This window comes from Mus caroli, unplaced genomic scaffold (genome assembly GCF_978045245.1).
Source record: "Mus caroli unplaced genomic scaffold, Mus_caroli_1 scaffold_9, whole genome shotgun sequence".
Classification (NCBI taxonomy): domain Eukaryota; kingdom Metazoa; phylum Chordata; class Mammalia; order Rodentia; family Muridae; genus Mus; species Mus caroli.
Window position 1 is genome coordinate 40,910,668 of NW_028227264.1, and position 108,873 is coordinate 41,019,540.

General features: G+C 44.4%; 1 protein-coding gene and 1 long non-coding RNA gene across 2 annotated transcripts; one reads left to right on the top strand and one right to left on the bottom strand.

Moving 5' to 3' along the window:
* The first annotated feature begins 28,138 nt into the window (after positions 1–28,138).
* On the top strand, positions 28,139–54,165 carry Ostm1 (osteoclastogenesis associated transmembrane protein 1). Its single transcript, XM_021174468.3, has 6 exons — positions 28,139–28,610; positions 33,077–33,191; positions 43,144–43,241; positions 47,799–47,966; positions 49,635–49,800; positions 52,200–54,165. Exons 1-6 carry the CDS (start codon positions 28,197–28,199, stop codon positions 52,253–52,255), a joined length of 1,017 nt encoding a protein of 338 aa, XP_021030127.1. The 5' UTR covers positions 28,139–28,196; the 3' UTR covers positions 52,256–54,165.
* Positions 54,166–69,987: 15,822 nt separating this feature from the next.
* On the bottom strand, positions 69,988–101,419 carry LOC147002629 (uncharacterized). Its single transcript, XR_015048529.1, has 3 exons — positions 101,313–101,419; positions 70,759–70,957; positions 69,988–70,249 (listed from the first exon to the last, which is right to left on the bottom strand). It is a non-coding gene; the product is annotated as an uncharacterized LOC147002629 (long non-coding RNA).
* Between the last annotated feature and the right edge of the window lie 7,454 nt (positions 101,420–108,873).

Sequence of the window (108,873 nt, forward strand, 5' to 3'; positions counted from 1 at the left end):
CCCAGGCGGCTTTGGCCAGTATAAAAGAAAAAGAGATTTTGGGGTCAGGGAAGAAGAAGAAGAATCTCAGAAAAGCAGGCCTTATGGTAGATGGTCTGAAAGCGGCTGCGCAGGGGCAGGGTTTCTGCAAGAGAATAAGTACGTTTATCTCTGAAAGAGGATAATTACTTCTCCCCTCTCCTTAGATGGATCAAATGTCCTTTGAGGTAGACTCCTGGTCAGGTAGTTGACAGACCCAACTGGTTCCCCCCCCCCACCGTCTCTCTCTCTCTCTCTCTCTCCATAGTCCCGGCTGGCCTTGAACTTAGAGATCTGCCCTCTTCTGCCTCCCAAGTGCTAGGATTAAAGGCATGTGCCTCTTGCGCGCGTCCGACTCGACCAGCAAGAACGACGCTGCAACAGGATCCTTCTGCACACGTTTATTGGGAGAGCTTGATTGTAGAGGCGAATAGACCCTGAGCCCAGCCCTAGTGCTGCTTTATATAGGCCTAGGAGAGTCGTGTCTCACACCCAGATTGTGTTGTGCTTGGTTGATGCTTACCACCTCATTTGCATTCCTACATCTGATTGATTACTTTCTCTCTCATCTGATTGGTTAACTTCTCTCTCTCCTGATTGGTCAATTTCTCTCTCATCTGATTGGTCAATTTCTCTCTCATCTGATTGGTCAATTTTGGTTAATTCTCAAAACCTCATCTTGGCAAAAAACTTTCCTGCCTATGTATGCGTGGTGGCCAGCAGAAGCCTGTGCCACTCTGCAATGGCACATGTGGCTTCCCACATCTGGCTTAAAATATGACTTATTTTGAATTACGTGTCTGTATGTTGGTGTGTGCATATAAGAGCGGGTACCCACGGAAGCCAGAAGAGGACCTCAGATCCCCTAGAGCTGCAGTGACCACAGTTATGAGCCACGTGACGTGGGTGCTGGGAACAGAGCTTGTGTCCGATGGGAAAGCAGCAAGAAACTTCACTCCTGGGCCATTTCTCCAGCCCCGTGTTTCCATTTTTACTGTTGTCAGGGAGACAGGAAACAGGTGGGGGTGGGGCGGGGGTGCCGTAGTCTAAAGCTGATCCTGAGGGAGGGGCATCCACCCTCCATGGCCTCCAAGGCACTTGGGAGTCAGGGGCAGGTGGATCTCAGTGAGTTTGAAGTCTTCATAGCAAATTTCAGGCCAACCATAATTATATGCTGAGATCTTATCGCAAAAACAAACAAAACAAAACAAAATAATTCCTTGTTTTAGGCCAAGAGAAACTGGAATCTCTGGGGGTGCCCACTTAACCCTGATATCCAATACCTGTTAATACCAGATTAGTTTTATTTCCTCAAATGTCCAGAGGATGGAGTCTCTGAAGACTGAGGACAAAGAAGGTACCTCCAGACAGTCAATAGACTTGTCTTGACATTTGGCTCATTTCAGATTTAGTGCACACATAGCTGTATGCAAACTTCTTCGCTGTAAAAGCAAGTCATTAGTTGAAATAACTGTCACAGTCTTTAAAATATTATCCGACTTGTGCAAGGGAGCCATCTCCCTCTGGTAGTCTGAACAACAGAAAGTTAATTCTGAAGGTGGGGCATTTTTCTTTCTTTCTTTCTTTCTTTCTTTCTTTCTTTCTTTCTTTCTTTCTTTCTTTCTTTCTTTCTTTCTTTCTTTTTTTCTTCTGAAACAGAAAAAAAGAAAAAGCCTAATTCTCCATTTTTTCGACCAGGCCAGAATGGACAGAGCTGGAAAGAAGAGGATAATTAAGATATCCACCAGAACAGGAATGATCAAATGATTTGACTTTAATAGAGCAATGGGGTAGGGTTTAAATTGGGAAAAGAGCAGAAAACAAGACACAAACACTAACCACTGGCTCTATTGTTTACATTTCTGTTGTTCTGCAAGTCCATCTGCAAGCGGAGGGGCAGTGAGTGGCACCTGTTCCACCTGCTGCCATAGATGTGAATTGGGAACAGCTGTAACATCTGCCTGCTGCTGTTTCTGTCATTGTGTGATAACCTTTACCATATTTAGAATGTGTTTGTCTGCGAGACAGGGTCTTTCTACATAGACCAGGCTAGCCTGGAATTTGCAGAGATCTACACACACACACACACACACACACACACACACACACACACACAAACACACACACCTATTATAAGGACTTGGCTGACAAGACTGTAGACACTGAGGTCCTAAGATCTGAAGTCAGAAGGTGGAGGTCTGATGTGTAGTACCTGTCTGAGTCCAAAGGCCAGAGAATCAGGGGTGCTGCGGGTGTAAGCTGTGCTCAGAAGATCCTGTGGCAGGCTCACCAGTTCAATGACAGGTTCAGCTCCCAGCATCTACGTGGCAGCTTACAAGTGTCTGTCACTCTAGTTCCAGTGGCTCAGATGCCCTTCTCTGGCCTTTGCAGGCACTAGAAACATACCTGGTACAGAGACATATATGCAGACTAAGAAGCCACTACATCAACAAGCAAGCAAACAAATAAATAAATAGGTAGATAGATAAATAGAAAAGTAAATAAGTAAATGAATACATAAATAAATAAGAAGATAGATATATAACTTTAAAACAAACAAACAAACAAACAAAAACAAACCCCCCAAATAAGGAACCCTTCCTGACTGGCTACCTGGCTGGAAACTCAGGTTTTCTTGTCTTAGAGCTTTGGAGCATGGACTCTTTAGGGATTCAGCTTGGGTCTAGTGGATCTGAGTCATCCTTCTAGCCTCCTTGCTCAGGCACAAGGGATACATGTGCTGCAGCCATACAAGCAGGCAAAACGCCCAAACACATACAATAAAATGAAATAAAATAAAAAAAAATGGGACTTACATTTTCCATGTCACCAGACCATCATCTTCCTGAGGTTTGCCACATTCAGAGGTGTTAGGGAGTTAGTTACAGTGGCCTTTGTTTGTCATTGTTCGAGCTTTTGAATATTAGGGAATTAGGAAAATAAAATATGTCCCATTGATCAATATAAAACTCATTTACGCTGGGCTAGAGAGATGGCTCAGCAGTTACAAGAACCGACTAGTCTTCTAGAGGTCTTGAGTTCAATTCCCAGCACCCATGGTGGCCCACAATTGTCTATAACTGTAATTCCCACAGGATCCGATGCCCTCTTCTGGTGTGCATACATATATGTAGATAAAATAGTCATATGCATAAAATATCGTTTTGTTTGTTTTTCGAGTCATGGGTTTCTCTGTTTAACAGCCCTGGCTGTCCTGGAACTGGCTTTATACACCAGGATGGCCTCAGATTCAGAGATCTGCTTGTCTCTGCCTCCTGAGTGCTGGAATTAAGCCACCATGCCTGGCTTAAATCTTTAAAAACCTCATGTAATGTAAATAGTATTAAGCCACGAGTTTTGCAGAACATAAATTCAATGTCTTGCCACATAGCCAAGCTGGCCTGGAACTCTCATAGTCCAGGTTGGCCTCAAGTTCTTGATCTTTCTGCCTCAGTTTCCTGACTGATAAGATTATAGGTGTGAGCCACTATGCCCAGGGACAAATGTGTGCTTTGTCTGCATGCCTGTCTGTCTATATGTATGTGTACCACATATACATGCCTGTGCTTGTGTAGATCAGGAAAGGATGTCAGGTCCCATAGGACTGCAGCTACACATGGCTGTGAGCCACTGGGTGGGTGCTGGAAGCCAAACTTGGGTCCCTTGTAAGAGTGACAAGTCCTCTTAACCAGTGAGCAGTCTCTCCAGGCCCCAGTAAAAGTTAAAAAATAAAATTAAAAAAAAAAAAAAACACCACCACCATACATAGAGAACAAGAAAGGAAAAAAGTATCAGCAGGTAGAAAACAGATGGATTAGTAACAGAACCAACAACATTGAATTCTAAACCTGTAACTAGGGGAGAAAGCCACTGTATTACACTGCAGAATAGTCAAATACACCCTCCACCCCCCAAACGATAGGATATCACATTGCTCGGAAAGTATAGGAAAGAGAGGAGCCTAAAGAAGAAAAATTCAAGCTAGGCAGTGGTGGCACACACCTTTAATCCCAGCGCTCAGGAGACAGAGGTGGGCAGGTCTCTGTGAGTTTGAGGCCAGCCTGGTCTACAGAGCTACTTCCAGGATAGCCAGGGACATACACACACACACACACACACACACACACCACCACCACCACCACCACCACCACCACCACCACCACCACCAATAACAACAACAACGACAACAACAAAACCCAATCGTGTTTCAAACAAAGAAAAACTTAATTCCAACCCCCTCCTTTTAACTCCTCCCCTTCCCACCTAACTGCCAGAAAACTTCTGACAGTCTCTGAGAGAGTGAGGCAGGCAGAGACAGTCTGGATCAGCACACACAAGCACATTTGAGGGCCAGGGCATTTTACTAAACCAGGAGGCTTAGAAAAAAGTTTACTCCCATAATGCTGAGCTGCCAGCCTTTCTCCACGGCCAGGATCTGAGATTAACGGCAACTGGATTGTATATTGCCAGATGATTCTCTGTCCTATCCAAGAGAAAAACATTTAAAATATTTATGTTTTCAGAGCTGGGAATGTAGCTCAAGGGTAAAAGAGTATTTCTAGCGTGATTGATGCCCTAGGTTTAATTCAGACGATATAGTAGAATATAATATTGATTTTAGTCCGCTGGTTTGAGCCATTCCTGTGTATCCATGGGCAGAGCATTTCCACTGAGCTTCAGTACCACTGAGGCTCAGCACTCCTCTCCTACACACAAGCAGACAGACACTACCCACCAGACGTCTAAGGAGAGGCTAAAATGAAAACAGACAAGGGCACTGGGAAGACGGCTCACTGGCTAAGAGCCCTGGCTGCTTTTCCAGAGGTCCCAGCCACCACATGATGGCTCACAACCATCTGTAATGAGATCTAATGTCCTCTTCTGTCATGCAGGTATGCATGTTAGTAGAACACTCATATACATAAAATAAATAGATATTTTTAAAAAACAGAGTGGCTAGCTCTTAGGGAATGACATGCAAGGTTGGCTCCATGTGCGTGATCAAATATATGTATACCTATATAAACACATGCATAAGCACACATACACACACACACCCACACACACACACACACACACATGCCCATACACACCAGGAAAGATGTAACTTGGAGGAAACAGACTAAGGAAGCTTACAACTTTAAAAGATGCAGAATCTAAAAAGCAGGGAATTAAAATATAACAGCAGAAATAAGAAACTGAACAGAAGTACTGGGGAACCCAATTAATGAAATCTATAGAAAACAGACAAAGAGACAAAGAGATGGGACCAATTCCACAAAGTTGTTCTCTGACCTCTCTACAGTAGCAGGCATGTACCCCCTCATTATGTATATGCACACATGTGCACACATGCGCACACACACAATAAAGAAATAAATCTTAATGGAAAATATGACTTAAAAACGTAATTTTCATTCATAGCTAGCTAGCTGCAAGGGAGGCTGCTACATGTTGTCCCTCCTGTGTGGACACAAGTTAGAGCAATTTACAAAGTGAGTCTTTTCTTCATCGTGGCTAGCTCCCAAAAAATGAGACACTCTTAGATTTATTTAATAAATTTAATAATAACTGAGCATCTATTAATCTATCCTAGTCCTCTAAACTAATTTGGCTACCTCCCAGCCCAAATCCCCGAGATACTTGCATTTTAGTATTGATCTGGCTCCCTCTGCTCAGCAGTGTTCTCATGGTGTCTCCTTGACCCTCTCCTCACAGCCATAACTCTTTTCTTCTCTCTCCTCCTCCCCTCGATGGGATCAGAAATTCCAGCCCTATTCTCTTTCTTACTCAGTCATTGGCTGATTAGTTCTTTATTGACCAATCAGGGACTAATTGAGGAGCAATATTTATACAACATCAAGACATATTTTTAGAATAATCATTACAATGCCATGTATGGCTTGCAATCAGATACGGGCACAGAAATCAGAATTTGAATAATACCAGGATAATCTTCACACAGTGCATAATAACATCATGCCTACAGATGCACATTCAACTAAAACTATTAAAAAGGCAAAGAGATTGGGTATCTGAGTAATCTTTACTCTAATGTTTATATCCAAATAAAAGGATATTCAAAAGAGAGAACCAGATAAATGAAAGGGAGAAAATCAGCAAGCAAATTTATATGTAGACAATTAGGCTTTAACTGTTTTTACAGACAAACCTTCTTTAGGATACACAACCCCAGTATCCCTTAAGGTCACAATATAAAACTTATAGCTGAGAATTTTCTGGCAGATATGTGGATAGACTCCATGGCAGATACCTGTACGCTAAAAGGCTAAGTTAATTTACCACATACACATGATCACAGGGGCAGAATAACTGCAAAAATGGAAGGACTGGAGACCCACAACAGGCATGCTTTGTACCCACTGAGGCCAGAAGGGAGTTCCAAATCCTACAGAACTGAACTTACAGATGTTTGTAAGCTGCCGCATGGGTGCTAGGCCTCAAACCCTGGTCCTGGAGATGAGTTGGTGCTCCTAATGACTGAGCCATTTCATCAGACCCTTTACTGTGCTTTATGCTCAAGGCACAGTAGCCCTAGATGGCCTGGACCTCTCTGTGTAAACAGTCCTCAAACTCAGTGGTCTGCCTCCTTTGCCTCCAGAGGGCTTGGATCTAAGGTGTATACTATCACTGTTGGTTTTCTGTCTAGACTCCACCCTCACAGTTACCTGGCAACAGCCAGGTATGTCTGTCCCACTATAAAAGGGACTGTTTGCCCTCTCCTCTTCTCTTACTCTCTTACTCTCTTTGCCCCCTTGCTCCCCCCTCTCCCTCTTACCTTCTTCCCTCTCTCCATGTGGCCATGGCCAGCCTCTGCTTCTCTACTCTCTTATTCTCTCTGTCTTTCTCTGCCTCTACTACCCTCTTAACTCCCCTCCCCATGCCCTAAATAAACTTTATTCTATACAATACCATCATGTGGCTGGTCCCTCAGGGGGAAGGGATGCCTTGGCATGGGCTTGCTGAGGCACCCCCTCCCCCCATACTTCACTACACCCCAATAGAACATATCTCAATGGCCCTTTATCTTTTTATAATAACAACAGTAACCCTTGGCCCTAGTGGAACTTAAAAAAGAAAAAAATCTTCCAAGTCATTTTCATCGTTCTGGCAGGTGGAGTGTGGTGAGGTTGCGTCTCCCACCATTTCCTAGGGGTGGCTGCTCCTGAGGCTGATCCACGGAGTCTTCAGAGGCCACGAAGCACAGTGGAAGCAAGGCTGGCAGAGCACAAACTTTGTTCAGACAGTGGTTAAAGGGATTAATTAGGAAAGATGCTAAGGAAATAGGGATTGCAGGTGACACTCTAGAGTGATATAGTTTGAATCGTTGAAGGCCTAAGGTCCTGGTACAGAAAGTGTAGACCTCTGTTGCGCCCACCTCGTCCGGCAAGGAAAAAATGCAACACAGTCGGATTCTTCTCAACAGCTTTATTCCAGGAACACCTCGATGCTATGGGAACCCCAGGAACCCAGGGAGGACTCCTTATATACACCCCAGCACTGGGGAGGGCTATGTGTCCTCCTGGGATTGGTCAGTCTGCCGGCACCTTAATTTGCATGCACCCACTCGGGAGGGGTTGGCGCCAGATTCGGGCTAGCGTCTGCGCAGTGGTGTTGGTAGAGACCATCTTTTAGGCGCCAGCTGCCTACATCTCCCCCTTTTTTGTTTAATAATATGTTGCTGGACTAGGTTTGGGCAAGTCTGTCCATCGGCCACGGCTCCTGTCTTAGGTCGATCCTTTCATGTCACAGCCTTACCCTATCGCCTAGGGTTACCCTATCACCTCCAGGCCCTGAGTCTTAGGTTGGTCTGTGCATAAGGAAAGTTGCCTGTCACTGGATACCGTGGATCTGTGTGACTACAACTGCCAGGGAAGACCAGAAGAGTGACTAACCTGCATTATTTTGCAAAAGGTTTGGAATGATTTTGATGTATATGCGGGGCCATTATCAGTTTTTAAACTATCTGGCTTTCCCCAAGCTGCCCAGGCTTCTAGGCAATGGCCAACCACGTTGCAGGATTTCTCACTGGACATGGGGGAGGCAAAAATGACATCTGAACAGGTGTCAATTGAAACATGAACATATTTTAATCTTCCAAATGCTGACATGAGTAACATCCATTTGCCACAGTTTTAGAGAAAGCAATCCACGAGGGTTAATACCAACATGAGGAGGGTGGTGAAATTGTACACACTGTGGGCATTGTAACACCACATCTCGTGCTGAGGCTCGAGAGATATCAAATTTCTGCTGAAGTGTGGCAGCAGGAACATGATACAATCGATGAAAATCTTTTGCAAGCTCCAGTGGGGTGGTGTGAAAAATAAATTTCATGCAAGTGCTAGTGTCCACTAAGGCATTTCTTTCAGCCATAGGGCCTGGCAAGGTAGAGTGAGCTCGAATATGTTGAATAAAGAATTTATGTGTTCTTTTCCAAATCAATTTTTGTAACTCTAATAAGATGGTGCACACAGGGCTGGTGGGTCTAATGGGTCCTGCAATTTCTAATGCATGCACTGCATTTACTACATAAGCCAAATCAGAGACCAGATTAAAAGATTCCTTAAAAGCTTTGAATACTTCCAACACAATTTTACATTCAGTAAGTTTCGGGGTGCCAGGATTGTATTAAAAAAGAACAGGTTTTTGAGAATTAACTACATAGGCACCAACACCTGTTTTAGAACCATCTGTATAAATATCCAATGCACCCGATATGGGTTTAGATGCTGTGACTTTGGGGAAAAAATCACTGGATGTTCACTAAAAAATTGTAGCAAAGGATCTTTGGGATAATGATTATCTAATTCCCCATCAAAACTACAGCGCAATAGGGCCCAATCATCTATCAAAGAACTTAGGATCTGTATTTGATTAGCATTATAAGGTGTAATGATTTTCTGAGGGGGTGCTCCAAAATGTTGAATACACGATTTAACGCCCAAAATCGCTAATTGAGCTACAGCATTGGGATAATATTCAAGGGTTTTATTGGGAGTCACATGAGGATAAATCCACAATAGAGGACCTGACTGCCACAATACTCCTGTTGGTTGATGGAATGTCTTCAAAATGCATAGGAGGATGTCCTCTCCTTCTTTCCATCTATACAGCTTGGCCTTTTCTAAACACCTTTCTACCTTTTCTAATGCTACTCGGGCCTCAGGAGTGAGAGCACGAGGTGACAAAAGCTGTGGATCGCCCTTCAATATATCAAAAAGAGGAATTAATTCAAAATTTGATAGCCTCGTATATGGATGAATCCAATTTATATCTCCCAACAACTTCTGGAAATCATTCAATGTTTTCAAATGATCTTTATGTAATTCTATCTTTTGAAGTGTAATAAAATGTGGAGTAATTCGAGCACTCAAGAGCTCTCCTAAATTTCCCATTTCAACTTTATCAGGAGCAATAAATAATTGTTTCATTTCTAATTCTTTTACTAGCTTAATATGGGCTTCATCTAAACTTTCTTTATTCTTTGAGGGAAGAAGGACATCATCTATATAATGTACTATCCTTAATTTTGGGAATGCATCACGGACAGGTTGTAGGGCTTCTACAAAAAGCTGACACATAGTAGGACTGTTTGCCATCCCTTGAGGCAAAACTATCTATTGATACCGTTTATCAGGCTCTTCATTATTCACAGAAGGAAGAGTAAAGGCAAAGCGCTCGCTATCACACAATGCAAGGGGAATAGAGAAGAAACAATCCTTCATATCAATGATTATAATAGGCCACTCTTTGGGCAAACTAGAAAGTAGGGGCAGACCCCTCTGTATGGGGCCCGTAATCTGCATTTGATTATTAATGGCTCGAAGATCATGCAGGAGCCTCCATTTGCCTGATTTTTTCTTAATCACAAATCTGGGTGTATTCCAAGGTGATTGGGAAGTTTTAATATGTCCTAATTTCAATTGTTCCTCTACTAATTCTCTGGCACCTACTAATTTTTCAGAGGAAAGAGGCCATTGAGGAACCCATACAGGCTCCTCTGTTTTCCAAGTAATGGGTATACCACCCTCAACGGCCCCTAGGAAAAACCCAATCCCTTTTTATCTTCTTTGAACTTTGCAGGCACTGGCATAGTCATGCCTTGTAATGACTTTCCTAACCCTTTTCCTGGAGTGTAGCCCATACTAGACATAATTTCTCGGGCTTGTGGGGAATACTCATTAGTTAGTCTAAGATCCGTTTTGGTTAAGACATCCCTACCCCATAGGGTCACAGGAATATCCACAATATAAGGAAAAAATTTTCCTGACTTACCTTCCTCATTTTTCCAAGTCAATTCCTTAGCACTTATAAGGGGAGCAGTCTCATAAACCTAGACCACGGAGGCTTTGAGATGATGTTTGCAAGGGCCACTTTGACGGCCAATCATGAGTGGAGATAATACTGCGATCTGCACCTGTGCCTAACAACCCCAGAAAGGATCGTCCTTCAATCTCCAAAGTTAACATGGGGCGATCTCCTAATTCCATTGATAAGAAAGTGAACCGAGAACCTGTAGAACCTAGTCCACTCTCTCCTCTTATTTTATTATTTGCTAGAAAATATTTATGCAAACTTGGCAACAGTAATAATTGAGAAATTCTATCTCCTGGGGAGATAGCTGAAATGCCACTGGGGGAGGCCACTAAGATTTTCACAATCCCCGTATAATCTGGATCAACCACTCCAGGGGTAATTTGTAATCCTTTTAAAGCAGAAGATGAGCGGCCAAGCAATAGTCCTACAGTATCTTTGGGAAGGAGTCCTTTAAAATCTGTATCTATGGGCTGTACCCCCATCTGTGGGGTTAGTATGAGTCTGGTGGTAGAGTGGAGGTCCAATCCTGCGGAGCCAGTAGTGGCTCTCTGTGGTCTCTCGGATGATGGAGAGACAGCCAAGGTTTCTTCTGGTCTTTCTGAAGAGCCCCATATATTTGAGGGCCCTGGGGACATGGGCCCACTGTCCATTTTTTGGCCTAGTGCCAAAAAACCATATCCTGCTTGTAATGGTCGGCCTTCTATGTCCTTTGTTGATCTGCACTCATTAGCCCAAATGTTTTCCTTTTCTACATTTATGGCATATTCCTGGCTCTCTAGGTTTATCTAATGGAGTCCTTTTCTCATTTTCAGGGCACTGTCTTCTAAAATGTCCTCTCTGGCCACATTTATAACAAATATCATTATTAGATCTACCCAATTGTACCACAGCTGCCGCCAGGCCTGCATTGGTTAACAGGCTCCCTAGTTCTCTGCAAACCTTCATCCAAACTTCTAAACCTTTATGTTTATAGGGTGTAATAGCTGCTGTACACTCCTTAGTGCATTGCTCATACACTAGCTGTTTTACCAAAGGCATAGCTGTATCAGGGTCTCCAAAAATTCTAGCGGCTGCTTCAACGAGGCGTGCTACAAAGTCTGAAAATGGTTCTGTGGGACCCTGCAAGATTTTTGTAAGATTGCCTGAGACTGCGCCTTTGTTCAGCAATGCCTTCCAGGCTTTGGTAGCTACCTCATTTATTTGGGCATAGACAGCTTCAGGATAATTTGTTTGATCTAAAGCAAAATGTCCTAAACCCAGAAGCATGTCTGCATCCCAGTGTCTCTGAGGATCTTGTCCTGTGGCTAAATTTGCTGCTGCCTGACTGTTTGCATATTCATAGGACAAGGACTTCCAGTCTAAATACTGTCCAGACGAAAAACAAGCCCGAGTAATATTATTCCAGTCCCTCTGGGTGAGGCAATATCTAGCAAGTGCCTCGACCTGTGCAACTACAAAAGCTGCACTCACCCCGTAGGTACAGACTGACTCAGCCAGTTGCTTAATAGTTTTAAAATCTATTGGCTCATGATACCATCGTCCCTGGCCATCTAAGAAGACAGGGAAAGTCAGTCCAACTTCCTTCCAAACCTCTGGGCAAAATGAGGTACCTTGTTTACCAGCTTTTGTGGATTCCTTTTTCCTGTATACTCAGGGTTAAGAGGTGGAGCAGTCGGCACTTTCAATTTTACTCTTTTGCCAGCCGACCCCCCCCCCCCTTATTTTAAAGGATTGGTTTTGTATGACCAATCTGGATCATACCTATCCCTCTCATACCAAGCTGCCTCTTCTTCTAGGTCAGCTTCCTCATCTTTATCAAGCTCTGAGTCACTGGAGTCAGAACTTGCTGAACTTATTGTTAAGTTTTTTAATGAAGGATATATTTTTGCTATTTCCTTTTCTTTCTCATTATTTCCTTTTCCTTTTGAATTTGCCTTTTCTCCCTTCTCCTTTTCTCTCTCTTTTTCTCCCCTTTTCTTTCTTTTGCTTATGCGTTTCCTATCTTCCTCTGACATACTTTCTTGTTGTTCCGTAAGAATTTTCTGACCTGCCTTAACTACTTCTATCAAACAAAAGCAGAGGCCAGAAATTACAAAAAATGAAACAACAACGATAAGAGCTACCCACACTGGGTACATGGGTGAGAAAAACATATCCCTCCTTTTAACCGGGGATCAATTTGGGAGACTTACGGGTACCACCGTTCCTCAGCTGAAGAGTTCTGAATCCACGAGATCCTCGGGTCCCCGTGCCAGCCACCAATTTGTTGTGCCCACCTCGTCCAGCAAGGAAAAACGCAACACAGTTGGATTCTTCTCAACAGCTTTATTCCAGGAACGCCTAGATGCTACAGAAACCCCGGGAACCCAGGGAGGACTCCTTATATACACCCCAGCACTGGTGAGGGCTATGTGTCCTCCTGGGATTGGTCAGTCTACCGGCACCTTAATTTGCATGCACCCGCTCAGGAGGGGTTGGCGCCAGATTCGGGCTAGTGCCTGCTCAGTGGTGTTGGCGGAGACCGGCACCAGAAACCGGCGCCATCTTTTAGGCATCAGCTGCCTACATCTGTCTAAGCTGGAGATGCCTTTAGGGTGTGAGGACAACCAGAAGGAAGTTAGTTATCAGGGATATGCTTCTGAAGAGAAAATGGGACAGCAAGCTCTAGCCGCTCATGATGCACTGCCCAAGGCAATGAGGCCAAACAACTGGGAGCTGGAGTCTCTGATACTGTTAGTCACCTTTCTATTGCTGTGAAGGGACACCACAACCAAGGCAGCATTTAACTGGAGGCTGGCTTACAGTTTCAGAGGCTTAGTCCGTTATGGCCATGGCAAGAAGCAGCATCCATGGAGCTGGAGCAGTAGCTGAGCGCTACATCCCAATCAGCAGGATGAGAGAGAGAGGGACAGGGAGGGAGAGGAGGTGAGAGGGAGGGTGAGGGGGAAGGGAGAGGGAGGAGAGAGACTGGGCCTGGCATAGGTTTTTGAGCCTCAAAGCCCACCCCAAGTGCACACTGCCCACAACAAATCCATGCCTTCTCCAACAAGGCCACACCTCCTAATCCTTTCAAAGAGTTTCACTTGCTGATGATTAAACATTCAAACAAACGAGCCCCTGCGGACCATTTTTTTTAAAGTTTTCTATTTTATTTTTATTTATTTTATTTATTTCTTATTTATTTTATTTATATGAGCACACTGAAGCTATCTTCAGACACACCAGAAGAGAGCATCAGATCCCATCACAGATGGTTGTGAGCCACCATGTGGTTGTTGGGAATTGAACTCAGGATCTCTGAAAGAGCAGTCAGTGCTCCTAACCACGGAGCAATCTCTCTAGTCCCTATCCATATGTTACTGAAGTGGAAATTTCTCGTTTCTTTGTAGACTCAGTTAGGTCATAGTGATGTTTTGCTGGGGCAGACAAGTGAGAGGACATGTGCTGTCTGGAAAGAATATAAATATGACCACAAACGGTGGACAAGGCTCGTGCTTGGTTCGCCTTCGCACCGATTCGCTAGTCTCCGCTGATGATGCTCTGGCACTGATTGGCCTTGCACCACATTGTTAATCTTTGCTTGTTGTGACTTCCTAGAAAGTAACTCACCAAAGAACTGTAATATTCCAGTGGCTTCTTGCTACTTCCACAAACTCATGAGCTGGCAGAGCCTCGAGATTTATTTTGGATCGAGCTGCTGCTGATTCGTGTATGGTGTCTGCCGAGTGGTCTGGACTGCTGCTGCTGCTGCTGCTGCTGCTGCTGCTGCTGTGTGTGTGTGTGTGTGTGTGTGTGTGTGTGTATGTTATCTGCTGATTGGACTGGATTACAGCTGCTGATTCATGGTTGGTGATTTGATATTAGACTGAACTGCTGATATCCTGACAATGAAGACTAGAATCACCCCCAAAGAACTATTTCTAAACAGGTCTACTTCTCCCATGTCCTAATAACCTTTCTTTTCCACTACCTCTGGGTGGTGGGCTAGAAGGGAGGTTAAAGCATTTGAGAACCCCTGTTAAAGTAGGATTTTGGAAAATCTAAGCCTGCATGCTACTCCATGACCTCTATAGGCTTGGAGCCATATCATACTGCAAAAATGTATTCAGTACAACTTTGAAAGTCCCCATAGTCTATCACAGTCTCAAAACTACTTAAAAGTCCAAAGTCTCTTCAGAGGTTCATGGCAATTTTTTTTTTTTTTTTTTTTTTTTTTTTGGTTTTTCGAGACAGGGTTTCTCTGTGTAGCCTTGGCTGTCCTGGAACTCACTTTGTAGACCAGGCTGGCCTCGAACTCAGAAATCCGCCTGCCTCTGCCTCCCGAGTGCTGGGATTAAAGGCGTGCGCCACCACGCCCGGCGGTTCATGGCAATTTTAACTGTAAATTTCTGTAACATCAAAATAAAAAAGCAGATCACTCACTTCTAATATACAATGGTACATAATATATATTACCATTTGGTTGTGAGCAAGGAAGTAAATATAACAAAAGTTTTGATATAACAAAAGTTTGTTCTTTATCATGCCGAGGGTCATCACACAAAGTTTACACTCTGAGTTTCTAACTACAGCCCTGAGTCTATCTCCCTAAGGCTGCTCACCTGTGTGGTGTGTCTTAACCAAAGGTAGGGTTCAGTCTCTAATAGTAGTCTGTGATCAAGGGTCAGGATCTTGGGGGAAGACTCTCCAGCTGTAAGGCTGAGCGAGGTGGTGCACAAAGCATCGCTCTTGGTGTCTGCTTATGTCCCACACAGAGGGCATCGTGGGGTTCTAGGACTGTGTCTGGTTATCTTGGGTAAGTGATGTCGCTGGCTTCTGATGATCAGATGTAGTCTTGGAGGTAGTGGGGTTCCTGATTAAGCTATTTTTACATGTCTAAAAGCCCTTTTTTTCCTACTACATTCACCACACATTCCAAAAGGGAGGAAATGGGGTACAGTGAGGAAATACTGGACAAAAGCAAGTCCAAACCAGCAGAACAGACTCCACATTTTGTATCGCCAGGTCTGAGGTCAAAGTGCTCATCACATCTCTTCCTCTTTGTTGACTGAAACACACTTCTCTCTCTTGGGTTGGTTCCATGCCGGTCTGCAGTTCTCCTTGTTGGTATTCTATGACCAACATAGTGGGGGTTTCCATCACAACCCAGCCTTCACTTTCACAGCTTCCTGTAATGCCCCTTGAAGCCTCCATGCAGGGACACCCCTGATACATACCTGGCCTCAGTGGCTTCCCTTAGCTGAAGATTCCACAACCCTTTTCTAGTATTCTTAACTCCAAAGCCAGAACCACGTGGCTGAAGCCACCAAGTTCTATTGTTTGGTGGGACTGGAATACGGTCCCCTTGTTCACTGACAGTTACATCAACTTCTGTTGCTAATGGTCTCCTCCACCCTTAAGCTGTTCTGTGCTCCTTTTTATAAATTGGATGCTTCGCTGGGTAGGGTCTTGCCCTGAAGTCAGCACTACCTTTATTCCATTTGGTAGAAGACTTTTCTTTAAACTTATTATCTCGCGAGCACTGCACTTAGCTCCATTATATTTCCTGGTGTTCCCTTTCAATATTCATAAGAGTGATTACCAATAACTGAATGGCACAGTCAATATTATGAAATCTCTGCCAGTGTCATTTATCCAAAACTCAGCTTAGCTTCACGGAGATCTTTAGGACAAAGGCAAAAGGCAGGTATACTCGGAGAAAATACCATAAGAGCAGTCTCTTACTAACATTACTAAGTAGGCCACTTACTAACATTCTTCCCTTCTGAGACTTCTTGAGCAGGGCTCCCATGGCTCAAGTCACCTCCAACACTATCACGTGCTCCTACTGGGATGGGCTATTAAGCACTGCTTAAAGCATCCAATCACTTTTCTAGTCAAAGTCCCAAGTCCACATTCTGCCAAGTGTCAGGCCTGTCAGAGCCATACCCCAGGCCCTGGCACCAACTCTGTCTTAGTCACTGTTCTATTGCAGTGATGAGACACCGTGACCAAAGAAACATTTAATTAGAGGCTTGCTTACAGTTTCAGGGAATTTGTCCATTATCATCATGTGGTTCCCCATGGCAGCAGGCAGGCAGGCATGGGGCTGCAGTAGCTGAGTACTTTCATCTTGATCCATAGGCACAAATTGAGAGCTAGTTTCTGAAAGCAAGCTGAGAGAGACTGGGTCTGGCATAGGTTTTGGAAAGGCAAAGCCAACCCCCAGTGACACACTTTCCAATAAGTCTGTACCTACTCCAACAAGGCCACATCCACGTCAACAAGGCCACATCCACGTCAACAAGGCCACACCCACCCCAACAAGGCCACACCTACTTCAAGAAGGCCACACCTCCTAATCCTTACAATAAGTTCCATAACCTGGTGACTAAACCTTCAAATGGTCAAGCCTATGGGGTGCACTCTTACTCAAACCACAACGGAAACCAAGAGCCAAAAGAAATGTTCCCACCTTTCATTTTGTTGCATGTATGAAACGCTGACTAACATGCATGGTCAGGGAAAGTAGAAAGGTGCTGAGAACTGTGTCATGTGAAGAGGCACTCAAGCTTCATGATGTTCCTTCATCATGCTGTTCCTTCATCATGCTGCACAGTGATCGCAATAACAGTGATGTTGTAACAAGTGACTAGAGGCAGATCCGGCTGGATCATGGAGAAAGAAGCCGAGAATATTTACTTTTCAGAAATGAGTCTTATCAGGAGAGTCTCATGACCATAGGAGGGGAACATGGTCGGGCCTTGAGGTGGGAGAGCATTAGGAGAGACAAGCATCTCATCATAGGCAGCAGCAGGGCCTTAAAGGGAAGAGGGGCTTCCCTTTAAAACACAGAGGGCAGCTCCATCAACTGAGAGTGCTTAAAGTAGAAGATCAGGAGAGATAGCCACCGTGTTGGATGTGGAGGGGACCCGAAGGAGAAGGAGCCTTCAGGAAAACAACCCTAACAAAGAGGATGTTCTGACTTTTCTACGTGTCTGGAAGCTAGTGGGAAGTTCATACCACATGATTCAGTCTGGTTTAGTCTACATGACTCCACACATGGCTGGGTACTGGGCAGAACTATAAATCTCACTTGCAGTTTTGAGGGGAAAGGGCTGTAAGGTCCCAACATGGAAAGACTTTATAACTCTGCCCCAGAGGGAGAAGGCTGCAGGAGTGTGGCCTGATATCTCCACATTGTCACATTTCAGAGGGACCGACATCTTAGAGTGGCAGCCATGTCTAATGACACTCTGTGCTTTTAACTACACAACTGAATGGGATAAAGAGGACACACAATTATTCCAGTGACTTAAGGCTGTGCTCACCAGTCTCAAGCGGGCGCTCGGGATGCCTGCTAATCATACTGTATTTGCCTAGTAACTTGACTTTTCAGTACCCACAAGTATTCCATGCCCTCTCCTTCTTCGTCTCCCTCTCTGCAGACTTTCTCTCTGTTGTAGCTCAGGCTGACCTGAAATTCACATTGTATTTCAGGATATCTTAAAAGTTGAGATCCTTCTGTCTCTGCTGACAGAGGTTAGGATTATAGATGTACACCGTGATGCCCGGGCCTATGTATTACTTACTTTTATTGTTGCTCTAATAAAATACCATGAGCAAAGCAACTTAGAGAAGAAAAAGTTCACTTGGGATTTATGGCTCCAGCAGGAGAATCTGTAGCGAGAGGGAGGCAGGGCAGCAGGCAGTGGAAGCAGGAGGCTGAAAGATCACATGTTCAACAGCAAGCACAAAGCAGACAGAACAAGCCAGAATCGGGTGAGGTTATATACATAGCGAGTCCCCCCCCCCCCCCCCCCGTGATATGCTTCCTCCAGCAAGAGTCAAATACTGTCAGATGGGGACTGAGTATTCAAATGTTTGAGCCTCAGGGGGAGGGGGACAGCAATTCTCATCAAACCAGCACACTCTATTTCCTTTTGAAGCTCGGTTTAGCTTTCAATAGCTGCTGAGCATCATCCAGTGCCAACCACTGTCCTGCATACTGATGGGAAGTAAACATCACGGGCTTTGCTTCGAGGGGAAGAGACAAAGATGTATGAGGCTTTATATGATTCGAAGTGCTATGGAGAAAAAGATAATGGAAAGGAGGATGACAGAGATGGCGGGTACACAGAGTCATCTAAGGCGGTAAAGCCTTTGCCTTTAATATACAACGTCTCCTAAGACGTGGTAAATATAAGAATAGATGCCTTTAATATATACAGATTCTTCTAAGATGCAGTAAAGCTTTTGCCTTCAACTCTGAGTAAGTTTGTAGGCAGGGATGGTCAGAAGCTGAAGAGCAGCATGATCAGCTTGGGTTTGAACGAGCACAGGTATGAAGGCCACCACTCGGGAGACTAGACAAACCCGGTACCCGAGCCTGATCACCTCTGTCTCCTGCTCATCCTCTGTCGTTGCCTGGCCTCTCATTCAGCATTTTAGTGGGAATTACATGATCTCATTTTCAAACAGGGCTCTCATATACAAATACAAATGTGCCAAATGTTTATTAACTCTTACCTTTCGCTAGGGAAACTAAACAAATGTCTACTCACTCCAGATAGGGCCCCAACATTAGAGCCAAGTAATGCTTCCAACCAAGTCCAAGTTGGTGGTTCAGTGAGCTTACTGGGTGTCTTAGATACTGTTCCATTGCTGTGAGGTGACACCATGACCAAGGAAATCTTATCAAAGAAAGCATTTAATTGGGGTTTGCTTTACATTTTCAGAGGGGAGTCCATGACCTTCGTGGCGGGGAGCATGGCAGCAGGCAGGCATGATGCTACAGTAGCTGAGAGCTTAAATCTGATCCACAGGCACAAGAGAGGACCCAAGGCAGAGAGACTGGGCCTGGTGTGCGTTTTTCAAACCTCAACATCCACTCCCAGTGACACACCTAACCCTTCCACTAACTAGAGATCAGTCATTCAAATACATGAACCTGTGAGGGCTGTTCTCATTCAAACCACCACACTGGGCTTAGTTACAAAGCATGGGTGAGGGATTAACTTCAGACATCTGGGTTACCACAAAGTTCCACACCACCACTGCTACGTTCACTCCAGTGAAGTCTGCTTGACAGGCTGAGAGGCCTGGAAGCACTCACGAGGCAGAGTTTCAAGGAAACTCAACCTCCTGGAACCTTGGCATTCTCATAACCCGTATACTCACACCCTATCCCTGCGTTAGTCTGGTGTATGGATCCATGTGTTCTCTTTCAGTATTGCTTTATTATAAGTGCCTTTAAAGATTGAATTCTGACATAGGTAAGCCTCCACCAGTGTTCCAACGTCCTAGAAAATCCTTGAAGCCGATGAGCTTGGAATTCAGTAGGAATTCAGTAAGAAGGTTACCTATTCAGTAGCATTCAAATTTACTTCTAGCAGAGGCTGTGAAACTAATTAGGCATTACAAAGAATGGAGCTAGAATAGCTCAGGGCTAGTCTGCAGAGTGATTACTTAGGACAGTTGCCAGTCTCACCCAAACAAGGGAATACACAATGGCCTAACTAACAGGTGGGTTTACCATGAAAGAGTTAGGGAATCCCCCTGAGACAGGAATCTTCACTACAGCCAGGTATAGCAGGCTACATTGCATATTAGAAGCAAGTTGGTGAATTCTTCTGACAAATGGAGATTCCCCACAGATACTTAAAAGAACAGCCAAGTTACACTTATGCAAGAATTTATCAAGGCCTAAGGAAATAGGGGGTTTGTGGTATTGCATTATTCATGAGAAGGTCGGCTAGTGCAGAACCCCCTGGTGCTAGCTTTCACAAGGCTCAAAGGAGTAGCACAAATTGTGACTAGGGTGTGAAATCCTTACCTGTCATTAGCTGACCCTAGGCAGGGCTGTTTTATCTGTACCGTAAATATTACCTGGTTCCTGTCAGTCCTTTTGAAGTCATTCCTCTGTTTTGTGTCAGATAACTTCAATGTACTTTGCCTGCTGTGACATTCTACCCCTTTGTTTTCTGTATTATATAAGACTGGTGTTCACTTTGTGAAAATACACTCAGATTCTACACACTCTCTCGTGTTGCTTCTGTTTGTCATTCACCGACTCCTTCGCCCACTTGCCACCAGAGACCCATTCCACGCAGGTAGGAGACCCAAAAAGGGGATAGTTTGCTGCACATCACAGATGACAACCGAATAGAAGCTGTGTCACAGAACCCCACTTTTACTTAAACTTTGCTTCCTGGAAACTCTGACATCCCCCAATATCACTTGCAGTAGGGGGGTTTAGAGAAGGAGCAATTAGGAGTAATGCTGGACTCACAATATGGGGCCCTGTGACCCAACCCTCCGTCCTTCTATTAGAGAGCATCACTAGCTCCATTACCATCCCCACAGGCCTAGCTATCACTACACTGTTTAGCTGGACTAGTTGCCATGGCTACAGAGCCACTGTCTAATCCAAGATGGTAGTCATGTTATGCCCAGAGGAAAAAGCGATACTATAGCATTAATACATTTATAACTCACAAATTCAGCATAGGCATGGAGAAAAAGAAACTTGGCTGTGCACACCATGTCGGGATGAGCTGCAGCTGCCACAATCCCCAAAGCAATGGGGTTTCTCTGTAGTCTGAAGGCTCCCTGGTGATAAGCCAGAACAAACCTTCTCTATATGAGCTGGTGTGTCTTGCATATTTGTTACAGTAACAGATGTAGAACATTGCTACAGAGAAGCAGCCATTAGACTGGACCAGACTAAGTCACACAGTGTGAGACTTCCCACCAGCACCCTTGGATTTAGAAAAGCCAGGGTGCCCTCATCTGTTTGGAGTGTTTTCTGAAAGCTCCTTCTCGCTCCAGTCCCTCCACATCCAACACGGTGGCCATCACTCTCCTTTGGAAAGGAGCTCCTCTGTGTGTTTTAAAGGAACCCCCCTCCTCCCTTTAAGGTCCTGCTGCCACCTCTGATGTGAGACATGTCTCTCCTAATGCTCACCTGCCTCAAGGCCCAACCATGTTCCCCTCCTGTGGTCATGAGTAGCTCTCCTGATAAAGTTCATTTCTGCTTCTCCCTCCAACACCCTCACCCCCTCCCGTCCCACAGCTCTGACTTCTAATACATTTAACACCATGGCAAAGAATTTGGACGTATTTCATCCATGCCCCGATACTTTGTGGAAGATTGAGCCTAAAGGTGATGCATTAGTTTACCTGGGAAATTCCGGAGGATGCAGCATTTAGGCAGCAGAATATTACCAGCTTCTCTCAGCCAAATATATACTGAGAACCAGGATTACAGAGGAGCAGGGTAGAAACATGTAGAAGAAAATCTGCAGCTAGGCCTGCAATAGGGCAGGTTTACAGATGCTACCAAGGAGTGTGTGTTGCTAAAGAGATTCACATTGTCAAAAAGAAGCTAAATCTGTTTCACTGGGAACAAAAGGAAAACGATCTTCAGGCTCTCCCAGCAATTGGCCAGACCTCACTCAGGCAGGCCCAGAGATCAAGAAATGAAAATTTGCTTCAGAGTCTTTGGGGATGAGTCTTTTGACCCAGAGCCACAGAAAGCCCTGTTTATCAGACACTCCTGGGTCTGTCTTTGGCTATGTGCATTTGGCAAGGCATCCAGGTGCTATTGTGGTACAGCCTGCACAGTGCTGAAGAGACTGGGGTAGCAGAATCAACTCCACTTTGCTTATAAGACTCTACTCTAAGTTAACTTGCCCTTAGAGAGGCATGGCCCCCACCCTTGATGTCTGAGAAAAATCATGAAATGTTCCTGGCAGTAGCAAAATAGACAGGGCAGCTGCAGATAGCTGATAACAACAGAGTAGGCTACGAAAACATAAGTCTTTCTTAGGTCAAAGTGCTTATTTTTATGTATGCTTCCTCCTTGTGGTTTAACCAGGTGCTGTAAACCAATTAGCTTAAAGGCCTTTAGCCTCTCGTAACGCCAAAGCTTGGAAACCCTTGCTTGTGTGTGTGTGTGTGTGTGTGTGTTTTTCCTTTATAAACCCACTTCACCTAGACCTGGGGGACACTCTCCTATCCTGTTGCATCAAGAAGGTTTGTGCCCCAAGCTTGAGCTTGAATAAAGACTCTCATGTGCTTGCATTGGAGTTGTGGTTCCTGGTGGTCTATTTGGGGTTTTTGCAATCTGGGCACAACAGTGCCAGATCTCGGTGTGGTCCACCCAGGGCTGTTAGACATCCAGTCACCTGGAGGAAGTTAGAGATGCCAGGAATGTGGAATGTCTGCCAAGGAAAGACTCAGACAAGTCTAAGAGAGAGGCAATGTGGACTACAACCTGTGAAGACCACCCAAACCCACTGGAGCCTGATTCCTGCCACCGCATTTTCCCAAATGTTGGACATGGATATCTAGGACTGCACGTTTCCCCCTTTGACCTGTTCTCCATCAAGAAAGGAATATCTTGGAAGTATGTAAGTTCTCTTTTTATTTCTATAGAGAAGTGTCCCAGCCTGCGGGACAGTCGAACAGGGTCTGAGGAACCACCTGTGGAGAGAATGAAGGGCAAGAAACACAAGGATGGACAGCAAGTTTGATTGATCAAGCTGTCAAATTTTTATTATTCCCAGGCAGGTCTTATGCCCACAGAAGCAGGGTATGGGGAGGGGGATAACACAGAATCGCTTTGTTTCTGGGGGAATGCACCTGTTCCCAAAAGCAGGATATTGGCTAGGTAAAAAGTTCAGCAGGAGAAACAGAACAGAATGGTTTGCTAGGTACCTGTCCACAAGATCTATAGCTATTTGTTCTTAACTGGGGGTAGTACTTTCCCATAAAGGCCTCAACTTTTTTCCACAGAAATCTCAACTAAACTAATACTTTTCCACTAAGGCCAAAACTTTGTAAGTAAGCACTTATGGCTGACAAGGCAGTTAACATTCAAACAGCGTCGCTCCAACAGAGAAGATTTTAGATTTAACTTTTTGGTTTTGAGATGTATTTATTTTTTAAATTGTGTGTGTGTGTGTGTGTGTGTGTGTGTGTGTGTGTTGCTCACAGAGGCCTAAGGTGTTAGATTCCCTTGAGCTACAGTCACAGGCAGTTGTGCTGGAAACCAAACCCAGGTCCTCTGGAAGACTAATACTTGCTGTTAGCTGGCTATCTGTCCAGACTTGTTCTTTCATTCACCATCCGAACAGTAGAGTCTCCTCTAAAGGCTCACGTGTTAAAAGCCTAATGTTCAACATTATTGGGAGGTGGGGGTACTTCTCAGTGTGTGAGGTCTTGGGGGTGTGTCCCAGGAGGTGTGACCCTGGTCCCCCTTCTTTCCTATGACGTAAATGACTTTGCTCTGTTCCAGGCTCCTCAGCATGGTGTGTTGGCTCACACAAGCCCAACACGTGGGACCAGTTAACCTCACACTGACACCTCCAGTCATGAGTCCAGATGAAACATTCCTCTGTGTAAGTTGACTTATTGCAGGCATTTGTTGTACTAAATGGAAGCCGGAGGACCACGGTGGGCTTCTCGCCTTTCCCCTTTGCTAGCATTTGACAGTATAACCGTGCAGGCAAGAAGCTAGAGATGACCAGAATTTAGGCAGTGGTTTTACTTTCTATTACTTGGTTTCCATTTACGACCTCTCTTGTGATCTTACTTATACATTCACTTATGGTATAAGCTCATTAGAAATAAAATCATTTCTGATAAGCACCAATTAATCTTAGTCTCTTGATGTATGTGTGGTATGCATGCATATATGTGTGCATGTTTGCATTTGTATGGGTGCATGTGATGTTATGTGTGGTGCATGTGTATGTGTGTACATGTGTATGTGTGGGTGTGTATTGTGTGTGCATGTGTATGCGAGTGTGCATGTGTATGTGTTGTGCATGTGTATGTATGGGTGTGTGTTATGTGTGTACATGTGTATGTGTGGGTGCAAGTGTATATGTGGGTGTGTGTTATGTGTGTGAATGTGTGTGTGCATGTGTATGTGTGTGTGCATGTGTATGTGTATGTGTGGGCGTGTGTTATGTGTGTGCATGTGTATGTATGGGTACATGTATATTGTGTGTGCATATGTATGTGTGTGTGCATGTGTACATGTGGGTGCATGCTGATGTAAAGCCTGAGGTGATGTGAGGTGCTTTTCTGATGGCTCTCCTCTTCATATATTGAGACAGTGACCCTTGCTGAGCAGAGAGTCTCAGCTGGTCTGGCTAGCTGCTGGCTTTCTCAGGCTATTTCCTGTTCCTTTCAGGTAGGCTGCCAGCTCACACAACTTTTACATGGCTTCTGAGAGTATGAACTCCGGTCCTCACATCTGTACAGTGTATTGGCTAATTTTTGTCAACTTGATTCAAACTGAAGTCACCTAGGGAGAAAGAAACTCCCGTTGAGGAATTGCTTTCATTAGATTGGGCTGTGGGACATTTTCTTGGTTGGATGGCTGATGTGGGAGGGCCCAGTACACTGTGGGCAGGGCCAGTGGTCCTTTGTGTAAAAGGTCTTAGCAAGCCTGGGAAGGCGCCAGTAAGCAGCATCCTCCCATGGGCTCTACTTGAGTTCCTGCCTCCATGATCTATGTGGGAGTGTAAACCAAAACCAACCCTTCCCTCCCCAAAGCTGCTCTTAGTTACGGTGTTTCATCACAGCAACAGAAGCCAAACCACGACATACAACTAGGACACACAAGTGATTTCTGTCCCTGCTGACCCAGCTCCCAAGTCCCTCAGAGGGCTGGTCCTCCCACATCAATCACCAACCAAGAAAATGCCCCACAGGCTTGCCGAAGGGCTGATTTTACCAAGGCACTTTCTCAATTGAAGTTCACTCAGGTGACTCTAGCTTGGGTCAAGTTGACAAGAACCAGCCTGAACGACTCCTAACTCTGAATCCTTGGCAGGCATTGCATCTGCAATTTAAATACTCTCTGGGCACCTCAACCACAACCATCCTGAGTGGCCAGTTTCAGCTGGATTCACAGCTTCTGTGTCCTTCCCAATGCTCTCCCTTCCCTGTGTCCCTGTCCCTAACCATGGCACTACCATCTGCCTGGTTATCTTAACCTATACAGGCCAAAATACCCACTGGTTCTCATTCTTCCTGGATCATAGTTCTTTAGTCAAACCTCTCTTTCCCACCAGACATACCTCAGTGTCTTTTATACAGTTTCTGTCTTCTACTTTAATGACACACTCTCAGTTTTATGATGTAGGGGCTGGGGAGTTACATATTGTTGCTAGAGTTCTCTACCTAAAACGCTCACTGTAACTCTGTTAACAGTTCTTGTTGCCCATAGGCTGAAGGGAAAGCATTTGAGAAAGTCCTAGGCAGGTGGTTCAGGTTTAGCTCCATCCCTGCGGTCCATCAGTGCAGCAACAGCAGTTTCAAGCAACAAGAGCGCACAGCTGCAGCCATAAGATAAGAGTCCTTTCTTCTACTAGCTGCTGCTACTCTCTCCTAGGATGCTGTAAGCTGCTAAGGAATCCTGCTCACCCTGTAAGACTTCAAAGAACTCCTCCTCCTGGAAGAAGTTTCTGACTCACCTCTAAGCCCAGCAGACAGCTTCTTTATAATGCCCCCCTAAATACTACTGCAGCGGCTCCTGTAAGCTTGATTTAGTCCTGCTACACACATTTATTGTTCTTTCCAAACCATTTGCTTTAATTTTGTGTATGTGTCTAGGCATACCTGTGGAGGTCAGTGGACAACCTGGGAAGTCTCTTCTACTGTGTCCTTGGGGTTGGTAGTAAGCATCTTTACCCGGCTCAGGGGGATCTTCCTACTCACTGTTCTATTGCTGTGAAGAGACACCATGACCAAGGCAACATATAGAAGAAAGCGTTTGACTGGGGGCTTGTTTGCAGTTTTAGAGAGTTAGGCTACTGCATCATGGCAGTAAGCACACAGTAGCAGAGAGCTTTACAGCCTGATCCACAGGCAGGGAGACGGAGAGAGAGTGATAGACAATCAGGCAAATACATACATGCATGCATGCATACATACACACACACACAGACAAAGACACTGGGCCTGGCATGAGCTTTCAAAACCTCAAAGCCAACTCCCAATGACACCTCTTCCAGCAAGGCCATGCCTCCTAAATCTTCTGTAAGCAGTATGTTACTAGGGAGTAGACATAGAAATATATGAGCCTATGGTGGCATTCTCACTCAGACCAGGACATGATGATAACTGCAGAGTCTCAGACCTTTGAACACTTGGTCTCCCGTTGGGGCACTGTTTGCCAAGGTTTAGGAGGTACAGCCTTGATGCGGCGTCACTGGAGGTGGGCTCTGAGAGTGTAAAGACTCCCACAATTCCCATTCGTGCTCAATGTTTAAGATGTGAGTTCTCAGTATCCTGCTCCAGCCTGTTGCTGCCTCCCCTGCTGCTGTGGATGCCAGCCCCCTGGAACCATGAACATAACACCTGCTGAACCACCTTGCTGGATGGCCCTACAATGCTTTTTTCCTATCCTATTCTTTTTTTCGTTCTTTCTCTTTTTAATTAATTAATTTTTTACACTCCATATTTTATTATGCCCCCCAACTCTCCGACTGATCCACATCCTGTACCTCCTCCCCACACCTCTGTCTCCACGTGATGTCCCCACCCCCCACATCCTATTCTTGAGCACAACATTATATCCTGGACTATTGCTTTATTCCAGTGTCTACTGCAATGACTTATTAATAGCCTTTCTTTTGATTTGTTATTATGGTTCTCTCTCTCTCTCTTTCTATCTCTCACGTCTCTGGGTTGACAGAATGCTTGCTTGCTTAGCACACACCAGGCCCTGGGTTTGGTCTCCAGCACCACAAACATCTGGCATGGGGGTACATGCTGGCACTTTCAGCAGGGAGGCAGGAGGATCAGAATTTCAAGGCCATTCTCTGGTATATCGCAAACATGTTTCTTAGTGTGTTAGAGACTAGCCTGAGCTACGTGAGGCTTGTCTCCAAGAAGAAAAATACCTATATGTATTAATATTATATAATGTATACATATTTATTATCATAACATATATTATACATTACATAATATACAAAATAACATATTACAATATATTATATCATAAAATGCTACGTGTTACATATCACATATTACATGTTATATATTAATATTACATATGTTACAATATGTTATGTAATATATGGTATAATAATTGTATAATATATAATAATAACATAGTGGGGTATGCTCAAGTGTATGTATTAGGTAGGGTTTCTATTGTGATAAAACACCACACCCAGATCCGAGCCGTACACAGTTGTCACTAGTCAGATATTTACATTTAAATTAAGTGACATTGGACAATTAGTTCTATCGTCATAGTAGCTACAATTCAAGGGTTCAGCTGCTATATGTGTGTTTGGCTCCCCTATTAACTAAGATGTGGACTATATTCATCACTCCAGGAAGTTCTGTTCGGGTAGATAGTTGAGAATTAAAATCAATCAATCAAGCCTTTTGAAGCCACAAGTTCCAAAACCAGAACTGCTAACGGATGTTATCCACTCTCCAGAGGAGATGAAGAAAACTTACTAACCCAGAGCCAATGAAAATGAACACCTGCCCAAACCATCAGTCTACTGGGTTTTTCTGGGAGCTCACTCGGCAGTCATCTCCCTGGAGGGTCCAGCGACCAGAACAAACTCCACAGGCTCCTGGAAGGCGGGGAACTGCAGGGTGCGGAGCGTGCGGGACCGAGGCCGGGGACGCACCGGTGTTGCTGCAGCTTTCCAGACCTCCAAGCCGGGCGCGCTCACACCCGCGCGCCTCCGGAGGCAGGTGGGCGGGGCCGTGACGCACGCATCTCGTGACTCCACTCAGGGCCTGCGCCGGCCGAAGCCGGAAGCGGCTGCTGTCGGAAGCACCCGGCGAGCGATCTGGTACAGTCAGGCCCGGGGATGGCTCGGGACGCAGAGCTGGCGCGCAGTAGCGGGTGGCCGTGGCGGTGGCTGCGGGCGCTGCTGCTGCTGCAGCTGCTGCGGTGGAGGTGCGCCCTGTGCGCGCTCCCCTTCACCAGCAGTCGGCACCCAGGCTTTGCGGACCTGCTGTCGGAGCAGCGGCTGCTGGAGGTGCAGGACTTGACCCTGTCTCTGCTGCAGGGCGGAGGTCTGGGACCGCTGTCACTGCTACCTCCGGACCTGCCGGATCTGGAGCCTGAGTGCCGGGAGCTGCTGATGGACTTCGCCAATAGCAGCGCCGAGCTGACCGCCTGTATGGTGCGCAGCGCTCGGCCCGTGCGCCTCTGCCAGACCTGCTACCCTCTCTTCCAACAGGTCGCAATCAAGATGGACAACATCAGCCGAAACGTCGGGGTGGGTAGAGGAGCAGCCTCCGCACCTGTGGCGTGGGGGCTGGGAAAGTAAGGAAAAGGCATTGGACGGTCTGTGGAGTTGGGGTATCAGAAACAAGCGGGTGACATTAGGGGCTTATGGCTTGGAATGCTGCCCCCCTGGATACTGTAAGCCGGCATCTTCTTGGGACAGGTTTGCTGGAACATTGCAGCGAACATACCCAGAGCCACCAGTTTCTAGCAGTGTGACCTTTATTATTTTTCAAAGTATTGTTTCCTCCTCTATAAAATGCTAGAAAAACATTCCAGTTGTTTCATGTTGCGTTATGGGAATTAGTCACAGTAAGACAATCTGGAGCCTGCTTGCCAGGAGTTCGGTTCCATCCTGTTTATCAGCTTGTTCTCTGGACAAGTTAGTGACATTCTTTGCTTGTTTTCTCATCTGGAAAGTGGGGACAAAGAGAAACCACACAAAGCTGACATACAGTAATAGCTCGTGGTCGGTGAGTTGCCATTTTAGGACAGCCTGCCTTCTCTGTAACTCGAGAGCTTTCCTGGTCACTTGGAAGGTAATGTGAAGGACTTAATGAAGGCAAACCAAAAGAGGAAGACACAGTCTTTGCCTCTAAGAACTGTATAAATTAGGAAAGGATTACAGTGTCGGCCACCCACCGTGAGAGTCACAGGGTTGCCTGGTAAAGGAAAAATAAGGACACAGGAATTGGGGGTGGAAATGGTTCTTGTGTCCTGAGGGGCCAAGTAGTCTCATGAAAAATGTGGTTTCAGTTGCTTTAGAGGTCGTAATTGACTAAACTAAATAGAAATGTCTATAGGTGCATCTTGTTTTTAATCTAGCCCAATGCTACTAAACAGATTTTATTTTATTTTATTTTATTTTGGTAAATGGGGACATTCATTTGCATTAAGTAAAGTCCAGAGTCACTCTTTGTGGAAAGAACAGGCTTACAAGGCAGTTTAAATAGGAGTGCATGCAGTATTTTCCAGATTCGCGCCTTTCTCTATGACTTTAATATGCAGCGTTATATTTGATTTTGAGCAGTTACATTAAATAAGCTGTTTTTAGGGAGTCTTTTCATTCTATTTTAATTTAATTAATGTATTTGTTTGTGATAAGGTTTCTTGTCGCCCTGACTGGCCTGGAACTCACCGTGTAGCAGAGGATCACTTGACCCCTCCTACTTTCCCCTCCCAGGTGCCTAGATTACGGACATGTGCCACTATGGTCTGGTTTTATGCAGCTGTGAATAGAACCCATGACTTGTCCACGCTAGACAAGCTGTGTACTAACAGAGCCCCAACCCTATCTTTTAAAGTAGTCTACCAAGTAACAGTCTGGCATCTCCTCACAGTTACAGTTTGTCCACTCTACATCTCCTTTTCTCCAAGTTCCTGCTTCACATCTCCGTTGTACCCTCCCACCTCCCGTAACCCCCTCCCCCTCCCTTGTACCCTCCCACCTTCTGTAACCCCTACCCCTCCCCCTCCCTTGTACCCTTCCACCATCAGTGACCCCTGCCCCCTCCCTCTCCGTTGTGCCCTCCCACCATCTATAACCCCTCCCTTTCCCTTGTACCCTCCCACCATCTGTAACCCCTCCCTCTCCGTTGTACCTTCCCACCATCTGTAAGCACTCCTTTTCAGTGTGACCCTTCCACTTTCATATCTCATGTGGTCTGTTACCCTCCCCCCTCCCTTCAGCTTCTTTTTGTTCCCTGTCTTATGGTTTCCTTCCTGATTTCCTAGCCTCTACTCAACACTCACTCCATATTAATACACATATATAAGCAAGAAAAGCTAGGATATGCATAGGACATAACATGTAGCATTTGTCTTTCTGTGCCTAGATCATTTCACTTAATACCTGATTTTTTCAGTTTCATCAATTTCCCTGCAAATTTTATAATCTCCAGCTGCCTTTTCTTAAAAAAAAAAAAAAAAAAAAACTTAAATAACAAGGCCTCTTGTGGGCACAATGCCCATGAATCATGATGTTAACCTTGGGTCTTTGAGGCTATAGATGTTTTCCTTGTGTATGTAGATGCTGTGGAATTATGAGGTTTAAAAAAAAACACGATCCCAGTGGGCTAGAGCGATGGTTCAGGGGTTAAGAGCACTTGCTGCTCCTGCAGAGTTTGCTGGTTTGATTCCCCAGTGGCATAGGTGGGCGTGACTGCATGCACCTGTAACCTGGTGGCATAGGTGGGCGTGGCTGCATGCACCTGTAACCTGGTGGCATAGGTGGGCGTGACTGCATGCACCTGTAACCTGGTGGCATAGGTGGGCATGACTGCATGCACCTGTAACCTGGTGGCATAGGTGGGCGTGACTGCATGCACCTGTAACCTGGTGGTATAGGTGGGCGTGGCTGCATGCACCTGTAACCTGGTGGCATAGGTGGGCGTGGCTGCATGCACCTGTAACCTGGTGGCATAGGTGGGCGTGGCTGCATGCACCTGTAACCTGGTGGCATAGGTGGGCGTGACTGCATGCACCTGTAACCTGGTGGCATAGGTGGGCGTGGCTGCATACACCTGTAACCTGGTGGCATAGAGAGTAAAGGCAGGAATCTTGCTGGGGCTGCTGGCTACCATTCCACCTGCCTAAGACAAGTTCCAGGGTTAGTGAGAGACCCTAACTCAGGGAATAAGGCATAATAATAAGAGTGATAGAGCAGCAGACCTGATGTCTACTGACCTCTGCAGACATCTGCCTAAGCACAGGTAACTGCACACACACATACACACACACAAAGTTCACATCTACCTATGCACATACACAACAACGAACAATAAAGACATTTTAGTTATTGTTATTTCTCTGAAACAGTTCCAAGGAAGGAACCGGGAAATGTTTTATTAGACTGTATTTTAAAAATACTTACTTGGAGAGACTGAACCCCCAAAGACCAAGTGTGGGCTAGATCTAGGCCCCCTGTATATATGTAGCAGATGTGCAGCTTGGTCTTCATGGAGGTCCCCCAACAACTGAAGTGGGAGCTGCCCCTGACTCTGTTGCCTGCCTGTGGATCCTGTTCCCCTGACTGGACTGCCCTGTCTGGCCTCAGGGGGAGAGGATGTGTCTAGTTCTGCAGTGACTTCTGTGCCAGGGCAGGGGAGTACGGGGGGTAGGGGTCTCCCCTTTTTCAGAGAAGAAGGGGATGAGGGGGAATAGGCTGTGAGGGGGCAGGCGGAGGGGAGATTTGGTCAAGATGTAAAGTGAATAAATAAATTTTAAAAAGGAACAAAAAAAAATACATACTTGGGCTTAGTAGGTAAGGGCAATGTCAGGAACCCATACTGACATTGCCCTTACCTACTGGAGAAAACTGACTCTGTGAGCTGTGCTCTGGCCAGCACACACACACACACACACACACACACACACACACACACACACACTGTTTAAGAACACAAAGGTAACAGACAAAAGCAAGCGCTCTCTTAGCTGCATCTTGTTAGTGAGCTATACACAGATGATGAGTCTCCAGATGAATCCGTGTGATATTCTCATTGCTCTACACGGCTGGTCAGTTCTCTTCCTGCTGTTCCCACCGGGTCTCTTTCAGCCCACGGTGTCACTCAGTGTCACTCTCGGCCTGTGTTTGCAGGCACATCCCTGCTGCAGTGTGGATGGCTTCTCTGACACTTCCCAATCCTCAGAAGCAGCATTCTGGTAACATGAGTTAAGCATGCCTGTAACAGGAGTTAAGTAGCTTTGAAATCAGGAAGGGCCCAGGCCCAGTGCTCTGCTTGCGGCAACAGGGATAAGAAACAGATGAAGTTCGAGACGTTAGGATCGCAGGTTTATTATTTGCATAGCATGAGTTTCTTTCACGATTAAATGGTCTTTGGAAGACACGGTTTTCTATTTGAGTACACACTCTTGGGTCTATGTGGATGGATTACTGGGCTTTCTTGCAGAGTACTAACCTTTGGACCAAACATTACCCGCAAGATGAAGCCAAAGGCTTGGGAGCATTTGCACACAGATTAAAAGTACTATCTAAAGAATGCATCCGCTATACAAAAGCTTAGACAGAAGAAGAGAAGCAAAAGTGAAGATAAAATGTGTCATGCTCTGTCATCTAGAAATACCATTGCTACATTTTGTTGCCCACATTCTGGAACTTTTCCTGTGCATGCAAAGTGAGAGATTGCAACACATTCACAAGTCGGAATTAAAAAGCTGAATTTAACCAAATATTCAAGAAGCAAAGATGGGGCTGGAGAGAAGGCTTAGCTGTTAAGCAGAGAGTCTCTTCCTTCACCCATGAACCCTGCAATGATAAATGTTAAATGAATAATTGTTTTCCTGTTGTTTTTATTATTACAGTTGTTACCATCAGACAAAATCTCTAATAGTTTTTCATAAATAAATCAACTGCTTTATATGGCTTCTGTGGGCTACAGTTTACTTGGAAAGTCTAAACACTCAGATTATCTCTTCCTTTTGTCGCTGCTATTGCAGAACACCTCCGAGGGCCCGCGCTGTGGTGGGAGTCTCCTGACGGCAGACAGAATGCAGATAGTTCTCATGGTCTCTGAGTTTTTCAACAGCACGTGGCAGGAGGCGAACTGCGCAAGTGAGTCTCCATCTGTGCGTCGGCTCAGTTGATGCCGTGGTTGGTTCAGTAGCAGATGTCCAGCTTTGATTTAGGTGAACTTTAAAATGGCAGAAACCAGGTAGTACATTTGAGCTGTCACTTTGTCATGGTGTATTAGTCATTGTCACCTGGGTGAGTCCTGCCAGCCAGAAATGTGTAGTAGACCACATTCAATGTTAGGTTTGGGAAAGTTAATTTTCTTGTATGGAACGTTAGTTCCTTCGTCTCTATGTTGGAGAAAATAGCAGAACCTATTTTAACTGTTTAATATAATAACTATGATATTTTTAATAATCTGGAGGGAGAAGGAGGGAGAGGGAGAGATGTCATCTGTTCTGCCAGCTTTGTAGAACACATGGTTTTGTGTAATAAACTGACACCTATTTGAAGTATTCTTTGGAAAAACTATTATTTCAGCTTAAACTCTCCTTGAGTACCAACTGTGTCCTAATGCCTGTACCTTCCACTGTGTACAACTTAGTGAGAAAGATAGTTACAAATATAACTTAGAGGGGTAGGTGGTAGCATTACAGAGTCTTGGAAGGAGAAATCAGCCGGGAGCGTTCTTTGAACTGAGGCTCCATGGCTGGGCACGGTTCCTCTGGGTGGAGCTGAGGTGAAAGGCAAGGCAGAAAGAGGCATCATGGGCAGAGGCAGAGGGTGAGGGAAACGTGGGGATTTTAGGGTCCTGGAAACCCTCAGGGAGATAAAGTCAGACAAGGAAGGTAGAACTTTGATGGATACAGTAGTTCCTTATATGAGCCAACATTACCATACTTCTTGGGATGCCAGCCTGATACTAAGAGGGGGTTTATGATTCCTTGGGCTTTAAAAATACATGTGCAGTGTTGATTGCAGCGAGGAGTAGCAAGGGTATTAGTCATTTCTCATTGCTGTGACAAAGTATGACAGAAACAAGTGGCAACCAGAAAGGTTTATTTTAGCCCATCGTTGCAGAGAGGTTGTGTCTTTGTCTGTGAAGCCAGAATGTGAGGTGGTAGTCATCATGTGATTACAGACATGTCATGTTAGTGTAAACATATAATGTCAGTGCAGACATGTTATCACATGACTGCAGACATGTCCTCATGTGACTGCAGACATGTCATCTTGTGACTGCAGACGTGTTATGTTATTGCACACATGTCATGTTAGTGCAGACATGTTATCATGTGACTACAGACATTTCATCATGTGGTTGCAGACATGTTGTCACGTGATTGCAAACATAGCATGTCAGTGCAGACATGTTATCATGTGACTACAGACATTTCATGGTGTGATTGCAGACATGTCATCATGTGACTACAGACATGTCATGTTAGTGTAGACGTGTCATTATGTAGACATGCCATCATGTGGTTGCAGACAGGCCGGGACCCAGGTCCAGCTGTCACCTGTTCAAAGGCCAGCACCTACTTCCATCAGCCAGGCCCCACCTTTTTTTGCTTGTTTGTTTGTTTTTTTTTGAGACAGGGTTTCTCTGTGTAGCCCTGGCTGTCCTGGAACTCACTCTATAGACCAGGCTGGCCTCTTAACTGAGAAATCCGCCTGCCTCTGCCTCCCAAGTGCTAGTATTAAAGAAAGGCGTGTACCACCATGCCTGTCTGCAGGCCCCACCTTTTAAAGGTGCCATGACCTCCAAACTTTCCTGTTTTAGAGTGAAAATTCCTTTTGTAAGTATGATTGAAGTGAGTTTTAGAAACACAAAAAAATATTTTTAAGCATTAGAACATACCCAGGGAACAGATGTTCACGTGACCTAATATAAGAGGAATATTTTAGATTTGAACCTGTAGTAGCAGGTTTAAAGTTTTCTTTAATTAATTAATTTATTTTTTGAGACAGATTCTCATTATTAACCTTGGCGGGCTTGGAATTCACTATAGGTCAAGCTCGCCTCTGTCTCCCAAGTTCTGGCATTAAAGGCGTGTGCCACCATGCCTGCCTAGAATTTTTGTTGTTTTCCTTGGCTTTTTTGAGACAGGATCTTGCTACATACCCTAGACTGGTCTTGAATTTGTTGTTGTAGCCCAGGCTGTCCTCAAATTCAGGACCTTCCTGTTTCAGCCTTCAGAGTACTAGAATTGACATAACGTGGATCACTGCACCTAACCTAAAGAAACCCAAAAAACAGCATACACACAAAACCCAACATACCATTTAACTTAACTCCAGGTCTCCCTGCTGTCAATGCACCATGCTGCACTGACGATTGTCTCTTCATTTTGTTTCTTTTTCTTTTTCTTTTTGTTTTGTTTTGTTTTGTTTTTTTGTTTTGTTTTGGTTTTTGGAGACAGGGTTTCTCTGTGTAGCCCTGGCTGTCCTGGAACTCACTCTGTAGACCAGGCTGGTCTCGAACTCAGAAATCCGCCTGCCTCTGCCTCCCGAGTCCTGGGATTAAAGGTGTGCACCACCATGCCCGGCGTTCATTTTGTTTCTTTTCATTGCTTCTGGAATTGTAAAAATGGCTTAGCTGATAGAACTGTTTTTTTGGTTTTTTTTTTTTTTTTTTTTTTTTTTTTTTTGATTTGTCATGTGGGTTTTTTGTTGTGGTGGTGGTTTTGTTTTGTATGTAAGATGTTTTGTGTGGAGGCCAGGCTGGCCTCCAGCTTGGTGTGTATCTAAGGATGACCTGATTTCCATGCCTCCCATGCTGGGCTGGCCTGGAGCTCCTAGCCTCCATATGATTGGATTGTAGGCATTTGTCACCGCCGCAAGCCAAGATTGAAAATTCCTAGTATAAATAGATTGAAGAGCCTTTTAGAGAGTCAGGTAGGGGCTAAGGATGTGGCTCCGTTGGCAGAGCGCTTGCCTAACATGCATGAAGACCTGGACTTTGACTCCTGTACTATGTAAACTGAGCATGGGGACACGTGTGTGATCCCACACATGGGAGTGGAGATAAGATCAGAAGGTCAAGGTCAAGGCTCAGCTACATAGTGAGTTTAACGCTAGCCTGGGCTACATGAGAGGTCTCAAAACAGTGAGCAGACAAATAATCAAAACAATGTAGAGGGCTGGGGTGATGGCTCAGTTGGTGCTTGTTGTACAAACTTAAGGACCAGAGCTCAGGCCACCAGGCTGTCTCTTATGGTTCTGTGCACTGGGAGGCAGAGACCTCAGGATCCTAGGGGTACAAGAATCAGCCAGGCTAGCCACCCAGTGAGCTCCAGGGCTAGTGGGAGAGAATGTCTCAACAAAGAAGGTAGAGTGGTGGAAGACACCACATGTGCACACCTGAACACATGTACAGTACACACAGAACACCAGAACTGCTTTTAAATGGGACTCCTCTTAAAAATTATTTTTGTTTTATGTATATGAGTTTTTGCCTGCATGTGTACACACACTCCACATTTTGCCCTACGCCTGGTGCCTTAGGAGGCCAGAAGAAGGCATCAGCTCTCCTGGGACTAGAGTTACAGATGGTTGTAAGCCACCAGGTGAGCTGGCACTTGAAGCCAGGTCCTCTGGAAGGAAGAGCAGCCAGGTTTTTATTTTCTGTTTTTTTAAGATTTATTTTATGTATGTGAGGACACTGTACCTGTCTTCAGACACACCAGAAGAGGGCATCAGATCCCATTACAGATGGTTGTGAGCCACCATGTGGTTGCTGGGAATTGAACTCAGGACCTCTGGAAGAGCAGTCAGTGCTCTTACCCCCCCCCCCCCCCCGCCCCCGCCCCGCCATCTTTTTGGCTCGAAGCCAGTGTTCCTAACTGCTGAATCCCCAGTTTCTAATGGGATTTAAAACAATTTGATTTTTTTGTGACAGGGTTCCATGTAGCCCATGCTGGCCTTAAGCTCACTGTGTATCCACAGCTGGACTTGAACTTTTTCTTCTTCTTGGTTTTTCGAGACAGGGTTTCTCTGTGTAGCCCTGACTGTCCTGGAACTCACTCTGTAGACCAGGCTGGCCTCGAACTCAGAAATCTGCCTGCCTCTGCCTCCCGAGTGCTGGGATGAAAGGCGTGCGCCACCACACCTGGCTTGGTCTTCAACTTCTGGTCTTCCTGCTCCACCTCCCTGGTGCTAGGGTTGTACTGTGTGCACTTGTGTTCTCTGAGCCATTGTATCTTGAAAATACTGCTCTGACTCAAGAGGTTATCATTTCCTGATTAGAATCAATTAACAAGCCAGGCAAAAGAACTAAAAGCTCAGATGCGTTTTGGGGAGGGGGGTAGGTCAGCTGAAGGGTGGAGAAAGATGACTTCATTTTCATTCGGTTCTGACCTTCATCCAGAGGAGGTAAATTTACCTGCTTTGGACTTTATGCATTTAATTCCCACTCAAAACTCTAGAAAACCTGGAAGCTCCCAGAATGCGAGGGGATGAAATCAGAAGGAACCAAATGCTTTCTTTTCCAGGATTTTGCATAAAAAACCCTGATCCCATTCATTGTTTTAGTCTTATTTTAAAGTGTTCCACGATTTCTGTGTTGAATTTCAAATGGAATTGAAAGAGTTTTAAGAGACTGAACTCATTAAATTTCATTTTTTTTTCTGGTTTATTCAATAACAGCATTCTTTTTTCCCCTTTTCTCTGTCTGTCTGTCTGTCTCTCCTTTCTCTGTCTTGTCTGTCTGTCTCCCTCTCTCTCCTTTCTCTGTCTGTCTGTCTCTCTCTCCTTTCTCTGTCTGTCTGTCTCTCCTTTGTCTGTCTGTCTCTCCTTTCTCTGTCTGTCTGTCTGTCTCTCTCCTTTCTCTGTCTGTCTGTCTCTCTCTCTCCTTTTTTTCCCTTTTAGTCTCAGACTAATTCCTTAGATTTCTTCACTGCTATTTCCTTAGAGTTGGCACCCGGTGTGATCATTTTAAAGATTCATTTACTTTATGTACATGAGTGTTCTATCTGCATGTACGTCTACATGCACGTCTGCATGCCAGAAGAGGACCTCAGATCCCAGTATAGAAGCTTGTGAGCCATCTCTCCAGCACCTCTGTGATCATTTTAGACAGACTCTTTGCCAAGTGTGCAAGCATTTCTAAGTGTGGTCTCTGCACACCTGGCTCATGAAGATAGCAGGAAAGTATCTTTAAAATATTACAAAGTTTAAAGAAATGTGTAGGGGTTGGGGTTTAGGTGAGAGGCAGAGCGCTTTCGCGAAGCCCTGGGCTCCGCCTCCAGCTCCAAAAACAAAACAAAAAGAAGCCCCACATTTATCAGAATGTCACAAAGCATTCTTGCTTGTCTTACACTGTGTAGTGAGACACTGGGAACATGAGAAAGGACTCTGGAGGAAGAGCAAAGGTGGGAGCGAGCAGGATGGTTAAGTGTCTCTGGTTAGGATCCTCACAGCCCCTACCCTGTGTGAGCATCAGGCAGGCAGCCCCCAGCGTGGATGAGGAGGCGGGCTTACATGAATGGCAGGAGAAGAGTCAGGAGCAGATCCAGGGGGGTGTGATTGTTCGGCTGCATTCTGCTGTGTAGGATGTGTGGATGGCGGAAGCTCATTGTTATTACTAAAGAATCCAAGAGCCAGTGTTAGCATGTATAAAGTAAGAGTTTCAATAGACTCCTCAGCTTAACCTGGAGTTAGTCTTCTCCTTCCACCACGTGGGTCCCTGGGACTCCACCTCAGGTCACTAGGCTTGGCACCAGCCATGTTGCCAGCCCCTGGAAATCTACTCTCTCTCCATAGACAACTTGAAATTCCAGTGCCCTGGGTATTGTATGGGCGTGAGGATTCACCAAAGGGAAATTAACTTTCAGTGGTGCAATAATTTTTAAGTATTCCTGACGAGAAAAATCACTAATAAAAGCTTATTGGCTGAGCCAGAAGGTCAGGCAGGCAGGGCCCGTCTTTTTCACATATTGTCTATGTGGCAGTGGACTTATTTGCATGATTTTAAACATATTTTTTGTATTTCTAAACTTAATTACAACACTCTCACCATCTAATCTTATTTTCTAAAGTTTGCTCAACTTTTCCGAAAGCGGCAATTATTGCTGTCCGTGAGATTAGTTCTCTCTTTATGTGGGTCCCTGGGAATCCACCTCAGGTCTTCAGGTCTGGAGGCAGGCACCCTTCCCCTTTAAGCCATGTTACCAGCCTTGAGGAATGCACTCTTTCTTCTCAGACAACCTGTAACTGCAGTAAATCAGGGCATGTGTATCGCTGTGTGTCTTGGGCTGGCTTCCCTGTGTGTCTCAGGCTGGCCTCCGCTTGGCTCACAGGCCTCCTGTCTCAGCCTTCCAGGCATAGCTTGTGTTCCTCCTACCTTAGATGGGCTCATAGGGACATTGTAAAATAAGTGAATTATTTCTGTCTTGGTGTAGCTTCAAATGAACGGGACTCAGACTGCGATTTATGTATTTGGCTTTGCACAACTACTGGGAGATGGCCCCCAGTCTATATTTCTAGTCTCTAGTCTGTTGCTTCCCAGCTCTGCTCCCCAGAAACTTGCTGTTCAAATCTTCCCAGGTCATTTTACTCCACCAGCCTGTTTTCAGGGCCCACTTCCTGTGGGCGTGGTTTCAGCATGTCTAATGGAGACCTCCTGTTCCCTGTCCCTTCTGCCCTCCCTCCCTCCTTCCCTCCCTCCCTCCCTCCCTCCCTCCCTCCCTCCCTCCCTCCCTCCCTCCCTCTCTCCCTCCCTGTCTCTTCTCTGTTTATCTGTCTCTGTCCCTGTCTCTCTCTTTCTCTATCTCCCTATCTATAGCCCCAATGACTCAAACTCCATCTCTCTCTTCACCCCAGTAATTGGCTGCAGCCATTTTTAATTATCCAAATAGTTTTAAGTTGGGGAGCAAGGTTTGCAATGCATCACTTGGTAAAAATGAGGATCTCTTTGTTGGGGACAACCAGTCTTAGGGAGAGGCAGTATTTAGCATCTGAATACACAGCAGCATCAGAGCAACCCACAACAGGCTGTGGTGGCTGGGCCTAAGCGGTGGCTCAGAGGTTTAGAGCACTTGCTGCCCTTGCAGAGGACCCTGGCCCAGTTCCCAGTGTCCACACAGCAGCTTAGAACTGTCTGTCACTCCAGTTCCAGGGCATCTGGCACCATCTTGTAGCCTCAGAGGGTGCCAGGTGTACATGCAGTGCACTCATACATACATGCAGGTAAAACATACACATAAAATAAAAGTTAAGTCTTAAAAAAAAAAAAGAGCAGAGAGGGCTGCAAAGACAGCGTGGCAATTAAAGGTCCTGGGTTCAGTTCTCGGGACCTGGGTTCCCAGCTCACGGATATCTGTGGCTCCCATTCCATGAAGTCTTACACCCTCTTCTGACCCCTTTGGGCACCAGGCATGTAGTATATGTAAATAATACTCATACATGTAAATAAATCTTATAAACTTTGTTTTAAACCACTAGAGAGCTTGAACAACAGACTCCTAATTGACACCACATCTCTAAGGCTGAGTGGTTCAGCTGGACTCGGTGGTACACACCTGTAATCCCGCCAGGCAGCAGGGTGAGGAGGCAGGATGGGGAGAAGTCTGAGTGCAGACTCTGTCGCTAGAGGACTCAGGACTCAGGGTATATAGCTCAGTGATTGGGTGCTTTTATGTAGGGGGACCATGGTTCAGTCCTCAGCCCTGGGGGGTCAGGGAGGAAGACAGAAGCCACACAATTCTGCTGTAATAATTTAGCTGGTTTCTGTGTGAGGGCTTGACTGGAATCCTCAGCGCCCGGAGAACGCCTCTTGAGCTGATGCCGGAGTCCTCACGGAGACAGAAGCTGTGCTAATCTGCACAGCCTTGATGAGGCTCCATTGATTATCTGAGAGGAGGCAGAAGTACAATGACCACTTCACTCAGCGCGAATGGAGAGCTTGTCCTTATACCTTCCCTAGCTTACTAATTTCTGCAGCATACAGCTCCTCTCTGTGTATAACCTTACCCTCCCGATTCCCGGCAGTAGATAAAGGGGATTTACTAGAGCCCCTTTGTGTTGTATCAGAAAGTCAGGGTTCTTCTAATAATCAAGACACGTTTAACCCCGCTGTATAAGTGAGCTCCTTTGTGCGTTGTAATACCACCGCCTAATAGTTACTGAAAAAACCACACTGTGCCGGGACAGCACTTAATCAGCCGTCAGTTCTCGCAGGCTTTTCACTTAATTTTCCAATTATTTTAAGTGAAAAGAAAATAGCAGTAAAATACAAGACATTAAGTCCTTTTATTCCTCAGAATGGCCTTCTTCATAAACCATTTTTTTATAAAGAAATTGTTTATTTGTGTATCTTGTAGAAGAAATTGCCAGAGCTCTCCAGAACAGCGTGCTCTGAGCTTCTGCATGTACCAGGAGCCTGCCATCTTTGACTGTGTCTGCCAGACAGGACTCACTGTGACACTGGGGTCTGCCTGCTATGGGGAAACTCTTTCTAGGACTTCTCTGTAACCCTCAAGCTAAAGACCTTTAGCCTAACTGAATGTTCTCTGACTATAATTGTGCTTGTTTTTATTTATGTCTGTTCTACCTGACCTAGAAGTCAAGGCTACAATGTGTTAATAAAATAGCACTTTTTAACTATTATTATATTATTATTACATTGCTTATTTTATATATTATTATTATTATTACTTTTATTATTACTTTTAAAAGATTTTAGTAAGCCAGGACATGGTAGCACATGCCTTTAATCCCAGCACTTGGGAGGCAGCTGCAGGTGGATGTCTGTGAGTTCAAGGCCAGCCTGGTCTGCAGAGTGAGTTCCAGGTCAGCCAGGGCTACACAGAGAAACCCTGTCTCAACAAACAAACAAACAACAACAGCAAAGGATTTTAGTATTTGAACTTTGTGGATACTGACATATGGAATCATTTTTATTTAAGTAAAAAAGAATTGCGTGCTTAAGGAAATACAGGCATGTGGAGAACACGTTTGACATTTTGGCACCTACTGACCTGTATGTGAGTCTTGGTGTGTGTGCCTTTCTTTCTCTGGCTAGTTTGTTCATTTATAACGGGAACCGTCAGTTTGTGAACGATTGATGAGCAGTTAGAGCTGCACTTGTGTTCTTGAGATAAGAAAGCGGCAGGGACTATAGATGCCCGGGCTCAGAGAGGCCAAGCATCTAGGAAAAGGTTCACCAAGAAGGCCTCCGTCAGTGTTCACTGGTGCAGAGAGGGTCCTGCCCAAGCTCTGTGTGTGCGTGCGCGTGCGTGTGCACACACACTCACGCAGGGGGCAGGGGTTGTCTGTCTGTCTGCCTGTGAATCCACTGAAGTCTAGCTGGCTTTTGGAATTAGGAGTGTGGTTTTATAATTCATCTGGCTGGGTGAGCACCTGCTTCTAGTGTCCCAAGTTTATACACAGAAGTTAAAGTGCTGGCTGCCCCGCCCAGTTAACCAGGATTAGGTTTCATCTGTCTGATCAGGTGGCAGTGACTTCCTGAATCCCTGGTGGTGTCAGGTTCTTATGGGTACCAGAGAGGAGCAGAAACATGCAGTCGTCCACTCTGAGGACTGAAATTGTTAAGTTGTTTAACAGTCTGGGAATGTGTATGTATGTGTGTGTTTGCATATGTGTGTCTGTATGTCTGTATATGTGTATTGTGTATGTGTATATGTATGTATGTATATGTGTTAGTATGTGTGTATATGTGTGCAGGTTTGTATGTATGTGTGTGTGTTTGTATGTGTGTGCGTATGCATGTGTGTGTGTGTGTGCGTATGCGTGTGTGTGTGTATGCGTGTGTGTGTGTGTGTGTGTGTGTGTGTGTTACTCACTTTGCAGTGTCTAGAGTGCTGGACCAACAGCCAGACTGATTACAAATTCCAGCCTTCTGTGTATCAGTTGTGTGACCTCGGACAGGTCCTTCATTTCCTTTTTCCTGTTCCTTATTTCTAAATTTTATTTAAAATTTTGAACTATTTGCTAGGTGTGGTGACATATGCCTTTAATTACAGCACTTGGGAGGCAGAGGCGGGTGGATTTTTATAAATTTGTAGGCATAATGTTTGTTTCCTTGTTTTTACAGATTGCCTAACAAACAATGGTGAGGATTTGTCAAATAACACAGAGGACTTCCTCAGTCTGTTTAACAAGACTTTGGCCTGCTTTGAGCATAACCTGCAGGTCAGTTGTGTAGACTTACTGGGAGTGAGTAATGGGTAATTCTGACTTTTCACAGGGTTTTGGTTTGTTTGGGTTTTTTTTTCTCCTCATAAAGGAATTAGTGAATCTTTATTTCTACTCTTAGACTCTTAGATTTTTTTTTCCCCCACTGGAAAATATTAGAACTTCAGCTCAGGACCAAGTATGGTGGCACATGCCCTGTATTTGGCCAGCAGAGGCAATGAATCTCTGAGAATTCAAGGCTGCTGGTCCACAAAGCCAAATCCTGGCCAGTGAGACGTCCCAGGGGAGGGAGGGGGGGAGGGAGCGGAGCGGAGGGGAGGGGAGGGGAGGGGAGGGGAGGAGAGGGGAGGGGAGGGGAAGAGGGAGAGAGGGAGGGGAGGGAGGGGAAGAGGGAGAGAGGGAGGGAGGGGAGGGAGGGGAAGAGAGAGAGGGAAGGAAGGAGAGAGGGAGAGAGGGAGGGGAGGAGGGAAGGAGGGAGGGAGGGAAGAGAAGAAAGGAAGAGAGAGAGAGAGAGAGAGAGAGAGAGAGAGAGAGAGAGTTGGGATTGGAGGGATGGTTCTCAGTGGATCAAAATTTCAGATGTGGTGGCCACGCCTTTAATCCCAGCACTCACGAGGCAGAGGCAAGGAGATCTCTGTGATTTTAAGGTCAGCCTTCTCTACACCATGAGTTCCAGGGCAGCCATAGAGAGAACTGTCTCAAAAAAACCCCAAAGCAAAACAAGCAACAACCCAGGATGCTTACTGTGGAGTAGGCATCAGGCAGCTCACAGTTAACTGTCACTCCAGTTCTGGGGAATCCAGTGCCCTCCTCTGGCCTCTGGGGCCAACTGCAGCCACATGTATAGTCTTCCATACTCTCCCAACACACACATACACATAGTTTAAAAATAATCATAAGTCCTACAAATTAGGGGCAGGAGAGATGGCTTAGAGGCTAAGCGCACTGGCTGCCTTTCCGTAGGTGGCAGGTTCATTACCCAGGACCCACATGGTGGCTCACAACCATCTGTGACAGCAGCTCCGTGGGAACTGAGTTCCTCCTGGCCTCTGTAGACACCAGGCACACGCAGGGTGTTGAAGGTAGAAAAAAAAAAATAGAGGTGGCAGCCATAGATCTGTGACACCAGTGGCTTGATCGTGGTTTTCCCTGTAGTGTTAGAGGAAAGCAGACAATTACATAGCTGTTGGAAGTCTGTCCAACTGATGGGCTACGTTCTCTTACAGAGAGTGTGTGTTTGGCTGACAGTAAAAGGAAAAGAACCCAGATGGGCTTAGACCCCGAGTAACTAAGCGAGGTGATGCCAGGGTGGGAGTGGGGGATAAGGAGGAAGATAATGTAGGACAATGAAGATTAGGAATCCTGCTTCGGACTGGAGAGATGGCTCAGTGAATAAGAGCATGGGCTGCTCTTGCAGAGAACCTGGGTTCAGTTCCTGGAACTCACATGGCGGCTCACAACCATCTGTAAGTCCAGCTCCACAGGCACTAAATACCTTCTGACTTCTGTAGACACCAAGCACACACGCAGTGCACATACATACATGCAGAAAACACCCATGTACATAAAATAAACAGTCCTTTTAACAATTGGGGATAAGTTTTGGTTAGAAATGTCTTGGGTAAATAGCCATAACTAGCAAGTGCAGGTCCCTTAGAGCAAAGGTTCCCTAGGAGCTCCCATATAATTCCATACCATGTCCCCCCCCCCCCCGTTTTCAGAAGCCCTTACTGAAAGAGTCACTGAGGGATAGAGGTGAAGGGGCTTGTGTGAGGTCAGACTGCAGGGAGACACACCAGGGTAACTTTCAAGGAGAATTTTATTTGGGGCAAGAGGGATTGCTCCAGGGCTAAAGGTGCTTGCTGCCAAGCCTGATGGCTCAAGTTAGATCCTGGGCCCACATGGTGGAAGAAGGGAACCCCTTCAGTCGGTAATCTTCTGAGCACCACTTACGCACCACAGCAAGTGCACGCCTGTGCACGCACACACACATAAATAAACAGTAAAGAAATGCAAGCAAGTGCGTGCCCGTGCACGCACACACACATAAATAAACAGTAAAGAAATGCAAGCAAGTGCGTGCCCGTGCACGCACACATACATAAATAAACAGTAAAGAAATGCAAGCAAGTGCATGCCCGTGCACGCACACACACATAAATAAACAGTAAAGAAATGCAAGCAAGTGCACGCCTGTGCACGCACACACACATAAACAGTAAAGAAATGCAGTGTAATCTTAAAAGGAATTCTGTTTTCAACCTGTTAAGCTGACACTCCTGACAGACATCCAAGCTCAGATGATACAGTGAGATGGGAGAGCGGCTCCAAGGTTGGGGGTAGTCAGGCACAGTCGTTACTTCAAGCCTTGCGACTAGATGAAAAGAGAAAGTAGACAGAGATGGTAAAGAGGCTCTGACAACCAAGTCTAGGGGCTTCGGAATGAGGAACAGGCTGAGGCAGCAGCTTTCCCCATGGGTGAATGGGCAGGAGGAGACTCACACACTGTACTTGATATGCCTCCGGTGGGAAATGTTAGCTAATGGCTTCTCTCGACATCCATCCTGTCCTGCTGACAGGGCAGAGTGAAAGGGTGTCTGGCAAACACAGGCTCAGCTACTGTGACAGCCTCCCGTGTCCCTAGTCTGTGGGTAGCTGTGGGGAAGGAGGGTTTAGCGTGCCCCCGAGTGCACATCTCCCCTCTCCCTACCGCTCCCAGAGTGGTGTGGGTACAGTCTTCCCAAGGTGACATGGACCGGATGCAGTGTTTGACCAGGCTCTGACGTTAGCTTTGACTCACTCACTAAGCCTTAGGAAGTCGTCCTCAGAGTCCACGCACCTGCCATCATCTTGCATCCCAGATCCACTCCCTCGCTCAGTTAGGAGCTGTGTAGCATTCATTTTGCAGTATCCTCCATTAATTAGCCCTTCTCTTGTTTATCATTGTGTGGCTGTTGTAAGCTGCTGCCACTCACAGCCTTTTGCGTGTCACCAGGCATTCCTTTAAGAATGCGTTTACAGGACTCCTGGGAGGGGAACGCCATGCCAAAAGTATATGCATTTTTAATTTTCATAAACAGAGCTGTATTACCACCAGGATTCTATGCTAGGTTTGTAGTTTTGGCTACATGCACAGTTGACCTATGGAAAGTGGCTCTTTCTAGTGGGAGTTTAAGGGGAGACTTGGTTTGTGGGTGTCTGTCAGTTGAATTGGCCCAATTTCTTGCTTTCTTTCTTATCTCCATGTTCAGTAGATGGTCCTTTGCTGATGCTCATGGTAAAGAATAAAGAGAATAGAGAGCAAAGATATAAACGTGTGCTTCAGAATGTAGGTGTCTGCCTAGAAGCCAGAATCTGGGCTTTGCTGGCATGCTACCCTCTCCCCCAGGCCCCCCTTGCAAGCTATCTGTCCATTTTCATTTACCAGAAAGGTCTGGGTTAGGAGCTAAGAAAAGAGAGTTGAGTGGGGTTCATATCCTTCCCATGAGAAAAGTCCAACTTCATTTTGATAAAGGATGGCGTTTGGGCTGTGAAACTCAGCAGGGATGAATTTTATTTGGAAAGAACAGCATTAAACATCAACAGTGAGATAGCTCAGGAAGGTTAGTACTTAGCTGTCAGTCACTTCGCAGTGAACTACTGATGTCTCCCACATCCTCCCCAGCGGTCATCAGAAGCCTGTGTAGCAGTTTCAAAAGTAAGAGGCACTTAGAAAGTGCAGAGACCATCGCCTTGTGCCCATATACCAGGTCTCCTAGGTCTCCTAGAAAGTTCTAGAAGCCCTTGCCATGTGCAGGAACCTCCCGTCCTCACAGCCCACCACTGTCTTCTCCTTGGGGTTACCAGTGGCTTTTGTGAGCTCTCCTTTTTATTAATGTATAGTAATTGTATACAGCAGTGGATTTTATTGTGACATTCTTATTTCCTGCATGTAGATTGTGCTTTGATTCTATTCATAGATTCCATGATCTTCTGTTCGAGGCTTGTTCAGAACGCCATTGCCTTTTTATTTTAAAAAGAATTATTTTCTTATATTTATTTAGGGGGTGCAGCATGTGGATGTCAGAGGACAGCTTGCCTGTGGGTTCCAAGGACAATACTTGGGTCACTGCTTACTGGCAAGCAGCCTTACCCACTGAGCTGTCAACCGGATTCTTTGCCTATTCTCATGTCTTTGTGTTTTCTGCATGTTTATCCTCTAGTGATTTCAAAGTTTCAGGTCCTAAATTAAGGTCTTTGACTTATTTTTCAGTTTTGTTTTTTTTTTTTTTGTCAGAGCGGGGGTGAGGGATCTAGTTTCAGTCTTGATATGCAGTTATCCAACTTCCCAGCGCCATCTGTTAAGGAGACTTACCTTTCCCCCAAGGTGTGTCATTGGCGTCTATCTGGTGGCTATGTGATGTGGCTGTATCGCTGGGTTCACGCCAGTGCTATCACACAGCAAATTGTCTTCTATCTGCGCTTTGTGGCAGGGTAGGGTGTCGAATGGTTGACACGCAGAGATACTGTGTCCAGTATGTACTGTGTGTCTAACATCTACCTTTGTCATTTTAGGGTCACGCATACAGTCTCCTCCCACCAAAAAATTACTCCGAAGTGTGCAGAAACTGTAAAGAGGCATATAAAAACCTGAGCCTCCTGTACAGTCAAATGCAGAAACTGAATGGGCTTGAGAACAAGGCTGAGCCTGAGACGCACTTGTGCATCGATGTGGAGGATGCAGTGAGTATCCATCGGCTTCTGACGTGGTCCGTATGTGCAGCTGATGAATGTGCTTGTGGTGCTAGCATTTCTCAGGTACCCTGGAGCATGCACGTGGCATTCCAGCCAGAGAGAACTGCAGTGGTTATAAAGTAATAAGGCTCTATGGTGTCTCTGTCAGAGCGAAATGGACATTAACCAGGCACCTCATGGACAAGTTAATAATTTGCCATATTTTGATTTTAAAGTAGAAAATGCAGCCAGGACTACAGAGTGAAACCCTGTCTTGAAAAACCAGTGGGGTGAGGGTAGGTAAGAAAGTAGGTGTGGCTTTCAGGGGCATGGTGTTTCTTGTGCTTAAGTTTCAGGTCTCTATCCAGTGGGTGCTGATTAAGGAGGTTTTTGCATCTAACTACCGTGTTTCCGAAAGATCTTACACATTTATTGCATTAATTGATTTATCTATATGATAATTTGAGAACATTACTTAGAGTCTATATCCTCACTGAAATGTGAGCCACCTGAGGACAAAGACCTGGTGTTTTCTAATTCATCATTTAATAGGTAGGACAGTGCACAGGGAGAGAGAGAGAGAGAGAGAGAGAGAGAGAGAGAGAGAGAGAGCGCAAAAATGAACGAGGTCTCATTATTAAGCGCAGGCCAGCCTTGAACTTGAAGTGATCCTCCCGCTTCGTCTCCACCATGCCCAGGATGTCATTCAGTACTGCTTTTGTAGGTATGTGTAACTGTAGTAAATGTTGGAGAATCTGGAAGCCTTTCTCCATTGTATAGCTTGTCTTTCCATCGAGCACCAGTAGGTGGCAGCCGTGCCCTCCTAGGCTTGAGACTTAGTTATCTGAGAAGACAGATCATTGGCTCAAAAGTAGAGAACTCAAGGTCAAAATGGCAAAGCTTGCTGGTTAAGAATACTTCGTCTGGCCGGGCGTGGTGGTGCACGCCTTTAATCCCAGCAGAGGCAGGTGGATTTCTGAGTTCGAGGCCAGTCTACAAAGTGAGTTCCGGGACAGTCAGGGCTATACAGAGAAACCCTGTCTCGAAAAAAACAAAAAAACAAAAACAAAAACAGAAACAAAAAAACAACCCCCCCCCCAAAAAAAAAAAAAGACTGCTTCGTCTGCATTATCAAACCAGCTTAGAGGACACGGCTCTGGGCCATCCAGTGGTGCTTAGGATAGGCAAAGGCACCGAGCATGGCTGCTCATAGGGCTTGGGGTTTTTACAGCTCAGCCCCATGACTGTACTGTTTAACAGCAAGCTCTTAGTTCTAAATAACCTTTAACCAGGAAGCGGAGTCTTAACTCTAGTTTTATAACTACACATTCTCTGGGAGATAAAATTATTGGCATTCTGGTATATCTCAATGATAATTATGTATTTAGAATATAGCTTATTGTGTGTGTGTTTTCTGAGTTTGAGGCCAGCCTGATCTACAGAGTGAGCTCCAAAATAGCCAGGGTTGCACAGAGAGTCTCCAAAATAAAATAATACCAAATATTATACAGTTACTAATTGTAAACCAGCTTTTTTTTCTCCTAGCAGAAGAAATTGTTCTCAACTATCAGTAGATTTTTAAAGCTGTTTTAAATGATGTTTGGATTGCAAAAATATACGAAGATGTTAAAGAGAACTTTAATTAAAGAGACTATAATATGATATTTGTTTTTCTAGATGAACATTACTCGGAAGCTTTGGAGTCGAACCTTCAACTGTTCGGTCACCTGCAGCGACACGGTGTCTGTGGTCGCTGTGTCTGTGTTCATTCTCTTCCTGCCTGTCGTCTTCTACCTCAGTAGCTTCCTTCACTCAGAGCAAAAGAAACGCAAACTCATTCTACGTAAGTTCCTTTCTGTAGTCATCTATCCATTTAGCAGAGCACCTACGTAAAAGATTACGGGGTCAAGGGGCTGGGGTACAGCGTCAAAGCTCTTGCCTGTATGCACAAGGCCGTGGATTCAACCTTCATCGCCATAGCATAGGGGGAAAGGTACAGATCTGTTTTAGAAAGATGTGGCTAGTGCCTTTACCTGCCAAGCTATCTCCAGACTTTGTGCTCTTTCTTTATGGCACGCAGGCAGTCAGCCGGCGGCACTGCTGCTGACAGCTGAGGTCACTTAATCCTCTCATTTGTTTGTTCTACCTTGATTCGTCTCCCTTGATTGGATCATAAAGATCATCAGAACAAGAAGTTTTTTCCCTGTATACCATCTGTCATATTGCCAGTACCTAGAAAGTGCCCAGGCATAGTGAATGCTTACAGACATTTGTTGTACAAAAGAATACTATAGTCTGTTTTAATGTTAGCATCAAAATACTATCCCTGTGAAATTCTTTATGGAAAAAAATCTTGGATCAAATAATGTCAGGCAATATGGCTTTCAGGAGGCAGAAGCAGGTGGATCCTTAAGTTAAAGCCAGCCTGGTCTACATGACGAGTTCTAAGCCAGCCATGGCTTCACAGTTCAACCCTGACTCAAAAACAAACAAATTAACACAGCAAAAGACCAAAGCAAATAAACAATAAAACCATACAAAGAGAAAGACAGACAGACAGACAGACAGACAGATAAAACCACATACAATAACCCCAAATACTCGTGTGAATGAAGAGTTCATGTGCCAATGCTCATGGCTGATTGCTCTCCCTCCCCCCACCTCCTGCCTTCCTCCCTGCATGAACTGATGACTCGTGACTGCTCTGTGGCATGGTTATGTCTTTGAGAGTTGTGCAGAGCTTAAAACAAGGCAAGGAAATAGAGGTGCCTGAGCCCTGCTGCAGTTCCTCCCATGAGGCCAGCAGTTCTCAGATCTCAGCCTGTGCCACTCCCACCGCGGGCGCCACTCCCACTGCAGGTGACACTGTGGGTTTTCAGTTCTAGAGCATGAGAAACATTTGCACTCAACTGTTCAACACACGACCTCACCAGGTGGCTATGGGCCATGATTCTATTTAAACCTAGTGGCTCAAAGCCATGGCCATCATAGTCATAGCTGAATATTACATATTTTGCTAATAGTGCTATATGTGATATATAACTCAATTTTTAAAGAACCATTCTTTTTTTTTTTTTTTTTTTTTTTTTTTTTTTTGGTTTTTCGAGACAGGGTTTCTCTGTGTAGCCCTGGCTGTCCTGGCACACTTTGTAGACCAGGCTGGCCTCGAACTCAGAAATCCGCCTGCCTCTGCCTCCCGAGTGCTGGGATTAAAGGCGTGCGCCACCACGCCCGGCTTAGAACCATTCTTTTTAAAACTAGAGTCTTTTTTGCTTACTTACTTATTTATTTATTTTTGACTCACGGTTTGTCTGTGTAGCTCTGGCTATCCTGGAACTTGCTCAGTAGACCAGGCTGGCTTCAAACTCATAGAGATCCACTTCTGTCCACTGGGATTAGAGGTTCCTGCCACTGCTGCCAACTCAGAATAATGCATTTCATTGTGACATTTTCACACACACACACACATACACACACACACATACACACACACACACACACACACACACAATATGTGTGTTTTGTTGTTCTTGCTTGGTGCTAGGTATTGAAGCTAGAACTTTATAAGTGTTAGCAATACCCTTTACCACTGAACTGGTGCCCAGTATGAATGTGTTGAGATAGGGTCTCACCGTGTAGCACAGGCTAGCCTGGAACTTGCTATGTAGGCCAGGCTGGCTTCAAACTCACAATCCTCCATTCTTAGTCTCCTAAGTTCCAGGATTACAGGCACATACCACGTGCCCTACTTGAAAAAAAATGTTTTTGTCTGAAAATAGAGGTAATGTTCTGTCTTTCAGTATGTATTCTTTCCCCTTTTCTTGATTGTATTAGATATGGTGGTGTCTTGGTCCAGCTCTTAGGAGGAATTCTTCAGACTTCGTAATTAACAATGACTGGAGTAGAAGCTTTGTAAACACTCTTGTCTTTTAAGAGACGTTTAGAGCTTGATTTCTAGCTTGGACTTTCCTTGTTATTCTTTATGTACACATTAACATTGCAGTGCTTAAGAAAGCGTGGATGCCTGTTTTATTAGGTACTGCTCTTAACAAAGTCATGGGTAGTAGCTTCTACTTAGTTTAATTTTATGCTGTTCATAAAAAAAAAACCCTTAGGCTTTACGTCTAAGAAAATTGGATCAAGCCATATTAAGCCAATGAATAGACAATATAGTGGTTTGCACGTAAGCCCTGGGTAAGCCCTCGAGAGCAGGAATTTAAACCGAGCCCTGTGTCTCCCCAGCCAAACGTCTCAAGTCGAGCACCAGTTTTGCCAACATTCAAGAAAATGCCACCTGAAGCCTGCAAAACGGGGACTCGACCTCATATTGTGCCAGTGTTAGACCACAGCACAGTCAAGAAGAAGATGAGCCAAGGTCGGACAAGTTGCATTCTCATGAAATGTTGGGACTGCAGATCTATAATTTATTCTAAATAAGGGTTCTCAAATTCCCTTTTCCTGAGCACCCCCTTTTTTTTTTTTAAGATTTCTGTATTTTTAATTTTCCAACATAGCAATGTTACATATTTTAAGGTATATCTGTTACAATAACAAGTGAGGGCTTTTTTCTCAGGCATATGAATGACTACTGGACACTTCTGATTTATCCTCGTTAGCAGAAGTACACAAAGCTGAGGTCTGCTATTTACACATTAGTCACTGGGAGCCCACTCTGAAAAAGAAACATTCTTGCCAAATGGTAGCAGGCTCAGTGATTAACTCAAGTGAATTCCCATTGTAGTATTACTGTATGTATATACATACATGCACACATACACACACACATATATACATGTATACATAGATGTATATATGTAATGTATACTTAATATATCATACATTAAAATAATGTTCTCTAGTTCCCTGAAGTCCCTTTTGAAACCACTAGTTGATTATTAACCTCCTTAACAGTTTTCAGAGAGTGATGCCACATTCTACATTTATCCTTGTTAAAGGTTTACAGTGACTGAGTTTCTAATATGACTTTTATAAATACTATTTTACATCTTATTTTTGTCTTTATTTAGTAAGTAATTTATAATCACTGGACTGCTTAATTACCTTTGAGGACAATATGGATTCATCTTATGCCAGGGATTTGCATCATGAATTTCATTAAGTTATTTGGCAACCTGTAACTTATTAGTAGTTTAAGTCAAACGTCACCCAAGTGTGTCATACTGTGTTTAGATTTGTGATTTTTTTAATGAAAATTTTATCTTGGAATATTTGGAGATTTGGGGAGAAACAAGGACAAATACAAGAGCTTAAATTTCAGAAAATAGACAGGGACCTGAGGGATGCTCACGGTGAGACAGCTGCGTGGTTTACACTGGAGATGACTCGGTTGACAGGCTCACACAGGAAGCCTCCCAGTTACAGGAAGGATGAAGGTCACATGACTGAAATGAAATTACCCATCTCACTGTTAGGAAACTAGTTCTCCTTTGGCGTATTTCTAACAACCTTTAAAACCACGCTTGTTTCATTCAGTGTCTCTCAGTTGTATTTCTCAAGATGTCAAAGTTGATGGTTTTGTTGGCTAATCCGGTGGAAACGGCTTTGTTGTAAAGGTTATGAGTAGGAAGCTCCTCAGATTCAGGGGTTAAGAAAATGTGACTCCCTTCACGGACTGTAACTGCTCTACGGGGAGACAGGAGCGTTCGGGTAGTTTTGTATGTTTACCACATATGCAGAGTGTGAGAGCAGGCTAGTCTTAGTCCCAGAGTGTGTCACACCGGGTGTGTGACAATCAGATGACGCTGTGATCCACTAGATGTGCCGGGGTTCATTGTGCTGTCACTGTTCCTGTCTTGATTTGAAGCACATGGTTGAGGGTCATTGAAAGCCATCTCCATCAGTACGTATAAAGCCTGTTTACATGTGCAAAGTTAGTGAAGTGACATATTTAAACTGTGAGTAGCGACTCCTCGGGTACCTTTCAGCACTGTGTGTACAAACCATTGCTTTTGGATAAGAAGCTGGAGAGCACTTTAACAAGCCAGCCATCTCTGTTCCTGATCAGGGTCTGGCTCTCTAGAAGTTGCATTAGAAATATATTTGAAAATGTGCCGAAGAATTTCATCTTGTGGTCATATAAAAAGAAATGTACATAGTTCTGAATCCTGAGGCACATAGGGCTATGTGTGTGCACAAGAAAACCTGTTTTTTTCCTTATGCTTTACAATAAAGGAAATAACAAGGAAAATTGTAATGTTGAAATTGAATTTTTATTCTCTTAATTTATTATTATTATTATTATTGAGACACTGTCTCAATATATAGCCCTGCCTGTCCTGGAACTCACTATGTAGCCTTGAACTCACAGAAATCCACTTCCCTCTGCCTCCTGAGTGCTGGGACTAAAGGCCTGCTCCACTACACCTTACTGTAACTGAATTTTTAATTCACTTAAACACCTTGAGATCAGAAACTTGACATCACTCCTCAGTTTTTTTAATTTTGTCTTATTACTTATCTAATGAACCCATGCCCACAGTGACACACTTCCTCCAACAAGGCCACACCTACTCCAACAAGGCAATTCCTTGGGCCAAGCATATTCAAACCACCACATTCCACTCCCTGGCCCCCAATGGATTATTCAAACACATGAGTCTATGGGAGCCATACCCAGTCATAGCATAATGCAAAATACACTTAGTTCAGCTTCAAAAGTCCCATAGTCTATAACAGTCTCAACAATGTTAAAAGTTCAAAGTCTGAGATTCATGCAATCTTTTAACTGTAATCCCCTAAGAAATCAAAATTAAAAAGCAGATCAAATTATTCCTCCAACATCATAGAATATACCTTAAATTCCAAAACATCATGATGAGGAAATACTGAACCAAAGTAAGACAGAAAACCAGCTGGGAAAACTCCAAACTCAGTATCTCCATGTTTGATGTCCAGCTCCTTTCATCTTTATTGACTACAACATAATTCTTTCTTTTTGGCTGATTCCAATCCATGTTAGCAGATTTCCTTTGGAGGTTTACCATAGCTCTGGTATCTTGAACATTTTGGGGTCACCAAGGCAATTTCAATGTTATAGATTCTTGTTCCAATGTCTGGGATCCACATATGATCTTCTCTGCTCTTCCAAAGGGCTGGCATCACTTCTCCAGCTCTGCCTTCTGTAGCACTCTAAGCTCTGGTTGACTCTACTCCACTGCTGCTGGTGGTGGTGGTGATCATGCCATGGTACTGACATCTCCAGGATGCTGGGATCTTCCACTGCAACTAGGCTTCACCAATAGCCTCTCATAGGCTCCCTTCATGGTGCCAAACCTCAGCTTCTTTGCATGACCCCTTCAGTCTTGGGCCATCAACTGCAACTGAAGCTACACCTTCACCAATGGCCTTCCCTGGCCTCTATTCTGTGCCAAGCCTCAGCTGCTCTCCATGACCCCTTCATGCCTCTGTCTCCTGGGACTAAAGGTATGTACTACCATGCCTAGGCCTAAGCTTCTCAGGGCCACTATGCTTCAAGATCTGGACCAAAAGCCTATGTTTTCCAGCCTCAAAATCATGTGTCCTCCATTTCTGTACTGTATTTCATTCTAGATTAAAATAACCAGGTAATAATGTCTACATATAACTATCCCTTGTTCAACTGCAAAAGCATAAACAATAAGCTTAGCTGGGTGGGATCTTGTCCCAAAGTCACCACTTCTTAATTCCATTTAATATCCTTGAAGATGGGATTTAATTCTATTCCACTTCCTGATGCTCTTTGATTACTTGAACCATACATTTTGTATTTTTTCTTTTTAAGGTTGCTATGCTTGATCACATGCTCTTCATGAAAGTAAACCAGAGGACCAAGTCTATGTTGGGCATTTTTGAGACCTCCTTTGTCAATGCAATTAACCTGAATCTCTTCACCTTAGCCTCAGACAGACTCTTCAGACAAGGTCAAAAAGCAGCCACATTCTTCACCAAAACATCCTAAGAACCATCTCTAGGCAACAGACTAAAATTCCTCTCCTCTGAAACCCCTTGAACAGGGGCTGCACAGTTCAAATCATCTTCAGTACCAACATCTTCTATATTCCTATTAGGATGGTACACTAAGCCCCTCTTAAAGCTTTCTACTGCTTTCCAAATCCAAAGTCCCCAAATCCACATCTTTCCAAATAAAAACATGGTCAGGCCTATCTGTCTTAGTTAGGGTTTCCATTGGTATGAAGAGACTCCATGACCAAGGCAACTTTTATAAGGGACAACATTTAATTGAGACTGGCTTACAGTTCAGAGGTTCAGTCCATTATCATTATGGCAGGAAGCTTGGCAGTCTGCAGGCATGCATACTGGAGGAGCTGAGTATTCTACATCTTGTTCCAATGGCAAACAGGAGAAGACTATCCCATGAGTACCTAGGAGGAGGGTCTCAAAGCCCACGCCCACAGTGACACACTTCCTCCAACAAGGCCACGCCTCCTAATAGTGCCAGTCCCTGGGCCAAGCAGATTCAAACCACCACATACAATCTGCATTGATCAAATCTACTCCCATTACTGCTCCAACATCCTCCCTAACCTTTTCCTCTTAACATCATTTGCTCTTCCCCCTCCCCCGGCCTGAGCCCCAGGCAGTCCCTGTGGAGCTGCCAGGATGTGCATGTGTATAGGATTGTATACGGGAGCATGGTTAGCCATGGCCTTTACGTGGGTGCTGAGCATTTGAACTCAGGGCCAATTAGCTCAGAGCCAGGTCTTCTCTCTCTCTCTCTCTCTCTCTCTCTCTCTCTCTCTCTCTCTCTCTCTCTCTCTCTCTCTCTCTTTCGAGACAGGGTTTCTCTGTGTAGTCTTGGCTGTCCTGGAACTCATTTTGTAGACCAGGCTGGCTTCGAACTCAGAAATCTGCCTGCCTCTGCCTGAACCGTCTTCCCATGTCCCCTTTGTGTTTCCTTTTCCTTCCTTCCTTCCTTTCTTTCCTTTTTTGGGGGGGAAGGGGGGTTGGGTTTTTTGGTTTTTTTTTTGTTTTTTGTTTTTTATTTTTTTGTGTTTTGAGACAGGGTTTCTCTGTGAGGCCCTGGCTGTCCTGGAACTCACTCTGTAGACCAGGCTGGCCTCGAACTCATAGAGATCCACCTGCCTTTGCCTCCCAAGTTCAGGGACAAAAGGTGTGCCCTACCACTACCCAGTTTCCTTTGTACTTCTTTCTTTCTTTAGAATTTCTTTTTTATAATTTATATATTTATTTTATGTATATAAGTACACTATAGCTGTCTTCAGACACACCAGAAAAGGGCATCAGATCCCATTACAGATGGTTGTAAGCCACCATATGGTTGCTGGGAATTGAACTCAGGACCTCTGGAAGAGCAGTCAGTGCTCTTAACCTCTGAGCCATCTCTCCAGCCCCCTCCTTTGTAGTTCTTAAAAGTTAAAAAAAAATAATAATAAGGCTAGAGACATGGTTCTGTGGCTAAGAGCAATTGTTGCTCTTGCTGATGGTTGGGGTTCAGCTCCCAGCACCCACATGGTGGCTCACAATCATCTGTAACTCTAGTTTTAAGGGATCTGGTGCCCTGTCTGACCTCAGCTGGCACGAATCACACACAAGGTGTACATAAACACATGCAGACAAACGCACATAAAATAATCCACTTAAAAATTTCAAAGAATGTACTTGCATTATTTTTAATGACATAAATATGTGTGTATCTGCATGTGGGTATATGCATGTGAGGGCAGGTCCCTAAGGAAGCCAAAATCATTGTATCCTTGGAACTGGAATTATGGGTTGTTAGTGAGCTGCCCAGTGTGCATGCCAGGAACCAAACTCAGAGCCTCTGGAGAAGCAGTAAGTGCTCTTAACTATTAAGTCATCTCTTCGACCCGATTCCTTCCTTTATGTTTCTTAAGGATGCAAATTGCCATCTAGAGAAAAAAACAAATAAACAACAAACCCAAGGACTTTGAAATCACACCTAAGCTTAAACTCCTACTTTCCCCCTATTTGGACAAACAATTCTCAGCTTCAGTTCCATATCTCTGAATAAGTGACAATGCTAGATACTGTGACACATGCCTTTAATCCTGGCTCTTTGGAGGCAGAGGCAGGCGGATCTCTGTGAATTCCAGGCTAGCCTGTTCTATATAGTGAGCTCCAGCACATCTAGAACTACATAGTGAGACTATAATCTCAGAGAGAGAGAGAGAGAGAGAGAGAGAGAGAGAGAAAGAGAAGAGTTAATGACAAAGATCATTGTGCAAATGAAATAATGTTATAAATACACGAGTGCCATGTAAGTAGTAGTGATCAGTAAGCACTTGCCCATGGTTTCCCTTGGGGTGCCCCCTACATGCACATTGCATCACATGATTTGGCGTGTTCTCTCTCTTTCTCTCAGTGTGTGTGTGTGTTAGAGAGAGAGAGAGAGAGAGGAAGAAGAAGAAGAAGAAGAAGAAAAAGAAAAAGAAGAAGAAGAAGAAGAAGAAGAAGAAAAAGAAAAAGAGGAGGAGGAGGAGGAGGAGGAGGAAGGCGGGTCTCACTATGCAGTTTCTATAGAGATCAGGCTGGTCTTGAACTAACAGATCTGTCTGCCTCTGCCTCCTGAGTGCTGGGATTTGGCTCCTGACATATATCCCTCTCATTGCTATCCAGAATCTTTGTCATTGTGATTATTCTGTTATCTCCTGACTACACAGTAATGTCTTCCAGCTTAGAGGCTTCATCTTTGTCTTTTGTGCCATTTCTTTGATCAGCGAGTTTGGGGTCAGAGTAACGGTTATTTGAGGGGAGATGACAAGGTGTCATGGCTCAGTACATACATGTCAGTGTATGTACTATGCTGCGAGATGTCTCTGTAAAAGGACGTTTAGGTTGTTGAGTGAGTCCTTCCGCTGCCATGTGAAGCACAGCTGCACAGGGGAGAGAGCGACGCGCCTCCCTGCACTAAAGAACCTTCCCCTGCAGCACGGAGAATCCCAGGCTTCAGCGAGGGCCACGTAATCATGTGGTGTTGCACTTAAAACCAGCATCCTGTGTCAGATGTAATACTCCTGAGTCCCATCACTGAATCTCTGCTAAATGAGCATTGATTAGTTCCAGCTGTTGAAAAATGCCAGGTTAAAGCAGCCGGTTAGAAAACCATCAACATGATGCCCAGGACTGGCTTAATTCACCTTTCTTCTTCAGGAATCCCATACATTACCTCCTTACTTGCTGTAGTGGACACGCCACTCAGCTAAAACCTCAGCGTTCCAGGCAGAGCACACTAATGTATTCCGTTGGAAGGTCCAGCAGTTAAATGACATGGGGTTGTCGTTTCTTCCTTTGTAATCAGCATGGCTTCACTTAGGATTTGAGCTCCCCAGCTGATTCTCCTGAAGGAACCCCTGAAGCAGCAAATTCGTGTCTCAGATGTGGCCCGGCAGCTCTAACCATCTCAGAATAGAGCCCATGGACCCCATCTACGCTCAAAAGATGCTGCTCTTTGTGGGCCCTTCTCTCCTCTAAAGCTGATGGAAAATTTGTCGGCTGTGTCTCTGAGGGGAGGTATTGGAAAGAGGACTGCATATGCATCTGGGCAACAGCACATACACATTCACACAAGACCCACACTCACATACACACACACACAGGAACACACACTCACACATGTGCACACTCACATATGTGCTCACACACAGACATGCACAAGCACAGGCACACACACACATTCACACACTCACATACACACACACAGGAACACACACTCACACATGTGCACACTCACACATGTGCTCACACACACTCACACACAGACATGCACAAGCACAGGCACACACACACAGGTATGCACACAATCACACATACTTGTTCTTCGCCAAGGTCAAACTCTGTTTCCTCAGTGCAGCTTTCTGGACAATTTCAGCCCCACTCCACTCCTTTCTTTGAACTCTAATTATAATCAGACTTCTCCCTCCATTAACTTAAGATTGGTTATTTAAGCGATTTTTGTGGTTTTTTAATATTCTGCTCGAGCAGTCTCCAAGCTCTCAGAAATCATGGACAAATAATGCCCCATCCTGTGTGTCTTGTCTGAGGAAATCCCCGTGTGATCCATTCCGACTCTTCCTGGGAGCCTCTGGAGTGGGAAAACCGTGCCAGCCGAGAGGATGGCAGTCCTGTCCCTGGGATGCTGTCTCTTGTAAGGAGCATGTTCCATCCCTGTGGCCTGTGGCATCTTGGACCACACATCAATGGAAGTGTTCATGGACTTGTTGATTTATTCGTTTTATATAAATTTATTAAATACCTACTCTGTGTGTGTGTGTGTGTTGGGGGAGGGGGGCGTCCTGGATTGTTGAAACTCAGAACTGGCAAGCTCCCTGCTGATCATTTTGGCAGAAATGAAGCAAGGTAGGTCTGGGGGCGGGGTGGCTCAGACTAAAAGCCTCTCTGCCTGTCTGCTCTTGCAGAGGAGCTGGGTTCAGTCCCAACACCCACACAGTGGCTTATAACCGTTTGTAACTCCAGTTCCATGGAATCTGATACCCCTTTTCTGGCCTTTGTGGGCCTCCTGAGCACACATGATGAACATACATACATGCACATGAAATAAAAGTAATAAAACTTTGAGTTGGAGATAAGTCTTGGAAATCCACTGGCTCTTGTTGTCAGAGAACTTGGGCTTGATTCCCAGTGTCTGCCTCCTGCAGGAAGACTTGAGGCTGGGCAGACTTTCTTCTGAGGCAGACTTCTTCGGACAGTTGTGAACTCAACTGTGACCAGCTCATGTTCTTGTTGCCTTTTCCTCTCTGCTAGACTTAGAGAATGTACCAGAGCCATGTTCATATCGTGTCATGAAGAAAGACCATGCACACACATTGCCCAGGCTACTTTATTTCTCAAGTGTGGGAACGGTGGCAGTGAGGATGGCTTGCGTAAGCATCAGGACATCGGTGGCAGAGCCACACGGGGACTCTGAAGCCAGGCCTCTGACATCCATGGTTTTATGGCTCACCCTCTCCTCTCATCACTCTCTGCCCACTACACTCTCTAGCCATCTATGCTACCCCATGGATTTTTCTTCTTCTTACAATTTCAGAAACAAAACTCCCACCACTGAAGGAAACCAGAGAACAAAATTAAAAAGTACAACTTGTTTTTTTCAACACTCACCCAAACATTTGGGTTTTGGATTTGTGGATTTGTGTGTGTGTGTGTGTGTTTCTTTTTTCTTGGAGATAGGGGGTCTCACTATGTTGCCTTGGTGGGCCTGGAACTCAGAATACAGACAAGTCTGGTCTTGAATTCATAGGAATCCACCTGCCTCCTCCTCCAGAGTACTGGGATTAAAGGTGTGCAACAACATGTTCAGGCCTTCTCCTAAACACTCAATGTGTTTACTAATAAGTACGTATCTACTAATATATATACATCTATACAGATACATATATATATATATCTGTATATATATATGTGTGTGTGTATATGTATGTATGTATGTATGTATGTGTATATATATATATATATATATATATATATATATATATATATATATATACATACACACACATATATATATATCTTCTATTCCAGGTTGCTTCAGCGATCATTCCACTGAACTGACTGAACTTGCAGCTGCTCCTTAGCCTTTTCTGATAGGAAGAGCGTTGCCCGACGTCCTGCTTGTAGCCACTTGCTAGCCTTTTCTGATAGGAACAGTGGTACCCAACTTCCTGTGTGCGTTCCTTCTTTTTCACTCTGTCTTTTCTTCTTTTCATTCAGACGTGTTTTGGTTATAAGTGGCAGAAACCCAACTCAGACTAGCGTGAGCACAAAGGGATTTAGTAGGAAGACTAGGAATATCTGGATTTTGTAGTTTCTAGTCCAGCCACATGTAGCTCGTGGAATTTATTGATTTTTTTTTTTTTTTTTAAAGAGAGAAAAGAAATCCAAGGAATTCATGGGGAAAATATTTGGCATGAAGTGAAGGCTAACACAGTGACTGTCTACCGCAGTGGCTCTCCACCTTCCTAAGGCCACACCCCTTTATGTTCCTCATGCTGTGGTGAGGAACATAAAATTATTTTGTTGCTACTCCATAACTTTAATTTTGTTACTGTTAGAAATGACAATGTAATTATATGATATACAGGATATCTGAAGTGTACCCCCAAATGAGTGGCAACCCACAAGGTTGAAAACTACTGATCTACTGTCTTTTGACTTAAGAAAAAAAAAAGAAAAGCTTTATAGCTTTTTTTTTTTTTTTTTTTTAAGAGCATATGCTCATTATGAAAAAACGTTATTGGAAGGAAAAGGTAGATTCTGATCGTAGGAAGGAATTCTGTCCTGGGAGGTGTGAGTAATACTTCTGACCTACAACACATTATTTTTTAATAAGAAAAAGTCCACATTTCTAAGAAGATATTGCCATGTGTGGGGCCTCTAGCAAAGCAACTCAAACTGTCAAGCAAATTATTAAGGGATACCTTTAGGAAATACAAAAATAAGTAGTCATTCTTTAACAAAGTGTGGTCAGGGCTGGAGAGATGTCTCAGAGGCTAACACCATTTGCTGTGGTGTCTGAGGACCTTGCTTAATTCCCAGCACCCACAATCACCTGCAACTCCAGTTCCAGAAGATCTGATGCCCTCTTCTGGCCTCAAGAGGCACTGTATGCATGGGTCCACATATACTTTATACATTGCTTCATTGAGAAACCAGCTGACTCCATTTTGTAACTACAGGCGGTTCATTTAGGTCTCTGTTTAAAAACCACCCTGTGGTTTTGCCCTATAAGAGGCTTAAAAATTGGCTTGGGGCTGATTTCTCAAATCCAACCTTAGGGAGAGTCAGCTATCATACTGTGCTGTGCACAGAATAAACGTTGCTTTGATTTGGCAATAATTCATGGTTGGTGGTATTTCTCCTTGCTTGGTAGAATTAACATTTGGAGGTCCCAGTGAGACCAGGCTGGCCTTGAACTCAGAAATCCGCCTGCCTCTGCCTCCCAAGTGCTGGGATTAAAGGCGTGTGCCACCACGCCCAGTATGGCCTCAGCTCTTTATTAAGCCAGTCAGAGGATGAAGGAGGTATCTGTTAAATATTGATACCAAAGTCAGGCTAGTACTCAACTCTCTGCCATTACAAAAATCAATAGTTGAAGAATACAAAGACAGCCTTTACAAAGTGCATAAAAAAATTATCCCAACAGAAAAGAAAATAAATGAGCCTATGTCACCTTTGGGCTTAGGGCCATCCATCTTTGCTTAGGTTTTGATGCTGACTGACAATCAATATAACTGAGACATTCCTATCTTATGATGTAGCAAGACAATAGACTGAGCCATCTGGCAGAGTCTATAGAATGTCCCTCCTTACTGGAGGTCTATTCAGGCTAACAGAGACTGACTGACTAATGCACGTCTAGCCTCCGTGTCTTTGCTAACTTTGTTGAACTTTAGCTATTTTGATAAACTGAGTCACACAGCAATCCTTGATGCTCTGTGTGATGCACTATGAAAGGTCCAGGGACACAAAGCTGCCTGTCTCCAGAGGGACTGTATTTATGATTTAAAGTTTTAGTTAGATACTGAAAGAGCCTCAGTTCAAAAAGTCGTGATTTTTTTTTAAAGGCTAAACTTAACAGGGATAAAAATACAAATCCTAATCTTATAAAAGCTACTAACTTATTATAAACGGTTGAAGATGATTAAGACATGTAAGTTAAAAGTCAGCCACCTTATAAATGATCAAATCCTTTAATATGCTCCAACCAATACTTGTAGTCATGCGAAATACAAGGTCAAACCTAATGCAAGTAACTCCAAAAACAATTATTTAAAATCAGGTATACTTAATAGATAATGATCCTCAGACACCTCAGATGTCTTCTGAATATGGCATGTGAAATATTTAATGGGAAGGCTTCCCGTGATAGATAGAAATGCCAGCTCGTAGCAGCAACCCTAAGGTCTCCAAAGAAAACAATGGAACACAGCTCACTCCACTGGATTATGATGATGCTAACCACCGAGCCAAGAACGACTTCATGGCTTCCCCTCCCTGGCCACCAGGACCCTGCCCAAACTGGGTAGTGTGGAGTTGACTGCTCCATTCTGCCTCATCAAAGTAGGTCAGTTTTCCCAAGTTCCTCCACAGGAAAATATCTCAGACCTTCTGGGTCTGAAAGCCAAAAGCTAATGCTACCCTGTGCAGTAACTAAAGGTGTAATACTGTCCTGTATGACAGCTAAAGACCTACATACAGCCACTGCACATCCCTCCTCCCCCGACAAAGTCACAGAGACCACCACCGGAGCCTAGGGTATTTGTCTAGGTAGCTGGCAAGTCACAGTCAGTTGATACAGAGGTCATTGGGATTATATTTCCTGCTATGTTTTCGTCTTCTCAGATCTCAGATGATGTTAAAGCTAACTGTACTCTTACCAGTTTACTGCATGGCCACTACATTTTATATATGAAAACCAGACCTTGATTTTTCTAGAGCTATTTATTAGATGTCCTGGTGAGAAAGATAAACTCACAAAACCAGATTTCAATGTAGCTTTTTTGCTATTCCTTTATTCAGAGGAACTTGCAATAACTGTTCTCAGCAATCAACCATTTGTGTTTCTTGATAACTGATTAAAGAATAGAACTTAAAAATAATACATGATGTCAAAAATTAAAAGTTTTGGCATAATAATGGAGTTCTGATATTTAAAAATGCTTCTCATTATGCTGAAAACATCTGTCATACACACACACACATTGCCCTCTGAACAAAAAAAAAAAAAGTGTTTCTTACCTCAAAATCATTTTGGGGTCCCTAAGCTTACACATTGACTCCAAGGTGTGAGCCTACTTCATCAGTTTACTAATCTCTTTTGTAAGCTTCAGGTTCTTAGCGTTCATGAAGTTTAACTCCTGTCCCTAGTCTGTGTATGTCTCAGCAGATTTCCACTCGGCTGACAGACTCCATCCAGGAATCAGCTGCAGACTGCAAACTGCTCCAAAAGTGATCTGCACCATGCCAGTGTGCCCTGGACTTGCTGGAAGCTGACGTGAACCAGTCCAGCTGATGTGACTGCTCCCAGACTCTGTAGCTGGGTCAGCTAACCTGATGCTTCTGATGATGAAGGCCCTCCAGGCCTTTGGCTAACATTCCAGCTGTCCTAGGTGCTGATAAGATCACCCTAACTTCAGCTGAGAAGCAGTAACAGAAGAGGGTACATTGCCCCTTATCCTCAACCAAGGCTGCAGTGTGAGGTCCAAAGAAGCTCCCAGGCAAAGAGGACAAAATGGCTATGCACCATTCTATTGGCATACCAGGACATATACCGGACTCCTGGCTCCTTCACTATCAAAAAGGTACCTGTCAAAACTAAATACTTGGACCAACAAGAGGGAAGCAACCGGTACCAGCCCCTGGTCAACTGACCCCTCCACCTTTGACTCGGCCTCTGCAGGTCCCCTCATGTTCCTACTGATAGGCCATGGATCTTCTTATGCATTACAAATTTTGTTTCTATCAGATAGAAAATGTTAAAATGTTCACTCTTCGTTGGCATTATCAGCCCCTTCAGCCACTAGACAGGTAAATTGCCTATCGAGGATTTGACAGGGACACATAAGACAAGAGGGGATTGAGAAACCAGCCAGACTTCATTTTGTGGTCAAGAGCCATTTTGATATGCTAGTTCAGCTAGGTTTCTGTTTACTATAAAACTTAAGTTTCTATTTCTAGGAATTTGGGCTGCATCACAGCCCTGTAACCATAGAATGTACTGTAATCAATGTTCCAGGGAGAATTGTCTGGTCTTGCTTCTGTAACCATGCTTGGTTGCAAAATCCCCACCCTGTGGTTTTGCCCTATAGAAAGGCTTGAGAAGTTGGCTGAGGGTTAAGCTGTTGAAGTCCGCTTTAGGGAGAGACAGCACTCCACCAGCTTTGCTGTGCACAGAGTAAAGTTTGCTTTGATTTGGCCATAATTTGTGGCTGGTGATCTTTCTCCTCTGTTGGTGAACTTAACATATGCATACATAAAAGTCAAAATAAATCTTTAAAGATACGGTGGTGAAGTTAAATTGTAGCTCTGTTTTGTGGTTAAGTCATTTAAATATCTGTTTCTTTATGTGTCTGTGTGTGTGCCTGGGTGTATATAGGTGCACCACATGTATACGGGTGCAGTGAAGGCCATACAAAGAACTGGACCCCTTAGAGCTGGACAGGCTGTTGTGAACCATCTGATGTGGGTGCTAGGAACCAAGCCCAGGTCCTCTGCAAGAGCAATAAGTGTTCTTAACCCCAGCCACCTCTCAAGCTCATGTGGTTAAGTCTTATTTAAAACACGACCTTTTTTTTCTTTTAGGTTCTAGTTTGGTTAGAAAGCAGTTTGGTATATTTTCTGATGGTCAGTAAAGTAATGTATGTATGTATGTGTGTGTGTGTGTGTGTATAGGTACACATACACACATACACAGAGAGAGAGAGAGAGAGGCACCCATGCACATACACACAGTAATAAATAAATGTAACTTGAAAACTGTAAAGACTTCTAGGAGGTGGAGCCTGGTGGTGAACTCCTTCAGTCCAGGCACTTTGGAGGCAGAAACAGGTGGATCTCTGCTGAGTTCCAAGTCAGCTCAGGCTACAGAGTGAGACTTTGCCTCAAACAAACAAACAAACAAACAAACAAAACAAAACCCTCCAGAGTTTGAGAAATGACTCCATGGTGGAGAGCAAAGTGCACCCACTTTCAGCTCCAGAGAATCTGATGCCCTCTTCTACACACACACACACACACACACACACACACACACACACACACACAAATACAGCCCTAGAGAAAGAAAACGTAGTGCTTAACTTTTTTTTTTTCCTTTAACAAAATCCCATTAATTTCCCATGTAAATCAATACAGGGGGAAAAAAAAAAAGAAAGAAAAGTACAATTCAAGGACTGTGGTCTCAAACTGAATTTTCTGGACGCCAGTGGATCTCGTTTTAAACACCTGTAGTGTTGTGTTGCTTTGACATTTTTAGCAGCTCCAGAAGGAAATCTGATTTCAGAGAGGAGGAGAAGAACCACTGTACATCACGTGACTAACGTGGTTCCAAGACCCTCACGTCCTACTCTTAGCTTTTGAATACTTTCCTACCCGCTCTTACACACACAGAGAAGTTGGTGACCTCTCCCTCAGGGGCTTTCTCCTTTCCTCAGATTTGGTTTAAGAGAAATCCCTGCAGGGGAGCGAGCTAAAACAACACATTTGATACCCCTGTGGTGGTCACTCCCTCTCGCTCTTTGATTCGAACTTATCCCTTAAATTCCATCTCTTTCAGCCACTCTAGAAATAATCCTACCCAATTCAGTTTCTGTCAAAGCCCTGGTGCTCGATAAAGTCCTCTCATTTGCTTAGTGAAGAAATATCATTTGTCCCCTAAGACAGGCAGGCAGTATGCCAGGTCTTGAGGCTGCAGCGGTGACCCCGACAGAAGCAGGGTCACCTGATCTCGCAGACCTTTGATCTAGTGATTATGACACTGCAGGTGTGCTGGAGCCCAGATAAACACCAAGTAGGATCCAGACTGAAAATCAAGGATTACCAATTACAACCAATCGGCATGGAACTTGGTCACATGTAGGCAATAGCATTTTATTTGTTTAAAAATCGAATTGCATATTCCTTTAAGTGGGATGATTATTGGTTCTTTGTCTGTTTTAATAAAGGATTCTACTAGTCCATGAAAAGCCAGGTTGGTTACAAAAGTGCACAGATTTCAAACCTCCAGCTCAGCCAGTCTTGCAGAGAGCGTGCCCTAGTTCCCTCGGTAGTGCAATCGCTATTAAAAAGGTGGTCTCTAAGAGAAGAAGACTCCTTAGGCTGGTAGCAATCATCACTTTCCAGTGGCTAAGAAAATGGAAGCATTCCTCCGGAGAGGAACGAGAGTTTCTTGTGAAGAGTTGGGCACAGCCTCTCTCGAATTGAGGGCCGGTAGCTTTTTACACTGTTCTTCTGCGTGGCTTTGAGGGTCACTCCTCAGAAGTAAGACTCAGCTCAGAAGAGGATCGGAGTGACAGTCTCTCTCCCTCTGTCCTGTAACTATCCAATCCCTCTCATTCCAGTTTCCTCCTCCCTGTCTCTCTAAGTCTCTCTCACCCATCCTGCCACGACCTGACAGCTTATTGGAGACTTTAACCACGCCCACCGTTCAGGGCTTGGGCGGCAGGCTGCGCAGTGGGAGGGTTGAGATTTCTTTGGGTCGAGGTGTAGTTGGCAGCCGCTGAGGGGAAATCTTGCACCAAGCCTCAGGTCCTCAACTGCAAAACAGCAATCACAGTCAACCACCACCACAAGGCAAGAAGGAAAAGGAGGCGGGAGGGAAAGAGGAGGTGGTAGTAGCCGCAGAGATTTTTCTCCCAAGTATGTGCCAATCTCCTTAGAAATGTTGTAATTAAGCCCCAATTAGCCTCGTCTGGAGGCAACGCAAAACCCCCAGTTCTGTAAGGTTAGCCAAAGGCCTGTGCATATTCCCCAGAAGGAGATAAAACGTGACAGCATGCACCAAAAGAAATTCCCAGTTTTCACCTCATTAAACAGATAGAAATAACCCATGAGGCTGCTAACGCTGCCACGACTGTGTGTCTTATGCAGGCTTGCTCCCTCTCCTGACCGGTTTGACCTCTAATGTATAGACTTCTGTGCTTATCAATCTAGCATACATCCACTAGTTTATCTGTTTCTCTTTCTGCCACCACCATCCTTCAGAGCTCCTCCATGGCTCATTTGCAGGCCTGCCCCTTTACTACCCCTATTGCTGCTCGCAGAGGTTACTGCTTATGTGCCTAGGGCCTGATTTCTTTAAAAAATGAATACATTTGGTAAGAGTTTTCTAGGTCTCTGTTAGGAAGTTAGGAACTCTTTCCCTTAGGTCTGAGACACATTGAGACAAACTCCATATAGATGTTTAAGGATAACTTGGCCTGTAATGAATCCTAACCTGTTTGGACAGTAAGACTTTGTTCAGAGGCAAGAAATTTTTCTAAGTTCCGTTTCTCAAAGTGTCTATAGAGCAACCATCTGTTGTTAACGTTTATTTCTTTTTCTTTTCTTTTTTTAAAATAAAAGACGTATTATTTATTCATTTGATGTATATGAGTACACTGTTGCTTTCTTCAGACACACCAGAAGAGGGCATCAGATCCCATTACAGATGGCTGTGAGTCACCATGTGGTTGTTGGGAATTGAACTCAGGACCTTAACTGCTGAGCCATCTCTCCAGCCCAATCCAATTTATTTCCTTTTTTTAAAGAAAGATTATTAGTATCATCATCATCATCATCATCATGGAGCCCTGGCTATCCTGGTACTTACTATGTAGACCAGGCTGGGATTGAACTCAGAGAGATCAGCCTGCTTCCTCTTCTTGAGTGTTGTTGGGTTTAAAGGCATGAGTCACCACAACTGACTTAGTTATTGAAATTTTTTTTTTAAAGATTTATTTTATTAATATATGTAAGTATACTGTAGCTGTCTTCAGACACTCCAGAAGAGGGAGTCAGATCTTGTTGTGGATGGTTGTGAGCCACCATGTGGTTGCTGGGAATTGAACTCTGGACCTTCGGAAGAGCAGTCGGGTGCTCTTACCCACTGAGCCATCTCACCAGCCCGTTATTGAAATTTTTAATGGGAAAGGCTTCAGAGAAGTTTCAGGATAAATTGTATTGAATACTTTTGAATAAAGATTACTGAAAGCATCCACACATGGAAACAATTCTGTGCGCATGGACGTATGTGTGTCTGCGAGTGTGTGTGTGTGTGTGTGTGTGTGTGTACATGCCACTACCCACATGTGGAGTTCAAGGACATCTTTTGGAGTTGGCTTTATCCTTCCACTCAGCCGGGCGTGGTGGCGTACGCCTTTAATCTCAGCATTTGGGAGGCAGAGGCAGGCGGGTTTCTGAGTTCGAGGCCAGCCTGGTCTACAGAGTGAGTTCCAGGACAGCCAGGGCTACACACAGAGAAACCCTGTCTTGAAAAACCAAGAGAGAGAGAGAGAGAGAGAGAGAGAGAGAGAGAGAGAGATATCTTGGCTTTGAACTCAGGTTGTCAACTTTGCCCAGCAAGTACTTTACCCTGCTGAGCTGTCTCTCCCGGCCATGCACTCCTCTAGGCCTTCAAGGCCGTTATGTCAGAGGAGGCGGGGCAGTCACCTTTGTATTTGGATGGGTCAGGGCTAACCCTGCGTCATCTGGATGACCCAACATCTTGCTTCTTGCTCTTATTGCTCTGCTTCTCTGCTTTTCTCCAGTTCAGCGTTCAGCAACGTGTCTGCCAGCAGCTACACACAGAAACAGAGAAGTGCTCAGGAAAGCTAGCTTGGCTGTGAGAGAGCTTCAACCGAGGGCAGGCTGGCTTCATCAAGCAATGCTGAGAACTTGCTGGATCTTCACTTGCCTCCACTGCTGTGTCTTCTTGCTGCCCTCGGCTTTTATGGTCTCTCCTTTATCCTTTCTTGGAAACAGTTCCCCATTTCCTAGATTCACTTTAGAATGAGAAGGGCTCCGAGAAATTTGGGTTCCCAAACTACCACTTCCCAAAAAGGAAACTGAGTCTCCAAGGTGTGAAAACGACTTGTCCCTATCAATGGGGACCTAGTCTCTGGGCTCCTACCTGAAGATATTTTGGGTATGCAATGCTGCCCTACTTCCCTCTCTAAGATATTAGGAAAGAGAGAGGGGGCTGGGAATACACAGAGCTGTCCAGCACTTGCACAGCAGGCATGCACTCTGGGTTCAGTCCCATGGAGGAGGGGGTTAAAAAGTTAAAAAGAAGGAAAGGTCTACTCACCGTGTGTTTCTGTTATTGTTTTAAATTTACTCTTTATCATGTGCATGTGTTGTTGTGTGGAAGTCTTAGGACGTTTCTCTGGAGCCAGTTCTTTCTCCTTTAGCCCTGCCAGTTCTGGGTATGGAACTTGGAACATCAGTTGGTCTTGGTGGCAAGTGCCCTTACCACCTGAGCTCTCTCCATAGTCCTGGTTCAATTTCTGAGATAAAATAAAACACCAAGCATGTAAACTTACTTGCTTCTCAAGCTTAACAATTGGAGTTCAGTCCCCAGAGCTGACTGTGGAAGGTGGGAACATGTAAACTCTCACAACACACACACACACACACACAAATAAATAAACTCAAATTTAAAAACCAAACGTTTCACTTTTTGCAGCCTGACTCAGGACCCTTTCCAGTCCTCACCAATGCTATTAAGCTGGAACACTCTCCCGTTATTGGACTGGCTTCTTCTCCTCCTCCCAAGGGAACTCTTTTTGGGGCTCCCCTGAACCAGGCATCACCTCTATTCAACACCTGCATGAAATAATTAACAGTTCATTTCCTTAACTGTATGTGTCTTTGCCCGATTCTTCCTGTGAGAATTTATTTGTCCCTGGAGTATCACAGAAACCAGGAAAGTAAAACGGGATCATGGTGCGGGTGTAGAGTAGCAGGATAGAGATGATATGAAGGGAAAACAGGATAATTGATGGTAATTAAATGGGGAAGCATTGGGGAAACCAATACAGAACTAGTGAGAGGTGGCTCTGAGTGTCTATCCTGTGTCAGGCTGTAGCTGACAACCAGAAGCAGCCATTTGGGGCCTGGTGCACAGATGAGAGATGCCACCGCCAAGCCGATGCCCCCTCCTGCCCTCGTCCTCGGCCCTGCAGCCAACGTGGAGGAGCAGAACCCAAGCCTGAGCCAGAGCATCTCCCTAGTTTGAGAAGGAATCTACAGATCTCACAGTTTCTCAGGAGCAACGTTAAAAAGATAGGTCTGATGGGACGATGCTTTTTAAAAGTGGTTTCAAAAAATTGGAAGGAAAAGATGGCGGAGTAGAACCTTCAGAGCGCCCACTCGCTCACATGCGTGTGTGGAGGGATGCCATAGGGAAGGGTATGAGAGCATAATGGGAGAGCACAGGCCCCGTGCACGAAGAGCATGGCATTACTGAATGAGAACCTACAGTATGGGACCGCTGCTTGCCCTGCTGGAAGAAGAGTCAGTGCAGCAGTGCTGCCCAAGGCTAAAAGCACAATGGTCACGCCTGGTGAGCCACAGGACAGCTGGCACCGAAGACAGGGAGATGTGTGGAGGCTTAGAGCTCTGGCCAGCCCGCAGCACAGCGTGGAGCTGCCTCAGCTGCTGCTTTCCCTGCTGGGACAGGGGAGCGGTGGTGCAGGGTGAGCCCCAGGGTAGCTGGCACCATGGCAGGGAGATGTGCTGAGCCTGGAGCTTACATGGATCCTGCACCCAACTGCTTTGCTAGAGTCACCTAGACTCTGGGCTATAGCAGAATATCCGAGATCAGTCTTTGTTGATGGTCCGGTATTTTTGGCGCTTTAGAAACCTCGAACCACACCAATGTCTCATTGCAATGAGTATTTGCATGTAAAGCCGTTTGGGCAAAAAAATAATATACTGTGTGACACACTGCAGTTTGTTATGCAACTTAGACGAACAAATACACAATGTTGAGGTGGGAAAGAGAGGACTGGAGTCGTGTGCTGCGCGGTGGAGAAAGGCAGATCTAGAGATGTGACAGCGGCTTCCGGTATGGGAAAAGGCTGCGGTGGACCAGAGAGCATGCCCTTGCTGAGAAGGGTTGGTGTGCAGCAGCCTGGAGCTTGCACGGGCTTTGCCCACCCATCCCGCAACGCTCTGCTCAGCTCTGTGATTGCTCTGACAGCATATCCAAGATGGAGAATGGCGCGATTTCTGGATTGGGTCTCTTCAAAAGACCTCACAGGTCTATTCTGCGACTAGAGGCCATGTTGGTATATGTGACCTGTGGTTCATACTGCCTCCGCAGACCACTACACGTCTGAGGACCATATTGATGCTGGTGGTCTGAACTATCACAGGAGGCCATGTTATTGGGCATGGCCCATGCTTCTGCCAAGGACCACAATGATGTCAGCAGCCCGTGTTACCACTGAAGGCCATGAGAACGTATGTGGGCCATACTGCTGCCAAGGGCCGTGCTTGTGTCCGTGGTCCTGCTGAGACCGGTGGTTGTGTGGATGGGGTCTGTGTTACCACTGAAGGCTCTATTGTGGTCCATGGTCTGTGCTGCCTGAAACCCTGGTCAGGTTGCTGCCAGAGGCCTGTGCTGACTCTGACAGCCACGATGGTGTCCATGCAGCCAAGGACTGTGTTGATGTCCATGGTCTGTACTGCCACATGTGCAAGTCCATGACCCATGCTCTGCTCACAGGAAAAGAGGAGGAGGCTTCTTTTGCAATGGCGTTAATGACTGCAGACTCACAGTTGAGAATGAGAAACATAGAAGACTTCTGTGACTCCCCTGAACTCCTTACTCCCCACCCCCAAAATAAAAGAAACAGCCTAGATAGAAAGCTGTTAAAGAAAACTCTTTAAAGTTGTGAAAGGGATCCTGAAGTGTAGCTCACAGTGGATGGCTTCTGGCAGAGGTTGGAGTATATGGGCAACACAAACTGGACTTCATGGTTTTTTTTTTTCTTTTATCTTTTTCTTCTCTTCTTTGGGGATGGCCACCAGGGAGGAGGAGTGGACCTGGGAAAACTGGGAAGTGAACGTGATCTGGGTGCATTGTGTGAAACTCCCAAATACGCAATGAAAAGATTATGTTACGGGGCTGGGGGGAAATAGCAGAAGGAGGGAAAATAATACTAAGGATGTTTGGAAAAGCCATAGGGATCATTATTTTGTATTTACCTAAAATGACATATCTGTCTACAGTTTAAATGCAGTTCCATTGCTTGGGAAGACAAGCGCATGCTCTCCCCCAGAGCCGTGGCCTTTCTGATAAGAACTCTACCAGCAGACGTGAGACACCCGGCTTCTGTGTTGTTAGTCAGGGGAGGCTTGAGAGACTCCCCAAACAATTTAGGCTATTGCCTTCACCCCTGGTTGCCTCCCAGAGGCTGGGAGGAGAAGAGAACACATCACTCCCACTTTACTAAACTGGCATGATCCCTAACTCCATTCTAAATATTTACCTTAGACCCATACAAAGGAAACCTTCACTCCTTATTTAAAGAAACTTCTCTTTGGAATAGAAGAAGAACAGTACAGAACCCCACAATTGGTCGAAATACCTCCTGGAATTTCAAGGGTACACCCCAACACCTGGCCTGTAGTGTGGGTGCTGGCAATCAGTTCAGGTCCTCACCCTTGTGAGGCAAGCATTTCAGCGTTTTCTCTCCCTTCCTGTGAATGGCTTTGGTTTGTCCACTCCAGTTATGTTACTCAGTTTTGCACTGAGGAAACCAAGACTCGGGAAAGTTCAGTATCTTATCAGATACCACACTGCTAGTTGGTGAAAGCTAGGAATTAAGTCCAAGTACGGGTGGTGACATTTGTCACACCACCAAATGCTCAAGACCCAGCACATTCGTTTTCTGCCTACAAGTAATCCTTTTTCCTTCTCTGCTTACATCAGAAACCACCATAGAAACACCAGGCAGAACTGCAGGAGTGCTAATACCTCGTTATAAAAAAAGAGTGGGGGCTGGTGAGATGGCTCAGTCGGTAAGAGCACCCGACTGCTCTTCCGAAGGTCCAGAGTTCAAATCCCAGTAACCACATGGTGGCTAACAACCATCCATAACGAGATCTGGCACCCTCTTCTGGAGTGTCTGAAGACAGCTACAGTGTACTTACATATAATAAATAAATAAATCTTAGCCGGGCGTGGTGGCACACGCCTTTAAAAATAAATAAATAAATAAATAAATAAATAAATAAATAAATAAAGAGTGGAGTGCAAAGGCAATCTGTTTTGAAAGATCCATTAAAAGGCTTCAAGAGCTGTGAGAATACAAAGAAGATGTAGGAAAAAAATATAACGTCAGTCATCAGAGAGGTGACTCCGGAGAGACACCCAATGGGCTCAGGGGCTTGTTCCTTATCTTATGGATACAGAGCCTTCTGGGTAACACCGTACAGCTCCAAGTCTTCCCAGGCTCCTTTCATTTCTTGCCTTATCATAGGTATTTGAGGTTCCTAATGGGTCCTTGCAAAATCATGGATGGGAAATGGATGTGTTTTTCAAGCAGAGTGACTTTGTAATACCCTGGCATCTTCCTGGGCACAGCCTCTTCCTCCATCATAAGAAAGCAACTTGGCCTCTCCGAGTTCCCGTAGATATGGGTGTTTGGGTCCACAAAGCACATATACATTGATCTTAGTCAGACAGTATAGTTTATTGAGCATTTGCCCCAGGACTGATCGATCAGGGCCACAGACTAGACTTGGAAGCTAACTGTGACCGTGAATGCTTTCCCAGGACCAGGTTATAAAGGCAAAACCCACAATGAGCTCATTTTGCTGCCTGGTGGTCGGCTCTGACTCAAGCTATTTTGGCTAGCTAGATAGGATAGTTCTAACTGACCTTTATTCTGACTGGTCCAAAGTGGAGCTTATGGTTGTAGAATTTCTTAGGATTAACAAACCTCTGAACATAACAGGCTATATGGTCAGCTTGGCCCTGCTCTGAGGAAAGCTATTCTTCTGTGTCAGTAACAAAATGGCCTGACTGGCAGGCATGGAACAAAATGGCTGCAGCTTTGCAGGGGGAACAGAGTTCAACAACGAGTTTCTCACCTTGCCCTCTAGATATTACCACAGTGCCTGGAAAATGTGGTTTCGCTCTTGCTCAGTACATTTTACGAACATGATTTTACTTGACCCATTCTCAATGGATTTCTTCTTCATACACTCATGGCTGTTTGGGGGCCGTTAAAGAGATGAAGCAGAGAAGCCAGAGGCAGCAGGCCAGAGGAACGTCACTCCCTCCCTTCCCGCATGGAGTGTCTGCCTGTGGCAGGTGGGGGTTGTTAAGAGGAAGACTTCAAAGAGCATGGAGGAAATAAAGTTGGCTTTTCTTGAAATCATCTCTTTGGCAGTTCAGCCACCCAGCTTCCCACCTCTCCAGTAGGAAATGATGACCATTAACGTCAACGTGAAGGTTTTGGTGGAGGTGGGCCGCTTCTGTCTTCCTAAATGTGTTTCATAAGGCATCTGTCACCCAGTTGGAAAGAGATAAATGAGAACCCAAGAGAGATTTAAAAAAAAAAAAAAAAGGTCAGGAAGAGAAGGCAAGTCACAGGGGGACAGTAGTATTTTATTTCTTTTCTATGATGGGACTACAAAGACTTCAGATTCATTTATACTTTTCTTTTTCCTTTTTCTTTTTTCTTTTTTTGGACAGGTTCTTGCTGTGTAGCCCAAGATGCAGCAGTCTTCCTGTTTCTGCCTCCCAAATGCTGGGATTTCATGAGTGGCCACTGCTCCCATTTTATTTGTGGTCCTCCCCAGAGCTGGTTGTGGCCTGAGGCGTGAGCCTCTCTGAGAAGAGTTCACTACCAAGAGATACAGAAGCCAGACAGAAAAGATCTGCCTGACGTGGCCCAGTGACGCCAATGGCAGTTGACCTGCCGGTAGGACTCCTATTTCAGAGTGCTTATTGCCCAGCAAGCTCTCTGCTAGGTGCTTGGAAACAGATTGACTAACATAATGCAGGGATTTTGTAATCTGTCATAAAACCATAAGCCACAGACCCACAGACTTTGACCCTCCACAGGTATAATAAGCTCTTTCATTTGGCCGCGCATGTTCTGCCGCTGAGGAGGGAGGAAGGGGGCCGTCTTCTAATTATATAACCTAAGCATATGTTTTGCCAGAGCACAAAGCATTATATTCATTAGCAACAATCTTTTAAGCCGGGTTCTTTTTACTCGTCTGTTAACTAATTGACAGGAAAGAATTTGTATTAATAACATAGCACAGGCAAGCATGGCTAAGTATGACAGGTTTCTTAAAATTGTAGGCAGGCTGTACAAGCCAACATGACTGTCAGCCCTTATGTTGAAATCCTGCTTATCAAAGCTCTCAGTGTGCCTGCTAAACAATAGTGCTCTGGCAGAAAATTGTTCTCCCAGGTCCAAGGCCAGGAGTCAGCGTGGCTTAGCTTGGAGGACTTCAGCTGATCTCTGATTGAGGACGTGATTTCTACTTCTGTTTTCTTGAAACCTTGGTGTGGCAGACCTACCAATTGCATTAACTTCCATTTAGCTTCACTGTTTCTTCCCTGTTGGAGTCCACGTTTGGACACATGGACTCCGTACTGGCTGGTTTTGTGTCAACTTGGCACAAGCTAGTGTCATCAGAGAGGAAGGAGTCTCAGTTGAGGAAATGCCTTCATGAGATGAAGCTGTAAGGCATTTTTTCAATTAGTCATCGATTCAGGAGGGCTCAGCCCATTGTGGGTGGAGCCACCCCTGTGCTGGTGGTCCTGGGTTTTATAACAAAGCAGGCTGAGCAAGCCATGGGGAGCAAGCCAGTAAGCAGCACCCTCCATGGCCTCTGCATCAGCTCCTGCTCCCAGGTTCCTGCACTATTTGAGTTCCTGTCCTGACTTCCTTTGGTGATGAACAGCAAGCAATGTGGACGTGTAAGCTGAATAACCCCCTCCCTGCCACGCTTCCTGTCCCCACTTTAAAAAATCTTGGTGTGGTTCATTTGCTCTGGACCAAAGTATTAAGTTGGTGGACGGATGGTATTGCGCTCTCTCTCTCTCTCTCTCTCTCTCTCTCCCTCATATTTAATTTTTATTTTATTTCATGGGGTATAAGAAGAATTGTTTCTGCCTAGTGTAGTGACACATAACTATAATCCCAGCACTTGGGAAGTAAGTGGAAGCAGAAAGATCAGGAGTTCAAGGCCAGCCTCTGGTTACATAGCAAGTTCAAAGCCAGACTGCTGTTCAAAAGGTTTTGCCTCAAGAACAAATAGATAGATAGATAGATAGATAGATAGATAGATAGATAGATAGATAGATAGATAGATAGATCTTAACCTGTTTTTCAAATCATTAGCAACTCCACCAGCTCTTTGGGTAAGGAAATGGTTTAACAACTAGGAACATTCATTGCCTTTGCAACGGACCTGGGTTTGGCTCCCAGCACCTATACTGGAAATCTTGACCCACAAATGCCTGTAACTCTAGTTCCAGGATCTTACATCCTTCTTTGCGTGTAGTTTAAATACACCCACTCAGGTCCACACATGTACACATAAAGTAAATAATGAAATAAAAGGCTTTACATGTATAAAGTGGTTGGGAGCGATGGCTCAGTGAGTAAGAGCATACACCACCCCTAGAGGACCTGAGTTTGGGTCCCAGCATCTACGCTGGGAGCCTCATAGCTACTTGTAACTCCAGCTTGAAGTCTTCAATGCCTCTGGCCTCCAAGGACAGCTACATCCACATGCACATACCTACACACAGATGCACAGGTAATTAAAATGTAATAAACATGTATTGTTTTTGAAAATATATGAAGTGACTGAAGAGGAAGCAAATTTAAAAATCTATCATGGCAGGAGCAGTAAGCCGTGCATGCCTTAAATACCAGTATTCCTGAGGCAGAGACAGGCTGACCTCAAAAGAGTTCAGGGGCAGCCAAGGCTTCACTGTCTCAAAAACTAAAACTAGAGAAACAAAAAACGAGCAAGCAACCGAAAGCCATCATGCCACATTCTTTACTACAAACTCTAATCTCAGTTGATTGGGTAATACTCTTGCTTGGATCATAAGTGTTTCTGGAATCTAGCTCCTTTTTGGGTTACCTGGTGAGGTAGTTTGAATATATTTGACCCATGGAAAGTGGCCTTGTTGGAATCGATGTGGCCTCGTTGGAGGAAGTGTGTCACTGTGAAGGTGGGCTTTGAGGACTCTTATGCTCAAGCTGCACACAGTGTAGAAAGGGACCCTGGTCCTGGCTTTTGTTAGATCCAGATGCAGAACTCTCAACTCCTTCTTCAGCATCATGTCTGCCTGCACGCTGCCATGCTTCCTACCACGATGATAATGGACTAAACCTCTGAAACTGTAAGCCAGCCCCAATTTAATGTTTGGCTTCTTAAGAATTGCCTTGGTCATGGTGTCTCTTCACAGCAATGAAACCTTAACTAAGACACCTGGTGTCTGTCTGCTATCTTTAACCTCATGTTCCTTCCCAGAGATCAAATGCAAGATGACTATAAATGTCCCACGACTAAAATCTTTCCATAGTTATTCATTTGTTTATCTGTCTATCCTTCCTTCTCTCAGTGTTTTGTGTACTATGTGGGGGTGGGAGGTGGGACTTGAACGTTTTCACCTTCTCATGCCTGTCCAGTTGGGAAGCTAGCGGGGCAAACAAGCAATACATAGGTAAATAAGTAAACTGGAGAGTTGCCCCTTCCTATCCTGTGTCCAAGGGTGCTGCATCCTTGGATTCAAACAGTGTGGAGTGAGAAAAACGATTTAATAAAGTTCCAGAAAGTTAGTAGGGTATAGTGAGGCATGCCTGTTATAGCACTTGGAAAGCTCTGGCATGAGTCATGCATTTGAAGCTAGCCTGGGCTGCATAGCAGGGCTGAGGCCAGCCAGCCTTGGCTACATAGTATTTTACAAGAGTGAAACACTTGCGAAACAAACAAAATCCAAAACCACAAGCAACCTCACAAACCCAAAACTGGAAAAGCATTTTCCAGAAAGTTCTAAAAGCAACACACCAAGGGCTGTTCTGCAACTGTGAGAACAGAGTAGTCCTCTACACATCCTACTGCAACCCCCGGCCGTCTCCCAGAACCCCAGCCTCTCTCAGCATGTGTGGTTTGAGCTGTTCTCTGTGCCTCTTCATCTGCAACTACACAGGATGTCCAGGATGGTTATGTCTGCATCATACGTGTACAGAACTTTTAAGGGATTATCATTTTGGCTGGGCATGGTGGTGCATGCCTTTAATCCCAGAACTCGAGAGGCAGAGGTAGGCAGGCCTCTGAGTTTGAGGCCAGCTAGTCTACAGAGCTAGTTCCAGGACAGTCAGAGCCACACAGAGAAACCATGTCTCAAAACACATACATTTATATGTTAATAAGTAAAATACTAATGTATATAACATACATTATTATAATATTTGGGCCATAGAAGTTACAGGATGAGAAGGATCAGATGGCCCAAATAATATATAATATATAATATACAATATATAATATATAGTTATTTTATATATAAATATTTTATATAACACACAAGCATTATATAAAATATAAAAATATGTTATATAAATATATAACATGTTTTACATATAAATACAATATTTATATAGCATTATTTCCTGTTTCTCTGGCATGAGTGAGTGTAGATATGTACATACCCACAGTGCCAGTGTGGCAGTCAGGAAACACACTAAGTTTGAGACAGAAGCTATTTGTTGCTTGCTGCTGTATTTGCAGGCTAGCGGACCCGGTAGTTCTGGGGGATAGTCCTATCTCTGTCTCTAATCTCTGCACAAGGAGCAGTGGGATTACACGCATGGCACCTGGATATATATGGGTCCTGGGGATTCGAACTCTGATCCTCACACTTGCATGGCAAGTGCTTTACCCACTGGAGTCATCTGTGCAGCCCAAGATACACATACATACATACATACATACATACATACATACATACATACTCCTAGAAACTTGACTATACCATGATGCTTCTATGGGTTTGGCTGTAACACCTCTCCCCTCTAGGCTGGTGATAATCTTTCACCCCCTGTCTTGCCTCTTCTTTTCTGTCTCCTCCTCTTCTCCATCTCCATCTCATCCCATAAGTTCTGTGGGCCGAGTACGTCTTGATCCATCTGCATCTTTCCATGTCTCTTTTTGAAAAATTGTATTATACTGGTTTACTAAGGCAACTTTGACGCGAGTATATCATGTACTCGGAATATATTTCCCCTACTCCCCCTCTTCTCTCTCCTTTTTCACCCCTCCCCCCACTAGTATTACTTGTTCCCCTACCCTCTACAATTTTTTTTTTTTGAGATAGGGTCTTTCAGCACATCCTGGCTGGGAGCTCTCTAAACAAAGCAAGGTGGTCTTGAACTTACACAAACGCTACAGGTATGTGCCATCTTGCTTGGCTTCTATCTTTACTCCCCAGTCCTTTCTCCCTTAGACTGTCGCAAAGTGACCCAGATTCCCAACTTAAGCTCTATCACCACCTCTAATCCATTTCTTTCCAACGTACAAGATTACTCTAAACTGAATTGTCCCTTCTTCTATTTTTATTTTTTTTAAAGAATTAATCCTTTGAGGATTTCATCCATGTATACTGATCACATTCCCTCCCCTTCCCAAATCCACTTCCCCACTCTCGTATCTACCCAGCTTCTGTTCTCATTTCCTTCTCAAGTCCACGGAGTCTCATTCCTGCTGCACATACACCATCTACCGGAGCGTGGTACCTGCCTGCCAGGGACCTACTACACCCTCTCAAAAACTCTTTTTCCCAGCAGCCATCAGTTAGCTCCTCAGCCAGGGGTTGGAGCTTCCTGCCCACCTTCCCACCCATGCTGAGACGTTAGTCTGGCTTGAGCTTGTGTGGGTCTTGTGCTGGATACTGTTGAATCACCCCCTCTCTTTCAGCCTTTCATAGTCTATACCAAGCCAATTCCCCATATTCCCATACTGGAGACTAGGGGCCCTTTAGACTCTCCTGGAATCTTCCTGTCCTTTCATTTTGAAGATCCCTGGTGGAACATTTCTCTCAATGTCTTCTCTCTCTCTCTCTCTCTCTCTCTCTCCTTTTTTTTTATAACCCCACACCCCTGTATTGTTGTTTTCTCTTCGAACCATGAGCATGCCTGATTGCTATGGAGGCCGTCTGAGTGTCTTTCTGGGTGTCAGCTCCCCTGGAACTGGAGTTACAGATGTTTGCGAATTAGACTCATGTCCTCAGCAAGAGCAGCCAGTGCAACTAATGAGCCACCTCTCCAGCCTCATTCTTTGCTCTTAATGTCTGTCCCTTCATTAGTTCCCAGCCTAGAAAACAGCTCAACTGTATCACACCTCTGTGGTCCCAGTGCTGATGAGGCAGACGTAGTGTAGGAAGATTATTATAATTACTGTAAATGTGAGTCTAGTGAGGGTACGTAGTGAGACCTTGACTCAAAAATAGATAGATAGATGCCAAGGATCAGCCTCAGCTTGGAGAGGGGTTCCTGAGAAAGGGGTATCTGGAATAAAAACCAAATGACTAAAAGTCAAATTCTGGGTTCAAGCTGGTGGCCTATGTTCTGCTCAAGATGACTCCCTTGAGAACTCTCTGTAGATGGCTCTTGGCTTTGTAGTCTGCTCAAGACAGCTTTTTTAATTGCTGTGTGTGTGTTCTGCTTGAGACAGCCTTTTCTTGACATTCTAAAAAAACTCTCTGGTTAAGACAACTAGCTTTTTGCTCAGCTCTCTGGTTGAGACAGCTCTCTGCTAATAAAAATTCTAAAAGCTCTCTGGATAGCTTGTGAGTTTTCTAAACAAAGTCAGAAAACCTGCTATAAAAGATTCTTGGATCTTCCAACCAAATTAGAAACCCTGTTAGAAAAATTCTAAAAGTAATTTTTAGGTTTTCCAATTAAAACCAGAAAGCCAGAAAACAGTCAGCCTTCTCTAGAGAGCTGCTGGAACACATTCTAAAAGAGCTGGGTCAGATCTCTAAGTAACTCTTGGGATAGCTGACCAAGGTCAATAACCTCATTAGAAAAACATTCTAAAGGAGCCCTGTTCACTCTCCATGCATTTTCTAACTAAAACCAGAAATCCTGCTAGAAAAATTGTTGAAGAGCTGTTTGCTCTCCAGAGATCTCCAGATAGCTCAGCTCTCTCAAGGAAAAAAAAAAAATAGAAAAGAACAGCTATTGCTCTCTGTGATGGTTTGTATATTCTTGGACCAGGGAGTGGCACCATCTGGAGGTATGGCCTTGTTGGAATAGGTGTGTCACTGTGGGTGTGTGCATAAGATCCTCACCCTAGTTGCCTGGAAGTCAGTGTTCCACTAGCAGACTTTGGATGAAGAGGTAGAAGTCTCATCCCTGCCTGCGCCATTCCTGCCTGGATACTGCCATGCTCCCACCTTGATGATAATGGACTGAACCTCTGAACCTGTAAGCCAGCCCCAATTAAATGTTGTTTTTATAAGACTTGCCTTGGTCATGGTGTCTATTCACAGCAGTAAAACCCTAACTAAGACACTCTCTGTTAGCTTATCTCAAGCAGACCAAAGGCCCAGTTTTTTATTACATATCAATTTATTTATTGACTCAGGTTCCCTCTTGACCATCCCACGAATCAGCATTCCACAGCTTTAGTCCCTTGACTCTTAGGAAGAGACAGCAAGCACAAGCACAGACAGTAAGATGCTGGGTGGGGTCCTGCCCTGAAATCACCATTCCGACTTTGCCTGTACCTAAATTCACTCGGTTCCAGGCTGACCTTGAACACGGAAATCTGACTGCCTCTGTATCTGCCTGTCTTTATATCTGACAAGTTGGCTCATAGTGCAGCTGCCTCTCTATTCCCTTAGATCTGTGAAGCCCCTTATACAATTCATACATTGCATCCTTATATTTTTACATAATTGAAAAATTCTCTATTTTCAAACTCATGTTTTTAGAGTTCTTTCCCACAGCCTTCAGAGCTATCCTGAAGGTCCCAGTGTTTACCATTTTGGTAGTGACATAGATACATCTTCGATTCCTGGACTTGTGCTGTTTTCATGGAGTCATTAACATTAACAGGGAGGACCTTGAAGATATGTACATTACTATACAAACAGGTCTTATGCCCACCATAGCATTGACACACGACACTCCTGGAGGCCCATGCCTTCTAGCCCTGTCCCTTTGTTTGTTCCTTACACTCCTGGAGGCCCATGCCTGCTAGCCCTGTCCCTTTGTTTGTTCCTTACACATGGGCAAGCAGAACTCTGCAGATGAATCTCAACACACCATGCTCAAGCTTGTCCAGTCCAAGTCATAGCACAGGTCTGAAATGGTATAATTGCCCAATTTCCTCTGTCTCAACTTCTGCCTGTTACACATGGCATCCTGGTGCCTGACCCAGTGCCTGATTTAAAAAAAAAAAAAAATGAATGTTTACTTTCTGTTCCGTTTTCCAGCTCTACTTGACCTAGCCCACCCTCAGAACCTGGTCCTGGTCCATCCTTGCTCACACTAGATTCAGGAAACAGGCTCAGTCCGCTCAGCTCTCCTGCTCAAGGGTCTCCATCTTAACTCTGCAGCCCACAGCTGCAGGAACCACTGCCCTCAAGCAAGGGTAGCGTCCCTTCTAGACATCTCCAAGAACTCCGATTGCCTCTTGAATTAAATTAAAAGTCCTAATCATGGCTTCAAGAGTCTCTACCAATTAATCACTTCTCCACCCCCACACCTAACCGAGGATGTCTTTTTCGCCCGCTCGCTAGGGCGCCTTCCCTGCCTCCTGCAGATCTTTCTCCTCAGACTGCCTCACCCCACTCTCCTTTGTCTCCCTCTCCAACTTCTCTTTCTCCTAAATTATATACCTCTCCTCTTCAAAAGTATTGATCAGTGGTCATCTCCTCTTATGAATACTTGTCCTTCCTGTTAGAACCCATTCATCATGAATGTGAGATATTTATGCTTGCTTGTGCATACAATCCCTGGTGTCTTCTGCTAACTTATTTTCATAGTCTGCCCAGTGTGGGTCCAGTCGCTAAGGACAAAAAAGATGTCTTTCCCTCACTTGCGACTCCCTGTGTTCGTTTCTTGGCCAGCTCTGGACTTCAGCTCCTTGCTTAACTTTTACAATAGACATGGAAGTGGACCCAGAAAATGGGTGTCCTAAAGAAAATTGGTTTTATAACTTAGATTCTGGGTCAGTCTAACCAAGTGCAGTCCCAGGCTGGGCCATAGTTTCTTTCAGCCTCCTCACGGTGGAGAAATCCTTGGGTGGTTATTAGAAAGAAATACAAAACCAAACCTCCCTTGGCTAGGGTAGAACATGTTCTTGGTCTGCATGAGACCCTGGGTTCTGTCCATAGCACCAAGATAAAATAAAGAATCATATGCTGCAGCAGCTGTATGCCACACACCCAGGAGTGTCACACAGGTGACTACCCTGGCACCTCCCAACCATCTGATAAATTGGGACTTAGTTTACAACTACATTAAGCATCCAGAGGAATTTATATAACCTTCCCATTGTCACTGAGGCCTAGACTCTAACCCCAAACCAGGACTCAGCACGTCCTGGTGTGCTGTGGCTGCCACTGATGCCCATGTTCACCTTGTTCTTGCCTCTTGTGGCTCTGCCCGCTGGGTTTACTTGTCTGGGTTTGACAGACAAGACTCTTACTGTAAAGGGTTATTTCTACATTTGAAGCTGTGTGGAAAAAAAGCTGGACTTTATATGTATGTGTAGTGGTGTGTGTATGTGTATGGATGTATGTTTTGTGTATATGTGGCATGGTTTGTTATGTGTATGTGTGGTATATGTATATATGTGTCTGTGGTGTGTGTATGCTATGTGTGTGTATATGTGTGTTATGGTATGTGTGTGTATGTACGTGTGTTATGGTATGTGTATGGTATGGTATGGTATGGTATGTGTATAGTGTGTGTATGTGGTATGTTTGTGGTATGGTATGATATGTGTGCATGGTATGTGTAAGTGTGGGTAGTGTCTGTGATGTGTGTGGTATGTATATATGTGGTATATGGTATGTGTATATGTGACGTATGTGTATATGTGTGTGTGGTATATGTGTGTATATGTGGTGTGGTGGTATGTGTGTGTGCTGTATGTGTGTATAGTATGTGTGTGTATGTGTAGTGCGGTGGTGTGTGTGTGCTGTCTGTGGTATATGGTGTGTGTGTGTGACACAAAACTAGCAAGGGTATTATGAGAGGGATGAAGGAATCCTAAGGCAGGGGATCAACAGAGTAATGGAGCACATACATGTGACAGGAAAGCAGAAAGGGGACTGTCTGGGAGAAGGAAAGGAACCAGTCAGAGCGATCTATTGGGGAGGGAGGGAGGAAGAGAGGGGATGACACACGTGTATGACAATTCCACAGTGAAATCCATTCCTTTGTATGAGAACTTAAAAATTAAAAGAACTTAAAAATCCAATTGAAGATTTCCTTAACATTGGAATCTCTCCCAGCACAATCCACAAACATGTCATTTGCATACAATGTCCAGGAGTATGCAGACACAGGGACCTCACTTGTTACACAGGTTTTGAGTGGAGAAACCTAGTTTTGGTTTCCAGAGATCAACCTGCTCCCCTGAGCCTTTCTTACTTTTTCAGCTTCTAGAACTTCTTACAAACAAGTTTGGGAGGACTCTGACAGCTCTGTTTTTATGTCTTCCAATCAGATGGGCTGAGATGGCACTAGATGAAGAGACCTCGGGACTGGGAGGCTGGGGAAGGGGCTCCTGAGGTGAGCAGTGTGGGCCTGATCTCTCTGGCTGGTTTCTATTGCCCTTCAGCCCACTGCTGCTTTTCACTCAACCCCAAATTGCTTTCATGGTGACCACAGACAGAAACTGCCCGGCTTAGTTTCCTGAGGCACTGGGCAAGTCTGCGCTGTTTCTCACCCCATAGCTCATTTTCAAAAGGAGCACTTCACTTCCCTTTACAGATGGGAGAATGGAAGAGGGAACCCCTTGGACTCCGGGGGAGAGCTTTTGAAGCTGAAATGTGACCTCTTTAGGAAGAGAGACTGAAGGGGTTTATTTTAACTGAGACAGAGAAACCTAGTACCCGTGACTTCAGAGGGTCTGTGAACTTCTACAACTGCAGACAAAATGGGAGTTGTTGGGCTAGTGAGATGGCTCAGTGGGTAAAGGTTCTTGCTGCTGAGAACCATGGTAAAAGGAGAAATTCAACTCTTACATATCCTCTGGTATACACACACACAATAACAAATATAATTTTTTTACGTGGGTATGCAGGTTACAGGCAAAGCTTACCACATATTTTTAACTGTAATTTACTCCCAAATTTGTTAAGCTTTCTTTATAAGATCCTCATGAAAGATGATAGTCTACTGAGTTGGGTCTGGATTTCTCACAGTATTTTCTATCTGAAGTTACCTGCTGCAGAGTCACTAGGAGAGCTTCAAAATCCAACCTCCTGGGCTCCACACAAGGTCTTTAAAGTAAGAATCTCCGGGCTGTAGCAGGAGTCATCATTCTACATTTTATTTACTTATGTACATCTATCCATCCATCCATGTATGTATGTATGTATGTATGTATGTATGTATGTTTGTATGTATGTATTATCTATCTATCTATCTATCTATCTATCTATCTATCTATCTATCTATCTTAGAGTCTCACTACATAGCCTAGGATAGCCTCGGTTCTTACTGTGTAGCTTAGGCTAGCCTGAGTTCTCACTGTGTAGCCTAGGATAGCCTTGCACTTACCGTGTAGCTGATTTCAGATTTGTAATGTCTTCCTGCTTCAGCCTCACAATATGCTGAGTATAGGTATGAGCCACCATGCCCGGAATGCTAATGGTTTTTATAGCCTGAGCAAAGTGTCTACTTGACCATCTAAAGACTAAGAATTTGTCTCTGGCAGTGTCCTCTTCTCTTCTCTCACCCACCAGTCTCTCCAGTGGAAGAAGCCATGTGTGCTTGGAGCACGTGAAATCATGAGTTTTTAAAGAAGTGGTATTAAAGAGTCAGGAGTTAGTAGTCCACTTGTCGTGAAAGCTAGCGACTTCACTTATGAACAGTCTTGTCAAATGGGGCAAGGTCCAGTTTTGTATTCCTTGATTGCCATCTGCTGGTGGGTCTCCATATTAGAAAATAGAGATTCCCTGGAAGATTGGTGCATCCTGGAGAGACCTTCTTGCTTCCCAAGGGGGTGTTCTTACAGACCTGTGGCACCAAACCTGACTCAGAACAAGACTTTGAACACCCATAATGGGGGAAGAGAGTCAAAGGTAATGTGGTTGTGGTGGTGTGAATCAGGAGGGGAAGACAGCCATTATAGCAAATCCCTTCATCCACTCAACAGGTATTTGCTGGGCCTCCACTACGGTCTAGATGCGGGGGAGACAGAAAAACGAAGCACAAGAAGCTGTCTTCATAGATTTTATTCTTGGGCATGAGAGATGAAGCAAATGCTAATGTCCGGTGTCTAATTAAAATGGTGCTAAGTGTTCCCGGCCAAATAACTCAGGGCAGAAGACGGACTGCTGGTGGACGGATGGATGGAGGGTGCTGTTTATAGGAAGGTCTGGGCAGGCCTTCAGAGGGCACTTTACATATAAGCCTGAACAAAGCGAATTTTGTTGGATATTTCTCTGTGTAGACCCAGAGCCAAGTTTCCTGTGCAGCACATGGTATAACCCCTCTCCATGGCCAAGAGCTAGCTCCTGCGGCTGCCCATGATGCTGAAGAAGCACTGAAACAGAGAGCGAAGGAGCCGGTGGCTAAACCTTGGTACTGTCCTTTCCCTCTGCTTTATAACTTCTCAGAGCTCTTTCATGCAAATGGAATAATATATGCAGAAATGCTTTGCAGGCGACAAGGTACTATGCAAATGCAAGTAATTAAAGTTGTAACTATTTTAATGCAGTCTGATTTGACCTTCATGGCATCCTTTAAAGGAAATAAGGTGTGTAGCATTATACCTTTTAATAGACCAAAAAAACAAAAACAAAAACAAACCAAAACCTACCCATGTACACCTCACTCTAAGTGCCTATGAAGTGACTTAGCCAAGGTCACCATCAAGGCCATACTCAGAACCAGTTTTTTTAGGAGTATTATTTTAAAGTTTAGGACCTTCGTTCTGGAGACGATAAATTATACTTGATACTTTTCTTGCCAGGCTTATTTATAACTACATTAATCATCAGAGTTAAAAAGCTTTAGTGCTCAGCAACAGCCTTCAAGGGCTTAATTTCAAACAGTCTAGGTCAGGGGGATTAGCAACAGTCCCAAATGCAAGACACATTACAAAGAAATATCAGCGTTTCTTTTCCTTCCATTTCTAGGACCAGAGCCCCCACTGGAGGCTCCGTGCTTCAGAGGCTGAGAAGATTTTAGAAAGCCCCACTTTAGGGTGAAAGGCACTCTGGTGGCAAAGTGGCTGGCTAGTAACTTAGGAAACTTACCTGAACACTCCTATTCCTGCCCACGGCCACACCCCTCCCCCTAACACTCCTCCTATTCCTGCCCCCCGCCACACCCCTCCCCACTTCCCGACACTCTTCCTATTCCTGCCCTCTTCCCCCCCCCATACCCCGCCGTACCCCCTAACACTCTTCCTATTCATGCCAACAACTCCTACTACCACTAAAGCTTGGTTCTAGAATTCTTCCCTAAACCGTTCTATAAACTGCTTCTTATATTTTCTTTAAGGACTGGAATTCAGACTTAACTGAAAGTAAAAGAGACCCCAGGTCCTTAGTAGAAGGGTCACAGAAACCTCAAGACTGACCAGAAGAGACCCAGACCTTGAAGGTGGCTTTTTGTAATGTTCTGTCCAGAAGAGAAGCCAGAAGTACCCTATAAGGAACAGAAGTGTAGGCCAAGAGCAAGCTACAGGAACACGGCCAAGCCATCCACAATTACAGCAAAAACATTGTGAGCCATTTGTGATGGTGAGTGCTAATCCTGGCACATGGGAAGCTGAATGCTAAGAGCAGCTCTGTCCTCCTCTAACTAGAGAACTCTGACCTCCACACTCATGCCATGGCACCCAAGTCAGCCACACAAAGAAATAAATTTCAGGCTTTAAAATGTTGTAGGCTGTGAATCTCTGTTTCAAAAAGCCAAAATTGACCAACCAACCAAACGACAATGACAAAAACAAAATAAAATAAAGGAAAGAGAGTTTGAGCTAGTTATGGGATTGGGTCAGAGTGGGAGCTGATGGCTCGCTTGTTTTACCCCTTGGATGTTTGTTTCTTGTGAGACAGAGTCTCATTCTGCAGCCCCTGCTGTCCAGGAATTTGCTATGAAACCAAAGCCATCTTAACACTCATGGAGATTTTTCTGCTTCAGAGTCATACACGTTCTATGCTAGAAACAGACAAACATGTTTGTGTATATCCATGATGTCAGAATTTATTGGATGATGATACGTTTATAAGTTTTAGCAGATTTAATGACAGCAATTTATCATATAATTTCACCAACTTTGGTGATCCGGCTGATAAAAGTGCATGCTAGGACACACAACTAGAAATAGGTTTTCCCAGTAAATAACACAATCCCAGGGCTCACAGTGTGATCAGATATCCTGCAACAAGGGTCATAAGGGTTACAGGTGCTGTGACATTCAGGCCCAGAGTGAGGAGGAAGCAGTCCTACCCCTACTGATCTCAGGATGATTTCAGTTTTAATTATTAACTCTCATTTCATACAGTAAATATATCTCTATAACTCCTGTCTCTGTCTCTCTGTCTCTCTGTCTGTCTCTCTCTCTCTCTCTCTGGGTGTGTGTGTATGTGTGTGTTTTATATAATGATATTGAGGTGGGAATCTCTGGTTTTATTGGATACTCAATTGTGTCGTATGAGGTTTTTCTGGAAGCTGTCTTATGAGAGGGTCTTTTGCTGAGAACAGACATGTGTTTTTCTGGAAGCTGTCTGGTGAAACGGTGTGTGATGTCTTGCTGGAGCAGACACTTGAGAGGACTTGTGATATTTGGGAAGAGTGTAAGGAAAAGCCAGCTGACAGTGGACCGTGCTCTGCCATGGGTTCGCCTTGCTGCTCCTCAATGGTCTTTGCTTGTCCTGAGAACGTTCTGGCTGCTTCTTGCTGCCTAGGCCGACTTGTGCCAATTGGGGGAGCCTCTCAGTTTCTTCTAGATCGAGCGGCTGCTGCTGATTCGTGTTTGGTGTTTGCTAGTGGACTGGACTGCAGACAATGAAGACTGGAATGGCCCCAAGGAACTTCTTCTCAACAGGTCCACGTCCCCCTTGTCCTATCAGCCATCTTCCTCCCCTCCTTTAGTAATAAGGGAGACTGAAGCATTTAAGAGTAAGTTTTGAAAAATATAAGCCTACAGAATATAATTTAGAGGCTGAGAGAGTCTGTGTGGGGCCAGAAAACCACGTGACTGGGAGAGTCAGTCAGGAGCAAGAGGTCGAGAAGAGTCTAAACCCTGAATGTCATAGCACGTGTAACCCTTATGACCCTTGTTGCAGGATATCTGATCACACTGTGAGCCCTGGGATTGTGTTATTTACTGGGAAAACCTATTTCTAGTTGTGTGCCCCAGGATGCACTTTTATCCAAGAGTTTTCTGTTTATTGTAGACAGGATTAAATAAAGTCAACCTTAGGTCAAGAGGCAGAACAAGCAACCAGTTGACAGGGAATGAACCATAGAGACTAAAAAGAAGTCAGGAGGATGGATAGAGAGACACAGGAAGTAGAAGGGAGGGACATTCAATTTGAAGGGTTTTTGAGACTAGCACATGACTAGCTAGTACCTGGAATTCCTCTTCATGCAAATGAAACATTTCTCGCACCTTGGCCCCAGCCTATGATGTAAATTCACCTGAAAATCCCTACCCACTCCCCACAGTTTATATACCTTTATTCTCCCCCAATAAAAAGAGCTGTTTCACTGAAAACTGTCTCTGGAGAAGGCTGTTTCTCCTGCACTCATGCTGACTAAGATCCTGTCCAATCCACCTGCCCCTGCCAGTGCTGAGCACATTCCTACCAGTCCAGCCCAGTGAGCAATGGTACCTAAATACCCTGAGGGAAAAACAGACCTGGGGCAGGAAGGCTGTATCCATAAGGTAATAAATTAATAAAATAAGACCAGGAAGGAGCTGTGGGATTCAAGGTTTGAGAGAAGGCTGCAGAGTTCAGCTATGAGATGAAAGGTTGGGGTCTGGGAGCAGGGAACTATGGTGCAGGTCTAGACTACAGGTGAGCAGGCTTGAGTGGAAAGGGGATGGAGCCACAGCTCCAAGGCCAGATGGGGCGTCCTCGGCTTGTTGGCTATTAATGCACACAAGGTATCGGGTGATATGTTGGTATGAGACCATTCCATGGAAGTAGAATATGTTGATCACTCTATAGGGGTCCAGGAGAGAGAAAGAGAGAGAGTTACCAACTTTCTTTGTTCTGTGTACAATAAGTTCTTGAGCCTGTTTTTCCAGTACACTCCTGTGCTCTGCAGTTTCAATTCACTGTCACCCATTGGGTGACTCCGATTATACTCCAGATTTTGTTAAGCTATTATCAGTCTGAACAGGATGAGAGAGGTTCCTGAGAGATGGCATAGTTTCTGAGTCAATTAGACACCTTCTCCCTTGTAAAATGGACTCTCCTGTGGGCATGGTGGCACATACCTTTAAGTCCAGCACTCAGGAAACAGAGGCAAGTCTCTCTCTCTCTCTCTCTCTCTCTCTCTCTCTCTCTCTGTTTGAGGCCTAACTAGCCAGCACTACATAGTGACTCAGAGTTGTCTCAAAAAACAAAAAACAAAAATTAACAATGTTCAGCATCCTTAATCATCAGGGAAATGCAAATCAAAACAACCCTGAGATTCCACCTCACAACAGTCAGAATGGCTAAGATCAAAAATTCAGGTGACAGCAGATGCTGGCGAGGATGTGGAGAAAGAGGAACACTCCTCCATTGTTGGTGGGATTGCAAGCTTGTACAACCCTCTGGAAATCAGTCTGGTGGTTCCTCAGAAAATTGGACATAGTACTACCGGAGGATCCAGCAATACCTCTCCTGGGCATATATCCAGAAGATGTCCCAACCGGTAAGAAGGACACATGCTCCACTATGTTCATAGCAGCCTTATTTATAATAGCCAGAAGCTGGAAAGAACCCAGATGCCCCTCAATAGAGGAATGGATACAGAAAATGTGGTACATTTATACAATGTACTACTCAGCTATTAAAAAGAATGAATTTATGAAATTCCTAGGCAAATGGATGGACCTGGAGGGTATCATCCTGAGTGAGGTAACCCATCACAAAAGAACTCATATGGTATGTACTCACTGATAAGTGGATATTAGCCCAGAAACTTAGAATACTCAAGATACAAGATACAATTTGCAAAACACATGAAACTCAAGAATAACGAAGACCAAAGTGTGGACACTTTGCCTCTTTTTAGAACTGGGAACAAAACACCCATGGAAGGAGTTACAGAGACAAAGTTTGGAGCTGAGACAAAAGGATGGACCATCTAGAGACTGCCACACCCAGGGATCCATCCCATAATAAGCCTCCAAACGCTGACACCATTGCATATTCCAGCAAGATTTTGCTGAAAGGATCCTGATATAGCTGTCTGTTGTGAGGCTATGCTGGGGCCTGGCAAACACAGAAGTGGATGCTCACAGTCAGCTATTGGATGGAACAAAGGGCCCCCAATGGAGGAGCTAGAGAAAGTACCCAAGGAGCTAAAGGGGGTCTGCAACCCTATAGGTGCTTGTGTCTCTAGCTGCATATGTAGCAGAAGATGGCCTAGTTGGCCATCATTGGGAAGAGAGGCCCCTTGGTCTTGCAAACTTTATATGCCTCAGTACAGGGAAACACCAGGGCCAAGAAGTGGGAGTGGGTGGGGGTATGGGGGACTTTTGGGCTAGCATTTGAAATGTAAATGAAGAAAATACCTAATTTAAAAAAAAGAAAATCTGAAAAAAATTAACAACAACAAAACTACTTCCTACAATGATGCACAGCCTGAAGACCCACATAGCCTTTAACTTGCTATGTAGCTGACAATAACCTTGAACTTGTAGTGCTTTTGCCACTACTTATAGTCCTGGGATTATAGTTATGAGCCACCATGCCCAACATTGTATCTCATCTTAAAGGTTTTTATGCTTTTTAACAATTAAGAAAATGGGTATGTATATGTATGTATGTATATATATATGTATTTCTATATATATATTCTTTCTTCTTTCTTAGATTTATTTATTTATTTAATGAGTGTGAATGCTTTGCCAGCATTTATGTCTGTACACCACGTGCATGACTGTTGTCTGCAGAGGTCAGACGACAGTGTTGGATCCCCTGGGATTGGAGTTGTGGATGGTTGTGAGCCACCATGTGGGTGCTGAGAATTGAACCTGGGTCTCCTGCAAGAGCAACAGATGCTCTTAGTCACTAACCCTCTTTCTAGTTCCATAAGGGAACATTTTGGATTTGTGTCTTTTCTTGTTCTCTCTCCCTGTCTGATTCCAATTTAAGACACCTTCTTACCACATTTACAGAGGAGACTGGGTCACAATGTCTACAGCACTGTGGTGGTTTGAATAGGAATGGCTCCCATAGAATCATGTGTTTGAATTCTTGGCCCACAGGGAGTGGCACTATTAGGAGGTGTGGCCTTTTGGAGTAGGTGTGGAGAAGTGTGTCACTGTGAGGGTGGGCTTTGAGGTCTCTGAAGCTCAAGTTAGTTCTCTCTCTGTTACTTGTGGATCAAGATGTAGAACTCTCAGCTCCTTCTCCAGTGCCATATCTGCCTGCAGGATGTCATGTTTCTCACCACGAAGATAATGGACTTAATCTCTGAACTGTTGGACTTTATCTCTGAACTGTAAGCCAGTCCCAATTAAATTGTTTTCTTGGGCTGGAGAGATGGCTCAGCAGTTAAGAGCACTGACTGCTCTTCCAAAGGACCTGAGTTTAATTCCCAGCAACCACATGGGGGCTCACAGCCATCTGTAATAGGGTCTGATGCTCTCTTCTGGTGTGTCTAAAGACAGAGATGTACTCACATAAAATAAATAAATAAATATGGGCTAGAGCGATGGCTCAGCAGTTGAGCACTGACTGCTCTTCCAAAGGTCCTGAGTTCAAATCCCAGCAACCACATGGTGGCTCACAACCATCAGTAATGAGATCCAATGCCCTCTTCTAGAATGTCTGAAGACAGCTACAGTGTACTTACATATAATAAATAAATAAACCTCAAAAAATATCTCTTTAAAAATCAATAAATAAATCTTAAAAAAAATGGTTTTCTTTATGAGAGTTGTCATGGCCATGATGTCTCCTCACAGCAATACAATCCTAATACAAGCACTGAATATACAGTAGTGTCACAGTCTACCTTCCTGGAGGTGAATCCTTAGAGCTGACACTTCAGGACTGTCTTCATTGCTAGGACTGGAACTCATGTTCTGCAAGCAGCAGGAAGCCTGAGTGAATGGATTTGCAATCAAAATCTTGTCCTTTTTTCCTTCTCTCTATTCCTGCTCATTATATTAATGCTATAATCATAAAATTTGCCTATAAAGCTCAGGTTAAGTTAATCTGACCTTCAAAGCTCTTTCCAAACTGGCTCCTCCTTACCCTCCTAATTCTATAAAGGGCTAACATGGTCTGTCTGGAGCTGAGCCTTGGGGGCTCCTAGAGCAGCTTCTTCTTTGTAGCTGATTGCATACGTTGGTCTGCAATTCTAAGGAGTCCTTTAAGTAGAATCCTTGAGCCCTGTCCGCAGTGGGCAGATGTATGTACACAGGTCTGATTGAGAAGGAAACTAGGTGGTGATGTGGAACCTAAGGGTTCTTTGGAGAGTCAGTTATGTTGGATGGTGTGTTCCTGGGACAAACCTGTGAAGGCGTGTTTTCCTGAAGTGGACATGGGTGAAAGACTAAGGCAGGCTTGTGAAGAAACGTTTCACTGAAACAGACAGGGGTAAATGGATGTTCTGCTAAAGCAAGCACATGAAAGGATACATGATAAAAGATTTTCCATTAACATCATACAAGTATTGGTCCGCATTACATTGGGGGATGAGCTCCATAGAGAGAAGCACACCAAGAAACTTCTGGTGGTGTACTGCGCCTTCTTGCTGCTTTGGAGGACTCAAAGTGATGTCAGCTGAGACAGACTCACATGTTGAGGTAAGACCTGTGGAGGACATGTGATGTTTGGAGGGTATAAACAGGACTTGACTGACAGTGATGGAGCCTGGGAGCTTGGCGTGCTGATAGAGCTAGCTATGCAAGAGTTGTTGGTCTCGTGTCTTCGCTGATCTTCACTTCCCTGAGAGGCACAGCTGAGAACTTCTCCTGATGCCCCTCTTGGTCCCTCCTGCTGACTTGTGCCAATGCTGAGGCTTGGCTCTCTCTGCTGCTGATTCCTGTTTGCTCTCCCGTCTCTACTAAACAGGACTGCTGCTAGATCTGTGAACTGTTTGCAAGTGTTTGCTGCAGCTGCTGACCTGTGAACTGAACTGCTGATTTCCAGACAACACAGATGGGAGTTGCTCCAAAGAACCATTTCTAAACAGGCCCATTTCCTCTGTATCCTTTCTATCCCACACCTCTGGTGGGTGGTTGGCTAAAAAGGGAGGTTAAAGCATTTAAGAACCATCCTTAAAAATAGACTTTAAAAAAATTAAAGTTACAAGGAGGAAGCCAGATGTCTATAAGAACACATTGCTAAGAGGAATAAGTTTAGTGAGGGAATGGAATGGTAGGTGGACCCAGCACTGCATACCTCTATCCTGGAGTTAGACTGTCTGTCTTTTAGACCTGCCTCTAAGCCAGGAGGAGTGGCACATGGCTGTAGTCCAAGCACATGGGAGGCAAGAGGATGTTAAGTCGGAGGCCAGCTTGGAACATACAGTAAAAGACCCTATCTCAAAACAAATAAAACCCAAAGCCCCAAACAAACAGCACATGTATAAAACAAAACAAACAAACAAACACCACAAAATAAAATAACGAAACAAAATAGAAATACCCACTTTCTACTTGTGTGTGCTCCCAGGCCTGGTTCTTCATCCTAACCCCTCTTTCTTTTCTGAGGAAATTGGATGTAGTCGTAGCCCCTGCTTCATGGGTCCCTGTGATGTGACATCAGCTGGGCTGTGACTGTGTCACTACTTCTTGCCTTTAGCATAGCAGTGAGGGGTGACTAGTGGATACAGACTGCGGATCTTGCATTTTGTCTGTGTGCTCCAGGAGAGCACACCTCTGTGTACTAGCGGATGCTCAGGATTTTAGTTTACAGTGCAGAGACTCTAACCCAGGCCTTTATTCACAATAGGCAGCATTCTCTCAGGGCTACGTACACAGACCAGAACTCTTTGAATTTCCTTACTGGCTTCTCTAGTCACAACCAAAATTCTGAAAATACTCCACTAGCAATGTCCAAATTTCTCTAATTCCAGGTACTTAGGAAGCTAAAGCAGGAAGATTACAAGCTCAAGGGCTGCCTAGGTGGCAGAATGTTTTCTTCCTGTGGGGCAGACCCTGGGTTCAGTTCCCAGCAGGAGAAAGGCTACAGACCTAATCAAAACCTTCATTTCTTTTTATTGTTTTTAAAATACTTATTTTATTTATATGTGTGTTTTTATATTCATGTGCACACAGAGGCAAGAAGGAGGCATTAGATGGTTTGAAGTCAGAGGTATTTGCAAATCATTTGATGTTGATGCTGGGATCTAAACCCTGGCCTTCTGGTAGAGCTGCAAGCACTCTTGGCCATTGAGCTGTCTCTCCAGTCCCACTTTAATACACTACCAGAGTTCGCAAGGTGGCTGAATAGTGAGTGAGTTTGTCACCTGAACCCACTACAAAGTAAAAGGAGAGAAATGAGATCTGTCTCTGTCTCTGTCTCTCTCTGTCTCTCTCTGTGTGTCTTTCTCTCTCTCTCACCGCCATGCCCCATGACTTGAGACCGATGTTTGCAATCTACACGGTGGAAGGAGAAAACCTGCTCCTGTAAGTTGTGAACTCCACCCTCACAAAACAAACAAATGCCATTTTAGAAATCACTTAAAATTATATATGGGTATGAAATTATTAAAGAACAAAACTAATCAAAAAAACAAAGAGTCTTGGCTTATACTTCCACATTGTAATCCATCACTGAAGGAAGTTGGGACAGAAATCTGGGGCAGGAGCTGATACAGAGGCCAGGGAAGGGTGCTGCTTGCTTACTTGCTCATCATGATTTGCTCAGCCTGGTTTCTTATAGAACCCAAGACCACTAGCCCAGAGGTGGCCCCACCCACAATGGACTGGGCCCTCCCTGATCAATCACTAATTAAGAAAATGACCTACAGGCTTGCCTACAGCCTAATCTTGGGGAAGCTGCTTCTTTTTTTTTTTTTTTTTTTTTAAGACTGTGGTTCCCTTCTCTCAGATAACTTTAGTTTGGGTCAAGTTGACATAAAAGCATCCGGCACACACTGGAATCCTGAATTCCCAACATAGTCTCCAACCAGCTAATAAAGATGTCTACTGTCAAAAAAAAAAAAGTCCTTTATCAATTGCAAACTCTTTGGGCTAATATATGAACTTAATTTTATTAGAGTAAAACATCATTCTTCCAAGCCTTGAAGCAATAAATAAATAAATAAATAAATAAATAAAAGATAAAAACAAAAACAAAAACAAAAAACAGTCATTTTTTTTAAAGTCACAAGGCAGCAAAGTAGTTTTTAAAACAGAAGCTACATTTTAAAAAGTTAACAAGTCCCCTAAGAGATTCATGTTTATGTTAAAATCGGGGAGTTACTCGTCTCCACATATGAACAGAAGCCCTGAAGCCATTAAGCTTTGTGGTAGTCCCCGACCCCTTTTTTCCCAGAGCTTTCCAGGACCACTGGCCCGAGTGGATTAGGGGACCTAGAGATCACCTGATAGCATCTCTTTGCCTTCCCATGTACTTACACACTTAAGCAGGATATTGGTTTTCATGGTAATAGGAGGCAGCTATGGGATGGAGTCCGCGAAATATGCTTCAAAACTTTGCTTGCCAACTGGAACCACCTGAGAGAGATTCTCATACAATCGCTATAGAGGGCCACCTCAGCCCTGGGACGTTTTTAGGTTTCCTCAAGACATTCCTACACAGCTGCTGTAAGAACTTTTTAATTTTGGTTAATACGATTTGGAGGACTGTGTGCTCAAAAACATGTTAAACGGTGTTTCCCGTGGTCCATGGAGTTTAGGGCTCTCCAGGGATACTTGTTCAAGCACAGCGATCTTATCAGAATCAGAGGAGTCGGTGGGAAACCGTCAGGGTAATGAGCACCCAGCAGCTCAGCTGTGCTCCAGACAGTGGCTTTCAGAGAGCTGCAGGGCTATAAAACCTGCTGCAGTGGCCTGCTTTGTCACCCTTCCATTGACAGAAGGGCACCTGTCCTTATCTACAGGGAACTAAACTGTCAAAAGACCCAATAAACGCTGGTCTCCGAGCTGCTCTAAACCATCCGGAAGGGAAATCTTCCCTTACCAGACTATAGAATGCCTGTAGTCTGGAGCCTAGAATGGGCCCTCAGCACACAGCTTCACTATTAACTAAAGAAATAAACGCTTAAATAACTCGGAGATGGTGGAACCTGAAAGCTGGTTGTCTCCCTCAAGTCCTTACTTTTTAATTTCCTCCTTGTGTGTGTGCACATGTGTGTGTGTGTGCGCGCACGTGTCACGGTGGGCACATGGAGTTGGTTCCAGGATCCAGCTCAGCTTGTCAGGGTTGGTGTCATGTGCCTTCACCCAGTGAGCACCTCACAGACCCCTGAAAATCCTTACTTTTGACTCAGACTTACAAATATTCAGCTAATGCAATATTCTTTGCTTCAAGGAACTTAACATGGCAATCGGATAATTTTGGAAGTGGTTGTTCACTCTATAAAAGGAGACTTTGATGTATGAAAATGACTGATTAGAGCAGTGTGGTTTTTGGACCAGGAGCAGCACCTAGAATCTGTTCAAAATTTGACCTGTGGAGTTGTATCAGAAACTCTGGGAGTGAGACCCCGAAATACTGTGCGTGTGTGTGTGTGTGTGTGTGTTGCTATATAGCCCAGGCTGGCCTCAGACTTTAGATCTGCCTCAGCTTTCCAAGAGTTAAGATCACTAGTGTGAGTGAGTCACCGCGCCCAGTGGCAATCTCACAGGTGATTTCATGCTAAGATTGAAAACTGCAGCGGAGTTGTTTAAGTCAAAGTTCCCATCTGATAATAAAATCAATGTTTTAGAATACACATAGAGGGTATCATCTACCACTTATGGTAGTGTATCCCTGTACATCTTTAGAAAGCTACTAGATTATACTGAAAGGTATATTTTACATATTAATATGCATAATTTGTTTATATTGGTGTAAGCAACTATATAAAGCCAGATATTATAGTGCACACTGGAAATCCCAGCACTCAGGAGGCCAAAGAGGATCACTGTGAGAAGAACCTGGTATACACAGTTTAAGGCCATGCTGGGGTTACATAGTGAGACCTTGGCTCAAAAAAAGTCCATAATTTAAAAACAGATTGAAAATATCACATTGCATTGCACATGGTGAAGGCTTTGCATTTCGTGACATTTCTTTAGTAATATACAGGGCCACGATCTAAAATACATCTCGTTTGAAAGCAAAAAACTACAGTTGTTGGGAGGCAGAAGCAGGCAAATCTCAGTGAGTCTGAGGCCAGCTTGATCTAAACAGTGAGTTCCAGGGCTATGCAGAGAGACTGTCTCAAAACATAAAGTATTTCGTGTGTATGGGTGCTCTCCCTACATGTATATCTGTGTACCACATGCATGTCTGATACCCTTGGAGGCCAGAAGAGGGTATCAGGTTTCCTGGGATTGGAGTTATCGATGGTTGTGAGCCCCCACAGATTTTGGAAATCAAACCAGGGTCCTCTGCATGAGCAGCCAGCTCTTACCTTCTGAGCCATCTCTCCTGCCTAAGATTTTAATACTTTTATTTAATGTGCATGCTGCCTGCGTGTATGCTGCATTGTAGATGGAGATGAGGGAGGTGAAGAGAAGACTCAGATCATAAGAGCATTGGCTACCCTTTCGAGAACCCCAGAAGAGCAGCCTGTGCTCTTAACCACTGAGCTATCATCACTCTGGCCCCAAGTATGTTCTTGATGTGAATCGTAGTCGACAAAATGTTTGGAAAGTGCATCCGTCCAGGGTACTAGGCTTGGTAATTGTTTCTCATTCATGTGAACAGGGAATGTCCCACAAGCTGATAGGCAGAAGGTTATATTCTGAAACAGCTTTATATTTCTGTAGTCCTGGACAGACTAGTGATTGTCTTGTTTGCTCGGAGTTTAGTGAGAGATGTAGATACTTGTACCATTTAGGCTAGACTCCAAATCTTCGCTAGATTATAAATATGTGTGTATATGAGAGTATGAGAGAGTTACCTAATGGAAGTAAATAATTTAGCATCTACCTCCCATCAATAAATGATCACTACCCAGACTGAAACAAACCAATGCTATGGATTCGAGGTCTACTGTGGCAGGAGAGTCACTTGTGTTTGACAGAGCCTCATAGTCAGGCTGGAAGGCAAGAGACACTTAGCATAAAGAGAGGCCTTCAGAGACTTAGCAGAAAGGGAGGCCTTGGGTATCCTCTGAATGTTGTTTATGGTATGGAGAAGCTAGAGACAGGCAGACTAGAAGCTGGGCATTCTGTGTGTTTGCTTTGGGGAGTGTGTTTACCTAATTGATCCCGATTTGGAAGTGAAGCAAAAACCATGTGAAGCTAATAGCCACTCACCAAGTCTTGAAGGTCAAGGCCAACTGTAGCAGAGGGTGAAGCTTGCCTTCTTGGACTGGTTGCTGGAAGTGTTGTTCGTTGCAGTTCTGTTCTTATGGAGTCTGGCCATTGTCTCACTGTTTGGCAAAGCAGTGACCTAACCTGCAGGGCAAGTTTACTCATTCAAGACTTCTGAGCTCTTGCCAGCTTGTCCAGTGAATCAGATATTAAAGTGAGGGCTGGACTTAGTCAGTCTGTAGGTCATAGTTCCTTCCCACTGCTGAATTAGGGATGGCAGTGATGGCTCAGAATAATATGTTTTGGTGGCAAGGAAGTTTTGCCTATGCTGCCTGGAGTCAACCATGACTCTACAGTTGCTATAACCTCATTTTTAAAGAAAAAAAAATATTTATTTATTTTATGTATATGAGTACTCTGTTTCCATGCACACCAGAAGAGGGAATCAGGTTCCACTACAGATGGTTGTGAGCTACCATGTAGTTGCTGGGAATTGAACTCACGACCTCTGGAAGAACAGCCAATCTCTTAACTACTGAGCCACCTATCCCCCTATCATCTCTTCTTGAATGAGGGATATTCTAACTTGCTGTATAGTTGTCCCTATATGTGGTTACCACTTCTAAGAATATTCATTCTACCCCAGGGTCAGACTCCCATACCATCCAGCCTGGCTTTCAATCTGTGTCAAACACAAGTGGTCTGTTCCTATCTGGATGGTGAACATTTATTGATGGGAGATAGATGCTAAAGTAAATTACTTTTAGTAGTTAACTCGCATATACAGATATTTATAATCTATAGATGCCTAAGTGGTACAAGGTCCTACATCTCTCCTCACCAAAGGACCATGAAGGGATAATGTGCTGATTCACACTGTGGACAGATCATAGGAAGAACTGTATCGGCAATGGAAAAGCATTGTTTGGAATCTGTGGAGCCGGAAACTACTGTCAGATTCAGAAATTGTAAGCAGAAAGTGTGATACCCTTTGTTTGGTCTTGAAAAAAAGTACTCAACATGTTGGTTATATACAATAATAAATGTCTGGAATTTTCTTTTCTGGGCTGAGGTGTATTTCAGTGGTAGAACACTTATTTGTCTGGTATGCACAAAGCTCTTGGTTTAACTCCTTAGTTCCAACTTGGATGAAAATCTTGCAAAATAGAACTGACCAGAACTAAGGCTAGGAATCCAGTTCAGTGGCAGAATACTTTCTAAGTGTGTGCGACGCCCCAGATTTCGGGATTGGCATTGAAAATGAAAAGTTTATGAAAACCTGTCTGTTTATACAAAAAAATTTTTTGTATAAGTTTTTTTTCTTTTATTGACTATTTTCTTTGTTTATATTTAAAATGTTATCCCCTTTCCAGGTCTTCCCTCTGGAAACCCCCTATCTCTTCTCCCTGCCTCTATGAGGGTGCTTCCTTGCCCACCCACCCACTCCTGCCTTCCTGCCCTGGCATTCCCCTACAGTGGGACATTGAGCCTTCACAGGATCAAGGGCCACTCTTCACACTGGTGTCCCACAAGGCCAGCTTCTGCCACATATGCCGCTGGAGCCCTGGGTTCGGTCCTCCATGTATGTTCTTTGGTTGGTGGTCCAGTTTCCTGAAGCTCCACAGGGTTAGGCCAGCTAACACTGTTGCTCCCCCCATGAGACTACAAACCCCCTCAGCTCCTTCAGTCCCTTCTTCAACTCCTCCATCAGGGACCTCATGCTCAATCCAATGGTTGGCTGCAAGCATCCACCTCTGTACTTGTCAGGCTCTGGCAGAGCCTCTCAGGAAACAGCTATATCAGGCTCCTATCAGCAAGCACTTCCTGGCATCCACAATAACATCTGGGTTTGGTGGCTGTATATGGGATGGATCTCCAGGTGGGACAGTCTCTGGATGGCCTTTCCTTCAGCCTCCACACTTTGTCTCTATATTTCCTCCTGTAAGTATTTTGTTCCCCCTTCTAAGGAGCACTGAAGCATCCACACTTTGGTCTTCCTTCTTCTTGAGCTTATGGTCCTTCCTTATCTTTTTTGGCAACTTTTGGTTGAAAGTTGATTCTATTTGATATTAGAATGGCTACTCCAGCTTGTTTCTTGGGACCATTTGCTTGGAAAATTGTTTTCCAGCCCTTTACTCTGAAGTAGTTTCTGTCTTTGATTTGACACTGAGGTGGGTTTCCTGTATGCAGCAAAATGCTGGGTCCTGTTTAAGTATTATTGCTGTTATTTTTGTTGTTAGAAGTGGAATTATGTTTGTGTGGATATCTTCTTTTGGGTTTCTGTTTTTTTTTTTTTTTTTTAAGATTTATTTATTATTATTATATCTAAGTACACAGTAGCTGTCTTCAGATACACCAGAAGAGGGCATCAGATCTCATTATGGATGGTTGTGAGCCACCGTGTGGTTGCTGGGATTTGAACTCAGGATCTTTGGAAGAGCAGTCAGTGCTCTTAACCACTGAGCCATCTCTCCAGCCCCTTGGGTTTCTTAAAAGATTACTTTCTTGCCTTTTCTAGGGTGTAGTTTCCCTCCTTGTGTTATCCTTTGTAGGGCTGGATTTGTGGAATGATATTGCATAAATTTGGTTTTGTCATGGAATATCTTGGTTTCTCCATCTATGGTAATTGAGAGTTTTGCTGGGTATAATAGCCTGGGCTGGCATTTGTGTTTTCTTAGGGTCTGTATGACATCTGCCCAGGATCTTGTAGCTTTCATAGTCTCTGGTGAGAAGTCTGGTGTAATTCTGATAGGTCTGTCTTTATATGTTACTTGACCTTTTCCCCTTACTGCTTTTAATTTCTTTCTTTTGTGCATTTGGTGTTTAGACTTTTATACGATGGGAGGGATTTCTTTTCTGGTCCAATCTATTTCAAATTCTGTAGGCTTCTTGTATATTCATGGGCATCTCTTTCTTTAGGTTTGGGAAGTTTTCTTCTATAATTTTGTTGAAGATACTTACTGGCACTTTAAGTCGGGAATCTTCACTCTCTTCTATACTTATTATCTTTAGGTTTGGTCTTCTCATTGTGTCCTGGATTTTCTGGATGTTTTAGGTTTGGAGCTTTTTGCATTTTGCATTTTCTTTGACTGTCGTGTCAATGTTTTCTATGATATCTTCTGCCCCTGAGATTTTCCCTTCTATCTCTTGTATTCTGTGTGATGCATGCATCTATGACTCCTGATCTCTTTCCTAGGTTTTCTATCTCCAGGGTTGTCTCCCTTCATGATGTCTTTATTGCTTCTATTTCCATTTTTAGATCCTGGATGGTTTTGTTCAATTCTGTCACCTGTTTGATTGTATTTTCCTGTAATTCTTAAGGGATTTTTATGTTTCCTCTTTAAGGGCTTCTATCTGTTTACGTGGGTTCTCCTGTATTTTTTAAAGGGAGTTATTTATGTCCTTCTTAAAGTCCTCTATCATCATCATGAGATGTGATTTTAAATCAGTGTCTTGCTTTTGGAGAAAGAAAAAGAAAATTGTTCTAGGTTTGCTCTTATATTTCTAACTTCAACATTCCTGGCCACCATGTATAAGCACAAGATATAACTGAGATAGAGAAATCACGGCATTTGTGCACGTGTAGGAAAACCCCAGAGAGTATCTATAGGGTTTCCAAGCATCAGCTGGAAGGCTTGGAGCACATCATGATGAAGGGACTACTGTATTGGGATGTGTGTATGTGTGTGTATGGTAGAACTAACTGTACATACCTACTTAATAATTTGGTTTCTTCTAGTCTCTGCAGTTAACTTCACCACACAGAAATCTGAATAATGTCATTACAGCCACACAAACACTTTGGCATGCATACATGAAAGTCAATTCCAGTAATACAACATCGACTTACCAATAAATGAAAGAGTCACTCTAAGGAAAAAGCAAATTATTAAAAGAAGCCCCAAAATAAGCTTTCTGTACCTGAGAGGAAATAAACTACCAAGCAGTTAAAATGAAAGTGATTCAAGTTTGCTCTTGCAGACATATCCACAAATGATATTAAAATACATTTTAACATATGCTGAAATTAAGGACAATATGTATTTGTGGCTCATTTTCTTTCATATTCATTTACTATTATTAACAATTTCACTAAAATGATCTCTTAAAAGAAACAGTTTTGTAAGTTAATATCATCAGTAGAAGGGCCTGCAGTCCCAGTGCTTACAAGGTAGAAAAAGGAGAGGCAGGATTCACACACAGTCAGTCTCTCTCCCTCCCCCTCCTCCCTCTCCCCCTCCCCCTTCCCCCCTCCCCCTTCCCCCCTCCCCTTTCCCCTCCCCCTCTCCCTCTCCCTCCCTCTCTCCCTCTCCCTCCCTCTCTCCCTCCCTCTCTCCCTCCCTCTCCATCCTCCTCCCTCTCTCCCTTTCCCTCTCCCTCTCCCTCTCCCTCTCCCTCTCCCTCTCCCTCTCCCTCTCCCTCTCCCTCTCCAGTCAGCTTCCACAGCTTCCTCACCCGTACCAAGCACGTTCCTGCCTCTGTGGGTCTCTGCTCTGCCTAGAGCTCTCTCTCTCTCTGTCTCTCTGTCTCTGTCTCTCTGTCTCTCTGTGTGTGTGTCTCTCTCTCTGTCTCTCTGTCCTTCTGTCTCTCTGTCTCTCTCTGTCTCTGTCTCTGTCTCTGTCTCTGTCTCTCTGTCTCTCAGTCTCTCTCTCTCTCTCTCTCTCTCTCTCTCTCTCTGAGACAGGGTCTTACCATGTAGCCCTGGCTGTCCTGCAACTTGCTTTTAGATCAGACTGGTCTGAAACTGAGAGATCTACTAGCCTCTACCTCTGGAGTGTTGGGCTTAAAGGAGTGTGCTAGTACACTTGGCTTCAAAGTCATTCTCGGCTCTATATTGAGTTCAAGGTAAGCCTGCGTTACATGAGACCCAGTTCCAAAACACTGAGTATTTATAGGCTTTGGGTTAACAAATTTCATAATTTTTAATGCCTAAGTAAATTGATAGAATTTGTTCAAATTGATATCTCATGGTTAAGTTGTTAAATCCATTGTTATATGAACCCAAAGCTACAATCGAAGAGGTTACTTTCCAAAAAGAAAACAAAGGTCCAAAGAGAAGTTACTTATTTACTATTTATTTATTTATTTATTTATTTATTTATTTATTTATGTGTTTGTTTGTTTGTTTGTTTGCTTGCTTGCTTATTTTGAGACAGGGCTGCTCTATGTAACCCTGAGGGTCCTGGAATTTGCTACATAGACCAGGCTGGCCTGAAACTCACAGAGATCTTCATGCTTCTATCTCCAAAGTGCTGGAGTTAAAGGCACATGCCACCATAACTGGCAGGAGTTATAATCACTAATTATTTTGCCATAAGTTTATGAAACAGATCTATTATCTTTGCAGAAATGCTGAGTTAAACATAAATGGAGTCATAAAAAATCCAGTCCAATATTCTAAAATCATGCAAGGACTTGACAAGAGATCCTACCCAAGGCAAAGGCTATCTGCTGCAGAGGAGCCAAGTCTGTGAGTGGTGCATGTTTTCAGTAAGGCTGTGTGTCAGCAAATAAAGGGAGCAGAGCTCCCCAGTGGCAGCCCTCTTCCCCAGCAGGGTCAGGAGGTCGGTCCCCTATTGTTTAGGGACTGCCACTCAGGCTGAACCAGGACCCATTGGTTTGTTTTTCAAAAGAATTCCTAAACTAAACTAAACTAAACTAAACTCAAGAAAGTGGAGGGTTGGTGGTTTTTTCTTCTCTTTTCTTTTCTGTCAATACTACTATAACTGAGGCTTAAGCGTGAGGTCAGGAGAAAGAGTGTTTGGAACTGCAGCTGGACAGAGAGCAAGGGCTTGGGGCCACTCAAAGACAGCCATGGCTGGCTGTTTTATACCATAGTCATATGAGATTTTGCTGGAGTTTGAAGTTACTATGTTACCACTGGGCACATTGTGTGGCATTACAGTCAGTAGGAAAAGTCTGGCTCCCAGAGATGTTGGATAGATTTACTGTAAGTAGTATTGTTTGTGATTTTCTGGCAATGTCTGGGCAAAGGAATGAGAGCCTGCCTGGGTCATATACATTCAGGCCTTAAGTTTGGGTTGTTGCTACTTTAACATGAAATATCTATGTCTGAAATGAATGTCAACTCTAGGTCAGCATCCTATACAAACATGTTGAGGAGTTCTTGATTCTCACCTGCTGACAGACAGAGATCTGCCTGCCTCTGCTACCTGAGTGCTGGCATTAAGTACTCTGGGATGAGGTCCTCTTTTCTGTCTTCAGTCCCCCAAATTCCCTGTCTATCCTGCCTCAGGATGGCCCTAGTTCTGTTCTGATTTCATAGTCCAAGTTTCTTTTCCACTTCTAAGTTTCCCTCTTACAATAAAGTCCTTGGAAACTTTACAGGGGGGGGGGAGGGGAACCAGGCAGAAAAATGTAGCAAAAGTGGCTTTCAGAAATGTGCTGTTAAATTGGAATTTGAAAGGGGAGACAGAATATTGTGAACATAATCTATTATAAGGGGAAGCATGACTCATTATGATAAATACTGGTTTTGAGACATTCAATGAAAGAGGTTGTGTAACTAGATTTCCTCTCAGACAATGGAAGGCATATTGAAAAGCCATGTAGTTAACTGACTAGTCTTGAAACAAGCCTTAAAAGCTGGTGCTGGTGTACAGCTTTATTCTCAGCACTCAGGAAGTAGAGGCAGGCTGATCTTTGTGAGTTCGAGGCCAACCCTGGCTAAAGAGTGAGTTCCAGGACAGCCAGGGTTACACAAAGAAACCCTGGCTCAAAAAGAAAAAAACCACCCCCCCCCCTCAACAAAAAGCAAACAAAACAAAACAACAACAAAACGGGCAGTTAAGAGCACTGAATGCTCTTCCGAAGGTCCTGAGTTCAAATCCCAGCAACCACATGATGGCTACAGTGTACTCATATACATAAAAATAAATAAATAAATCTTAAAAAAAATACAGCAGAATGTTTGTACTTGTGCGGTAGCTTCTCTTTTGAAAGATATTGCACAGTTTCCTTTACTATTCACAGCGGTCCTGTGTAAAGTGCCCTGTGTCCTCTTGATCCACAGAGGGCAGTGCAGACACTGGGACCCACCCTGCTAAGGCCACCACTGGCCTCTTTGCAAGGTTAGAGGACTATCCTGCAGTTCACCTGACTCCAGCTTGAGATCCGGTGGCCAGGAGCAGAGAGTGACTGCCTCTTCAGATTGCCCACAGGTTGCAGGGGAGTGCCAGCGGCTCTAGGGGGCGTCAGAGCGATCTGGGTTTGGATCCCCAAGCCCTGAGCAAACCCAAACCATTGAGCGTTACCTCTGGAAAATGTTTTGAGTCTGAATTTTCTCATCAATAGAGCATATATGACATTGGTTCTCAATCTGTGGGTCCTGACCCTGTTAAGGGAGGAGTTATCAAACGACCGTTTTAGAGGGAGTATATATATCATGCACATCATATATTTACATTACAATTTGTAACAATAGTAAAATTACAGTTATGAACTAGAAATGAAAATAATTTTACGGTTCGGGGTCACGACAACATGAGGGACTGTATTAAAGTGTGGCAGCATTAGGAAGGTTGAGAGGCACCGATCTATATTT

Coding starts and splice junctions, on each gene's coding strand:
- Ostm1 (XM_021174468.3), top strand. CDS start 28,197: ATGGCTCGGGACGCAGAGCTGGCGCGCAGTAGCGGGTGGCCGTGGCGG. Junction 28,611..33,076: donor ACATCAGCCGAAACGTCGGG/GTGGGTAGAGGA, acceptor CTGCTATTGCAG/AACACCTCCGAGGGCCCGCG. Junction 33,192..43,143: donor GCAGGAGGCGAACTGCGCAA/GTGAGTCTCCAT, acceptor TTGTTTTTACAG/ATTGCCTAACAAACAATGGT.